This window comes from Pagrus major, chromosome 6, assembly GCF_040436345.1.
Source record: "Pagrus major chromosome 6, Pma_NU_1.0".
Lineage (NCBI taxonomy): Eukaryota > Metazoa > Chordata > Actinopteri > Spariformes > Sparidae > Pagrus > Pagrus major.
In genome coordinates this window covers 15,024,506-15,168,684 of record NC_133220.1, presented here as the reverse complement: position 1 = coordinate 15,168,684, position 144,179 = coordinate 15,024,506, and the positions used below count along the sequence as shown (strand labels likewise).

General features: G+C 39.8%; 2 protein-coding genes across 10 annotated transcripts; both read right to left on the bottom strand.

The window, feature by feature from the left end:
* Positions 1 to 26,469: 26,469 nt before the first annotated feature.
* On the bottom strand, positions 26,470 to 53,107 carry slc6a11b (solute carrier family 6 member 11b). The gene is made up of 14 exons (XM_073468339.1): positions 52,897 to 53,107; positions 52,349 to 52,483; positions 52,085 to 52,225; positions 51,871 to 51,952; positions 48,433 to 48,565; positions 44,569 to 44,703; positions 35,005 to 35,108; positions 34,632 to 34,756; positions 33,596 to 33,708; positions 33,073 to 33,210; positions 29,342 to 29,444; positions 28,644 to 28,744; positions 28,018 to 28,188; positions 26,470 to 26,613 (listed from the first exon to the last, which is right to left on the bottom strand). Exons 1-14 carry the CDS (start codon positions 53,105 to 53,107, stop codon positions 26,470 to 26,472), a joined length of 1,836 nt encoding a protein of 611 aa, XP_073324440.1.
* A 21,032-nt stretch (positions 53,108 to 74,139) lies between these two features.
* On the bottom strand, positions 74,140 to 142,756 carry atp2b2 (ATPase plasma membrane Ca2+ transporting 2). Of its 9 annotated transcripts, XM_073468292.1 has the most exons (22): positions 142,558 to 142,756; positions 117,356 to 117,559; positions 113,879 to 114,136; positions 113,123 to 113,248; positions 111,601 to 111,726; positions 111,128 to 111,160; positions 109,078 to 109,170; positions 106,404 to 106,445; positions 103,636 to 103,800; positions 101,622 to 101,836; positions 101,009 to 101,251; positions 90,174 to 90,415; positions 88,551 to 88,785; positions 83,203 to 83,382; positions 83,008 to 83,095; positions 82,695 to 82,801; positions 80,925 to 81,116; positions 80,284 to 80,497; positions 79,969 to 80,180; positions 79,751 to 79,858; positions 79,399 to 79,581; positions 74,140 to 74,451 (listed from the first exon to the last, which is right to left on the bottom strand). In XM_073468292.1, the coding sequence occupies exons 1-22, from the start codon at positions 142,754 to 142,756 to the stop codon at positions 74,140 to 74,142; spliced, it is 3,777 nt and encodes a 1,258-aa protein (XP_073324393.1). The 9 variants fall into 9 exon arrangements, with proteins under 9 accessions (XP_073324393.1, XP_073324394.1, XP_073324395.1 ...); XM_073468293.1 differs by lacking the exon at positions 111,128 to 111,160; XM_073468294.1 differs by lacking the exons at positions 109,078 to 109,170; positions 111,128 to 111,160 and adding an exon at positions 77,914 to 78,006.
* Positions 142,757 to 144,179: the final 1,423 nt, after the last annotated feature.

Genomic DNA, 144,179 nt, shown 5'->3' with positions numbered 1-144,179 from the left:
TGCCCCATATTCAGTATTTAGGACGTGGATATTTTAAAATACATTTATGCCTTCAGAGGACAGGCCAGTCACGAGACATATTCTCACAGAACAACTCTGGGCTTAATTCATTTTACAGAGGAAATTGAAATTGAATGATGAAAGAAAAAAAAAATCAACTGCACTTAAGGAAAAATTAGGAAATTAAGTTGTATCATCTGTTCATCAGATGTCTAGTTAATTAAGTTATGGTGAGATTGTTTCCATTATATATCACACTGTTGCTTCCCAAACGGTCCCACGTGAATTTTTATTTAGAAGAAAAAATTTAACCAACACACACACACACACACACACACACACACACACACACACACACTTGCATGGAAACAACAGCTAATCTTTTTAACGTACAACTAAGACAGAGGAAACCCATCTGGCATCCTAATCTTTTTAACAAATGCTAAGGCTAACAATTACCAGTCGTGACAACTTCACCATCATCATCATCGTCATCGTCATCACCAAATGAAGTAGCAATAATCATCCCTGAGAGATGACAGGTTGCATTAAGGCGCATCATGCCCCTTTGTAAACAGATGATGCATTCTGCCACTCTCTTACCATCAGTTCCAAAAGACAATCACAGGACCTTTGTCAACACCGGTGAAATCTGCTCCATCTGTATCTTTTAGCTGTCTTGGCAAAAAGACAGGCATTTCTCCATATCGGGGCTCCTAAATAGACATTTAGTATGAGGAGCAGATGTGTTGTGACATGGCTCTCAGGATGGTTGTCTGTTTGGCTAACTCATGATGTAGACTGACAATGACAAGTGAAAAGGTTCCAGCGGGTGTTTTGTTGCTGAGCCACCTGCTGAAGCAGAATACGCAACCTTGCCCAAGAACCTACAGGCTCATGAAGGGGCACAGCCAAATTAAGTTTAATATATTCTGACATATTACAACACTGAGCCCCTTAAATACATCTGAAACTATGCAAGTTAACTTTTCAAAGCCCTCTGAAATAAATGGGGACATAGTTCTGTCCACAGCTGAGTCCTATTTAGTATTTCCTGCATTATGCATTATATTCAATATCTGCCATTTTAAAAGTGTCTGAATTAAAATCAACCCAATCACCAGAATTAATGTTGGCAATGTATTTTGCCACAGGCTGCTGTCTAGCTAGTCAGTGGCGCTTCGAGGCAGAGTCGAGGACATAGAGAGCGTGCAGTTTGTACATGTATACGTGCGAAAGGGCAAGGGTCAAGCGTACGGTGTGGGATGAGGTCAAAATAAAGCCAAACACTTTATTTCACATTATGACAGGTGCATAGTGTCAATGGGTGTGCGCGGGCCAGACATTTGACTCTTGCAGGCTGGATCTGGCAAACAAGCAGCTAGTTGGGGTTTGCTGGAGTATACCATAAACTAATCTGTAATATAATAATACATTTATATTCAACATGAATGTCTTGGTGTAATGTTATTATTCTGAAATGGATTTAGTATTAAATGTGTAATGAGGTAGAAACTGTATCATTGGAGTTTCTTTATCACTAAACTATAAATAATTAAGTCTTTGTGTAAAGGCTCATTGGTTGTGGTCATACCAGTTGCTTAGAAAGTAGTCTGTATTACACATCTCCTGTTCAAACCCAGCTACAAGACATGTCTTCTTCCGGTCCAACTGCAAGAGGTGTGATTTAGGAGAACAATTATTATGGGTCATGTTCCCATTAACTGGTTCATTACCATCCCCAGCACGGTTTCTGCTCTGACCCTCTACAGTAAAGGGGATTTGACGACTTTAGTGCTCAGCAGCTCATTTTCAAAAGGATGCCTGATTTCTTCCCATTCATTCTGCTGTATTTATGAAAGTGTAGATTTTCAGCTACTGAAAGAGATGTCTTTCCCATGCTGGAGCTGTCTATGCTCATTCACCCCCCGTGGTGCTCAGTACAGAGATGCAAATGATGGTTGAGAAAAGAGGGAAAAGCAAGATAATATGAAGAGATGAAAAGAGGTAGTATTACAAAATAAAATTTGAGGTGGAAAAACCATGGGACATGAAAGACAAAGTAAAACATAAATGGTTTATGACAGGATATAGGAACAAAGATAAACATAGGGAAACAGAATAGGAGAAAGGGTTGGAGGGGGAACAGCCAGTTGAGAATTAACATCCAGGCACTGCTGCTGGCTTAACTATTGCATGTCTTCATCACTGAAAGGTTACCATGAACAGTACTGACAGTTCTGCCTACTAGGCTCTGACTGGCATGCTTTACTCATAGCATAGGGTGGAGGAGGAGAGAGGAAGAGGAAATAAAGAAGAAGGAGGAGAGATGACAACAAGGGAAAAAGATAGAAGATGCAGGAAAGAGAAAGGTAGCATAAGGGAGGAGGTGGAAATATGGGGTGGAGTGAAAGGGATAAGGATTGGGGAGGAAAAATGGAGACGACAGAGAAAGAAAGTCAGAGGGGTTGGGGGGAGGCTAACATGGAGACCTTAAATGAACACAGATGATGGCGTGATGCTGAGTCATTAGTCCTGGAGTAACAGCTCTCGTCACAGGGCCAGGGTAGGAAGAGGACGGTGGACCCAGCTGATAACTGCACAAGATTATAACTGTACATTGGAGCCAGAAAAAAAAGTTTTGTTTTCATAAAGGGAGTTTGACTTTTAAAGTACGTTGAATGTACCCTTCAGCGTTTATAACTGAGGATACATTCAAACTATTAGCATTACCTAAACAGCTTGGAAGCTCTTCTCTGTCACAGTGGCCAAAAGCATTAATAATGAATGTGCTGTATTTGCTACTTGTGACAGGCAGACAAAACTTCTTCTGTCAGTAGCCCCAGAACTTTTATACAATAAATCATGCAATGAATTTGCCTCATTCTCCATGGACAAAACTCAAAAAATTAGACAAGCAGTCAGTTCCTCCATATCAAGTACGGGGTCTGAACTGTCCTTGTATAAACTTAAAAGCAATTAAGTTAACGTGACACAATATGATCCTATCAGCTCTGAAACCTCGGAGGAAATTGTGCAACATCTGAAGTCCTCCTGCTGCTGCCTTTAATATTCTAAATGCAGACTTTTTGCATATTGTTCTCTACTCTCCAACAGGCCATGAGAACGGTAGTTATTAAGCCACTTGACAATTGGTTTTTATGTTTTCAAGGTCAAGATTTAGACCACATTACAGCACCGAGACTGCTCTTGCTCTTGGTCTTGAATGTCATTCGATAATATAATTAGATCTTATCACTGCTATCAACAGACAACATATTACTATATAGACAGACTTAAAAACTAGGTACAGTGGTAAAGTGATTTGAATCATTTTAGAAGGACAGGAACTATGTTGTGTTGATTGGTATCTACACGTCTGAGCGTACAACAATTATATTGTGTTCCCCAAGGCTCCATTCTCAGACCACTTCTGTTCAATGTATCATATCATACCATAATAATGTGGGTGACACAGATTGATATCACCAAATCACAAGGTGTCATGTGATCCCATACAAGCATGTGTAGGTGCACCGAACAAATAAATGATTGGTTGAGTAAATTATCTCCAGTTGAATTAAGATAAAACAGAAATTATTATCTTTGGACTCAAGTTGCTAATGTTAAATAGCACAAACCAAGCTAAAAATCTTGGTGTTGTCGTTGACTTAGATTTTAACATCCACATTAAGACGATTACAAAATTAGCAAAGTATCACCTCAAGAATATATCAAGAGGGACTCAGGCCTTCATCTTTTGTAGATCTGTAGAGTGTACTGCCATCAGGCAAACAGCTGCAGCTGATTCAGAATGCTGCTGCATTCTGTCCTCACGAAGACCTGGAGAGACCATCAATCGAGTCTAATTCTCAGATATCTATATGCTGGTTTTCTATTGATCAAATAATTAATTTTCAAATAATTCTATTGGTTTATCAAGCACAAGTAGGTTTAAGGCCAAAATACATTTCTGAGCTGCTTCTTTATGAACTGTTCGGACCTTTCAGATCCACCCCTGCTCTATCTTTTCTTACATCTTTATGCTCAGTGATCTGGCGCTGCCTGAGATCTGCGTTCAAGTACTTTCTGGCTTTTTAAAAAACATTTAAAAGAAAAATTGTGCATCCAAATAAGCAAAAGCTGTGCTAATTCATTCTATAGTGGATTTCTTTTCTGAAAATACTGTTGTACAGGTAATTAATGTTAAAAAAATTCCTTCTATATGAATATAAAGCTAAACTGAAGCCTGGTCACCATATTGCTACTTGGAACTACAGCATGAAAACCCATAATCAATCCATATGTTCCTCCATTTGACAGTAGATCAATTTCTTAATGCTAATTCTTACTAAGTGATTGACAGTGAATTGCTGCAGCTGGAACTTAAGATTGGGAATCGTTTCTCCACCCTTGTACCACAAATTAATTTGAAAGTAATTATAGAATGATCAAAGATCAATTTTTGTGCCTCAGTCATGTGATGTATATTGAAAATTAATATTGAAGGTTTGACATCTACACACTCAGATGGATTTTTTCTAATAAACAAAGAGTACTGTTTGTTGAACACAGTGGGTTTCAATTGAAGAACCTTGACAATCTGAAACTAATGAAAAAAAGATTTGTTGTGTTAAGGTTTTTAGATGATGTTATCACTTTGCAAATGTGGCTTTATGAGTCACGGCTGGGATTTGCATTACATTTCAGTTCATTGTGGTCACTGAGTGTAGAATGAAATAACGACAAAGACATTTGTGGCTTTGTTAAACATAGATTTGTAACAATAAGTGTTTGCATGCTACTATTTGGAGGTATTTGGTCATAAACCAAAGTACAGTTTTGACTTGGATTTATTACAATTCATCTTTACAGGATTTGGATGTCTGCACCTAATTTAACGGCAATCCATCCGATAGTTGTCACGACATTTCACTCAAAATCACAGATATCAACCTAGAGGTGGTGCTTGGGAAAAAGCAAGGAGATCATTAAAGTCATTAGGTTTCATTGTCTGGAAACCCTGAATGATTGAGCCAATCCAGGGCTATTTCCCTGGACAGATGGAGACCTTAACCTGCGGATGGTGCTAAATGAAAAGTCAGTAGGCATCATCCTCAGGGGACCATGAACGGTTTCAATCGATGAAATAGTTGTGGTGAGATTTCAGTCTGGGCCAGTGGGGGGGGGGGGGGGGGGGGGGACTGATCAACCAAAATTTCAATCCATAGAATCACATCACTTGCATGGTTAAATAAGCTACAGAGGATATACCAATGCATATCTAATATCATGTTGATGCCAACCAGGTTTCTTACTATGTGATCTACATTGCATTCTATTCCAAACACTTTATTTTGTTGTGGAAAGTGTGAAGAAGAATTTGTTCCTGCTGTTTTACATTTGTCACAACACCCCATAGTAGTATGTTACTGTAAATGTAGATCTCTGTTATCAATTATCAATGAAACACCACCTTAATAAAGCCACACCACATCAAACCAGTATATTAATCGGGCAAGTCTTAAAGCAACATTATGAAGAAATTGGTATTTTGTGCAATTTGGTGCCACCCAGAGTTTGTGAGTGCAACAGTTTGTCAGACGTAATGTAGGTGCTAACGACAAACAAAACTCAGTACATCATAACAATGTTATGTTTTTAAAACTTGTATGTTGAAAAAAGTTACATAATGTTGCTTTAGCAAAAAGGAACGACCAAACTAGCGGCACACAGTCGATGGCTCATTTGTTCATATGGAAATGAAATTTCGAGTTGCCTGGACAAACTGTAGCAGAAGGATGTGGTCAGCAGGATTTGCATCTTTTCATTCTTGTGCACCATTGCACCTCTGATGCGACAAACTCAGAATAGCCTCAAGGAGAGCGATTACTACAGTAGCTTTCTCCACCTCTGATGCAGTGTATTAAGTCATTGTACCATATTACTGTAAATATGAATGAAATCTTTTCAGAGATTGAAGATATACCTAATGCCATCTTCTGCCAGGATAGGTTAGAAGGTTTGCAATACTGTGGGCAACAAACTCTGGCTTTATTTCACTGTCTCACACATAATGTCCATTTATACAAAATCACCATGAGGGCTAAGATTGGAGGAGAAATCGATTCACATCCACAAATCTGAATTAATTCATAAATTCTTGAAATAATTTTTTTTTTTCTAAATGCTGCAGGACAAAAGAGGATTATTGTGTGAATACATCATCCACTATCACCTAGAGACTTACATGTTTCCAAATCATTGGAGTTGACTAAAAATATACACACAGTCAGACAGTAATCTTCATAAAGGCTATTGATCTTAATTATAAATTATTCTTTTTTATTGTAAATCATAAGTGAATGATTTGGCACACTGTACAATGTAAAATAGCATGAAAGTTTCTAACCTGGCACCAACAAATGGAATAAAAGTTTAAGGAACGCCTCTTAAAGTCACAATTTAATAGTCAGAAACATTTCTATGACTTACATGTTGAATTAAATTCCTTCAGTATTATATTGAATAACTATAACCTTCAACATAGTATCCTTATTTTTGCTTTTTATTACTGACATTAAACATATCTGGAACCCTGAAAGACTAATATATAAAACGAGGCTGTGACTCTCAAGATAATATACATTCCACTTCAATTAACCTGACAGGATGAAGAATCACGTTAAAAGTTTGTATACTGAAGAAAGAAGTTTTAACAAAGTTACAGTCTAAACTGAAGGAATCTATACCAGAGTTTTTGGTTTTTTTCGATTTCATGGGATACACATGAATGAACATGCAGCATATTACATCACATAACAGCACAAGAGGACAGAAGAAGTCACCCACTGATAGTGCGCAGCAAAATTAAGCAGAAATAATATCCAGTCCACTATCTGATATGTGTTGAGGAAATTTGAAAGGATGTGAAGCTTGCACTGCATCCACGGGGTCTAAAATAGCCTTTCACCATATTGCACTCACAGGAGAGGAGAGGCACTTCATACGTATAAGAACAAAACGGATAAGATCGCTTCGGGCAGCGAATTAGGACCGAATTAGCCTCCTCTTCTCTCCCCCCGTGTTATTTCCGTGCAGCCGCTCATGGCATAGTAAACCAAATAATCCACTCGTTATCACAAAGCACATCATTATATGTTAATAGTCTATTCATGTTGACACACCATTAGGCATAGGGAATTTGGGTAATGTGCTATACCAACGTTTGCAGTTTCCTGTTTTTCTCAGGGGACGTATGCGAAAGGCAGTGAGAAAATGAGGAATGAGGAACAGAGCCGTACACGTAATGCCATTTTTTTAATGGAAGCTTGTTGTTGAGGCTTTGTTAGAAATGACTAATAACCTTCGTTATTCTGATTTGATGACGAAAGGTGAGTTGTGATATGACAGGACTACTACTAATGGAGCCATGTGATTCACCCTGTGAAAAGAGGACAAGTGCCAGAGAAGCAAAGAGACGGAAAGAGAGGGGAAAAAGGAAGGATCCAATGAGGGTAGGAAAAAGAGAGACCGAGTGGGGGAAAGGCAGAGCAAGAAAGAGAAATGGATTAAGTGTAAAATGAACCTCTAGAGGAGGAGATGTTCTTCTAGCTTTGATGCTGCCATTGAGGTCTGCTTCCTCTGACCTGGCAGACAGACATTTCCACACACTCCAGTTCAGTGCGCTGAGACCGGAGGCACCTTTGGCCCGCTTCTTCTCGAATTGCATAACTGAAGTGAAAATAATTCTGTATTAAAATCTAAATCCAGTTAAAGTTTAGTCCCTTTGATGAGGAGAGTAAGGTGGTTTTAAATGATATTTCACTTTGGCATGACTTTCTTTTGACTCATACCCTGTCTGTTTGAAGCAGTCAGTCGCCAGAATTAGCTTTTCTCTTCTAACGTGGAATTACTAAATCCCCCTGCTCGACAATCTCTGCTGCAATAAAATCAGGAATGTTAGATAGACTTGTCCCTGAAAAAACTCTTAACTATACTACACAGTATGAGTGATCCTCAGAGTGTTTTACATTTAAATACGATCATGCTGATGCTCTACTGTAGTTGTACTGTATGCATAATGATCGTATGGCAGCTGAGCACAACTGTGGGAGGCACTCCATCTTCAGGCTATCAATTCTCTCTTCCGCTCTCATGCAAACAGAACTGCACCATCTTCTTTTTTTCAGATAATAGTTGGATTATGCACAGACACTGTGGGTGGACAGAAAGCTTCTATCTCCAGCTGGCTGCATTCCTTTTTAGTGTTTCATCTCTCAAAAGACAGGATTATTACCCCTTAAAATCGTCTTAAAAGTTTCTCACACAACCAGGAGTTTTTTAATTTGTTTGACATAATTAGCATGTAAGTTAATTTGCCAGACATGTGTTGGCATGCAAATCCACAAATGGCAGGCGCTGAGGCTCATCCTTTTAACAAGTGCTTAAAGTATTTTTGATCATGTGGAAGAACATTTTTGCGCATCTTTGTTTTGTTTCCATATTACAACATATCTGACGTGAAATATTTTCCTAAGATCCTAAAATTAGAGCAGTTTCTTATCAGATAACCAAATGCTTCAGGGACCTATTCTCCTTGATATTAATTTGATTTCACACTTCATTCAGAGAGAGGGAGAGAGAGATATAAATAGAGGGAAACAGAGAGGGAGAAAATAGATAAAAATAGGATGACAGAGAGCAAGACAGAGGGACAGAGAGATAAACACAGGGGAAGAAAGGGGAGAGGAAAACTGAGACAGTGACAGTAGAAGAGAGACTCTGGGTGTGAAAGGTTGAAGTGCAGGCCAGCGTGAAAAAGTTCACTCACACTGAGATCTCTTAAGTCTGAGTCCTCACTAAAGCAACATCTTGTCAGCTTGGGCAATGTTTCATAAAAATGCATGTGACATTTTGTCATATCAAACAGAAAAGGACTCTAAAATGTATTCCAATGTTTTCTTCCATATGCTTCTTCGTTATCAACATCTTAACTTTTTTTGTTTTGCTCCCCACTAAAAAACATGTTGATGGTTAGCAGGAAATGAAAAGCAAAGTATAGTTTAGCTGGTAGGACAGTATTTTGTAGTAAAAAAAAAAAAAAAAAGAATGGTGAAAGATGAAAATTGAGGGGATCACCAAAATCGATGCAATTCCTATTGTGGGAAATATGAATGTAAAATTTCACTTAAAATCCAAACAGATCAATCTCATGGTGGCATTAGATGAAAAGTCAGAGGATCAGGAAAGACAATATGACAATATATCATAAGCTACACCACAAATGTGTCGTAAAGGATACATAGAAGATGTAGGGTTGTGAGGAAAATGTATATACTTTTTAGCCAAATGAGATTTCTGAGCTACATCTGCTCTCACACATAAAAATAAGTAGACACAGAGTTCAAATGAGACCATCAGCATCACCATAATGTTCATCATAATCATGTCTCTGACTCTCTTCAATATCACACTTCATTATCTACATATAAAAATCAAACTTCGCCTTCACACTTATGTGTATTGTAATCACAATGACATGTATTCGGTGAGTAGAATTGGAAATTGTGTGATGCCACCATCTGTTATCAAAACCTGTGCTGTTGATTGATAGGCTCAGATTCCTGTATACATGACAACAAGTGTGCTTCCATCAGCCTGTCTTTGGCGCATCTTTAATTTGTGCGTAAAAAGACCTGTTGGAAAATAAAGTTGGTGTGTTGGTAACAGCAAAATGCAACAACGTGCAAGGGAAACAGGCGTAAACAAACCACAAATAAATCATGATGTACATTAAGCTTGTGACCTGTGATGGATGAAAACATCAGATCTGTGTGGAGTGACGCTGCAACCTTCTTCAAATTAATACATGAAACAAACAAAAAATGTCATATTTGCATCTTGTTTTCTTCATGGTTTTCCACCTTTAGAGGTTTGACTGGTGCTCTTTTAATTATGTCATCTCACTCCTAATACATAGATTTGAAAGGCCCTCATTAGCCCACCTCTCCATGCATATCTAAATAAACTGTACAGTATGTTACATGACTGCATCAGTAATTCTGTAATTCCCTTGAGACAAGTGTTTTCCTCCAGCAATGTAGATACTATAAAGAATTTTCTCTATTACAACATAATTAATCAACTTAACTGTTGGCTATCAGGAACCAATTACCAGTAATAGTGACACACACACACAATGCCCAATCCACAGCACATACCAAAACCTCAAGACAGATGTCACCCCAAGGAACAACTTCATTTATTTTTTCCGCTGCTGGCTTTCCATGGTGACCTTTCTAAGCGGTAGGTGTGGAGCAGAGGGACCGAGTGGCAGGAACAGTGACTCACAGGGAGGTGTTTCTGCCTGCAGCTAAACTCATCGACATGCATGTTTTCAAGTCCCTGGACTCCAAAAGGTGCCTGTGTGTGTGCACATGTGTGCTTTGTGCCATGCATTCGTGGCTGGGTGTTTCTGTGTTTTTTGTTTTTTTTTTGGGCTATTTAGGTGTCAACAGTGTGTGTCCTGATGTCTCTGGGTAGTGTTGCGGCACTTGTGGTGCGTTAGCTTTATAGCGCTCCAGGCTACTGCACCAATTCTCCAGAGATTTCTGAAAGGTGGACGTGCACAGAGTAGTTTATTGTGTCCTCTTGGGAGGAAGAAAAAGAGAGGGAGGAGGGCGGATGTGAATGTTAGCAGGCTCAGAAAATGTGACGCATTGGATGATATGGATATTTACAGTGAGAAACTAATTTTAACACTAAACACTGAGCGTCGTTTTATGTGAGGGCGAGAGAGAGAGGGCATAATCATAACACTTTCCGTTAATAACTCTCAGTATTGAGTCCATTTTATTTTTCTAAAACATTTTATCTGCCCTTCCGTGTGATGTTTGCTCTCTGTGGCACGGATTTAATATGCTGCTTCACATTACAATCCTTCTGGAGCTGTAGATAAGAATATTCAAAAGGTGGCTGTTTCTTACATTTCCACAGTTTAGCAGAAAGCGTTCCAACAGAAGCCACACAGAAGCGTCAAAGGTCAAATTACACTGTTAACCTCAATTACCCCGTGCTTTACAACAGGGGCTAGAGGTCACAGGCAAAATGAGGCGTTTCATTTTAGAATAGCCAGAGGTGTTTTGGACAGATAGCATCTCTCCCTCTCTCTCTCCCCCTTTCTCTCTCTCTCTCTCTCTCTCTCTCTCTCTCTGTCTAATTCTGTCTTTCTCACATCATCACCTGACTGATTGAACAACAATACAATCAATCCTTCAGTTGATGTGTGTGTTGTGTTTACAAAGGGCTTGGAGCTAAGATGCTTCTCAGAAACAACAAATGACAAACCGCAAAGTGCCTTCTTGTTTCCAGTCATACCAATATAGGCTTTGTTTTGTTGCCATTTGTCTTGCTTGGTCATCTGAGAAAGATGAATAAAAAGAAAAAAACACAAAAAAAACCCACAAATGTATGCAAAGCTTGACATGAACTTATGAATAGGAGGTTCGCAGGGGTCACAGATCATCTTAAAATATAGCTGTAGCTAGGCATTTTATATACTTTTCCCAATGTAACAATATTTACTTGTATTATCCCTGTAAAATTACCAAATGATCAGTTGGTGCACAGATTCCAATTCACAATTCACTACCTGATTTGCACTTCTAGCTGTCAACAAGTGTTGCAAGCAAATTTAAGAGATTGCATATAAAGTCAATGCAAAGATATGAAAGGATGCACACAGAAGCTAACTTGCTCTAGGTGGTTCAAATTGAAGAAAGCATACATCCTCCAAAGGTTGAATGAATAATGTACACTATCCTAAAGCTTAGTGACACAACTACTAGCTCATGAATATAGAATGAATGTATGGAGTTCTTGGCAAGTTTAGAGGTCAGGTTGAGCCATTACGCCGACAGAGCACAGACACACTCCACAATCACAGGGTTGGTGAAAAGGTTGCTAGCCACCTACAATTAACATCTGTACAGGTGCTACACTGGCTGTTTGGGGCGAAAAGTACACACAGATTTGAGTTTGCTATGTGGAGTTCCCAAGGGATATTGTCTTCATCCAATTTTATTTAATGTATATGCTACTCTTGTTAAAACTACTGTTATGCAGATGATAGACAATTGTATTTAACATCTGGTCCGAGCCCTTTCATTGAAACTGATAAGCACCACACTGTCTCCAAGGCTCTGAAAACTTGATGTCACAAATGTATAAAGCTGGGTAACGAATACCTGTGATAAATAAATATCATTGATCTCGACAATATTAGTGTCCAAAATAACTGAGTGCTTGGTTCTTGTTTTATTCCAATCTGTGATTTCTGTTGTGGTTAGGCATCATCTCACTGCATCTTAAGAAAAGACAAGCTAATGCAAGCTAAGACAAGCTAAGCTAAAAACAGAAGAGGATGAAGAGAACATGGTCATCCCTCTGACAACACATGGACAAAACAGAAAACTGAAGAAGTTACAGAAATGCTAAAAGTTGTAATGTACACAACTGGTGGTAAGTGTCCCAGTTTGTATATCTTAAAAGGCCCTCCTGATTGACTGACCTACAGACTGATATGTGAATTATTTCTCAGTTTTGAAACACTATGGATACTATGTTCAACCATTCTATCAAAGAAGTGTTATGGTTTGTTGAATTGCAACATCGAGCCGGATCAGATTTGCCACCTCAGGCACACTGGTGTATCCTGTCGGTATATTGGTGCATACTGTCAGGATAATAAAAATTGAATTGAAAATCTGAATTTAACGGCTGCACTAAGATATGTTCAATGTTGCTGGGAAGCATTATCGACACTCAGGGCTAAAGACTTCTATCGAATGGGCAGTTACAGCTCCTTTATGCTCTTGTGGGGTTGGCTGATAGAACATGGAACAGCATCATAAAAAGAGCAGTAAAGGATGGCAAGCGGGGATTCTGTCACATTTACGAAGTTATTGATAAATGTCAGGGTTGTAAAAAGAATGTGATGAAATGCACACGTGCACATGCAACACATAAAATGATGCCTACACGTTTATACAACAACTCAAATGAGTTTGGGACAGCAAGGCGATGACCAAAAACTGGTTAAAGCCTGAAGCATTTTCTTGAAATGTGTACCAATTTAATCACAGTGAGCGATGTGCTAGGTAACTGTTCCTGTGTACACTGCATGTACCCAGTGTAAACTTTGGCACTCACTATGACTCATAATGACCTGAGCAGTGTTTTGAACAGAAGGGCATGTTGGTTGTACTTCTAATTCACACAGTCTTTACTTCAACAGTCTAGATTTAGAAATAGTGCAGAACATAGTTAAGTGGTTTTTAAGAACACCACCTTCATGGTGACAAAAGAACATGAACATTTTTTGTTTCTTAGTTAGATTCAGAACAATCACTTATTGTAAAACATCATTAATATGTTCAAAGATTCAGACAAGATTTAATCCCAAAGGTCTGTGTTAATACATCTGTTTCTTGAACTACTTACCTTAATGGGTTTATGAGCTATATCAGCTCTCACACAGAAGATTTTTTTTATTTCGTGCAGATTCCTCCTTCACTGAGTTGTTAGTTTTTACTTTATTTCGGTGTGTGCCTCACTGAAAATAGGTAGGTGCGAAAGGTGGTATTTTTCTGTGGTACAGAAAAAACAAAAACAAACATTACATTACACCTTTACATCCATAATTTGCCTAGTATTATTTTAATTGCGTCTTTAGTAAACTACAATTTGTGGAATTTTAACAAGCTAAAAAGTAATTTATGTATTTAGCTGTCAGTTTAGCATTGTCATTAGTAGGTACTTCTTTTTTATTGTGTATCTTAAAATCAAATAAATGAAGTTTGAGATTGAATTGGGTGCCTTGTGATATCTGAAAAAAAGAGAGGGTTTACATTGTGTTATTTTTGAGGCCCCACAACTTCTTTCTCCATCTACTATAACAAGTACGCCTGTGTATGAAGATGTGATGTGGCTTCAACTGTTGCCATTGATCAGTTCTCCCTGAGACACACAAAGATGCCATTTGAGCAGTGAAAGGTGGAATGATTGTGGTAGCATGAGTAAGAGGGTATTGACTGCTTTGGTGATCAATGACAGAAAAGTGTGATGAGAGGAAAGAAGGATTTAGCAGTTGCAGAGTGAGAGAACAGCCAGGGAAGCAGCACAATCAGCTCAGTAGAACATTTAACACCATTAGATTATTACAACATTGATAGCTATTTTCCAACGTTTGTGACATTATTTTTTCCGGTGGTAAAATGTCAACGCTATACAGCCATAAACATCTGATGGATATTGTACTTATCCTCATTAAAAACTTACTTACTTATTTACTTTCTACTGATAATACATACTGTGTATACATACAGCTTCAGATGAGACAATCCTTAACCACAGATAGAGAGACTCAGGCTCAGAGTAATAAACACTGTCCCTCCGGAGCCTAACAGAGCTGGTGTCCCATCTAACCAGTGACCCATTCAACCAGTCAACATTACTTGAGCAAAATTGGAAAAAATGTCATTGGCTGGTCCCTGAGTGGAGACCTATTAACACCAAATGTGTGCATGAATATGTGTTGATGCAGGTTGGTGGGGGTGAATGTATGAATGTGAGCTGGTGCGTGCATATATGTGTGGTGGGTGCATAATTAAATTGTCGTTTCTGTTTGCTTGTTTGGCTCTTGTGTGTAAATTTATATACAGTATATGCTTGTATTTGTATTTGTGTGTGTGTGTGGGTGTGTTTGTGTGCGTGCGTGTGTGTGTGCCTTACAAACGACACCTGCACTGCAGAAGAAGAGTTTTCCAAGGTCAGGGATAAATCAACAGAAATTACACAGCTGCCAAAACCTATTACCGCAGAACCGTGCAACACAGGGCCTACCCAATGGGCATAGACCACTCATTGAGTGTACTAAGCAAACACACATCATGAATCAGTGTGTGAGTGTGTGTGTCTAAACTCAGTACACAAATAAACAAATCAACACACAGTCTAAAGCGAATATATTCATAATCACACACTAGAACACAGAGGCACATTAATGCATTTCATGTCTGTCCTCATCATTTGTGAAATCATATTTTCTTCATGCTGCACAGTATTTATTGTGTAACCTTGCCTGGGGATCAGCAGGCAAACTCAGCGTCCTCTTTTGAATCTCTTCATAAACTCACTTTATCTTTGGCTTTTCCAACCTGTTCTCATTCCTAAGTCACGTTAACCTGGGACGAGTTTTACCCATCTATCCACTCCAGTCTCCTCCACCTGACTGTGTTACTCGGCTTCGCCTGACTTCCTCTGACCACCAAATATTTTACATTGGAGTTAAAAGCCAGGTGCGTCTAACACAGATGACGCCAAGGGGCTTTTTTCTTAACTAATTGTAATTATTGTAATTATTTTATCTATTTTAATGTCTTCTGTTTTGATTTTATTTTCTTTCATTTCATTTTGTTGTAAATTAGCTTTATTTTGAAAGAACAGAAACATAAAATACAAAAGAGATTTCACCCGCTGACTGTAACGACCAACCAAGACTCGTGTTGATGGATTATGAAAACCTTAAAGTAGTTAATAATATTACATTTACTGAAGCGAATCACTTCCAGGCATTTAAAAAGATGCTCAGTCCCCCAAGCCATGCATCCTCACACAGAGCTGACTTTAACCTTTCACAGCAGTCACTTAGCCATTTCACGGTCATTTATCTATGCTGGCTGCACACAGGTAGGAAATCAAGGCCTGTCTGGCTTTTGTAACAGGTATCCATATCAAGCTATGAAATTGTGTGGACAGGGACAAAGCAGCCAACGCTTAAAAAGTAAAGAGATAAGGATAATGAAAACATGATATTTCAACCAATTTTATTTTTGGTACTCAAGACTTATGTAGATAAAGCAATATTTCAAAACAAGAAGTAACCAGATCCTGCGATCTGGTGAAATGAATTCATCTGATGAAGTGCCGTAGCTCTGCCGAAACTTGAGGCTTGAAATGTAAGTAAGACAAAATTACAGAATGAGGTACAGCTGAATCAGGTCACTGGATCCCCCGTTTGTTAGCTAATAAACACTTCTCGACTGCATTAAAGATGCTGGTAATGATGATGATAGATGGTGGTAACGCTGAGTCTTTCAGGCTACACTTCATTTGCTGCCAACTGAAGAGGACAGGGAGGGCGATGGAGAGAAAGAAAGATGCCTGGATTGTCCTCAGGCGTCTTCTCCTTTGACCCATGAACTGAGAACTCAAAGAAGGTGCCGAGTCGGGTCCCATTTGATATCCTTACCCCTGCCACAGTCTCTCTTTTTCTCTCTCTTTCTCCCTCTTACTGTGTCGTTCACTCTCTCCCCCCCACATACACTCACATACATAACTCTAATGTGTGCAGCACTGTCATTATACAGAGAAAGTGTTGACATGTGGGTCAAGGTTCACCATGCAGTGTAATAGCTTTTTCATTGACTGTTTATAATGTCAGTGGAAATGAATGTGTCATTTAGGGAACAAATTTAGGCAGCACAGGAGAAGTAGAGAGAGAGAGAGAGAGAGAGAGAGAGAGGTGTAATTATTTAAATGAATCTAGTACATTATATGTATTTTAAATGGTTGGAAGCTCGATGTACGTCAACAATGTGCATTTATTATTACTCTTTGAAAATACAGCAGACCATGCGGTGCCTTTTCACGACAATAAAGCTAAATGACATAAATGTAGAGTGTAGACATGGAGCAACGTTCGACTTTTCTCTTTTTGTTTCTTTCCACAATGTTACGCAAATATGACTTTCATCTTGTGTCATTATGGGACACCAGGAAAGATTATGGGGGAGATTCAAGTCTTTCACGAGGGCCTCATATATGCGAATGAAGAGATATGGCAGAAACTTTTGAAGTGAAGATAAGGTTCACCAAGGATGCCGACATTCTCCCAAAGCCAGTCGGCAGAAGATCAGAAAAGCCCTCAGTGCCGGTCTTTACCATTATTTCAATGGGGAATACTCTCCAGTTCTGATACAACAGATGCAAAGCAGCATCTCCGCTGACCTCTTGACGAGCCGCCATTGATGTTTTCAAACAAACCGTTGCTCCTCGTGTTGGATGTCACATCTAAATCACAACAGTAGCGGTAGTTATAGGATTCTGATTGGCTGAGCAACCCCTGTGGTTCAGCCACAAGTGCATAAATTGAAGCCTCGCATGATGGATTCGCAAGATCACGTGATCCTGTGAGTACAGCTACCTGGTAAGGTAAGTTCTGGTCACGTTCCTAGAAAAACTTTAGACCTTCACTTAGCTCATGATTTTGACGTAGTATTGCTGCAGTACGAGACCAAGCACATGGGTCACAGGATCTGATATGGCCGTGTTGGTGTTGTTCCTGGAACATCATAATTAATGTTGCTTCAGGGCCATCATTGCAACTGACCAGTGACATTTTTGTAAGATCACGAAGACGAAGACATGCAAAACACAGATATGAGGGAGTAATCCTTTGTAACCCACATGGGTCACTGTCTCCATAGTCGGGCTGCCAGGTCTTCTATTAAGACTCCAAGACTAAGGAGATGAGAATTGCTCTGCAGCAGAAGAAGACATTACCAGTGGAGGAGATGGAACAGGTCACTACCCTCATCTACTTTAGTAAACCTTATAAATTGCCTGGACAGACAAGGTGCAGAAAAGCAAATATCTCTACATGGACTAAGCAGAAATTCTTGTAGTTGTCAGAGACCCCGCGATTAACATAGAAGGTCATTGACGATCCTCAGCCACATCAGCTCAAGTACGGTAAATATTTTACCTGAGACTGAATGATCTAGAAAGAACACCTACAAAAACGTTAGAGTTTTCGGTTTCCTCACGTTTCACGAGGAATGTTTGATTTTAACATGTTTCATGGTGGCACTTTAAATATTTTTAGTGTGATATCTATTTTGACATTTCCTGTAATCTGCTGGTTTTGGACCGCTCTTCTATTTGACCCAGTTGTTTAATGTATTGTATTAATTTCATGTTGCGGACATACAGAAAGGCTCTGATAACATCATATAATCACTCCCTTTTAAAGTCCACTTTTTAAAATGCTTTAAATTTCTCTTATTGAGAGAAAATGGCCACGTTCCACTGTGTACCTCTTCATTTTCTGAGGATTTCAAAATGAAAAAAACACAATTGACCGAATGTGTTTTTAGGCATGTTAATTAGAAAAAAATACATTATTTACAGACTGAATCCTGTATTACGGAAGCCCTAAAGGGCCATGCATTCATACATTTTATTTCCTCTGTTTTCCCGTGACAATGAGTTAATTTCATTTGTTTTCTCGAGATCTCGAGTTATTATCTCGAAATAACAACTGCGAGATCTCATCATAACAACTTCGAGATCTCATCATTAACTACATAGCTGACCAGCTATGTAGTTAATAATGAGATCTCGAATTAATTATATCGTTATCTCAGGAAAACAAAGTTTCGTTATCTCGAGATCTTGAGAAAATTATCTCGTTATCTCGGGAAAACGGCAGTTGTTATTTCGAGATAATAACTCGAGATCTCGAGAAAACAAATGAAATTAACTCGTTATCACGGGAAAACGGAGGAAATAAAATGTATGAATGCATGGCCCTTTAGGGCTTCCGTACTGTATCCTTCATTGACAAGTATGACAAATTAAATAATTTTCCCCAAGTGGATATTATATATACATTCATTTGATATTTTGCGTGAAAACAACAGCAGTTGAAACCAGGTGTTCTCATCAGCTGGTATTTTGAGCAGTGTCTGACGATGTCATACAAAAGGACAATGAACACTGTTACCCCTTTTGACCTCTGAGCTTCCTGTCCAGCCTCTCGCACCAGGTACAGAAACCATTTTCTCTGTGTAGCCTCCTTTCATTACACACCAGATTACTCTCACTCATGCCCCTCCCTTCTCCATTTCCTTTTCCCATCCTTCGCTTTCCTCTCATTTTTGTCGTTTTGGTTCACCAGTATATTTCCCACTATTGGGCGTCCATTTTTCATCCATTCCACTCGATCTCTCTCTTTTCTTTTGTTCCCCGTGATAAGCATGATTCCAACTGATATGCATGTGCAAAGACATGCTCATGATGACACCAAGCTATTTTATTTTCTCTTCAGGGGAGAGAAGGTTGTCAGCATCAAGCGTGCAAGGATGAAATTTACCTGGTATCACACGATGCTACGTCAGGCACCGTGAGCATGCAAACCATTAATTTAGCGATAATCACACAGAGGCACAAATGCTGCTTGAATACACAAATATATTGCTGTGAGGAGAAAATGCATTGCACACACACAGAAATACATGCACGCTTGTTCACACACCCAAAACACATGCAGTGTGTGCTGCACATGCACGAGTAACAGAAACATACCGGTGCACTGTAGTATTTTCACCTGGCGTTGAGGCTTGTTCAGTCATGGTAGTTTGGAATTTGCTGCCCCCTGCTGAAATTAAAAGAATCACTTCAGCCTCGTGTCACACCAGCAGGAGATCAAAAGGGAACAAAAAGTGATTACATTTAGTGTGGAAGTCGAGTCTTTTTGAAGCAGCGAAGCAAAAACACGACCTCTGGCTGATTTAAGGCTCCGAGCCAAAGTTTAATAAAAGCTGTATGCAGTATATATGGGATGTTCTGATGTGTTGCTGCACGTTTGAGGCTATTCTTAATCACATGGGGACACTTTTTTGATTCAGTTTTCACACAAAAATGTCTCACAATGGTCTTTTAATGGTCTCAGTCGTTCGTTGACCCTTTATTAGAATTTTCTGCTGCATTGGCAAGCCTCGAAATGAGTTTTCAATCACTCCCTTTTGGTTGGGATAAAGCAAAGCCGAAGAATCTTACTCATCTATAATAATTTGGCTACATCCTCATCTTCATGTGCACGATGTGTCAACGAAAACTTCCGAACACAAACTTATTTCCACTCTTGTTCAAGGCTCTCTGTCCCTTCCAATCTGTTTCTGCTCTCCCTTCCGTCTTTTTGTTTGGCCCCATGACCCATCTGTCTTCTCAGTTTGCTCTCTGCCTTTCAGTTAAGTATTTCCTTCCTTCTCAAAATCATTTGGCTGCTCCTCTGTCCTGCCTCTGGGCGCTTATCAGCAGCGCAAGATAACATTTGCATTCGATTAAAGCCAAGCACAACACACACATACTCTTAAAGCCATCAGCATAGACTTGTAGTAGTACCTGTATCAAGGCAGAAGGTTTGTTTTATTGGTCAGACTTGGCACAAATGTCAGGAACTAATACATTAACATTTGCCAAGAAAACTAAACTGAATTGACTTTAATGGCATCTTTAATTGCCGCAGGAGCATGAATAAACTGCCTGAGCTTGAGTCTTTCATCATTCAATTTTCCCAGAAGATGAACATCAAACAACAGAGAAGAAATCTACAGCGCTGTAAAGCACCAAACAAGATTTGGTGTAATATTGACTGTATCATCTATGCATCTACAGTGAAAATGATTTTCCTGCATATTTATTTCCTTTTCTTGCTCCCTATCAAAAGATCAGGATAAAAATCTAGGTTGCTATGATCTTTAGGCGAGGCTGACTTTTGGCCATGGTGCGTTGTGTTTCTATCTTGGCTCTGTCCTGAAGCGCTGCCCCAGAACACTGTGCGTGAGTCAACTAATCTGTTATGCCTTCTCCATAACTGCAGGGAGGAACGCTGCTTCTCTCTTTCCTCTCTCACTGACTGTTCTTCTATCTGCTGTCTCGTATTTTCTCATCTGTCATACGGCATCTGCATCAGTCTGTCTCTCCGTCACTTTTGCAAATTTTTTGGTCTATGTTAGGCTGCCTGTTTGTGCTCTGTGCACTGAATAATTGTTGCCGTGTTGATACATTGGAATGTGTTTGTTTGCTCGTCTTTCGTTTTGTTTGCCTCCCTGTCACCTGTGTTGGTCTAACTGCCAAGTTGCTGCACGGGATTGTTCCTCTTCATGCTTTTGTCACTGGCTGAATGGTTGCGGTCTGTTTGTCTTTTTGTACACTTTAACGAGTTGAACTTGAACGTGTTTATCAATGTTTTTGATATTAACGTGAAAACAAATGAATCTGTGGAATGTGACATACCAAAATCATTGAGAATTATCATTCTTTTTAGCCTCTTTTATCTAATTATTTTTGGATTTATCATCAAATGTATCATTCCACTCAATCGCCAGAATAAATGTTACGTTATGTTACCTTTCTGCAAAACCACAGATAAGAAAGATTTACGTTTATGTTTTACCTCTACGTTTCTTTAGGTACAATTTTTTAGACACGAAGCCCACTTGGTTAGGGTTAGGAAAAGATTATGTTTTGGCTTAAAATAACTGTTTCACCACAAACACAGCTGGAGATGGCCCAACTATCCGTGAAAAAATGCGATTATGGTCACTGCAAACACAGCTGGAGAAGGCACGAAATCGTGGAAAAACATCAGGTTTTTCTCCCAAGTTCTCACCAAAAATATCCAGTGCTGTCACGCTGACAAATGCTGAAACACAGACTCAAACTGCGGTCACCTGTTTGGCAGCCTCGTCGTCTGTAACTACACCATCGTCCCTTCTACCTCCCGATGTAAAAGGCGGGTCATAAACTTGTATCGTGAACATGATATGGCTCGTTTTGTGGAAATGTCAATATGGTACGTGGGCTATGACGCGTACAAACTTGGACTTATGTGGTTTGCAGAAATGTTAACTGCTAACATTATATCCTGGCAGCCAGGCTGTTACGTTGCACTGCAAAATGGCAGACAAAGTTAGCAACTAGCTGAAAATCAAAGTCGAACACCAACCAAACATAAGACACCCACAACATATTAAAAGTAGAGTAAACATTGGACTTCCCCTCTTAAGACACTGTTGACACATTATTGACAACTTGACTTGAGAAAGGATGTATATAATTAAAAAAAAACAACATATTTTATGTAATAAACAAAACACATTTAACTGCTAGTTTTTATTTCTGCCTTATTTCTGCCCAGAAATACTATTCGAAGTATGTTGTATGTTCGGCCTTTCTTTCACTCTCTTGCAAAACAAATGCTGCCTTGGCCAGATGAAGACCTTTACTGCAGGAGGCAGTGGTGCCACCAGAATCAAAGCAAAATGGATGTTCCTTGTTGCAGCTTTAAAGATTAGATGAAATGGTTTGGCATTTCTCTAATATGTCTATTTTCTGCCTGGTCTACTGTAACGGTGGATCTGTAGCTTCCAGGAAAACTTCCATTTAATGCTGACTATCTGCCACCTGCCTTCTTTCCTATCAATCATCAGAAGAACTGTAATAAAACAACCCTGTCTAGGGAAATTTTATTCATAATGTACACAGTATGTGCCTGTCAGCCAACAGCAGTGCTTTAGATAAAGGTTTTAGATTAAGGCTTATCTCCGGGAAGAAAAAAAGACAAGTCATTTTACAGCATTTGAGAGAGAATGATTTCCCCGCTGGCAGCCATTTAACCTTCACATTACTCTCTGGAAGGGTTTTTGCTTGGCTGAGGAGTCCAGAAACTTTTGCAGCTCATGAAGTGCTCCCAGAACTTTTTTCGTGCAGCAGCAACGTGACACAACAACAAAAGAAGATTTACTTCACACCATCTACCGGATCAAGTCAAGATGTCACCTCCAAATCAGAGAAAGTAAAGCTGATTTCTGAAGTGTGACAGTTGGCTGTATGCACATGACTGCACACACACACACAAACACACACACACACACACACACACACACCCAGAGGCCTACAGACACACTGGAATGGGATTTCATCAAATCTGGACAACAGTGATGCAGAGGTTCCTCAAACAAACCATCTAATAGGATGATCGAAAGACAACACAGATGTTGTTTGAAGACATTTCGCTTTTATTTGATAGTGTGAGAGTAGAGATACAAAAATGAATGAGAGAGAAAGATAGAGAAAGGGAACCAAACCAAGACACTGTCAAAAATATTTTCATTTTGTCAGCACTACACAGTACTGCAAATCCATTTTAAGGCCATTATTTAAGGTAGCAGAAATAATATATATTTCTATCAGACAATTCTCTGCATGTCGCAACATCTACATTTAGTTTCTAAACTAACATTAGCTACTGTTAATGGACAACTTTTCCTTTGAAACCTCTTCAAGACGTTAGTGTAAATGCTGCTATGGCACCAGCTGCTGTATATCAGAACAAGGGATGTGCAAGTACACCATTATCTGTGAATGAATCTGTTCAACCAACAAAATGATCTGTTTCCGTATCCGTACTCAGAATGGGTGGGGCTTAAACCGGAAGTTGATTATTTACGCCTGACATCGATTGATCATAAACTGCTATATATAAGAAAAACATTTCAAAATGTAGCTTCAGATTAATGTTATTAAGAAACAGTAATTATTTACAGAACAAGTTTTTATAAACTTTTAAGAATAAACCTTGTTTCAACATCTGTAAGCGTGACACCATTTATGTTTTAAAGGAGACCTCAGGACAAAAACTGGATATCTTAGATGGGAAGTCACAACATTTCCTGATACTTCTACACAAACTAAACACAATGTTATTCATGTGGTGTGCGTGCATGCACTTAGACCCCTAGACTATGTAAAAGTTTAATATTGTGTAAAAATACAATATGTAAGATAGCAGTCTGGCCTACCAGCTCAGTAGCGTCAGTATTTGACTACTTTAATGTGTAGGCTAATATCAAACTACTATCCTTATGAGCTATAGTGAGAGAAAAGTAACAGGCTAGCCATATAATCTTGTTTTGCAATATTCATGTACATAAAACTTTATTTGAATTGTTAGTGTTATTTTCTGATATTTTTCTGCTTCATATCATCTTACTGTTTGTGTCTGTGAATGATCCAGTCACTGTATCAGACTTGCTTACAGTAAATGGCATCTTATCTTATCTGATGCTATCATTTTGTCTGTAAAGCCTTATCACAAATAGAGGCACTGAAACCATTTCAAAGGACTTTAGAAGGAAATGTCAGTATCAAAGAGAGTTATTTCCTTTTTCGGGATAACTGCGGCTCTAAATTGTGAGATTGAGTTCAATAAAAAGACCAGAGTCTACTCTCCACTTTCCTTTATAATATTTATTCTTAAAAATGAGTAAGCAGACAGTTCATGTGTCCTGTGGATACCAAAATGTGTGTAGAACAGTACAGAACAGTAAAACACCTTTCATTATATTTCTATAACAAGATCTTTTGAGCGGCATATCAAAAGTCAAAACAAAGGACGTTTTCTTTTTTAATACAGCAATTCTTTTTAAAACATCTTTCATCTCAAGAAATAGACCACAGGTTTCTAGAAAGAGATGTAAAAATATACATCGACATGTTCAGTGTTAAACAGCAGGCTATAATTTCTGATACACACGACTATTAGCTTTGCACAAACATCAGTGAGGAAGGTGATAATGTCATAATGCAACCACACCAGAGGGACCAATCACATGTTTAAGAGGATGTCACAGCTTAGACAGGAGGGGCTTCAGTCACTAATCACTTCCTCGATTTCCCTCATTACTTACTCGATCACACACTTCCTCAGCTCATCAACTCCCTATTTCTTCCCCTGCTTTCTTTGCCTCCTCCTGAAAAACTGTAAAGAGAGAAACTTGAGTTTTCATCCCCTCAGATGCATTCCTCTGATTGCATTTTCATCAGGAAACAAGGACAGAGGGAAGAAAGGAAGGGGAAGTGAGAAAGGCGGACAAAGCAAGGAAGGGAGGTAGGAAAACCGATTGGATTCGAGGCTGTAATGGACTGAGATTGATCTGAACAATGAGACCAGCTCATTGACTCTCGCCACAATTAAATGGATGACAGGCACAGGCTGTGCTTTCACCTCTGCACTGGCTCAGACAGCAAAATAAAAAGAAAGGTTTAACGCTTTACAATGTCAGAAGAACAGGTCATAGAAACACTAATCAATTGCAAGACTATAATAGCAGGATGCATAGGTCCGCGGCGAAACACGAAGCATTCAGCAGCATCACAGTTTCATACAAGGCCCCGTGTCATTGCTCAAGCCCTCCGCATGATGAGGAGAAAGACAGAAGTGGAAAAAAGAAATTGACAGAAGCGGACAAGCAGAGGTTGAAGATGAGGAGGGAGGACAGCGGAAGAAAAGAGAGAAGGGGACGAGAGGAAAAGAGTGAAAAGAATGGGGGATAAGAAGACAGATGAGTTTTGAAATGCTCATCTGATGGGCGTCCATCTTCTCCTCTACAGCCAGAGCAGGAAATAAAAATGCAGGGGTGGAAGCACGTCTGTGTGTCACTCTGTGTTAGGCTCAGCATAATTACTGTGAAATGACAGATACCCACGACTTATAGGAGGGCAGCTGGAGGAGAGAGAGGGAGAGAGAGAGGTGTGCTTTTAGACTCAGCCAGCGAGTCACTTACTGCTTTTTGTAGCCATTTGTAGCCGAAACCTAGTGATGGAAAATAAAAATATCCAAAATGGAGGGCCTTAACATAGTGTTTAAACTCCGGATTTACATGCCCTTCAGTGCAACCTGCCGAGCAGAGACGTCTATCTAGTAAAAGCGGTGCCATGGAAATCAGCAAAGCCCTCGATATAACCAAACAAGATGATCAATAACCTTATAATATCATTCAGTTCCATCCAGTAGGCTGAGTTTTTGCATCTGTTGCTAAGGGACAACACTGAATTCAAGTAAACAAGAATCACTGAAGGCCTAAAAACAGCTTCACAGCCCTCACAGTCACAGCTGCGTCAGATAACATCCAAGATTTCAAAGGCAAATCTCTTTATATACATAGTTTTACTTGCAGGAGTATTCAGGGTCTGCCCTCCTATAGTCTCAGTGCTAACACACACTGGCACTGTCCTCTCTCAACGCACAAAAACTATGTAGAATGGTCCCCAAAGCTGCTACATCTTAGATAGTCACATTTGGGTACCTAGTACCTAATAGAGAGGCACAGCACTTTGCCAATAAATGTACAGTGTAAGCCTTTTACAACACAACACATTGGTATTGCTCTAAAGGCCCAGACACTAGTGTGACCAGTACTGACAAGGTACCAGGACAAGTTTTAACCACATATCGTACGTCATCAAATAGATTTTTAAACGTTAATGGTTAGAAAAGAAAGAAACAGCTGCTTTAGTCACAACGTTAACTGAAAACAACAAGTGTGTTATCAAAGTTTGTGCAAAACAGAAACAGACTACATAATCATGTGATAACTTTTCCTTTTTTTTTCTTTTTTTTTTTACAAAACAAAAATAACACTCCGAGTCATTCTTTCATCTCCTGTTTTGTGTAGCGGTGGATGATGTTGTCGTTGTTGTTTGCTGTATTTGTTGGACTTCCTGTGAAGGTGGCAGGCAGCTTGGTCTGTCAGCCGGTCAGTCGGTCAGGCGGTTGGTCGGTTAGAAATGCGTCTCCTTCTCTGAGATGGTGGATATTTTCCCATCAACCTTAAGTTTGGCATCGTTGGCGGCGTAAGGACTGAGGGCGGCGTGTTTCCCTCTCATCTTCAGGTCCTTGCTGGGAGTCGTCAGCTTCTTCATTCTCTGCAGGCAGAAATAAGAGGTTATCTCTCATTCTTCCACCACAACACTACTTCTAATAGCATCAAGAAATTGAAATTAACTGAAAGAAGCATCAAAAAAAAATCTATCCAACATTGAAATGTCTATGACAGCAATTAATCTGTTGACATAATCAGTAAATCTGCCTTTTGTGGCAGCGTAAAATCAACTAACCATCATCTGATTTGCACAGACAGATATTAGACAATTTTAGCTGAATTCTTTGTTATTCAGTCGTGAGTTACCACGTGAATGAAACAGAATTCAGACACTCTGCTTGATCCATAACATATTTGATTTGATACTATAAATACCATTTATCTAAGTATTTCTTTCATTTGACAAACCTTATATTAACTAGCCAGATAGCTTGCTAACCAACTGAACAGCCACTGTGATATTAATATACTGCATAAAAGACATAAAGCTCTAACAATATATTAGTATTACTGTTAAAACACACATATAACCAAATCAGAGCAATCTATTGGAAAACATCACTGATATCATTCCTCTACTTCTTATTGTCTCAGGTCTGCAAAGGCCAGAGGCTCCTACTGATCATCTCATATCAGAAACCTGTAATTTGTTTATTTGATCCTCCCTCGAGCCACGATGGGAGGTCATCCAACTGTGTCACAATCCCTCAGAGAAAGTCAGATGGGAGCGATAAAACCGCTCAGGAGATACAGGTTTAATGTTTGAAGTGTAAAAACAGCTAATGTTGTTCTGCTTTTTCAGTCTTTACTACTGAAAATGAAAGTCTGTTCTATTCTACTACAACAAAAGGTCACACAGCCCATTGTTGTATTCGAACAAGAGTGAAGACCTGCTTTGTATTAGAGATTGCCTTTGTATTATCTTTATAACAACTTGCTTGGGATGAAAGCTGAACAGTGCCCAATTACCTGGCTGCCTGGTCTGTTATCTATTTCCTGACTAGGCTGTGAACACCTATCATCCACAATGCATTTTAACAATATCTGAGACAGCGTTACATTTCGGGAACGTGGTGGAGGTTGCTGCTCATCCTGTGCAAACATACAGTAACTGTAGTTTCTACAAAAATGGGCAATGCCTTTTGAAGAAGAAAACGCTTATATATATCTTTCAAAAGTCAAAGAAACCAATTTTACATATTAAAGTGTGTTTACAGGTCTTGGGGAGTACTACCGCATATGTGAAAAAAGTAGCAGTAGTAGTGACTAAGCTGCATTGTGGGTAATGTAGGCGCAAGTTTTTGTAAGGTTGCTCCTATAAGACTGTTCAACTCATTATCAATAATTAAAAATAGAATGATCAAAATTGTAAAATTGGTGGAAATAGCCTTTAAGTGACCAGTGTAAGCAGTGTAAGTGTAAGATTTGTGCTTGTGTGTGTTTTCACCTCAGAGAAGGTGCCGGGAGTCTTCCAGATCATATAGATCATCCCCAGAGGGATGCAGACCATCGAGGACATGGCCATGAACCAGCCGATACCGTAGCCCCAGTCGGGGTAGGTGTACACGTTGTTGTACTTCAGCGGCTTGTATTTAATCAGGAAGAACAGGAAAATTCCCTGAAGCAGATGACAATTGACATGAATTAATAAAAATCACATACTTTGTATTCAGTGATGTTAAAGGCTGGTCTAATAAATGTAGGGCCACACACAAAGGAGCCTTCACGTCTCATTCATGTGAAAATAGACCAAAGACCAAGTGTCAATCAAGGCTGCATAAATGTTTTTTTCTCTTTGCAGTGTTTTTGCTTTCATTAAGAAAAATGTAAAAAATACATCCAAAACAATAAAGTCTGGCTATATGGAAACAGGTACAAGATACAACTTATCTGGAAAATTATCTTGCAAGATGAATTAAAAAGACAAATTCAACAGTTAACTAAATACTGCTCTTAATTTGAAATGCAGAATCCATGTGATGGCTATGAAAAAGTCGTCTGAATGTTGTCTGTCCTCCATCGTGCTCATCTACATGATTTGTTGTCTGACTTTGTGTGTGCAGTGAGACTCACAGCACAGATGCCCGGGGTCAGGATCATCCAGCACCACTTGATGAAGAAGACAGGTTTGTAGCCAATCATGTCCTCGATGTTTAGGTAGAATCTGTCGCTACCTGAAACGCAAATAAGTGTCACTCAGAGTTTTTGGCATGTGACGTCAAAAATAATGATGCGACTGATGTATTTTGACAGCGTGTGTCTGAGCAGAGCTGCTGACTAGATGTGGATAAAATGTTGTCTGGAACTTTCTGTGACGCAATCATTCTGCTTTGCTGCATGTAAAGAATTCTTGATTTAATCGTTAAAATTGAGTTTGTCGTCTAAATTAGGCAGCAAATTAGCAACAGCAACACATGGAAAGGGAATAAAATGTCTGTTGCAGGACAGCACAGAAAAAAAGGCACTATGTTTGATTGACAACATTTCACACTGCTTTAATGCCGTAATAATGTTTTTTATATCTCAGTAAAATGACTTTTGTGCCTTGTGTAACAGAATGATGCATGTGTTTGAGGCCGTTCTCCAGCAGAGGGCAGAGAAGAAATATGATTGCAGTGAGGAGGGTAAAAGCATGAGAAGACGGCCTGCTTTTCTGTAAATGTGTGGCAGCTGTACAGTTGACAAAAGACCAACTTCTCTTATGTGACGTAACAAGCTTAAGGAACAAAAGACACACATTTCTCTGAGAGCTCTTGTGCCAGTTATCTTACCGTACACCCAGCCGATACATATGGACTCAAATATGGCCACAAACAGCAGACACATCCCGCTGGCAGCGTACGAGTCGAACAGCTGGAAGACGTACATCCCTCCCTGATAGGACGAGACAGGTGTCAGTTTTCTGTCACAGCCTCTATGTGAGCATCAGACTCGCTTAGATCACATCAAATATAAAATGATTCAGGTGTGTTTGATTTGGTTGTCAGAGACTGATTTCGTAACAAACTGATGTAGACAGCAACTCTGCACTGATATTTCTAAATCCGGACTGGAAATTAGGTTTTGTCTGAGAATTACCAGTTTGTTTCCTCAAGAGGCTCCCAGTACTAAGTTTTGTTGTAATAAAACCAACATAGTTTTGTTGTTGTGCATGTTAACTCTATAGTGGGATATTTAAACCCCAACTACACACTGTGCCAAAGTGGTCCATTTTAAAGAGAAGTGTGGTAGAAACAAAATTTACAATAAACAATTACTTAAAAATAGTTTATAAAACATTTCATTGTTGTTAACAGTAAAATAACTGTTAACTGAAGTTTAATTAACTATAAATGTACCATATATTAATGATAGTTATTATAAAGTGACGTAATCCTGGACGTAAAAGGAGTCGTTGTACACTTCATCAGTCTAAGTAGCTGGATAGCCTAGCTGGCTGTGCCTGAAGTTAAAGAAAAAAGACCTATCTAGCTCTTAAGTTGAAAATGAACATGCTGTTTCTGACAGCAGTTGTACAGTTCAACGTCACAAAGACTTGGCTAAGCTAAGCGGCTGCTAGCTGCAGCTTTGAATAGACGGATTTTGGAGTGGTATCAACACATTTACTCAAGTGCTATACTTGAGTATTTTTGAGTTATTTGTACTTTACACGACATTTAAATACTTTTACTGAAATATTGTACTTTTTACTCCACAACAATTACTTGATATCTTAACTTTCTAGTTGAGCCCAACCAATACTGTATTTTTGGTGTCGATGTCAATACTGATATCCGGGGAGTCACAACATTCCAATATTGATATATGGGCCGATATTCTTATACAAAATACAGAATATATACAGAAACAAAAAGACAGATTTGTAGGTATTGGAGAAAGGATATTTTACAGCTTTGCAATAAACTTATTGTCAGGCATATACGACAACATATACGCTAATACCAACATATCTGTGATAGGCTAATATTGGCCGATCGATAAATCGGTCAGGCTCCACTTTCTAATTACTTGCAGATTCAGATTAATATATATTCGGCAAATAGTGGTGTATTATGATGATTAGTGATGATTAAGTTACTCAGCCGTAAATAAAATAGTTAAAATTAAACTCCACCTTTACCAGCTGCAATATAATTACACATGGATGCATCAATAACAGTAATCCTACTTTACAGCGTATAGTATTCTGAAATATGTCATCCTGAATAATGAGTACTTTTGGTACCTAAAGTACATGTTGATGCGAACACTTTGCTTGGAACAGAGCATTTCTTCACTGTGATATTAATCAGACTGCTTCTTCCCCAAATATCAAACTACCCCTTTACAAGTTCCTTTGTGCTCATGTTTTATAATCCACTCTACCTATCGTACCTCCACTCAAGATAACTCATCTGGTCCCACTAAAAGGCTCATCATAAATACAATCTCACATGAATCTCAGAGTGGGGTTACATCACAGCTCTAAACGACCCGTAAACAGCTAAGAATATCATCCAAATGTCTCAGTGCCATTTATGCCACTACTTCAGCGAGGTATTCAACTACACTCCCAGAGGACCTTTTGAACTGTGCTTCACTCCTACTCTGAGCTGCCTGTGACACATTATTCATGATGTCTCTTTGGCGGTAGAAAAGACCAAAGTGTCTAGATTGTAGGTGATGCTGAAAGACAAGCAAAAGCAAAGGGAGAAATAGGCAGTTTTTGTGTTATGGTGGCAGGGAATGACAAACAGAGGTCACATCATTGGACAATGCAGCTGTCTATATAAAGTGAGAAAGTAGTGTACTTTAATATTGCATTATAGTTCCTTTCCCCTGTTTCATGGCCATTATGGGCCACTAGAGAACAGTGCAGTACACTTTACAGTGGGGGTGGATGAAGAGCAGTGCATATGGACACATGAAAAGCTTTTAGTGGATGAAAGACTTCTTGATATTATGAGGAAACAGATTCTCTTCCATTATTACTACATAAGGATGAAAGTCCCTAAAAGCACAGCAGAGCTGGTGACATGAATGAAGCTCCAGATGGATAACTCAAACACAGACCTTTAGGATTGAAAACAGAGTCCAGTTCAACAGATCTCTGGGTTATTTTATAAACTGCAGAAGGTGCTGAGCACATTATAACTCTGGATACACTAGCATATGGACTGTTGGCCAGCAATCTAGGACAGTGTTTCTCAAACTTTTTTTAAGCATAGGCTTACACTATTCAACTTGCTATCTTGCGATGTTTGCTGCTAACATTACCAGGTGCTGTTGACGCTTAAGTAGCGCAACTTAAGCAGCCACAAACACTCGTGCTGCGACAACTTCAGCTCAGAAATATCCTCCTCTTGTTCATGCTATCACAGTGTGTTGTTTAGTCCGTAGCTAATCATGGATGATATATAGTGTATACGTGCGGCGTGCATGAACGTGACTACAAAATACAGTACTATTATCGGAAAAACAAAACTTATTTTAAATTAGACTTCATGTTAAGTTGTTTAATTGTAAAACTCTGCAGTATTTTGATAATGTAACTTTTTTCATTTTTAAAAACATATGTTGGATTCCTCTGGGTACCACTAAAGGGAGCTCGTGTACCACCAGTGGTACTTGTACCACAGTTTGAGAATAGTGGATCTAGGATATACCTGGCTGGGTCTCATCTCAGACTTGTAAAACGGTGGTGGTGATGGTGATGGTAATTGTGTTGATGATACTGATGATGATGATGATGACATGTCTACAAATAAAAACATAAAGATGATGTGAAGATAAAAACTGTCCAACTCCAACTCCGAAGCTTTTATGTGTAATAGACAACCAGCAAACCCCAGAAATAAGGTTGAAGAAACTTTGACAGTATATCGATCCCTCCAGGAAGTTACAATGTTGTGATCGCAAACTTTTACACAAATTCAACCAATCCCTGTGACTTCGGCACAACCTTGCAACTTTGTTCTATCAACACAACGTTTCCACAAATTTGACAAATTATTGTAGCTGTTGTTTCAAAGCTATCCTGGTGCAAAACGTTGAGCCGTACATTAATGTCACCACCTGGTTTTAGTCACTAATAACCTACATTAATGCATTTTATGAGCATATCTTATTCGATGTAAAAGTCAGTGAGGTAAAGCCATCACATCCTTGACAGGACATGTCAGTAAAACATGTAATTTTCTCTCTGTACTATTACGTTGTCTGCCTCCTGTCTACATCTATTGACTTGTTTGTTTCATTCCTCAAAATTAAAGTACAATTGTAGCAGTATGATGCATTCACTATAGCACCACTTTCATTTTGTCATTTGGTGTAGTTTGGCGAGCTTTCTACTTTTGCTTGTTCTTTCTCGTTTCTCATGAATATTACTTCCTGTCTGCTCAGTAAATAACAACGGCTATAAAAATAATTATCAACAAGTCACTCTTGCCGCACTGTTTTTATGCCTAATTCGAAAACTTCCCGTGTCACCTTTAACTCAGATGTAACTACAGCTGAGTCTTACCTCTGTACACATGATGAGTCCTATGAAAAACGAGACAATAGACATGCCCAGAATCAGCAGCTCTCTGCGGTAGCCTCTCCTGAAGGTCTCTGGGTACATGTCCACCACGGCTGTCACTAAACTCTCCACACACACAAACTGGAACATAAAAAAAAAAAGTGATTACTTCTATAAATGTGAAGATTATTCTGTCATTGGACTCGTATAACAGCCTACATGACTCAAAGTTGCATTTAGGGTTCACAAAATTAAAACAACTGAACTAAACTCACAATTAAATAACATGTCAATATAAACATACTTGGTTTTACCTGAAGAATAAAACCAAGATGTTTTTGGATTTGAAATACGGATTTAAAATCATATCATTTAAAATCATCAGTTTTCCTTTGATTTATTTAAGTCTAACCCCTAAGTCCCCGTGCTGCTTTACCAATATTTTCACATCTACCTAGGTCAATTAAGGGTTTATAAAGTGAAAGATTCTCTAAAACCTCAGTAATCTCACGCCAGTTATCCTCACCTGACTGTCCAGACCGAGGAAGATGAGCATCATGAAGAAGAGGCAGGCCCACAGTGGAGACAGAGGCATCATAGTTACAGCCTTGGGGTATGCAATAAATGCAAGACCAGGACCTGCATCACAAAAACACACTTATTAGAGTCTTATTAGAGAAGGGGAGACTAAAGCGCTCACTTTTAGATCTTTCTAAGCTTCTCTTCCATTTTTTTATGTTTTGTGTCATCAGCTGATCGTAGGACTACTAGCCATGTAATTGACAGTGCCTATAGATTTACAATCCTGTTTCAGGAGTCCACAGCAGCATGGGCCTTAGTCCACTGGTATAATTTAGACTGATCTGTACCACAGTCTACTCTCTTGTTGTGACTTTGAGCTCTGCCTTGTTGTCATTATTACTGTTACTTATGATTCAGTGTTTCATTTACATCCCTGACCTCATTTCGTGTCATTCTTCCTAAGGTTTCTTCTTTTTTCTCTCCTATTAAAACATTTTTCGTTAACTTTTTCATGCCTGCTTAATTATTAGGGTGTTTATTGTTTTGTGAAAATACCATAGTATAGCCAGGACCATTTCCTTTATCAAAGTGGCACTATATCTGATCTGAAGAGACATGAATGAGACTAGATACTGTTGTGAAATAAGACTGATTGGTTCAAAATAAAAGTTGGCATGGTCATTGCCTTTTTTTAACACCGAGAATTGGTGGCAGACCCTCAGAAACACATTGTTAAAACATTAACCTCTGTCCTCACCAGGCTCTGAGAAAAACATTTCAAATCTCTTGCTCTGTCACATTCACTAAATCATTCATACCGACTTGAATAAATCATAAAGCGGTGGTCTAAGAGCCGAGGTGAAGAGTGTGGAGTTACATAACCAGTTATGTTTATCCATTTTAGCACAATATGGTGGATGGGCAGACAAAGATTCAGGCCCCCTATAGTCTACAGTATCTGATTTAGATACAGTATGTTCTGTAGTGTGGGCCCATGGTTTCTATTAAAAAGTATGTTGTTGCTGATGTTGTTCTCTCACCAGATTCTGCCACGGCCTCGATGGGAACATTTTGCTCGTAGGCCATGAAACCCAGCACAGAGAAGATAGCAAAACCTGCTACAAAGCTGGTGCCGCTGTTCAGACAACACAGCATGATGCAGTCCCTGAGGAGCAAGACACAGAGAGAGATCACACTTACTGTAAGAGCTGTTGTCAGCCCTGACAAAGACTTTCTGCCACAGACAGTCACATGCACAGACATGTTATGAAATAATGAAGAATTGGCTAATCCATCCAGTCTTACAAACAAATTTACGTGTATTCTTATATTTTTCATGTTGTTAAGTATCTAGTTCATACAGTGATACAGAATTTAACGACAGCCGTCATTATCACTACATTACATTCTTACCTGTAGCAGTTATTGTCATAGGCATTGTAACTTCCAAGAGCAGTGAGACAGCCCAAGCAGATGGCGTAAGAGAAGAAGATCTGGGTTCCCGCATCCACCCATACCTGAAACGTACAGTACACATAGATATGGGTGAGAAATATAAGTAAAAACAACTAACACATGTTTTTTTCCCCCCAGCAGCCAGAAGAGGTCTCTAACTGTACAAGAGGGATGAACATAATACTTCAGAATGATGTTGGCTCATCTGGTGTTTTGTTGATAGTCTCGGACAGTCTCTGTCTGGCAAATCAGTTTGGCCACGATGAAAGTTGGCTTCAATGCCTGGCACTCTCACTGGGTGCTTGTTCGCAAAGTGTGAGTCGCAACCCCCTGGTGGGCCGTGAAGGTACTGCAGGTGCGCCTCGAGAGGTCATTTGCAATAAATAAAGGTTTTAAATTTTCAGTTTCATATTTAAGTTTGAAATTTGCTTAAAATATGTGTGATTAAATATTTACATTCAAAAAAGTAATCAGAACTGAAAAAACAAGGAACTTCAATTATCTGTTATTCTTCATTTATCTGACCTGTTTTTATCTGACGTGTTGAAGTCTGTTTCCCATTGATAGCGCCATCTAATGACTTTAACCTGCACCATTCAGAGGCATTTCAGGGAGCATAATTTTAACAGTAGGGCAACATTATTTAACTGGGGAACAGACCTCAACACAACATCGGAGCATATCTTGTATGGCGGCAGTGATGGGGAACTGTAACTTGCATGTGTCGAAAGAAATACATGATTACAGATTGTTTTGTGTAGGCGGGTGGATTATTGATTTGCACTGCCTTGCCTCAGGCTCACGTTCACAAGGAATTGTTGTTTCTGAAATAAGACATTTTTTAGGGAAATACTTTAGATTAAAAGTTTGGCTGTGCCAAAACAGATTTTTCCAATTTCAAATCAGGCTGCGTCACTCTTAACTCTGGGAATGACTGTTCTCAAGTATCTGATAATTTGTCACGCTCTTGATCCAGCTTACAGTTTAATTTCCACTTCATCAATGCTTCTCAGCCTATTGTCACTGACAGTATGAATACTTTGTGAGATTTTTTTTTTAATTAATGAAATCACAGAATTACAATGACTTGAATAGGCTTTCCCTATTACGAGAGATTACCATGATATGTCAAGAGGTGACTTCTTATCTTCTCTAATGAAACCCCACTTCTCTTTTGTTACCCCTCATCTACCTGATTTTCATCATCTGAGTGACTTCATAATGAAATTATGGCTCAGCTCAACCATTTTCTTCCCCTCTGAGAGGCACACAGTGGAGCAGCATGAATCATGGATTAACATCCTAAAAGTAGATACAAAGTCTTCCACTGCCTAAATATTCATATTTCGCTTCACTTCCTGTCTACTGTTTGGTGGAGATAACAGAGGGCATCTACGGTATAATACAAGGTTTACTTAAACGTTGCAAACTTTTTACATTTCCAATGTTAAACATTATTGGTGGTTGAAAGTAGTCAATGGAAGTGAATAGAATTTAGTTGTCGGGTCAAAAAATAAAAAAATTGAAAAGTTACTAATTTGTGGGTTTTAGTGAGATGACTTGAACTATTGGATACATTGCCAAATAATTTGGGACAGACATTTATGTTCCCCTCAGTATGAATTGCAATAAATTTGGGGATCCAGATTTTTTCATTTAGCAAAACTATCGGGTAAGAATTTCATCAAGTAGTTTGGTTTATGACCCATCAGCCTCAACTGTACTCTGAGTTTAGTGGACACAAAGAGCCCTAAAAAAGACACAAAGAAAGAATGGAAAAAAAGTGACGAAAAGCGATGCCCTATGCCCACTGTCATATAACACTGTAGCATCCAAACTTTGTGATTCTGCCATTGTCGGCTCAAAAGCCTCCAGGAAGTGTTCCAGACTTTATAGCCATTTTGGCTCAGTGGCCAAGCTGGGAAATTATACAACGTCACGTGACACACAGGTTCCCAGAAAGACCTTTTCCTATTAGCTTACATTGCAGCTGTAAAACAGTTGATATGTTTTTCTAACTGTCAAAAATGTCACTATCAGAATTTGGTCCATTCATTCCAATAACATTTGGAAAGTCCAGAAAAGCCATACGATTAAGTTATTTTATCCCTGTTCAAGTTATCAAAGGGTAATACACGAAGTGAGTCAGCTTGGCCGGTGGACATCTATGGTCCCACAATGTGGAAGCTATGTGGAAGATCACGTTAACATTACTCCCGGGATGTCAAACTTTTTTTGGCTTCATGCTCCGGATGTTTCTTTTAAAGTTGTATAAATGATAAATAATAAATGCTAGGACCAACATGATGACCTGTTAAAAAAAAAATCCCCACATCTGCATCTGAAGAATGTGCAACCTGTCCTGCTGTATCAGGTAAGGTAAGGTTTTTTTTTCAAAGTTAGAGAAATAGCCCCTCAAAATGTCCGTGCACTTCCCTGGGTAAAGTAAAATGCAAACCTGTCTCACCTTTTTTAACCCAGTGTATTTAATTGTATAGGCATAATGTGGCAACGAGTCACAGTATTCCTATTTATGGGCTTCATGGGGATTTACACATGTAAGATTCTTCACTGAGGCAGCGGTAAAATCATGAAACTAGTTTGCAGGGCAGAAGTGGACCCCAGAACCTGCAGGATAGCATGGAGTGCTAGCGAATTCAAACTTAATGCAGCATGGCTCTTTGAAAACTCTCTCACATCACCATTCAGCCACTAATCTCATTTCCCCACCGAGAAACAATTAACAAACGCACGGTCTTCGCTCCCTCCTGGGAGTAACCACGGTAACTTCTGTGACCTCACAAACACAGGACTGTTCCTGTGGAAGAACAGGCCTTTCTCTCCTAATGTTCATTAATGTTCCCTTTAGTTCACCCTCGGCTGATGGCCGCACAGCGCAGGGAAACCTTAAAGGCCCAGGCTCAGAGAGAATCACTTGTTGATGTTGTGCCTAATTTGGCCGGCTTGTGTTTGGTTATGTTGAGACTGTGGCTCCAGGAAATGTTTCTACTGCGTGAAAGCTGGATGCCATTGGCTGTAAGGTAGTGTTCTTGTAATGTAAATGTTCCACTCTCGGTTCTCCTCACGTCCCATGCTTTTAATAAAGGGGATCCATAGGTGTTGGATATTAATAGGTGAAGTGCAGCATTAATATGTCTGGCTGAAATTAATCAGTTAGTTTTTACTTGCTCACCTTGGAGCCAAACAATTAGTTTAATTTAACCTTTATTTATCGTCAGTTTCTACTTGGACTCCACTACATTTCAGAGGAAAATCTTTTACTTTTAACTCCATTTATCTGACAGATGTTCATACTAGTTACTTTACAGCAGACTAGGACTTTCAAAGTCCATCATGACGAAGACGATGATAAAATAGAATAAATTGTTAAACAGTGAATTGAGCGACCGTCTGACAGTATATAAAAAGAGTAAAATTACATTATTAATTCTAATTATTATTAATAATTTGTTATAGAAAACAACAAAAGGATGAGCACAAAAGTTGGATTAAAGATCGAAAAGTATCCTGGGAGGGATGTGGTTGTCGAGTAAAAGTTGTCAGTCAGAGTTGCTCTACAGAGACAGTTGGATGGATGACTACAGAAGAAGAGTGCAAAGGCCTTGAACTTGAAAAGAAAAGACTGAATGACAGCAGGCACAACATAGCAGGATATCGTGTAGAGGAGCCAGTCCAAAACTTAAGAATAACACAACCCAATTTGTAATTGGAAAATCTTCTGGGGCCCACCCAAACTGTTAATCACAACTCGGATCCCATCATTGAAGTGATGTTTGTTCCCCGGTCGAATAATGGCGCCCTCCTGTTGGAACTGTGTTCCCCTACTGACCTTAATTTGCAGCGCTGGGTGCAGGTTAATATATTTAGGTGGCGCCTAACTGGTGGCAACTTAAACACAATATGGGATTTTTAAAATAAAAAATCTAACTCCCTTTTTTTGTTATCAGTTCTCATTAAATATGTTAATATTTATGGTAATTTCAAACGTAAACCATAACATTGAGCATTAAGAATTTATTTTATTTACCTCTCGCGGCCCATCTGCAGGACCATTACAGCCCACTGGAGAGCCGCAGCCCACATTTGGGGAATCACTGGTGTAGAGAATTGCTTTTCTACAATTTTCTTCATTTCACTGGAAATATGGTATTGGTCAGTGTGCACAATATTGATTTTACTGTACAGAATGTATTTATATGATGAGTGATCATTGCACCTTTACATTAACTGGCTCTAATGCAACTTTCTCTTTCAATTCCATAAAGGCAGATGAAGCTTTTATCAAAGCAGCTATAACCAATATTTTTATTTCAACAATGCATCACATAACTACCTCTAGGTGAAAAGAGTTGCTTATAGTGACAAATCGAAAGAGTTAACACTCTGTATTACACTGAACCCTACAAAGCTTTAAAATGTGGAACTACAGGCCACAACTTTACTTTTTGAATTCACTCTCAATACTCTAAAAGCGTTGATTTCGGTGAAAATGACTAGTAGGTGAACAGCTAAAGGGTCAGATATTGGTAAAAACTGAAAACATTGCTAAAAGGAGAGCTAATATCGGACTTCTCCCAAGTGGAAAAACATCAATTATTGCAATTTTTTAACTCAACATCAAATACTGGAGGGACTACCTGCACCTGAACATATAAGCTTTTAACAAATCTGTTGTGTGGGCACCAGACGGTACCAGACAACAATATCCTAGGCCTTGCTGTTTTGGATATTAACGGAAGAACATATTCTGATGCTGGAAATAAGAAAGGAAGGGAAAGTTAGACAATAGGTTTCACTGGTGAGACCATAGCTTTGGCACTGAAGTGGCCGGGGAAAAGACACAAATAGCAACGCATTTTCAGTTATACTGTGGTGCACGGAAAGATAACAAGACAGGACAGGGAGTGTGAGAGTGTGGAGAGGAGGGGTAATGCACAGTGCAGGGTGGAGGGTGAGAATGGGGGAGACAGCCAGAAGGAGAAAGGTATAGGAAAGAGGAGAATAGGGGAGGCATGATGAAGTTCAGGGGTGTAAAAAGAGCGTCTGACAGCCACACACACACTCCACACCGCCTGGTGAACAGCACAGAGGCCTGATTGTCCCTGAGGAAGCTAATTTAACATCGGTGTCAGAAGTAATGTCTTCCTCTGCCAAACAGCAGCGCTTCTTTATCACCCTCCTTCACACGCTCTGTGCCTCTGTTTGTGTCTTTGTTTATCCTTTTTTTTGTCTCGCTCGTTCACCGTCTGTCCGTATTACTATTTCTCTTTCATTTAACTTTAAAGTCACAGATGCAACGATCATCTCACTGAGCCACAGCTGGACGGCCTATTACATTAAAAAAAAACATTAAATCAAAGACAAGGTTATGGGATTACTTTTTTGCATTGAAATCGATGTGAAAAATAATTGGTGACAGCCAGTTATATCAAGAGTTAATATGTTTTAGGCTTCATAAAGTCTTTATAGCTGCAGTTTTTGATCCAAGCTCGGATTATAGCAAGATATTATATGTTCTCACCTTTTCTCACCACGAGGAGCTGCTTCTGCCAACAAGTTGTGTGAAACAGACTGGCATGTCTGTCTGTGCTGCTACAGACTGACTAAATTTCTACTGAGGAACTAATGTTATTACCCCATGGACCAAGTATAAAAGGTGTGATATGTCGGCATCGCTGCTCCTAATATTAGCTTTATGCTCTTGGACAGCACATCCCGACTGGAAAATCCAGCATGAGCTTGTAGCTGGTAACCAGCTTGACCAGTCTGAGCTAGGTCTTTTACGCTGGTGACATCGACCACCAGCTCCAGTTCTTTCCAGTTACCAGCTTTGATTCTTACACCGTGTCCAAACCAGCGGTGTAATGCTATTTGTTTAAGTACCAGAGCGCTCCTACGACCTAGCTTTAAATGTTGCATGTTACTCAAAGCATGAGTTGACGTCGTGAATCAATCAGCACACCTTAAATGTCAACGTGTTGATTGCATCTGCAGTGATTTTCAAATGGATTATACAAACTGTAATCATTTTATTTCCTCACTTCCTTGCAGAAAAAAAAGTGTTGGAGCAGTGTTCTTGATTTTAGACAAATTTCTGCTTTGCAATCGTCACTTTTGCCTGTCACCAGCTGGTTTTTAAAAACTGTAGCTAGCTAACAAATTATGGTAGTTCCATGAGTTGGTTGAGAACATCGTGTCCAGCCAACATTTTAATGTTTGCCGCTTACTCTTTTTAAAACAAGGATCTAATAAAAGGTTGCAGTTTTGCTCTTTTGTTTTTGTTTTTGGTTTTGGTAAGGCTAAAACAACATCAATCCTACTGCAATCCCAATAAAAGCTCATTTTACATATTATATTATAAGCTTATACTACAGTTGGTGATTGCAGTTGTTGTTTACAACAATGCCAAATTTACTGTGGTTATTTTTGAAACAACGTGGTTCTTGATTTTAGACAAAAGCAGTCCCTCATTTTTACCTGACAACTGTCACTGCCTGTCAAACAACAGCTGTCAGTAGGTTTTATCAGCGGTAGCTAACTAACTAACAAATTATGTTAGCTTCGTGAGTTGGTTGAGAACACGGTCTCTGATTCACTTTTTTGTTTGCAGCTTACTCTTTTCAAAACAAGAATCTTTTACATGCTATCTCAAAGGACCAGTGTGTAGGATGTGTTGGCATCCTTTGGTGAGGTTGCAGATAGCAACCAACTGAATACCCCTCACCTCACCCTCCTTCATTATGGCCGCTTAAAAATGTGGAAGGCCTCTCTTAAAGTCAGTATTTGGTTTGTCAGTTCTGGATTACTGTAGAAACATGGAAGAGGGCCTGCTCTATTTTCAGGTGGTTATACACTAATGAAAACATAATTATGAGTAATATGTTACATTTTCTGCCAATAGATCCCCCTAAATCCTACACACTGGACATTTAGTGTACTCCTTGGCCCTTGGTTAGCTTGGTATGCTAGCAGTTTAAATTAGAGCAGACAAACACGCTGTGTAATCTCTTTCTTACAGTTTCGTTCTTGTGTTTTTGCTTTCGTTAAGGCTAAAACAAGAAAGACAGTTTAATTGCAGAGCTCTTACTACAGTCCCGTCAACACCACCAAGTGTGCCAGTTATGTCGTGCCACGTTACATTTGCTAAAATTTGATTGGACAATCACTGTTCGGGGAGAGGGTTGAATGAACGGTCAATTCTGAGAGTTGTATGCACGTGTGCCTTTTTAACATTTGTTATCTTAATTAACTGTGAAAACAAACTTCACTGAAACGTAATAAACTGTTTAAATGCCCAACATACACACACAATCAAGTCATACTAAAAAAAGTGTGTACAGCATCTATCTATCTATCTATCTATCTATCTATCTATCTATCTATCTATCTATCTGTCTGTCTGTCTGTCTGTCTGTCTGTCTGTCTGTCTGTCTGTCTGTCTGTCTGTCTGTCTGTCTGTCTTTCTGCCTGCCTGCCTGCCTGTCTGTCAGTCTGTCTTTCCATCCCAATCTGTTCTCTCTTTCTCACTCCAACACTTCATCTATCTCTCTTCACGTTTTCATGACACCCCATCGACTGACATTTTCTACTGCACTGTTGCTTAGCGACCCGAGCTGTCTGCCTTTTCCAGACGAGGTCAAGGAGTCTGCTCTGTGTGTGTATGTGTGTGTGTGCGAGTGTGTGTCTGTCCATCTGTATGAGTTATATATTAATGCGCCACCTCTATTAGCCTCAAATCCTGATCTTTCAACCCCTCTGGGTATTGAAAGCTAACTATACCTGACCCCTGATCTTCCCATCACTGGCATTGAAGTGCCAGCTCTGCTATGATGATCGTGACTCCACATTAAGCTGTAGTAGTATTCCTACCGCTAGCAGTGGGACGTATAAATGCAGCCAAATGTTCATAACTAATGAAAGAATTATCTATTTTAAGAAATTTGCCGCAATAACCTTTTGGTAAACAGCTTCTGTTTGCATTAAAAGGCCAAACAAGCAGTTGTTTTGCCTCTACTTTGTATGTGAAAGGGTTTGTGGTGCAATAAAGTGCAAAAACAAGGTGTAAAAAAAATCCCCCATCGCATTACAGTAATAAAAAACACCACCTGTCCCCCTGGCAGCTACTCAGCTCCAGACAGGTGGGCGTGAAGCAGGGGTATAAATTTATCCCCATGAGTCTCGTGTCTTTAACCCCTCCTGCTTTACTTTAGTATCTTCTTCCTCTCTCAGATAAACTGACAAAAACAGTCTTTTCAGTTTTACAGTTTTATCACAGTGCGACCAGACTGATTCGAATGATCAAATAAGCATCATGCTGCCTTAAGCTGCCATTTGGAAATACCTGAATCATTAGTAACGATATAAACAAGGGAGTCAGTACAGGGAGAGACAGTATTTTCTAGTTCAGGTAAAATAAGCTATGTATTATGTTTGAGTATTTAAGATATTTAATATAAGGTTAGGATGTCCTTGATGTGGCACCAGCCACAGTATAGAGCTGTATTTGTAGACGTGATGCAGCAAGGACAGCAAGAGCTTCTGCAACCTTGATACGTGACAATTGCAGCCAATGTGTGATACAACTTTTTTCTTTTTTATTCTCCACTTCCACAATTACAAACCACACATCCTTTTGCTTCAGCTGCCAACTCTACAGTATACTTCTAAAGCCATCTTAGCACTTTTTCTTACTAACTCAATTAAAATACTTCCCTTTTCACAGTTCGCTTTGTATATATTGTTAATAGTTTGCCATTTGTTTTTGTATATAGTGTTTTTAGCATTTTTGATCATTAAGATAATCACCTAGGTGTTTTTAACTAACGAGGCTAGCCTGTCAGCTAGCCTTCAATAGCTGGCTTCCAAAAAAAGCTGCTCTGCATACACACAATAGAAGAAATCCCACCCTTCTCTCTGATTTGTGATTTAAATCCCTTATCCAGCAATGAGGTCAGAGCTTTACTGCTCGCTTTCACTTTCATTTTTGGTGTTGGTGAGTGTAAAATAAGAGCCATAGCAGCCTAAACTTAGTGTATGGCTAGCCAACGCTGCTAATGGTTTTCTATCTACATATGTAAGAATCAAAAATATTAAAAACACTATATAGAAAAATTAACAATACACTATTAACAATATATGCAAAGTGAACTGTGAAAGTAAAGTAATTTAACTAAGTTAGGGATGAAGAGTGTTTTGTAAACATCAGCATATTTTCTGCTGAACACTGAGCTGAGGGAGTGACACCATGTGTGGAGTAAAGTCACAGGTGTTAACCCCCTGGTTACTTTCAAAAGGGGAGGAGGTCTGATCATAGTCCTCGAATAAAGGCGGCTCCACTATCAAAATTCCTTGCAGGTGCCATGATTGTTAAAATAGCAACACCTGTGACTTTTCTTACCTGCAGGTCTCGGTGTCACTCTTACTTTTCAGGTATTTTTGAAGGAGGCACATCCTTTATACCTCTGAACCAGGTGAAGAGGGATACAGTGAGTCCAAGCCTACCTGAGGGTCAGAGAGACGCGAAATGTCCGGGTAGAGGTAGAACTTGATGCCATCGTATGCTCCTGGCAGTGTCACTCCTCTGACCAGCAGGACCAACAGCATGACGTAAGGAAACGTAGCTGTGACGTACACAACCTGCAGGTAAGAACATACACAGATTTGAAGTATTAATTTCTGCACAGATCACAGAAAAACACTGAGTCACTGTCAGAACTTCCATGAGTTGTTACTTACATAAGCTGATATAGTACATTCAAAAAAGTTAAGAGTGAAGCTGTCCAAAGCAAAAACCTGCCAATAACAGTCGCAGTGTTGGGCTCTAACCAACATGGCCACCTCCTCATCTGCCCCTTTTTTTTAAAAAAAAGGCGTCACGACTACGGGACAGACATCAGATAAACTGGACTGAAAGAATACTGAGGAGGAAAAGGCTTGTTGTTTTGTGCCATCCTTACTGCTCTACATTAACAAACCACTCATCAGATGTACAGGTGAGAGGACATGACAGGAAATCGAACAACACATGTCCAGAAAGGAGGAGAAAGAATAGTGGGAGGATAAGTGAGGAAGATGAAGACTGAGGACAGAACTACAGCTGATAGTCTTGCTTTTGCACACACAAAGACACACAAACAAAAAGCAAACACCTTGCAGGGCTGACATCAAGATCAGGGCCACCTCTGCAAACTGCATGAACCAGCGGGGGTTCACAGATTTCGGTGAGGCTTAACTTACAACAGTTTGGCTATTACACAAAATCATTAATTATACTGGATAGTTTCCTCTGTTCATCTCTCCTTAAACTCCTTAAAGTGGAAAATTACTCTCTGGTACAACTGCTCACAAGTTCTGCACAAAGTACTACCACATCTTGGAACAAGCAGTCAAAAGAATAATAGAGGGTCACAAGACAAAAAGGTTGCAAATGGCAGGTCAGATGAAAGCTTTTTAACTAATCCTTGGTGTGTTGTATTGGGTTTATCAAACACTAATCAACAAACCTACTGCAGGTTAGACATTTCTTGACATTCAGCTCAGCAGAATACAGAGTTTCTTCACAGAATTTGTCATTACATATTTATATAATCCCTTCTAACCAACTTAGTTGATTACATTTAAATTGAACCGTAACCTAATTGTGCTGTGTTGTAATGGACACAGTTTATTATCTAATGATATACTGTTTCAAAATGAAACGATACAAAGATCCACCAGCAGTCCAGTTAACATATAAAAATGAGGACTTTCATGATTAATATAGCTATATCTGTATATGACTAAATTCATAATGTCAGAAAACACATTCTGAAGGAATAATAGGACATCATAGGCCGTGGAAACCAAAGATTTCTGAGCATTCTTCAAAACTGCATTTTTATGTTTTCATCAGTTAGGTGTTGTGATATACCAATATTGATGAAAACCACAATATTAAAGAATTACATTTTTATATGGTTTTAATAATACACTGAATTTTCCAGCACGTTTATGGACTCTCTCTCTCTCCGCCTCCCTCCACTTGTAATTTAAGTGTAATTTATTTGCCAAAAACTAAACTAAACACAAAGCAAATAGAATTAAAGACGATGATGATTTCTTTTTTCAATTTGTCTATAGATGTTGCAATAATATTGTTACCGCAAACTCGTTTTTGGTCGTGCTAATCCTGTAATGAAGGCCCAAACATCAACTATATTACATTTAACATCAGTCATATGGCATATTGCATCGTAGCTTACAGCACTACATTTACAGCATTTGGCATCGTATAACTTAAAATCAGTCTGAAGCTGGAACCTGCTGTGCAGGACTCATGTTATGTAAGGACATACACAGTATATATACATCTAGTAGGGCATCATGCGCAGCACTTGAGTCAGCTCCACAATAGTGAACATCACACATGCCTTCAGTACAGTAGCTAGCGCTTGCTAACTATCAAACCAACACTCCATCTTTCATTGAACCATTCAGGTTCTGCAGAACTGTGCTCGACATCTCAAGACTCTTAGAAACCCCTTGAACAAAGACCCTGGCCTCTTGGAAGGCAGAGGCGGGCAACATACATCCCCAGGCTCGCTGGCATCCAGTCAAAGTCCAATTGAGGACAGAACAGGACAGAACAGAGCCGGGCCAGGAGCCTGAAAAGAAAAGAAGGCTCCTCTGGCCCCGTCTCTTCAACAGGAGAAGCCCAGAGGAGTGATGCTGGCAGTGTGGGAAAATGTGCTGTTCTTTGAAGCACGAACAGGAGTATACACACACACAGACACACACACACACACACACACACACAGTTCATTCACAACATTAAAATGGGTGTGCACATACTACAAATGCAGATAAAGTGGATCATTCACACATACCGGCCGAAGCACACACTCATAAAGGCATTCACACTCCAATCACACCCTGGTCACATTACTGTACAACTGCTTCATGAATGTAAACTTGTTTTTAAGGGGAAGAAGTAAAGAGAAGTTCGTTGTTACAATATGGGGACAAGTGGGACAGGTTTCATATGCTAGTTAAAGCTTGATTGACTGAACATCCCTCACCTGCAAAACCTGAATCAAAAGTTAAAAAATAAATTAAATCTGAACTAAAAGTTTGAACAGTAAGGATCCATGAGATGTAATGAGACCGTCTGCTCTAAGCTCTACTAATCCTAACGTGGCCTACAGGGAAAGTGTGGGAAAAGTGGTCTCCTGCCCCGCAGATCCCTCCTTCAATTTGTCAAATAAAACGGCCGCACATCCTAAACCTTCCCTCGCTCTTTCTCTCCATCTCTCTGGAGATGAAAAGGACAATATCCAATCTCTCCATGAACTTTTGATGCTCCACATGCTCCTTCCAGCTCACCACGGGTAAACATCTAAGCCACCACAAATTTACTGGTCAAACTTGCCCCTGCCTCGTCGTAAATCTAACAGGAGGGCTTAAATGTGAGAATGGCTGGCAAACAGGGCCAACAAAAGCAAACAGCTTAGCAGAGTTGGAACTGAATGGGCTGTAGGGTCTGTTGAGAAGAAAGCACCTCTCTCTCTCGCTCTGTCTCTCTCGCAACAAGTGAGCTGTGGTTAATTTCTCATAGCGGTGAGAGAGAGAGAGGCAGCAGAGGCGGAGGCTGAGGATATACTCTGCATGCTCCTCATGAACGCTCTCCTTTCCTCCAGTGAATACAGGAATCAATCTTGGACCGGCTGCTAAAGCTCAGCCACGAAGAAGCCTTCTCCCCTCTTACTTCACAGCCAGACAAAAGACACTTCAGGGAGATATAGGCATTGCCTCCCAGTTGTTTTTTTTCCCCCTCCATCATGTAGAATGTGAGCCCATTAATTTTTCCACACACACACACACCTCTCCTTCTTTTCTCCTAACCCTCTTTCTTCCCTCTTTTTTCACTCTATCTCTATCCCTCTACTCTACTTCTGGCTCATTGAATCCGAGGGGAGTTTCTTAAAGGGCTGCTGAGCACCGAAAGATGCAGAGTCCTCACTGTCCTCCTCAAGCTGCTAGAGGAGCCTTGAGGAGGAAGGAATGGAAAGGCTGATGGGAGGAAAGTTAAGAGTTTGGTTGTACAGGCACCCCCTTTGTCGTCTATTTGCAGGGGGAATGTGTGAGGCTTCCTGTGAGGGAGTTGTTTTGAGGACAAGAGGGGAAAAGTGCTTTATCTTGTGGATGTTTCGGCGTGTGAGACGGAAATTAAAAATGCTTCAGTGAATGAAAACCGGCGGTTGCAGCTAAGTTTCACATATTCAGACACAGTTTGCTCCATCGTGAGTTGGATGGCGTGGTAACAGCTTTATGCATAACACACACACACATAAACACACACAACAGTGAACGTGCATTAGTCTGTCTCACCTTGCCAGTCGACTTGGGTCCCTTCCAGATGCAGAAGTAGCAGATGAACCAGGCCAGGGCGAGACACATGGCCAGCTCCCAGCGCATTCCCCCCATGTGCTCAATACCATCTGATATCTTCAGCACTCTGCGTCTGATTGGGCACAGACAGAGAACAGAGACGATTACTGATTTACAACACGGTTTAGTTCGGTACTCTTGTGTGACATGTAGGAACCTTTGTAAGCAGTGTTGAACATGAAAAGTAGAGTCTCTACAGTCTCCCCGAGATCAGTCTTCAGGCATTTAGCTGTTGCTCTTGCTCAGAGTGATTAAGTACAATCTGTGCTAAATAAGTTAAAACATAGAGGGAGGATGATGAAAAATAAATATTTGCTTGGTTGCTCGTTATGAATATTGATGTCATTTTTGCTGGCTAACCAAAGTCCCTGAGGAATATCAAGTAATGCAGTCTCCAACTCAACACAGCACTTCAAGTCCTCAATTTTAAAAAAGACTGCCATGCTAGCTGGCATACCCTGTATACTACCACCTGGTTTTCATCATTAAAGGCCTATTAAAAGTATTCGCTCAGGATGAGTGTATCCTATCACACAGTACCATCCTGACCAAACCATACATCCACTTTCTGTCAGCGACTGAAAGAGCATCACGACATTGACGACATGACATGACCCATCTTCTGTGTGCATAATGTCTGATCCCCATCCTGCTGCTAACTAGCATACTAGCCAATCTTCCCAATTTTCCCAGAGAGACTCACATTTTTAATTTTATCTCTCCCTGTGACAGAGCTCAAACACAGACTTGAACAGACTTGACTTCCTCCCGGGGTCACACTTCTCCTGTATTTCAACTGTTTTATGACGAATATATGAAGAAATATGGAAGATGAGGATGCAACTGCAACGTAAGACTGTGAATTTGTAGACAGTAACTGTGGAAGTACTTCTGTGTAGAAGGATGCAGTCTTGAACAACGTGACGGTAGCATGGCAACAATCTTCCCACTTGTGGCTCCACTTCCCCCCCAACTGTCACCTGATAACTGCGAGTGAGGAGAGAAGTGCTCCTCCAACCACAAGACTTCCTCCACTTAGTTTTAAAGCTGGGAAGAAGATGGACCTCCATAATAGAAGCATGGTCGCCATCTTGGACATTTAACAATGGTGTGCTGGTGGGACCATTGCACTGTGGTGGCTGACATCAAAAGGCAGGAAGAAGTCTGATTTGCTTTCAACCACTTAAAATAGGTCAGGCAAAAATATTTAGCCCTTTTTCAACATGTTTGTGCCAAAATAAAGTCCAGACTTGGACCGCTACCAGACAAATCCACCACAACACCATGAGCCCAATCTGGGCTCACAGCTTAGCAGAACGCTCAGTGACCACTCGTTCCCCTGGAGTTATAATGCAGATTATTCTTCAGGCACTTTTCACTCCATCTCACCTCCTTGTTTGGTTAAAATCTGTGTCGACCAGCTGTGGTCCACAGATGTGAGCTAGCACTATTCCCACGTTAGCGAAGCCACCCTTCCTGTCCTTTAGATGCTCAGTTTGTGGATCTCAGTAGGGGGATGGAGACCATATATACAGCTGCCGTAAAAGAGAGGTTTGTGTGTGATGTTCTGGGACTAATAGAGAATATCTTGATCTTGATTTTGAAATTTCAGCAGTAGAGCATTATCAAGCCAAGAAAATCTAATAAAGGGATTGTTATAGTTGAGACCTCTAACAGATCTACAACTTAAAACGCCTACAGGTATAGCAGTGTAGGTGCAACATGTAGGGCGTACTAACACCGATTATGACATCAGAGCTTGTCGGCGGCGGAGGTGAATCAACAGTGTGTTTCCTGTTTGTTGAAGCGTGGCCAGGCAAAAGCATTGATAGAGGATGAGAAGCGAGGGCTACATGGTGCTGCCAAATCTTTGCCACCGGGTTCACCCCCGGAGCTCCTGACCAGCAGCCATTGATCATGGTGACATGTTCTTGGTGGCCGGCCACACGCTAGGTCCAACACAGCCCCCCTGTGCCTCCTTCCCGGTCAGCCGAGAGGGCAAGATGTGAACGCTAATGTGTGTAAATACACGTAGGTGTGTTCTCAACAGTATGTAAATTGGTTTTAAAATGGGTACTGCGTATTCTTTTTCGTTATAACTCGCGTGCATACTGTTTATAGCGCAGGTGTTCAGGTTTCTAAGCTGAAAAAAGTCATATTTAGCAGTATTTAAGTGTTCAGTGTTGTTCAAACTAGAATTAAGCAAGCAGTAGTTAGATATTGTCTACCTGGTCACATTAACACAGTGCTGCCAACTGAAAGAGTATTTGTCAGTTTTAGCAAAAAAAAGCAAGTCTACTTCTCCTTTACTCATGGGGGATTTTTGTAAGTCTAAAATTTAAGATAAGATAAGAGACTCCTGGAATAAAGACTCCATTTCCCTCCTAAAATATGTCATCGTGCCTCGTCCAGACACATCAGTCCTTTAGCGATATACTGGTAATATTAATTGCAGATATGGACAAACTTAATCACAAATATACAAAGGATGTGTTTGTTTGTGCGTCTTCTATCAAACTCTTGTTTAAGTATATAAGCTTTGTGTTTTGAAGTGTAAAAATAGGACGATTAAATCATGCAACATTATTTTGGAACACCGACATTAAGATCCACAGATGGCCAAAATGCCGCTCGTTAAACTAACTGCTCTGATGTCTGTTTTTGCTGTATGTACAGTACAAAACATGACAGTGTTTCTTGGCATGAGTCAAACAAACCCTGGTTGGTTGCTATTTTTTGCCAGCAGCATGGTGTTTTGGCTCTTTGGCCATTTCCTTCGGGCATGTCTTTCTCTGGGGTTATGCTGCCGGCTCAAATCTGATGTTTCACACAAAAATCGTGTCACTTAATTTTGATTTAGAGGCAAAAGCAAACACTGGAATTTAAATTGAACCATTCGGCTGGAATATTTAGTTGAAACAAAATGAGGTTAGACCCAGTAGTGTTAAGACAGCCACTGGCAGCGAGACAGGAAGTGTGGTCAGCATTACACACTGACGAGGTCTGATCTGCTGCCACACACATGGCTCTAGCTGGGAGACAGCTGGCCTACCAGGGCCTGTTGATACACAAATATGAAAAGAGCTGACTAATTATTGGGGGAAAGGTTAGAGGGGGGTCAGTTAAACCGGCTGAACCTGTCAGAAGCTCCGATTTCCAACATTATGATAGACAATGATACACTGCCTGAATTGACAAACCATCTCATGGTATAAGAGCGTTAATACTTTATACGCACAGAGATGAAAGCCGTCGTCATAGTATGCTGCTCTCCAATGGGACTTTGTACACACAGAGTGCTAAGTCTCACATTAAGTCTAACGAACATGACAGAACATGACATTAAAAAGGGGGAGAAGCAAGAAAAAATGTACTCACTCCCAGAACTCGATCACTGGAGAGGTTGCGTTGGGGTTTGTGATGTTGGTGGCATTTTCTCCGTAGTAGTCGACACAGTTCTCTGTGAAAACACAATGAACATATTGTTATTTTTTGATTGCTTAATGCAGTCTTAGGTGTCGATATTTTCTATTTTCTTTTCTCTGGAAACAAAAATGATGCACAGGATTATTCCACTGTTCCCTCCTCCTACCTGTATTCCAGTAGTGCCCACAGCCAGCCCACGGCAGCTCCGTGGTGAAGCAGTTGAAGAGGTAGAAGATGGCCCAGGCAAGGATCACTACATAGTACACGTTTAGATGAGCTTCAATCACCTGCGTCGCATAGCCGATACCTGAAAACAGTCACCGATAAAGAAAATGAATTGCTGTTGCAAGAAGCGAGTTTCCTCAGCCCGGCCGCTTCGTCTCATTTCTCATTTTCTACTTAATTATTAAAATCCTAAGTGTTTTCTCACCCTCAAACAGCGGGCACACTTTCCTCCAGCAGGTGATGCCTCCCTCGCTGGTGAACTGACCCAGGGCAGTCTCCAGGAAAAACACGGGGATGCCGCAGCAAATGAAGAAGATGACGTACGGGACGAAGAAGGCACCTTTACGCCCACAAAGGAAAACACATACAGAGCATGATTACCACTTGATGCATACTAGAATAAAACGTTAGGCAGCGTAAAAGTTCAAAATGTATCCAGATGAAAGTCACTATGATGCTTCACTCATGATGCAAGATGACCTTTTCATACTGTGCTGTCTAATGAGGGGAACCCACCTCTCTTATTGATATGATTGTGCATAATGGATGAAATGATGCAGGATATCAAATTATGATACCTCCTCCTTTAGTGTGGCAGAAGAAAAGAGAACTTGTCTCATGTCTTTGCTCGGGAAATTAAAGATGACATTTGCTAATTTTTATGTCTCTTTTCCACTAACTTTCTAACACAAACCCGTCTCCTGCCACCTTGATTCTTTGGTCTATGTCCATGCTCTCCATAAACATCCTCACCTCCTCCATTCTTGTAGCAGAGGTAAGGAAACCTCCAGACGTTGCCCAGCCCGATGATCTCTCCGGCCACAGACAGGACGAACTCGATCTTGTTGTTCCAGTGGCCCCTCTCATTGTACTGCCCGTTGTCTAGGCTGGAGCTGGACCCTTCCGGGTCCCTGCCTTCCTCTGGTTTACCGTTTATAACGGGCCCGCTCTTCTCAGCTGTCATGACGCTCCAGCAGCCCGCTGAGAAACAAAGACAAAAAGAAAAGATTTTTTAGAAAGGTGACCTCATAATCAAAACTTTAAATGGACCCAACTTGTATTTTCCTGGCACATCTGAATGTGAATGGGACTGTCCCATGAATGCAAAACCACGCCCATTGAATATGTATGTGAGGGTTCAGATCAAGTGAGGCAGTCCAATTAATTTTCACTTATTGTGTAACTGCAAATCTGAATAAAGAAAGGAGCAGTGTGGATTGAGATGCTTCCTAATTAACTATTAATTCAGATGAAGGACAACAACATTGTGCATTTCTGTTGTGCAACCAGAAGTGTGCAGATTACAAAACCAACATGCAGCTGAGCTACTAACTTCAGTACTTACTCCTTGCTTGATTTCACAGTAATACAGCATTTAGCATCCAAAAATAACTTCAGATGTGTTCAAACCATCATCATCTACTCACCTAAAGTAAGTTTGCAGCTTGTTAGGAAGTTAGAATCACTCAATCAAAGTCAAACAGCAGAAAAGCAGTCAATCGACGAGCAAAAAACGCACGTCATGCACAGAAACGATCATGCAAATAGAAACCAAAGACATGTAAGTCAGACTCTTACTCACCAGTCTCCTAATGAACAAGTGGCAAACCTCCTTTTGGCTCCCGCGATGATGCGCACTAACAATCGCCTTTACAAAAACGCAGGATGGTTTAGCCTGATCAGGGGGGTGGCATAAAGAAAAAACAACCAGGAGAGAGGGGGCAAAAGAAGGAAAAAAGGGGAGAACAATCTGGATCCGCGTTGAGTGAAGTGGTTTTGTGAAGTCTCTCGTCTATATAAAGGAAGATCCCAGACGATGCGGAGTGACGGTGGCTCTTTGCACCAGGCGATGGAGAACCTGCGACTGCGCTCCCACTCTCCAAGCGGTCCACTCTCAGGCGCCTCGACTTGGATAAAAGCCATGTGGTAACCAATCTAGCTCTCACACCAGCGTTACCACGGCGCAGGGAGAGCAGGGTGACACGGGGAGACGGGTAAAACACGAGAGGGAAGTTAGGCAGGTGTAGGTTAAAGCATTAGCTCTGGAGCTGATCTATATAAAAAAAACTACATTGAATACTTTATTTCAGGCTTAATGCAGGTGGCACACTAAGTTTATATATCTCCAAATGAATGTGTGGGAAGTGGCATATGCAATCCACTTTCTAGGACACCTGTAGATTATAGAGAATGAAAAATAAACCTATATAAATTAGGTCTTAACGCACCAATGATATGTGTCAAATAAGGCCCATTTTTATCGTTCCCCGTCCATTTTAAAACCTACAATTTCCTTTCTAATCGTTTCATTTCAAATCACAATTAAAAGGTTTTGCAAATTTTTGTTTAAAGGGGCTCTGTGGAACTTTAGACGGTCCCGGAAAATTTAAACAATTTTTCCACGGGCTTGTATAGACGACCGAGAGAGACGGGCAAGATCTCATTTTTCGTGTCACGTTACAATCTGCTCACATGTGGCCAATACTAAAGTGATTAATACATTTAAACTGTAACAAGCTGTTACATAGAGCCCCTTTAAATCTGGCACATAGACAATATGTTAAATGTTAAATCTTTAGTGTGTCTCAGCGGGTAATAACCTGCTGTTTACACTCAAGAGAAAGGACTGAATGACATGACATTTCTGGAAATATTTTCATACCTGTTCTCCAGTATCAACCCCCCTTGAATCTTTAATGACTCGTTTGACCAAATTATGTCATGCCTACATTATTTATCTGATGGATCACTGACAAATCAGTGACATTTAGCACTTTCGGTATTTCTCAGTCCGGCTGTTATTCTTATTGTGTCCATTCTGACTGTGGGTCATATAACACACTGAATAAACAAAGACGTACAGCCTCAAATGTAAACAAACTCATGTCTGCAGATAAATAGGCAGGTTTGGTTAGCTAGTGGGCAAGTAGAGTACTCACGATACAATGCGATACGATATGATACGATACGTTATGATACAATACAATACACTTTAATGTGCCCGTAGGGAAATTTGTCTTGGACTCAAATGCTGCGCACATAAAAGCCTCCATGTTACAGTTAAGTAAACTACATAAACAAAAACAGCACCAGATGTGTCCGGCCACAACAATAAATTGCACATAACATATATTGCACACGCCCCATGGAACCATTGCACAATCCCTTCAGCTGCAAGTAGCTATGTTAAAAAGTTTGATAGAGGTAGGCATAAATGATTTTTTAAAACGATTGAGTTTACAGTGGGGGACTCTGTATCGTCTCAGAACTCATATTCTGCGTGGAGGATATGTGATAGGTTGGCCAATATCCTCTGAGCTTGCCTGAGAACAGACTGTTCATATATGGACTGGAGGGGTTGGTGTTCATTCCTCCCCATCAGCTTCATGGCAGTGTGTACCCGATGAGCAAGCTTAGTTTTTGAGTACAGTACAGTAAGGTTGCCATGAAAGTCTTCTCATCTACACATGTAATCTGAACATGACATGAAATATATTGTAGAAGTGTTGATTTGAGGCAGAGGAAACATAACAATTTTATGTGTCTGTATGTGGTTTGCAGAAGCGTACAATGCCAACATTTTATTCTGGCGACTGGGCTGCAAGAAACTGCAGTACAGAAATGCCAAAATTCTAATAATTTTAAGGTTTGTTTGTCCAGCAGCGAGCACTGACAAGTTCGTTTTTCAACTGTAGGATGTCTCAGTTTGTACATATTTGGTCCAAATTATTTAAAAGCTGCAGTTAAGGGAACCTTTTTTTAAATAAAGTTTAGTTTATATGCCTGTTCGTGTTGAATAAATACATATGATTATCAGTTTTTCTTAATATTGCTATCTCTATGTGGTCAATCTGGATGAACAGAGAAATAAAATTAAAAATGCTCCACATACATTTAGAGGCTAAATACTTTTGTTGTTCACCTGAGGTGTTCGTCGGGTGACGACATGTGGGAAGTCAAGTCTCGATCTTCAAAGAGGCAGTGACCCCGTTTAGTTTATGAATTGATGTCAACAGTCTGGTCCCCTTTGTCAAAGCAGTTGCTCCTGGGGCTTTGCTCGCAGCATACCAACTCACACCTCTTTGTCCTCTCTTAAAGTCACTCCGCACCCGAGCATACAACATGAATGGATTTCCTCTTTTTAAAACATTGGATTGTTGTTGTCACGCGCTAATGATGAATGATCAGCCTGTCATAAAGTCTTAATAACCCATGCTGCTTGAAGAACAATTATTCCTTATGGGCTTTAAAAAAAGGAGTTTATCGAGTTGGTTCATACACAAGTTGATTGCCTGGTTTCCAGGCGTGATAGACTCGGTGCACTAGGAACTCCCCTGACTCTAAAAGCCTGACCTAGTCTCTAAGGATCCCTTCACGCAAGGGTCACTCGTCATTAGAAGCTTAAAGGAAGTGCCCTGCATAAAAAGTATGGCCACCCAAAGCGGCTGGCAAACGCTCTCTGTGCTTTTCAGGCAGAGTCAAGTCCTTTATTTATGTTGCCCTGAACGACATTATCAGAGGGGGAATGCTTGATGAGGATAAAACTTTGATTTTTACTGCAGGTATCTAGCTGCATCATAGCTCCTGATTGCATGCTGCTTTGCGGTTTGTATGCTTGGTAAGAACTACCAGATTTATTCCCCTGTAGCTGCAGTGCACAAAAATAACTTTTGACCTCGTCTGATGCAGTGACAGATTGCATTCTCAAACTTTAAGGAGGTCAATGTGAGAGAGATTACCTCCAAAAGACTTGAGTTAGAAACAGAAAACCTTTCACTTTAGCACTGGATGGTCTGTTGACAAGATGGCTGCAGGTCATTCTCTTCAGCTTATTATCCTTCTGGCCTTCTGACTCCAGAACAAGCAAGATGCTTCAAAGTGATTGGGCACCTCGCTCCTAAGGGACTACAAACTTCTTGTTCCATTGGTTGTTCAAGTCAGGAGGAACACAGTCTCATTGCTGTCCAGTTAGGACACTGGAAAAAAAAGACTTGTTGCTAGGATACCAATCATCAGTCTTTTACAAGGTGCTGTGAATGAGAGAAAATAAGCTAAGAGATTAGACAGGTGGACTGTAGTATGGTAGAGACAGAGGTGGAAGAAACACAAAGCGATGAGTGGTGAAAATATGCAGAAATATAGAAAGGAGAGAAGCAGAATTTAAAATGAAGGCCAGTGAGAGGAGAGTGAATAAAGCTGTTTGTCGGTATCTCTCTCGCCCTCTTCTCACATGCTGTTATGTAACAGTGGCAGTTTTTTTTTTTTCCATAGTTTTGTGAATGCTGCTCAATTTGTCTCTAAATCTCTCTTCAGCAAATATCTTTTCACTCAGGGCTGAAAAGTGCCTCAAATAGGTTTATGCACTTGCTCCTTTCACAGGAAAGTTCTGTTTCTCATTCATTTTACAACAAACTGTAACAACAACCTTGGCAGTGAAGTGTTGATTTAATTATCAGTTCATCAGTTTCCGTTTAAATGAAAGCACTGAAAGGAGTCGAAACGTCAGTTCAAATGTAAGTGTTAAATTAAGCTGAAAGTGTCAGTTGAGGTGGCACTCATGAAAGAAATTAGTGCCACTTCAAGTGTATAAACTGAAAGACAGTTTCGGTGTTGGCTGAAGTGTAAGAACTGAGAGCGGTTGTAATTAAATTGTGTATGAACAGTGTAAGTTGTGTAAGTCAGAGAAGCTGAAGAGGTTTTTTGTGGTTGTTGCTGTTGCTCAAAGGTGACAACATCAGACCTTTAAGTGTTTGACATTGGAAGTGTAAGCATTAAAAGGAGGATAAATGTAATTTGAAGCCAAAAAGATTAAAAAAAAAAAAATCTCAGTAGGTGTGGTGAAAGTCATTAAACTTTTTTTTTTTGAAGGGTAAGAGCTGAAAGCAGTTAATTATCAATCCATCCTCTTTCGCTTATCTGGGGTTGGGCATCATTTAGCAGGGTATTCCAGACGTTTGTCTCCCCAGCAACACTTCCCATCTCCTCCTGAGGGATCCCAATGCACTCCCAGGCCAGATGAAATAATCCCTCCCACAACGCATGGGTCTGCCCGGGAGTCTCCTCCAGGTTGGTCTTGCCTGGGAAACCTCCAAAGGAAGGTGCTCAGGAGGCATCCTGATCAGATGCCTGAACTACCTTAGCTGGCTCCCAAGGAGTACCCTATCTCTAAGGCTAAGCCCAGGCACCCTACAGAGCAAACTGGTTTCAGCTGCTTGTATCAATGATCTCATTCTTTGGTCACTTCCCACAGCTCATGGCCATAGGTGAGGGTTGGGACATAGATCGACTGGTAAATCAAAAGCTTCGCCTTCCAGCTCAGCTCCCTCTTCACCACGACGGTCCGGCGCAATGCCGGAGTACCACAGTACTCCATGGTGGACGCAGCTGTAGGCCTTCTCCACGTCCACAAAACACATGAAGACTGGATGGGCAAACTCCTATGACACCCTCAGCAAGCCCACTAGGATAAAAAGTTGGTCCGCTGTTCCAAGACCAAGACGGAATTTCGCACTGCTGCTCCTGAAACTGAGGTTCAACAATCGATAGTAGCTTCCTTTCTCGCACTCTAGAACAAACCTTCCCAAACTTTTATCCACCCCTACATTACATATCCTATGTAACGTAACTAAGGTCACATACATAACATAAAGTAGCCTACTTTTTTTTAACCCAAACCATGATCTTTTCCTACACCTAGGAAAGTAGTTCTGGTGCCTAAACCAGACCAAACATGACCATTTCACAGAATTACCATATATATATATATATATATATATATAGTATGGTGTATCATCAGCATACAATAGAAGCAAATTCGAAGTGAGAAATAATGCAACCAAAGTAAAGCTGTAATCAAAGTAAACTTATAATTTTATTTATATGAGCATGGATTTAGCTGGTTGCTGGTCTATATATACTATATATTTTTTTATATAGTATGCTGGAATTCATCTTTTTTATGGGAGTAATCACACCACTAGCAATACAGGAATATCACTGATATTTGTTGATTTAATGGAACAGGAAGGGTGAAGGTGGGTTGTTTCAATCGCACGCTAAAATGGAAGCTGACCGCAGCAAAAAAGGGAACAGATTTAACATTTTTGACAGCTGCAAGATGGTTGGCAGAGGAACATCCTCAATCAGCTGTTTGCATTGAGCATTAAGTAATGGAATAAATCTGCATTTGATATGTTTGACATGTTGGAACCATGCCCACTCAAAGGAAGAACTCAAACTGACTGACAAAAGACAAAGTCATAACTTCGGCCAAATCTGCCATTCAATGCCTTGCAATGCTAATGCTTTGCCAAGTATAAACCTGCGGATCAATGGAGACACCACCCCACATCTTCATATCAACAGCAATTTGTTTGAGCAATTCAACAAGACGCCCCTAGAACATTTAAACACGGGTCACTTCACTGAGAAAGCTTTAGACTGCATTGATGCACAATTTTCACCAACAACAAAAAGAGACTGCAAGGGAAAGTGAAGAGAAAAGAAGCTAGGGGAAATGCAAGACAAAGAGCCCAGCGCAACAGATCCCAAACTCAGGTTCAACAAACTCGCTGCAGCCAATCCACTGCATCTATTCAGTCCTTTTAAATTCAGCGTTTCTTTTATCCTTATGCGACAATTAGTCTGGTGTCCAACAAAAGGTAGTATTTACATTCACAACAATAGTGTGACAGTATCAGATAATAGTATGAGGGTGTGATAATTGAGCTTGAGTCACAAACATACACGTGGGCATGCATATACACACACACACACAGAGACACACACTCTCTGACCCCGCCTTATTGCTTTGCTCAGAGAGTCCAATAGCTTTCTCTGCTTGGCAAGAGGGGAGCGTTGAGTAGCTACCAACCAGGCCACCCAGTAGTGAATGAGACCTGCCAGCAGCACCCACGGGCACATGCCAATAGAGCTGAGAAAGCTGATATTAGTATGCTGAATATTAATACTATTTGAGACTTGCTTGTGTAACAGCATGTTCTTTAATAAAGCAACAACACAGACAAACATAACACTTTACAAGTTAAATCTCTCCTCTGTCTACAGCAACTGTGTTGTAACTGCAGGTAATTCATTATGTGATATAAAACGTGCAGATTATTGGGTTTAATTTGATAAATACCAATAATAATTGGATCAAAACTTGGATAGAATGTCTTTCCGATGTGAAACGGATCCCTGCAAAGTATTTTGACTTAGGCTAGCGCAGTGAGTGAAATAAGTGCTGCAGTGGGAGCTCTTCATTTGCTCATTTGTTTTGGCTGAGTTAAGCAGTCAAATTGACCAGTTTGATCTGTTGTTCTGTTGAGTTGTTGAGAAAGTGTCTGACTCACTGATAACTGAACACGCACACGATGAGTCCTCATTCTGGATTTGGCAGAAAGAGTAAACGAGGCAAAGTGAAAGGCAACATAACTGTGCAGCATGGAAGCTGCACGTTTAAAAAGCACTTCATAACTACATAGATGTTTTCACTTTTTGCTGATTAGACCTCAGAGTTGAAGGTGGGCAGAGTGAGTCATGCTGGAATTTAATAAGGCCAAACTAAACTGTAAGTATCAACATATCTCATACAGACAGCATACCTACTAACCTGTGCACATACATTTGTGCTAAATCATACAGTGATATTCAGACCAGTGAATCCCAAACTTTTCTTTAGATCAAAGTACGGCTTTATAGTGATTTTTTTCCACTGACACATAGACAACACATATATGCCTACCCTCTTTAACCAGTGATTCGTGCAGTGCCTTTGTATGGGATACGCAAATTCTGTGTTATACTCAAATCTATTGACATTGTCCCCCAGATATGATGTCAAGGCTCAAAACATTCGATAGGTCTTTTGTCTCAACATATTTGTACAGATGTTCATAGTTGTTGATCCCCTGACAGTTCTCAAGAGGCAGAATGCAGTCGTCTGACATTGATTTAGCTTTTTATTGGCTTGTTTTTTCTACTCTACCACTCAAAAGTTGGTGGTCACTTAGAAATGTCTTTATTTCTGAAACAAAATACAATTTTATTCAATTAAACTAACACTAAATTGATCAGAAATACATGCGAGACATTATAAATGTTGTTTAGCTGGAAATGGCTGATTTTTAATGTTTTAACATCTACATTTTCAGCAATCCGCAGCTGGCAGCTTCATAAAAAAGGAATCTGCAAAACACCAATATCAACATCAGAAGAGGTGACTCAAGGATGCTGGCCTTCTAGGCAGAGTAGCAAACATCTTAGTTCTGAAAGAGGACCCGTATATCCCCTGGATACACTGGATGTGTCATATTTTTTCGTTTTGTTATTTCCTGTTTTATTTTGATTTTCTGTCCTCATGTGTCATGTTTCACTTTCCACTTCCTCCCTTTGTCTGTTTTCCCGCCCTTTGTCTGTGTTCACATGTGTCCCAGGTTGTCTTCCCTCTGTCTTTGTCAGTCCATCTGTTCTGTTCGTCACACGTCTCTTTTTCCTGTCTGCATCCCTGCATCAGTCCTGTTCCTTGTGCTCCCAGCTCTTCAGTAATTTGTAACCATTTGGTTTTTGCCCGGTCTGCGTCCTCGTGTTTTTTTTGTATCCCTTTTGTATCTTACATGTTGCAATTTTGGATTTTGCATCGTTTTACTTTGGAATTTGGATTTTGTGACAGCTTATTATTAAAGCTTGCTTTGTGTTTCTGCCTTCCTGCCTTTTTGTGTCTTGCGTTTGGGTCCCTTTTTGGAAGCCCTGAAACTTCGGCTGTTAGCACCGCAGGCTCAAATCATCATCGTCAGATGATAGCTGTTGGGTTCCAAGACTGCACCTTAACCATAGTGGGAGATGAAAATCGATCATATAAACAATTTTTAAGGTCGTATACATTTCGAATGGAACAGACAAACTATATCATTCACCTAAAAGCAGCGCCAGATCAGAAATGCTATATAGGACATTTTGTAACAAAAAGGTAATATTTTACTGCTTTTTCAGATGTTGAAGAGTTTTGAGCTTCAACAAAGTCATTTTCTCACAGAAATACCAAATTAAGACTGAATAAGTGTCAGTATTGATAACTGTCATTTTCACTCACAGTCACTGGCTTGACGTGCACCAAGGTAATAATTGCATTCAAGCCCTTTACCCTGCAGATTCCTCATGGGAGACTGATAATATTAAATCTGATGTGCAATTATACATCCAGCTATTCTTAGTTCTATCTGTCTCCATGCTCACCTGGCAGACAGCCTTTTGATGCATGAGCTATCAGTACATCCTGGAGAGCAATGGACCATGGGTAATGAAGACAAACTGGAGATATCCTACAAATAATGGCTGCTGGTGGTCTCTTTCTCTCTCGCTGTCATCCATCCACCTCCCCCCCTTCAGCTCATCTGTACCGCAAGATGAAATGTTGATCAGTCTGGGAAATATGACACCCCCACATCTTCCTCTGAATTTGTCATTTCACTTATTGCAGGCTGACATCTCAGTATCGACACAATGAGCCGGTGAACGGGGATATAATACCTGTGAGGTTTAGAGGTGGGACGGTAATCATACACCTGTCCATCTGCCGCCACCAGAGAATAGAGTGTGATTGTGTCTCAGCCAACATGTTTGTGTGTGCATATGTGGTGTATAACTTTGAGTATGTGTGTGTTCCAAGGCCATGCATCTTACTTCAGGGACAATGTGACTGCTGGAGCTTTATCACCCAGAGTTGAGTTTAAATGTAGAAATCATCTATCATCCAACCCCTAGAAGTTTCAATCAATGGTTTCACTACTATTTCTTAAGTCCCTCCAGTCTGGTCAGAAGAGTGATGCAACTGGTGAAATAAGATACTGGCTAAAATGGTGAGCAGACACAAATGTTCTTGTAACAACAGAAGAGTACTTGCAGAAACAAGTCCTTCAAATTAAATTACAGATTAGATTGTTTTTCATTGGCCTCCTGAACAACAAAAATAAGTGTTTTCAGATCTGATGTTATTCTGATGCTATTGGCGGACATGATGACTGATCTTTTTAGATACAAAAATGACTAGGCTATGGTTAGGGACTTGTGGTTTGGTTTAAAATAAGTACTTCGTTAAAGGCTAAGTGGACCCAAAAATAAACAATTCTGTCATCATATATTCAATCTCAAGCCAATGGAAAGTCAGGTAAAGTTTTGTACAAATAACAACTGGAAAAAATACTAAAAATCGCTCCAAAAAGTTCATTTTGTGTTATCTAAGTCGCCAGAAACCAGGAGATCCTAAGCTGATTTGATTTGTTATTTACACCCTTTTTAAAGCCAAAATCGTCACTGTAGCTGTATCTGAAGTGGATGCACAAGCTTGACTGTCTTGCGATTATCAACCGAATGTTGTCTTTTCAACTCAATTTGGGATCTCAGGACTTCCGGAGACTTGGATTACATCGGACGAGCTCTTTGACTCCTTGATGATTATGTTTTTTAGTCGTTTTTTTATGTTTAAAAACAAGTCTTCTTCAGTTGTTTAGGAGAACACTGCAACAGTGTTTTGCCGTGAAGCTCCAGAAATGTCTTGTGGACTACAAACCTTCACACGACTTCCCATTGGCCTGGGGGTGAGAAGATGATGACAAAATTTTCATTTTCGGGTGAACTTATCCTTTGACTGCCGGCATAGTGGTGCTTTGAGCTAAATATGTTAATGCTGCATGCTGATGTGCTCAGAATTATAACTCAAACATGTTGTTGTTAAGCAGATCAAATGTTTCCCATGGCCACCATGTTAGTACAGCTGAGGCTGATGGCAATGCCATTAGTTTTGTGGTTTCTGGTTATGAAACAAAGTATTGGACAAGTCAGGGGATCACCAAAGTCAGTAGGAATTATCTTCTGGGGAACATGAATGTCTTTATACAATTTCATGACAATCCTATCATTTTCATCAGCATGAGGGTGAGTAGATAGTGACTGAGTTTTCACTTCTGGGTGAATTTATCCTTTAAGGTTAGAGGACCTCCATTGTCATGTTTAGAGTAATAACCAATAAGGAATGTCTGTGGTCATAGTAAAGAGTATGTTTACTGTCAGCTGGAAACCAGAAACAATGATCTCTTGTGCTGAGATCTCTTGACATTTTGTCAGCTAATAACTTGAACATTATTTTGGGTTTTTATTTTTTTATTTGCTTAATTGCCACTTTTCTTCAGAGGACAGTTTTGCTCAGACCATTTATGGATTTTTGAAATAAAGATAATATACGATGAGTTACAGATAATACATTGCATGACAATTTGGATTTATTTAAGTCATTATTCATTTATCAGGCAAAAATTACAAATATTGGCTGGTTGTAGCTTCAAAAATGTGATAATTTGCTGCTTCTTTTTTTTTATATCATTCTAAATGACAAAGAAAGAAATATCTTTAGGTCTTTGTTTCTCAGACAAAAATAAGGTAACCTGGACTCTGGGATATTGTGATAGACAGTTTATTTTCTCATCTTTTAAAGACCAAATAGATTATAATGAAAATACTTGTTAGTCATGATCTATGTGTAACCAGTAGTCATAAATGGAGGGACACTGTAACCCTCATCTCTAATCAGGGATGGACCTTGATCTCTCTCTGGCCGTCCACACTGACTCCTGGTTGGTGACCTTTGACCTCTTCTCAGTAGCTGCCGCTGTTTTCTCAGACAGCTGATGTCTTTTTTTTCTCCTTCAGATTCCCTGAGCTCCATTTCAGTTTTCCTCAGCAGACATTACAAACCGACATTTTCAACCACCTGACCTACAGCAGGTCGTTTCTTATTCCATCTCAACCATCTCCTTGAGAAAGGCTGGGAGAACATGAGATACTGGAGCAGGCTTGTTGGCATGAATGCCTTTATGAATGTTATGCCACAGATGACCCCTACTGTTCAGAACTAGTCATTGCAACACCCCCACCAGCCCCTCCTTCAGTAATCTATGTCACTTCTTTTGTTCTCCTTAAATGACCTTTACTTTTTTTTGACTGTGTGACATAAAACAAAACATCAACAAAAATATCTAAAAGTGCGTAGTTATGAGTGCACTCTAACACTGAGCACATGAGTCATTATCTTTTGTTTTTATGGTCGTACATTGTTTTGCAAAAAAGTTTCAGTCCTGCATAAAAGGTGTGTCATCTCTCTTTTGGCTAGTGTGCAGAGTATTTGCAGCCCTGAGGTGTATTTGGGAAATAATGAGTCACCACGTATCACCTTTTCCTTTGAATCATCCGACAACGTTCGTGCCATGAATGTAACGTGTGTGTGTTTTCCCATGTCATTCCCACAGTCCCATCCCCCCAACAGGAACCATAGTCTCCCCTTATCCCATTAAGACAATTGCCAAGACTGGCATTCAAACGTGTGCACGTGTGCGTGTGTGTCCGCGTGTGAATGTGTGTGAGTGCAAACACACACACAAACCCACGTATACGGACGAATGCACACAAATATACCGACCCATGCACACACTGGGCAGAGAAAGAGTAATTTCAAAATCAATCCTTTTGGAGAAAAAGAGTGAAAAAAAAAAGAATGAGAGCCCCAAAACCTCCACCAGTGTTGGCTGATTGTAAAGGACTGTCAGTTACTGCAGCCTTCTATTGGGCCAAAGGGAAGCAGCAGGATTCAACTTGGGGCCCAATAAAGGGCTATTCTTCCTGGAAATCGGCCCTCGCACATGGACTTGAATGCACTCGAACGCTAATCTCCCGAGCTGTGGGAGCCCACTCTATATTCACAGCCTGTGCCACCCCAGCAGGCACAGCCACGCATGCTGATGCTATTACACACGCTGTCAGGCTAATGCTAAAGCTAAGTGAGGGTTAATGCTAATGGACTGAAATCTCTGGATGTCTCATGTTTTCACAGATTCTCCTTTTCAGACCTCGTGTTTGAGACAGGTACATGTAAAAACCCGCAACAGCAGCATTTAGTGTATTGATCCTTGTTTATATGTTGTAGGGTTAGGGTTAGCGTCTGCTTCTGTACATCTTACATAACTGGTTTAAAGGGTCAGGTCATGCGAACGCTTGCCAGAAAATTCTTGGAATGAGCTATTAAATTTGGAACTAATTGTAGGCAAATTCAAACACACTTCCTCTTTGAATCCAATTAACCAGGAGCATAATCTAGAAAGTCTGTTTGTCGCTGACGTCAAAAACCTGAAATGAGCATAGTAGGCTATTTTTTATATATATATAGGCAAAAGTAAAGTTTCCAATAATAGGTGATGCAATATGTAAAAATGGGTCACTTGTCAAATTCATACTCGAACAACTAGAGCGCAGCATATCACCATTATCGTTAAGCTCATATTAGCCGACTCCAGGACCACCCAATTAGCTAATTAGCATGACATTAACATCAACAGCTGATTAGCATGCTAACGTAAAGAGCAACACAATACAGAGACGTCTTTGACATAATGTCAAAAACGTTAACTCTTCATAGTATGTTGATAAGTTTAGTTCATTTTTGAACATTTTAAAACTAAACTCTTACATAATTCACCTTTATTAAGCTTCATGTCCACGTCCTCCTGTCAGCAAATAAAGAAGCAGCTTGTTTGAGCCAAACCTGTTATGAAGTCAAACCCTGTTTACTGTATACTGTGACAAGCCAGAAACAGATTAGATGCTTTATTTTTCATATTTTCACACATAAGCCCACATTTCACTATTAATGTAGGATGAAAACGACCGTTTGGCAAACGTGACGCCATCTTTGACTGGAGCTGTCGGAGTTTAAACTTCCAGACATCCATTAGAACAGAGCTGCTGCCGTTATCTTAAAATCTAAAACAGACCCAGCTATAACAGTTACAACTGTTGTCGGCTGGTTAGGCAGACATGCTAACATTTGTGGGATGTCATTTCCTGTCTCTGTGTCACTGGACCACAACCACACCCACTTAGGAGACAGGAAGTTTAGACGATTTCATGCCACTGGCGCAGCTCGTAAAGGGTAATATTTGTTGTAGAGAAAGCAAACAGTTAATTACAGAGTCATAAAAACCCACCGACTGGCCTTTCCCCTTATCTTCGGTATTCATTAAAGCCTATAGGATTTGAACATTTCTGACTCTGGTGACTCCTAGTGGTATCAGCGTTAATGACACGGGCTAACAGCGCTGCACACAACACTTTTGTGTCAATAGTCTGCAGAAACACACACACTGGCATCTAAAATGACTGAACACAAACGGTTAACACACACGAACAAACATGTCCAGTTTATTCTTGTTTAAACTAGTTTTGCGGATGAGAGACAGTCATTGCCATCTATTGAACAACAGACAGACACCATTCATCATGACTGAACACTGACCCAGTTATTTCTGCCTCATTAACAATGTTCTGAGCTTGGGTCTGTTTCTGGTGATGGCGCTGATGGACCTCGTAATAAACGGCCTGCATCTTCATTATGTCGACTGTGACCTTGATCGTGCTTCATCAGACACACGGCACCCTTCTTTTGAAAACTAATATTTATGTTATTGAATAGAGACTTTTCATTTTGTGATAACCTGCTTTTCACCACTGTCTGATGCTGCTCTGCTCCATGTTTTGAATTAAGAATGGACCAAATTCATCATGTGTAATTTGAAAGGGGCCACTCGTGGAAACAAACTTACGATAATCACTCCACTCGGCATTTCCCTTCGGCTCTACGGAGAGTTTTTGCATCTTTCAGCTTTTTGTTTTGGTTTTCTGGTTTGTAACTGTTTTCTGGTCCAGTCGGGCGGGACTTCTTTGCAGTAGCGAGCCTTATATGTCCCTCAGGAGTAGATGAAGAGCTAAACATGACTTCATAGAATTGCGAATGTTGCTCTGTCTATTGGACGTGTCAGTAAGAAGCTGCTTGCTTACACGTTTACCGTAATAACTTCATAATGTGATAAAGTGTTCATGTTTAGAGTGTGTTGTGCTGCCGCAAAGTGACCACAGAATACATTTAATACAGGTTTAATACTATAAAATTGTATGTAAGGCTTGGAATCTGAACTTGACTCAGACAAACATGAAGCATAAAGTAGACACTACTCTTTTCTCTTGTCGTCACATCTCATCTTGAACACTGAAGTTCAACTTAATCAAAAGTTCTGAAGACTGAAATGATAAAACCTTCAGAATAAAAGACAAAGGAGTTGACGGTGCTCAGGATTTCTTATTTTCAAGGATTTCACTCACAAGACTCTTAAGATGTCTGAGTGCCTTTCACTTCATGAAACGGCCGAATCACAGCAACCTTGTCTTATGATTAGAGATCATTGATGCTGAAGAGACACTTTACAGGGATCTTTACATGAGGAGGAATGTGCTGGTGTCTTCAGTTATCTAGTGAAATACTGCCCTCCAGTGGACATTTACATTTAGACAAAATGTCTTCTATGACCTCTCTCTCCTTCAGATAGCCAGTAATCGTGCCTTCACTGACTAAACTGTTCACTAATGCAAGAGGAGTGTTGGGTGGTTGGCCTCCATCCATCCATCTATCCATCCATCCATCCATCCCTCTCTCTCTCACGGGTAAACAGTTTGTGCTCGTCACGTCACTCGTCACTCAACACGCTCAGCAGATTTGTGCAATGCTTTTCCATTTTCAAATGAGTCTAAAGTCATACTGGTGCCGGCAGACGCCATCCCATTTTAAATTAAATGGAAAGAAGATTAAGTCAGTGCTATGATGTTCTTCAGACGCCACCACCGCTGTCCTTCCCATCAAAACTGGGTGGGATCAATCCTGCACAAGCCTACTTTAGCGAGCTGCAGGCATCAGTAGTTTTAAGTCATGGGAAGAATTTTGTTTTTAATCTGACTACAGCACTTGAAAATCTCAGAGAAGTTTTCAAACATAGTGTATGACAGGCATTGTGTATGTAGCAACTTCAATGGGAGTGTGATAATCACAAAACTTGAAATATAACCACTATAGTAAGGTTTTCAGTAGGCTAAGAGTGATGTACTACAAGAACAGTGGATAAGAGAAAGACAAATGCTACCCCCTCCCTGCTTTCTACTGGTGAAGTGCCCTTGAGCAAAACCCATAATCCTTGACTGCTCCAGCAGAGCTGACCAGTGGCTACACATCAGACTGTGGTTGAACTGGACAGCTTCAGATGTAAATGTCTGTAACTGAGTGAATATGAACAGGACATTCTTAAAAAAGGAACCACTGCTCAAAGGAAAAACTTCCCGAAATACATAAAAGTTTAAACAAATATAGAAGATAAATCTGAGGTGCTTTTCTGCACTGCTCTATCTCAACAACTAGAGGATTGTCATGAAATTGTATTAAGACATTCATGTTCCCCCAGAGGATAATTCCTACTGACTTTGGTGATCCCCTGACTTGTCCAATACTTTGTTTCATAACCAGAAACCGCAAAACTAATGATATTCCCATCAGCCTCAGCTGTACTGGATGGTGGCCATGGGAAACATGTTTGAGTTATAATTCTGAGCACATCAGCATGCAGCATTAGCATATTTAGCTTAAAGGACCACTATGCCGGCACTCAAAGGATAAGTTTACGCAAAAATGACAATTTTGTCATTATCTTCTCACCCCCAGGCTGATGGGAAGTTTTGTAGTCCACAAACATTTCTGGAGCTTCACAGTGTTGCAGTGTTCTTCTTAACAACTGAAGTAGATGGGGACTTGTTTTAAAGCATAAAAAAACAAACAAACATAGATTTCTGAGCTCCCACAGACTTGGATAACACTGGATGAGCTCCATGGTGCCATTACATTTTAAAACAAGTCCCCATCTACTTCAGTATTTTATGAGAACACTGCAACGCTGTTTTGCTGTGAAGCTCCAGAAATGTTTTGGACTATGAGACTTTCCATCAAAATGAGGGTGAGGGGATAAAGGAACTTTTCAGGTCAGACTTAAAGAAGTCTTCTATCTATTTATCTTTTTCTCATGAAACACTAGATAGTGTTATTTCACCTGAGCTCTCAAAATCTCATATTCACTCTTGGCTGGAACTCAAGGGTATTTGACATTTTCTTTTTCACTTTTTACGTCCTAACTTGAGAGAAGACAGCACAGACAGAGAGAAAAAAGGGGAGAGAAATGGGGAATGACATGCAACAAGAGTCCTCAGCGGGATACGTGATCATCACCATCAGGAGTAATGCCTCATTTTAAGAGGTCATGAGGTTAAAAGGTTGGGACCCGCTGGTTGTAGGTATATTACATCATCTTTTTTATCAAACTGAAAATCCCCAAAATGTGCTATGAGCAGAACTGTTTGCAACCAATCAATGAGAATGGAAAAACAATCAAAGTCAAGTGGACACTAGTAGGTGAAGCACAACGAATCAGAACAGGACATGTCACACGGGGCCAGGACACACCATGCTGGGTCATGCTGCTCTGGGAGATTTATTTAGTGATTTTTCGTTTTTTTGTTTTTATTATGTTTTTCACTTGCGCTCCTGTCAGGAGTGTGGTAAATGGGACAGTCAAGCGGCAAGAGTCACAGTTCATCATCATCATCATTATCATCATCAATATCATCATCATCATCATCACTGTCACCACCATTAGTATCATCCTCCTCGTCACGGTATCATAATAATAATTTTCATCATCATTTAACTTTTTCCTCAAGCTATAAAATAATTTACATCACATGTTTTCACTGACTTTTGAGACCACAAACATTCCAGCAACACACTCTAGGATTAAGGGTGGGTAACAATCAGAAAAGCATGACTTTTTGCATAGTATTAAATGAACAAAGACATTGAGTTCTTTATTTACAATTATTGTATAGATAAAAAAAATATCATAAAAACAAGATGAACACTTAAATCACTTACCCATAAATGGCTAAGTATGCCAAAAAGTTATCTGTTGGCATTTCTCTTTTTCTTTGTTCCACAAACTGCATGCTGCTAAATACAGTACATCGAGGCAGGTGAGAGTATATTGCAAGAAGTATCATTGATATCATCATTATCATCAGCATTATCATCATCATCATCATCATTGCCGGTGTCATCGTCAACATAATTATTGGTTGTTACAACACGTGTTATCATTTGGATGTAATCACGATGTTTTGTGTGTTTCTGACAGGAGCAGTGATTGATTACATACAGCCAAACAGCTGCGTCGGCAGTATGACTCGTTGTGGTGCATGATGGTAGATGTAGTCAGGAAGAGTTCCTGTTTTCAACACCAGTCCGCATGGAGTTATTCTGTCCTCAGTGGACTCATTGCTGTATTTACAAAGATTATTTTTGAACTTGTCGTCTTTGCATCCTCTTAAAGCTGAATGTCCTCCTGGATGTAAAAGTGGATTGAGAATGTTGGCTTAAGTCTTTTTTTTAAAATTATTATTATTGAAAATGCTGTTTGTTTATTGTTTTAAAATTTTTTACAGACAAATAAACAAATAAACTGTCAAGTTAAAACTTTGGAAAGGAAACAAAATAAATCGACAGCTTATAAGCAGAAGATCAGAATCCAGACTGTTTTTTTTTTTTTTTTTCAACTTAAATAAGACAGATTTTTATTCAAATGGTCCATGTGACTGTTTCAACACGCCTGAGCTGACTGGTAAAGCTTGTGCACCCTCTCCAGATGGACGGATCGACTGGGAAATGACAGAGGAGGAGGATATAAAAAAGAAAAAAGATGCTCGGATAAATGATTGTATATACTGTAGTAGTGTATAGGAGTTTTTTAAAAGTAGAAAAACCGTCAATTTTTTTTCAAGTTGCATAATGAGCCTATCACGTCATGCTTGCCAATGACTTCGGTTAGTAATAGAAATAACAATAGTACAGGCTAGTTAAGTGGCCTTGTCCTTCTGAGTGCAATAAGACAGGGTAAATGTGCATTCTGTATGTAACTTCTCTCTGGTAATGTCTGATTGGTAAAAGCACAATAAATAGTTTACAACTAGTGAGTACAGTTGAGATGCTAGAGTACTGTATATTCTGTGACGGCAGGAAGACAAGCTTGGTTAAAACACACAAAAGCACATCTAGAATTACACCACAGAAGTTTTCATTCATAACCAGATAGTGCAGAAAAGGATCGTCTTTTTTATATATAGAAAAAGAGTCAAAGCAACATTCCATTTTTGTTGTAATCTGTTTTTTTTTTTGTCAGTTTTTCCTTTTTTTTTTTTCTTAGATGTTAAAAATGCCAACAGCTTTGTGGGGCTGCGTGTGTCCCTCTGCGAGAGGAAAAAAGGAAACAAAAAAAAAAAAAAATCTAAATTAAATAAAATATAAACAACACAATATATTCCAAATTGTTAAAGAAAAACAAAAAAAAGAAACAAATGTCTGATTTCCGTGCGGCACAGATAAGCCAAATATAGCTCTGCAGATTTTCTAATATGACTTGATTGCAGCCTTTTCGATGGTCACACATATTTTTAAAACATCAAGTCCTTTGAACAAGCAGGTTTATCTAGAAGACAGTTCACTGTAAAGGTCCTGATATCAGCCTTTAACTCGAGCCCTGACCCCAGGCCAGTGCTGAAGCACAGAAAAAAAACACAATAAAAAAAAGAGAAGAAGAAGAAGTGAAAAAAGAATTAAATATTCCCCCTCTGTCACAAAAAGGAGGCCTCCGTTTAGAAAAGGCAAGCCACTCCAACTTGATCCCAACAATCATATAGCGTAATACTAAGATTCCACATTTACTATGTATCCCATTATATTTTGGTTTCTTTTTGTTTGTCAATCCTCTAAAAATATCTACAATATTTGAAAAGATAGCAGGCAAATTCCAGCACATGGTTTTTCAGTATTAACACACCAACACAGCTCTGGTCCTTCTGAGCTCCAGCTTCGCCTCTCTCCTTCTACAAACCAGGAAGTTTATCTCTACGAGGTTGTAAACAAATTACATTCTCTTTAAGACATAAATAAGTCAAAGTATTTTGAGCCATTGAAGCAGGAACAAGGCAACATGCCGACAAACAAAGATAAACTCTCTCTAAATATATTTATATGTATTTATATTTATAGAATATATCCCATAAATGCTATCATCATCAATATTATTTTGCGTTCCTCTTTTCCGACAGGTGCAAAACTACTGTGCAAGTTGAGCCCTACCACCTCGTTACACATTTCTGTTTATGGATGAAATAAATTTTTACAGTCGGGTACATGTTCATGCCACACAGAAGAGGGAACTTTGCAGGCCAGGAACTCAGAGAAGCTGTCTTTAAAATAGTAGTCCACCGCGAGGCCTAGCCCGTCACAACGAAAGAACTCCGATAAAATCAAAACCCTTTTAAATAAAACTTGGGTAATGTACATTCATGCAGGAGCAACAATAATAATAACAATAATAATCAGAATGAGAATCAGAATAATAACAATGTTGTTTGATTTAATTTAAACTATTATCAGTATTGACAATGTTATTGTTGAGGAGAGGGAGTGTAAGGGGAGTTTAGAGTCTGTCCTGTTTTATGATTTTTACTCCTCCGCAGTGTCTCCCTCCTCATCGTCCTCCTCCCGGTGCCACCAAAGACACAGTTTATACATATGTGCAGTCAGCGGCACGCTTAATACAGTACATGCTAACACGCATATAGTCATACACACCACCGCCGCCACTGCCTCCACCGTACACATACAACCACAAAAGCAGGATGGCTGTGTAGGTTTTGTGGCTTTGTTGAGCTTTTTTGATTGTATGTTAAGTTTGTTTTTCTTTTCACCTTGCCGTATTACTTTAGATTTTCTCCATTTCGAGAGGAGCGGGGAGCTTTAAGAGCTCAAGGTTAAGGGGAGCAAAGATGGAGATCTTGCCACAGGACCTGTCCTGTGGTGGTGGTAAATGTGGGGTTAAGGGGAGGAGCTGGAAATGAGAATTGAGCTGGGTGAAATTTGGGGGGTGACAAGGTGTAAGGTTGCAGTTAAAGGTCTGGAGGAATTGAAGGAGGTGCCCCCAGACTGCAAGGAAATGACATTAAGAGCTGAGGTTAAGATCATGGTTAGAGGCTGGTCTCCAAGCTGTGAAGAGGGCTGGCGGGGCTGGAGGAAGCGGCTGATTTACTGGTGTCGATGGTGAGATTGATGCCACTGTCGATGGCATTGTTATTCTTGTTGGGGGACGAGGGCTGGCTGGAGAACTTCCCCCTCCTCCGAGCGGAATCATCATCTGTGTCGTCGATGAGGGGGATGTTGGGCGTGGAGTCTTCTATCCTAAACTCCGGGTGTGTCATGAAGTTGTGGATGGATGATCTGGAGTCTGGTTTTTCCAGGCCTTCATAGAGGGAGCTACGGAATGCATTCACAACACGGATCTGTCGTAAAAAAAAAGGGAAGAAAGAGAAGAAACGATGAGAGGTGATGCCACAGATAAAATGGAAGGGTTGGAGGGACCCTTGGGATGAGAGGAAAGAAGGATTTGGGAGAGAGAAGGGACAGAGGGGAAGGAGAGAACCTCTCAATTGAGGTGAGGAGGAGGAGGAGGAGGGACAAGAGAGAAAGTAACTGCAGTCTGTGTTCTGCTTTTCACACAAGATGACTACAGTTCACAAGTCACTCAATTTTTGGCGTGCACTAAGAAAAGCCGTGAGGAACACAATCATAAAAAAACACAACAAAATCATACATTTCAAGAAAAACCAAAGCAACACAAACGCTCGTTGTAAGTATACGCTTTAGTCCAATGTGCTGTATACCTAGAAACAAGCCACGTTAATAAATGGAATGCTCACAGAAAAATTAAAGGAGAATATCACATGCAAGTTTGAAGAAATCTGGTGGACAAGGTCAGTAAGAAGGAAGGAGGTTAGATCTGAGAGATCCAATCAGGTGGTTTAAAAACTTCTTGAGGTACCAGAGAACTGTCTGGGAAAATATCCACACAGACTCTGAATGGGACACATGAACACACGGATATAGCACAGGGTGGGTGAAGCATAGCCCCAAACAGGGCAATGGAGACAGTCAAACTCAAGGCTGCATGAAGACGGTGGTTCAACACCAGCATTGCAGTGAAAATTTACAACAAAACGACACATCCAAAAAGAAACAAAAACAAAACAGTGGCATTTAGACAACGAGCAAACACAGCAGGTTTAGATATTATGAACACAGGAAGTAAACACAAACCACATGCAACAAGACAACAGGACGGTGAAGAAGTGGACATTGGCACACAGACTGCTGACACGAAACATGTGGAGGTGAAGAATGAAAATAATAAGTTTACTGTCAGAGGTCTGACGGTCAAAGCATGTTTTTCAACTCCATGCACATCTAAGTAAACACTCAAGTATAGGCCCCAAACAGCTTAGTTAGAAAGAATAGTATTTGTATATCAGTTCTTTCCAGTGTTGGAAAGTGTTGCTTTAATCAAAACATTGTCTGCATGTACAAATCTGCTGAAATTTAGTTCTACAAACATACTTTGATGCTTCAAAGAGTATTGATATTGAATGATTATATTAGTACACTGGGGTATATCTGAAACATACAAAAGGGACATCATGTCATCGTGGTTGCATCAATAAGGCTCCTGTTGACATCATAAAACTACTTCTGCAGGATTATATTGTGTGATATCATCTTATTTTTAAGGTTTTTTGTGAGCTGTTGAACCAGAGATATAATGTTTATTGTTGCAAATTTAATTCCAGTGCTAACAAATCTATAAAATATACAGAGATGCTGTAGAAGCAATGTTTATTTATTAACTATTTAGTTAGTTAGTGAAAATATAATTTTATCTTATTTGTTGACTTTTTAAGTGGCTAATTATTTCATTTTCCTCTCTGAAGTCCTGATTAGTGGAGCTATTAGTACTTTTATCATGTTTTATTATGTTTGTCTCTTGTCAGTGTTGTTGTAAAATATGCGTCCAGATGGATGCCTCGTCTTCTACTGCAAACCAAATCAACCTACGGGTACAAATAAATTAACCCGAACTTGAACCGAAATGAAGGTGAATCTCAAAATTGTGAATAAAAAATAGTTATTATGGATCACTAATGCAAGAACATATGTACTGTATGTATCAGCATATTTTTAGTCCTGCAGCTAATGATTATTCTTATAGATGAATAGCTGTCAGATTCATGTTTGGATGTTCAGATGCCTGAAAATATTGAAAAATGCTCATCACAGAATCCAAAATCTGTAGGTGGTCTTCAAATGAATTGCTTTATCTGAAACCCAAAAGCAATAAAGCATATTGATGTTAAGCTGAGTAAAACACTACATCATTAAATGTTTTGTGTTTTTGGTTTATTAATGACGGTGGTTAAATTAAAATTGCTCTCTGATAAATCATTCAACCACCGAAAATTTGAATCCCAATTGCCTTCAGGTCCGTCCAAAAGTATTTTTCTATTATAATAATTATATTATATCTAAAAAATATTAGTATATTATAGTTAAAGTTTTCTATGGGTAGCTGTACTAAATGAAATGCTATTTTGCACTTTTATTATATTCAATTAGTAAATTATAATGACATTTGCACCCCAGTGTACTGTTTTGCGTTAAAACTTACAAACATATGATTCATTATATGAATACTGTATATACTGTAAATTTGTAGTACTGCTACTGTCTAACTGTGGCAGAATAAGGTATAAGGAGACAAAACAGACAAAGAAAAATAATAAGAGGAGCCTGTCTGGATGAGTGCATGTGACAGGATGTCTGACAAGTAACACTGATGGGGTGTCAGAAACGGGTGGGGGGTTGAATTATTGTCGCTGGTGCTGCAGAGCATCTATGTCCGTAACTATGGCAACATGACAGTCAACTACACCGACAGTATGAAGCGACAAGACGGGATGAATTATTGGTGCAGTACTGCTTAATGGGGATTCTCCTGTCCACACACCCTGAGCAGAGTTTAACATCTGATTTTCATCAAGTGAATAAAGAGACAGAGTGTGTGTCTGTGTGTCAAAGAGAGAGAGAGAGAAGATGGAGGTGGACAAGAGCAGAGATAATCCCTGATACTGACAGTCCTCCCTTGTTGGTAGATTTTAGTTGCACCATTTGGGTTCCCCATTTAAAAAGAACGTTTGATTCTCGTGTGTCAGCTGGAGAATACATGACATAGCAGGCAAAATTTGCTTCAGCTCAATTCAGTGTGATTTGCCTCGTCAGTATACAAACTCACAGACAAAATAAGACAACATTGCAACTTATACTTGAATGTTTACTCAGTCCCCTGGTGAGTTGATTGGAATTAGTTCACATCAAGGTCTGTCAAGACATAAAAATGGAAGGATTGGAGGGTGGGATGATGGATGTGGGGGAGGTGAGCAGAGGGAGACAAACTCACAACCTGAAATGTCACGCCGTGGGTATCACCCTTAGTCCTGCGCTCCTAGCACTCTGAGGAAACAAACACACATTCACCAATGAGAGGACAGTACACCCAAGCATGGGAGGAGATATCAAGATGAATTTGAAATCTAGTATGAACAGCAAAAAAAGACAGAAGAAAGAGAGGAAATGAAAAAAGCAGATAGCAAGAAAGACAAAAAAAAGACAAATCTTCAGGGATGCCATCTGTGAAGTAATTTGCTTCAAGAATAATAAGCCATACAAAGTGCGGAGAAAAATAACTTCTTGTTCATGACATGATGGCACCCCTGAAGCAAAGAGAGTAGAGAAGCAGACTGACAGAGATCTGACTCACGGCCAGTAGTGGGAGGAGCAGTAGCAGCAGTAGTGCTTGTAGGAGAGGAAAGGGCATTGGACAAGGACACGTGACTAGGACTAGAAACATTGGTTACATCCTGGGTCTGGCTGGTGGTGGATGATTGGCGTCTCAGAGCCCCCGCCCCCTGAAAGGAGGTGCCACTCTTGAAGGTGTTGACTACTTCAATCTGTGGGAGAAGAGCGGGACAGGAGAGGACAAATGGCTGCTCAGAGTGACAGGGACTAAATGGCAACACAGGTCGACTGGCTGAGTGACTTTGGTGGTAGAATGAGCACAAAGTGTCTCAATGAGGGGGGACAGCGAAAGGTCAGGGTGGAGTATCCCCTCTACCAAATGCTGAATTTGACTCAAAAGGTTAGTTCACCCAAATTAGAAAATACATCTTTTCTTACCTTAAAGGATTTCAGCCACCACCCAAATACAAAGGACATGAATGAATTTTTAATTGTGGTGCTCACAGCATTGACAAAACTTTTTCTGGAAAGAGGTGCTGCTGTTGAACATTTTAACTGTAATTTCTCCAATGTTGTAATCACCACTGCACTAAAATTCCATTCACCTTCTTTGTATTTGGTGCTTGGCGTCAGAAATCTTGAAACCTACACAAATAAAACCAAAACTATATGCATGGCTAGATACCGTAAAGGGTAAGACAGAAAAGGAGTTTGCTAATTTGGGTGAACTGACACTTTAAAAGAGTTGCTAGTCGATGTATAGCGTACAGAGGCAGCCATTGACATCCTTCAAGGTATCCACTCATTTTACTTTACAGGTATTAGAGAAAAACTGTAGTACAATTTGGGTTTTATTTTTGTTGATCTGGCTATTGATTCCATATTGAAACCATGGTTTTCCATAAATACTGAAAACCTGTATTTCTATTGTCCCTTAACAACATTTGGCTGCCTCTGTTGGATGCTGGTTCACGGTATCTTGACGTGGGATAGCTTCACCCTGGACCATTACAGACACGTCAGTGAGATGAAATCAAATCCAACATACAAGCCAAACTGTCTCGTGTATCACAGTGATAACGGTGTGCAGAGTTACAGTCACAGTGAGAGCAGTTCAGTAACTTTGTCCGTTTGTGTTTAACCCCGAACTTTGTCCGTCCATCTTCCAAAGGTCCACACTGGTGATCGCCTCAGTCATGAGTGAGAACGCTGCATCTTCATGAACCTAAATAAATCATCTTCAAATAAAATGACTTTAAAGCTGTTACTGACTAACATGAAAAACATATAACATTGTCTAGTACTTCCTTTATGTCAGGTAATGAGGTGGTTCCTACTGAAAACTGATTATATGACAAACACAGACAAACAGAAAGCATCAAATTTAATCTTGGTGATATTATTTGCTGCTTAACCGACTAAACATAACCATCAATTTTTATTATTAAGTGTTGATAAAAGGATCTTGTTTATAGTAACTCTGTTTAAATCAATATTTAAAATATCCATATATTCTTTCTTTCAGCCAGAATCCATCCAGTAAAATCTTTCTGTGAAATGAAAAAGCAAATCACAACATGGGAACTGAGTACTCGTGTCCTCACCTGAGTCTGAATGCGGTTGAGTCCTCTGAACCAGAGGATCTGTCCTCTCCTCAGCTCCCTCTCTGCATGGTCGATCTCCTCATTATCTTCATTCACATCCTCCTCTGGCGACTCATCTTTCTGAGTTAACTGGCCTGCCCTCCGCAGGAAGCGCAACCTGCTATTGGGTACGCTGGCTATCACCTGACCCACACAGAAGACAGAGCACTGTGTCAAAAGGCAAGGTGACAAGCTTCCAGCACAGAGGAGAAATACAGAGGAAGTTTAAAAGATGGTGATCTAAAATTAAAGCAAGAAAACAAGCACAGTGGGAAAATGGAAAGAAAGAGAAACAGATGAGTTTGCATGTTACCTGTCCCCAGACAAGCTCTCCCAGCCCGAGGAAAACACACCACATCCACTTTTCCAGGTCCAGAGGTTGACAGCTGAATGGCTTCCCTCCAAACTGCACAATCACAATCTGCACAAAGCAAAGTACAAGCCATGAAAATACATAAAAAGACTTTAACTTGTGAATTACCAACAAAAAATAAATCATTAATCAAATCAATTAATTTTGCATCTGCCTACCTGCATAGCAAAGGTGCCAAAAACAATAGAGCAGAAGATGGGGTTCCTGAAGATGCCATCGAAGACGTTCCTCTCTCCGTGGATTTTTCGGGCATTTATCTCATTGAAGAGCTGCATCATGACGAAGGTGTTGAAGATGATGGTGTAGTGCTCAGATGGAGGAGAGTGGAGAGGAGCATTACGGCCGCTGTCAATGTCAAAGATCTGCTCACCTGCAGCGGGAACAAAATAAACTATTAGTATGAAGTAGTAGTAAGTAATGAACTTTGGTGCGGAACTCCCTGGTGTACCACAGAGTCAGGTAACAATCCATACCGACAAAAAGCAGTGTGAAGATTATGACGAGCTGATAGACTCCATGTCCGAGAATATTCTTTGTCATGGTGCTGGAGATGAGAGGCTTGTTGCGACCGTATGGCTTCCTCCTCAGGAGAGACTCTGTGGGAGGTTCTGTCGCCAGGGCCAGAGATGCAAAAGTATCCATGATCAGGTTCACCCACAACATCTGCACCGCCTTCAGGGGAGAGTCCTGTGGAAATGTGTCGGAAAGTGCAAGTAAGAACCAATAACTTCAAAACAACCAAAGGAGGAGAAAGTAACTAATAACCAGTACTAGTAGCTAATTGATGCTTTATCACCCACCTGTTCTGCAGTAAATTGTAAAGTTATTGTGACCAAACTGTAAGTAAGTAAATGTGACCCCAAGCAGGCTTCATATAAGCCACTTCCTCACTTCTAATAGTGCAGTGCTTTTTTCACCCCAGCAAACATTTTTACCAGGGAAGCAAAGTGCAAACATCTATATTTTTCTATTTATCATAATTTAATGCTTTTAATGCTGTAGATATTTATATCTATTGACAATTTTTGTGACATTTCAATCATTACCTTAATGCATCTCCCTGTGATGTAATATTAGATGTATTGTATATAGTATATAAACTTCATGGTCTGACCTGTGTGATACAGGCGCCGGTGAAAGCCACTATGACGGCCACAACGTTGACAGTAAGCTGGAACTGAAGAAACTTGGAGATGCTGTCATAGACGTTCCTGCCCCACATTACTGCCTTGACGATGCTGCTGAAGTTATCATCTGTCAGAATGATATCCGACGCCTCCTTGGCCACATCTGTGCCAGCAATACCCTGGAGGAGTGCAGAAAAGGTGCAGTCAGAAAGAAACTAGGTTGTGCTGGTACACATCTATCGTGATACTAAATGTGATGATCATCTATTGCATCATACTGCACTTTTCCCCGACCCAGCGCACAAAAAAATGATAGAAATCTGTCTAAATTAACTCTGCAGACACTGGACAAAACTGGACTGTGGACCCAAGTCAGCTCTGATGATGGATGATGATGCAGACTAAATAAGGTGTGTGTGTGTGTGTGTGTGTGTGTGTGTGTGTGTGTGTGTGTGTGTGGTTTGATGTGCTCGATAGTTGTAAAAAAAACATCCTACATGTAAGTGCATGTTTGTGAGTGTGTTCCATTCAATTAATCCATGTGAGGTTAAAATCACAGCCTGAAGCGATGTCAGCACAATCAATGCAGACAAACAAATGTTATTATAAATTCAGAGCTACTCACCGAAAGGCATTGCATGCATCCTTGAGCTCTGACAAGTAGCATAAATACATTTCTTTCCTCATAAAACATTTATAAGGCCATTTTTTCTCGAAGGTTTAAAACCTGCTCTGTTTAAATGCAAGTTTACCAACCAATATTTGCTGATGCATTGCTGCATTTCTCAACACATTTCCACCTCCTGTAGATAAGTGGAACAGTGTGAAACCATCAGCAGAAATGTTTATCTTATCACCTGCGGGCACTTTGTGCTGAGACAAACAACACGGGGACTCACAAATAAAAAAATCTGCTCAATAGCTCTACTAGTGATCAGAAACACCACAGGATACTTTTAACTAACAGCTACAGCTACACTGGACACACCTCCATCAAACCTTAGTCAGTTGCAATGTAACATGCTGTGACTGGGAGTGTATGAGAAGTAGTTAACATGTTTGAGCAGAAGTCAAAATAAAGAGCTACAAGTAAAGGCCACACCAGGCAGGAATAAAACAAATACAAATAGTGCCAAACCTGGGCCTAAACATCCACAGTTCCATCACCGCCTTCAATGAAAACTTATCTTAACTATGAACGTTTACCTAATTAATAGTGTATCTCCTACATAGCTAACTAACAACCAGTTTAAAATCACTTAGAACGAGACAGACGTTGACAATGAAGGGATACTTAAGCTCATCTGATAGGGCTTTGGAGTCATGTCAAAACAAGCTGGGAACCACTGCATTACGTTATTGGACCAAGGAGGAACTGGTGCTCTGGGCGAGCAAAACAATTTAATTTGTGAAGGGAGAAGAAAATGAGAAAATAGCACCACAGCAATAAAATAAATAAATATAAAGCTGTAAGTTACAAGAAGAACAGAATCAGTATTGTAATTTTTTTTCTTTCTGTCGTCTGAAAAGTACAATGCACTGCAGAGAAATTGTGTGGTCACAGAAATCCACTAGGGGGAGCTCCTCATCTACGCAGCCAGAGGCAGTGTGTCTGAGAAGAAACCCTAAATACTGCAGAGGTGAAGAAGACATCTGCAGATGTTGACCGAGATCAATCTCAAAAGGAACCAAGCAAGGCAGTAAAAGTATGAGATAAAAACAAAACAAAAAAAAAAAAGATAATGGGGTTTGCTCACCATGGCGAAGCCGACATCAGCTTTCTTTAGTGCAGGCCCATCATTGGTCCCATCTCCTGTCACAGCCACCACCTGCCTCTGGTCAACCATAGTACTGTCAATAATGCCTGTCAAACACACACACACACACACACACACACGTTAACAAAGCAGCACATACAGCAGGGTGCATACATTGACTAAAGCACCCTGAAATGCAAGCAATCTTTATCAGAATAAGAGCAGTTATTTACTGCCTTTGCAAATCCCAAACATCTGCAAATGTTTAAACAAGATCAGCAGTAATGAATATAAAATAGTGCGACTAGTTCACCTTTGACGAGTGTGTGTTTGTCGGTTGGGGATGATCTTGCCAGAACTCGCAGTTTAGGCCAAACCTTATCAATCCGCTCCTGCTCCACCTGAACACAAGCAGAAAGAAAAAGACAGGTGGTTGTGATTTAGCTTTAGAAAAGTTCTTCTACCTGAGCTCAGCCTCTCTGGCTCACTCTGACAGCAGTTACCGTACCTCTCCTTTCTCGTTGCGGATCCTCCGGTTGAACTCTTTGCCATCGATGCAGAGGAAGTCTTCTCCTGGGTGGATGATACCGCACTTGATGGCTATGGCCCTGGCTGTGTTAATGTTGTCTCCTGTCACCATTCGCACTGTGATGCCGGCACGCTGGCACTTCTGGATAGCATCGGGCACCTAAAGAGTGATGCATAAACAAGTGTACAAAACAATTAGATTATGTGTGTAGACAGTCAACACACAAATTACTTAAACCTGTGAAAACCATTTTTTGTGTTTTTGGCCACTTGGGGGCAGCGTTGTAAATACAACATTGAAATTCTAAGTGCCGTATCGTATCGTATCGTATCGTACAAAATTGAAATGTCATCACCTTCTTCAACAACGATATCAAAACGCTACGTATGTGAACATCCAGTGCATCTGGAGCAACATTAGCATTAATATGTAGTTGTGTTTCTCGCCACCTGATGAATATTAGTCTAATATCACTGTCCTTTGAACCCTATTTTGGTCTGCACCAACTCTGGAGACAAATATTTGTCTCTTTGTGGCTAAATACTCCAAAAAGTTCACCAGCTAGTTGCTAGAATTGTTATTCTGCCACTTGAGTAGGTAACATACAGTCTGTTTTTAGGGCTTTATTGCTGAAAACAGCTGCCTGCTACATATGAGCGCAATGAGATTGAACCAAAATAGAACAGTCGTGGGCTGGAAAACCAAAACAATGAGCTGTAAAACGCTATAAAATTCTGTTGAGCTGACCAAAACAGAGAAGAGAGTTGGGTGATAGTTCTCTTTGAGCAAATACTTCATCTACAAGTAGTCATGCGAGTCTTGTTACTATAAAAATATTGATTATAGTGGCACTGATTGATTGATTTTAACATACTAGTACAAACAATACACACATACAAGTTTCTCATATACCAAAGAAATCCACCAGTAGCTTCATTATACTTTTTTATCTGAACAGTATTCTGTTATCTCTCTTTGCATAAATGAGATATACAGTATAATGAAGCATTTTATCTGAGCTCTTTTCCCTCCAGATAGTAGTCTAGAGTAGAATAACTGGGAGATATTACTGTATGGAGATTGATCTGTGCTGAATCTAGCGAGCAAAAAGCAGAGTATTTATTCAGAAACACATCTTCTTCCTGACAAAGGTCAGTGTAGGCGAGCACTGCTCTCCAAACCCACACATAAACAAACGTGTGCACACATACAGTAACAGCAACTCACATCCATTTGCACATGTACGCAGGCCTGAGACTTTTTTTTTCTCTCTGACACACACACACACACACACACACGGAGGCAGAAATATGCACACTTTCCACTTCACACTCACAGACACTTGGGTATATTGCACATACACATGGGAGCGCACTTGTACTCATAAACACACATGCAAAGTACAACATAAAATGAAAAAAACAAATGAATCCGCCCCAGCAATGTGGAAACATATTGAACGCTAAACTGTCGAATCAAGCTGCTGAAGGATTTTACTCATTTAAAGGGAGCTAATTAAGCAGTGAAGATGGGTGGGTCTTTAATGACGTACATGTAGAGGTTAAACACACAAAAACACATTATGTAATTCTACTAAATGAATTTCACATCTCATAATTCTGTTGTATGGATCGTCATTGATAGCTTTAAAGCAGGATTGTGTGCAGAAAGTGAAAATTCTGATTTGCTGCTAAATACTAAAACCTGCTACATCAGTAGCAAAATCAAGAGTCTTTATTCAGTAAGCTGACTCTCTCCACTGTACACACAAGTTTTTTTTTTAAACGCATTTTGGCCTTTCGTACACCCAAAAATGGCATTTTAGGTCACTGAAAATTGGCTTTTTGGAAAAATTCTTCGAGGGTGAAGATATTCGGAAACTCTTGTCAGTGTTTTTTGTTCAGACTGGCAGAAATACAGATCTTAGGAAACAATGACACAGATGTTCACCTCCTAATTGGGACTGTCTCATCATTTTTGTTAAAAATATCTGTTGCCCTGGGTACTTGTAATGGAGACCAAAAGTACAAGTAAATAAGTAAGTAATTAAGTATAGACTCAGTGAAAGTAAAATCGTTCATTGTATTTTCTCTAACTAAGCTATCAGGTGTGTTAGAATGGACGGAGATTATTTCTGAAATTGTGCTAAAATACTCATTTGGACCCCGTTTTCAAAAATACTATGTATGTGTACATGTAGATTAGGCCTCAGGAAAGTTCTTAATACAGCAATGTATTATTAAGGTTTGTGGACATTAGCCATAATAAGCTTCTGGTCATAACAGACCGAATAAGGTTGAAGCAGCAAAACCACTGAGTCTACTGAAGTGAGCAAGGGTGTGTTTCATTGCTTTTGAATTCAACATTTCATTTGTAAAATGAAGAACGATTTATTCCTCCTTCCAAAAGTTACAAAGTATCTCTAAAGATAAGAAATGCAATGGTTTTAAAAAAAATCTGTTTTGAAGTATTTGAGTCTGAATTGCAAAATAGAAACAAAATTCATCATTTACATAAAATAAAACACTAAGTAAAAGATGAATCCCAGTTACAATTTTGGACTGACGAGGAAAAGGTTACAGAGGTCGGATATATCCTGAAAGTGACGACAATATTATTCACATAAATGCACTTAGCGGCCATTAACATCAGTATTCTCAAGGAGCTGAGTTGGTTTTGTGGTAAATAATAAACAATTACAGACAAATTAATTCATGAGTTAGTAATAGAAGAAGTAGAAGTAATGTGATCTGATATAACAAAGAAGCTCTTGGAGTAAATATTGTGGCAAGTGGAGCAAGATATTACATCCTGCTATCACCAAGTCATTGTTATCAAGATATCAAGTTCCCGTCTGCCTATCTGTCATCCCTGCTGTCTGTTTTACTCTCCTTTCCTTCGGATTCCTACTGCTCTAGTTGACTGGTCACCCGAAAGAGGAGGTGGAGAGAGGAGGAGAGGAGAAAAGTGGAGGCTTATTAAAAATACAATCTGGCCCGACAAAGGAAGAGGGTAGGAGGCTAGTGGGTGAGACTGAAAAACAAGCCTCTTGTGTCTCTAATACGGATCTGGTTACACTCTCGTTTTCCTCCCGTTTCTCTCCTTACTCGTCTTCCTTCTCCTGCAGTCCGTCATCCCTCTGACATGAGTCTGATTTTGAATCTGTTTATCTTCCTCTATCTTTCCCTCTTCTTTCCGTTCTCTCCTCTCTGGTCTCTTTGGGGGCAACCCTACAGAGCAGCTAGTTATTAAAAGAAAATCTCATTCTGGAGGAAGAAGTTGGGAGACTCATAAACAAACCCAAAACATGTTTACAACTCTGTGTGACCTTTTTAGCACAGCGGAAAGTCATCTCATTTCCAATATTAACTGGTCCTTACTTACAGACCCGGAAGGATGTTACTGGAGTGCAGGGGTGCTCAGAGCACTGTTTTTCCACACCAGTTATTGAAAATGTCAGATGTTAAGTGACTTCTGTGATGAAAGAAAAGAGAAGTGCTGCAAACTGCCAGGCTGTGAGCAATGCAAGGGAATATATTCACAGATGTTGCAGGATATGTGGAAAACTGCCTTATTGCATGTCCAATGTCCAATATTTTGTTTTGTCCTGCACTTTTCTTGCCACTTTTACTCTTTATTTTCAATTCTCAGAATGAATCTATACTGTAGTTTGTTTAAATATTCAGCTTTGATAACACTGTGTCTTTTCCTTTATTTTATTTTATTTTGGTCTGTTCAGCTGTTTACATAACTTGGCTCCAGACAGAAAGAGACAATAAATGCATGAAGGAAAAAACAGAGAAACCAGAGAGAGGGGAAAGTCAAACCCTACAGTGTGGAGAGAGGTGGAAATGAGAAAACGTGATGGGTTACAGAGTGAGGAGGGGGATGGAAAAAAAAGATGAAAAGAGGAAGTTGAATAATGCAGTAGTCAGTTAGCTTCATGCTTCCTTGTACCTGCACATGAGCTGTCAAGTCAGGTCAGTTTTCCTACTGTATACAGATACTTTCTCTCTCACAAATGTATTACTGCTTTTTCTCAAATTAAACTTGTCATGAAAGACACTACTGAAGAAATCATTTGAACTGTTAGTTATTATTCTTATAAACATATAAACAGTATTCTACTGTTGGTAATGGCCCGGGCCGTGCTACTTTAGCCTTACTACTTTATGCAGTTTGGGTGTTGAACAAAATACCAGTGCAACACATTCTCACTGTATACTACACAACACATTCTCAAGTATACTAAATGTGCTTGGTCAGAAGACCTTTTTTCAAGATTTGCTTGAGTCCACACCTCAATATTTGTACAATGTCTTTCTATAATGTTCTGGAGCTATGTCTCACCCAGAAATTGCATATTTGAAGACCCAATAAATAAATCTGTGTATTAAAATATTATCTGTATGAAACAGTAAACACAAGCTGCAACCGCACATTAAAAAAATTAGTAGTGTACAAAACCTGAGCAGCGCACATCAGTCAGTCTCGAGTGTGCATTTCATGAATCAATAATCATCAGTGAAGCAATTGATCATACACGCACCCTAATGTCAAGTCTTTCAAATAACACTTGATCCCTCTCTGCCAGCTGCAGGCTGCTACTGTCGCCAGAGTCTTGTTTCTTTGTTCGCTCTTTGTCCCTGCTGCTCCAGCTTTCTATAAACAAGGGGGTGATTTCATGAAGTGATGAGAGGAGCTGGTCTGATGTAACTGAACTCCATACAACTATTTATGTGTCTAATTATGGGCTTTCTAGGAAAAAACTGGATTAACTTTGCTGAACTGAATAGAGGCTTATTAACAATCACATGATTTGAAATCCAGGAAAAAACTTAAATGAGGTTTAGGAGATATAGAAAACTGACTTTCAACAGAGTAGCACACAGTAAATATTTACAGATTTTGTTCCTGAAGTGACTACACTATATATAGTTTGGCAATAAAGTCTTCAAATACAGATTTAATTCTCCAACATCATCCACAAATAGTGCTTTAAGAGGCTTACTAATAATAGCAACTTCTCACCCATGTCATGCCTCACAGTTTATGTATATAAGATTGGACGGTTGCACTGTATCATTTCTTGGGCAGCATACACAAGTAAAACGGTAGACATAATGGAGATCTTAATAAATCTTGAAAATATTAAAACCATTGAAAGGACAGAGGAGATCTCATAAATACGTTAAACCTTTAGGTAATAGTTATGATGAGGGCACACCAGCCAGCAAGCTAGTGATGCTGTACAGCAGCATGCATACTGTATAGCCCATTTGACATCAACATTCAGTATGCTACCAAAACATCTCACTCTCTCCTACCTCTGGTCTGACGGGGTCCTCGATCCCAACAACACAGATGGCTGTGAGGTCATTGAGGATGCCGTTCTCATCGTCCCAGGTGGGCTCAGGATCACCGGGGAAGTCACGGTACCCCACACAGATAGTTCTCAGGCCATCACATGCCATTGGCTCAATCACCTTCTTCACCATCTCGTCCTTGTCCCGAGGACGGAAAGGCCTCGGCTCTCCCACCTCGTTCAGGATATGGCTGCATCTGTGATCAAGGGTGGTTGGATCGTCAGAGTTAGTATGTCAGCGTGACCCAGCATAGAAAACCCCACATACTTTCAAAGAATCTCAGCCGATGCACCCACTTAATACAGTATTGAATGTTAAATGCATTTGTGACTTTGAATAAACAGAAAACATTTTTTGGTCTAAATGATCATAATCAGTGCTTTATCAGTGCTGGACAAATATGCACACTTCAAGGAATTGTTTGACATTTTGGGGATTATGCTTATTTCCTTTTTCTTGTCAAGAATTAGATGAGAAGAATTTTCATATCTGTGCATTCAATATTAAGCTACAACCAGCAGCCGGTTAGCTTAGCTTAGTGAAAGACTTACATAAGGGGGGCACAGCTAGCCTAACTCTATCCAAAGGCAGTACACCTACCAGCACCCCTAAAGCTCACAAATTAAACCATTTAATCCAGCTTGTTTAATCTGTTAAGAAACCCAAGTCTGAAAACAACAATTTGCCACTTTGTGTTAAGTTAAGCTCATAGGTTGCTGGCTGAAGCTTAATATTCCACTGACAGATATGAGGGTGGTGTTAGTCTTCTCATGTAACTCTTGGCAAGAAAATGAATAAGGGCAGTTTCCCAAAGAAAAGAACCATCGCTTTAAAAACTACATCAAGCTTCTTCACAGATATAAAAAAGTATTTGTGATTTTTTAACTCCATCTGCTGATGAAGGTTGTGATATAACTGAAAGCTGAATAACAGCTACTAAATGGGCCCTGAGGTGAGCTTGTAGCTCAACAGTAAGCTGATTTCTCATAAACTCAATAGCTAAAATAATGGAAAATCAACGTGTGTAAGGGCATAAAGTGCAACACAAAGACCTGGGTCGAATTCACTTACTGTAAGCCATTTAAAAAAGGAATTTTGACACAAACATGTTTAAAACCTTACATATTAGCTCAAATTAAGCTATTTGAAGCTATATCTGTATTTATGTTAAACGTGTTAAATGCGCAACGGCTGAGAAACCAACAGGACATTGCTGTTCATTTTAATTTCATGTTTCATTTTAATGTCCGTCATTGTAAAAAGAGAATTTCAGCTCATTCCTTGAATTTGTGGAGGAAGCTTGATAACTGCCTCTGGTCTTTGTTTCTCAGAGTAACTCATTTGTTGCTGTGCTGTTATTGTAATGTACTGTAAAGTGTCACGATTGTGTGACCTTCTAGTGGAATCTCAGCCCACACTCACTGCTCACTGCAATAGGTTATACCCTCAAGCACATTATGTACTTGATTTGCTATACATTTGGTAAAAAATCCGCACTTGATTATATCATAGTACTGTAGAACAAGGTTGCGTGCTGCAATCATTATCTCAATAATCTCATTTTCATCACGAAACCAGACTCACTTTTTGAGGACGATCTCAGAGGCTCCCTTGCTGTACATGCGGAAGCTCCCATCAGGCAATTTGACGACAGTGCTCATTGACTTCCTGACAGAGTTGAAGGTGTAGACTTTGTAAAGCTTCTCTTCTGGGATCTGGTTTCTTATTGGCTGGTAATCCCGCTTCAGGTCCAAGACCAATCCCAGCAGGCCGCACTCTGTCTTGTTGCCCACCTGCTTTGGCAGACCGCCTTCCTTATCTGGGGGCTGGAGAGAGGCGGAGGAAGAGATTTTTGGATGTTTAGGTCTATTTTCAGCCCAATATTTGGTGCAATAGATACACAGTGGTAAATGTGTTTATTTTCTTCCTGTGGTTGTTTTTCCCTCATTAGAGGTTTCGATGATTTAAAGCCAATTTAGGACTATTTTTTACATATACATTTATGATTTAATCCATTTATAGTTGTGTTTTCTCTTACGGTAAATAAAGAAAATCCATGGCATAAAGACTCTCAAGTCTTCAGCTGAACACATCTTAAGAACAAATAGTGTATGCTGTTTGTTCTGTGCTCTATTCAATCAATGAGATTCTCTTTTCTTCAGTGCAGTGCGACCGATGTAAGGCTTGAAATAGCTGCCAGTGATAATTGACCGGCTAGCAGGTGAAGGGGTTGCTTTGTGTGGGAGGGTAGGAGATGAGATAGATGGAATCAGATTTGAATGTTCTTATTTCAGGCATACGGCTCAGCCCATTGCAATCTGGACATTTGTTAAATTTGGACATTTAATTGTACATTTGGAGCTGTGTTTTTCTCTGGTTCAGTGAAAATCTCAGTATCCACATTTCTACATGACTGCATGGATTACAGTATCTGTGAACGATAGACACATAATTTGTATGACCTGTGTTGTGTGTAAAGTATGGTTCTGGTTGGATCTTTAGATTTTTGAATTACCAAGTACTGTAACATGCTGGCTATTTCTTGATTAAGCTATTCATTGTTTGATCAATAAAACATCAGAAACGGCCTTCACGATATCACAGAGCCTAAAGTGACATCCCCAAATTGCTTGTTTTGTCTGATTTACAATCCAAACCACAAAGATATTTAATTTACTGTCACAGAAAACAAATAAAAGCAGCAAACCTTAATTTTTTATAAAGCTGGAACCAGAGAATTGTCATTATTTGCATGGAAAAACAATCAACTGTCAAGTTTGTTGCTGATTAATTTGCTGTGATGTATTTCTGCCTTTCAAAGCTGGAGTGTATTTGTAATCAGTCAAGCCTTTTTACTGTAACTCGTGTGCATGTCTGTACGAAGCTGTGCACGAGGCTGTGCAGGTGCTACAGTAAACGTGTGAAACTGCAAACACACACACACTTACTGTATGTGCAAGTGTGTGAGTGTGTGCATGTGGTCAGCTTGTGGAAGACTCAGCGTTACCATGGTAACACCAGGCAAAGCATACTTGGAAGGAGAGACTTGGGGGAGAAAAGAGAGGGTGCTCTCTCCCTCTGCCACTTGGGGATTCTTACTCTTTGGCTCTGATTCTCTGACAGGATTTTCACTCATCTCACTTCACACATGTCCTCAAGTCTTTCTGTGTCTCCCCTTTTCATCTATTCCCCAGTCCTTATTTATTGGCATTTCCCGAGCTTCACTCCATTTACTCTCTCAATTGTCAAATCACACGGTAATACAAGCAATAAAGCATATAGTGTGACCATTCATATTTCTGTGAAAAAGCACTGTTTTCTGTTTAAGCCACTGTGATAGAACAAATCTCATTATCGTCAATATCCCACACAGACACAAACACACACAGATCATCACAATGACACTGATGCTCATAGGTCTCGACACATCTGAGAGTGTGTAATTCTTACTGTCCTTATTTATAATATCCTTTTTCACATAATCACACAGTCTGACACAGTCTGTAGCTGATATTCATTCTAGTTCGGTAAAAGGAAATGAGCACAATTTGGGCAACATCAATCAAAAAACTGTGTTGCAAAACTATGCACAAGTAAGTGTTAATCAGTACTGTAGAAGATAATCCTTTTCAGTCACGTTTGGTTCATTCGGATCCCCATTAGCTGGCACTGAGCTGTAAGCTAGTCTCCCTGGGGTCTTGCTATATAGTACCAAGAGTACACTTGACACCTACACACACAGCTAAAGAACAGCTTGTCAGGTACACTCTCCTTCTGTAACACACACACATACACACACAACACGGCATGTCAAAAGCACACGGAACATAATGCCCCTGACTTGCTGCTAAGCAGACACCTTCAGTCTGTGCTATTTGCCCCAAAATAGATTGACTGCAGGCTTGCTGTTCCGCGTCTAAACAAACCTCCAACCAGGATTAGATTTAAAAGGATAGCTTGACATTTCGACATTTTTGAATTGTACTTTCTTCTTGTTGTTTTCTTTAGTCGGCACTTGCAGAAATGTGTTGAGAGAGATTCTGTATCGGCAGTGCAGTTAATCACATTAATGGCTTGTTGAAATTGTAGCGCTCACGCTCTCCATCTAATGAACTGCTCTTGTCCACCTGCTAACGAGGTTCTGATAGATAATGCTAATAAACAGTTTTAATGTGCCTTTTTAAGGTGACTGACAAAGGCTCAAATATTTCAATGCAGTGACAAAATACAGCAATCTATTTACTTTGAATTTCCATTTATTTCTCAAAAGTGTGATTTTCCTGTTTTTTTCCTTGTCTACTCTGTACATGCGACATCTTTTGCATGTCTGTCTGTCCTGTAGGGATGTTTCTTATCTGAACTGAGGGTCTAAGAATAGAGGGTGTCGAATTGTATGCTGTACAGACTGTAAAGCTCTTTGAGGCAAAATTTTGGGCTATTTAATTTTATATTGAGTGTACTTGTCCTAACGTTCACATTTCTGTTTGTTTTTTCCAGTAAATCCTACTTTAAATGAAGCAAAGGATTCTAAGCAGTCTGTTGAAATGTGGCTGAACATTGCAGACGCCAGTGAGTGATATATCTGCTTCCAACGTTTGCTAAAGCAGCTCAATATTTTCAAACCACAATTTCTTGAGAAACAATGACTATTGATTTTATTCAGGCTCAGACATATTTTATATGTCTGTTTAGCTGCAGCTGCTATGAGCCAGAGGTTCACAGCTGAGAGGGTTAGAGAGAAAGTCAGCTAAAATCTCATTAATCATTAAAACCCAATCAGACTGCTGGCCCATGTTCACCTAGTAATTGGACATATCTGGTTAATGTTCAGCTGTGTGTCTCACAGACACAGTCAAGAGTATAAATACTTTATACCGAGTTTGCGGTAAATAACAGAATTAATGCCTTTCCCTAATGACCAATGATTACATCAGGAAGACACTGCCTGTCATTGGCTAATGAGGGGATGGAACAAATAGCCTCATCTGCACTGTCTGCTGAGTGTTTGGGGGAAAAGGCTCCCAGCAACGGACAAACACTACACTAAACAACTAAAAGTAAAAGACCAGCTGGAAACAGTGCAAGTTGTATTATGCAGTTTTAAAGATGATGTTCATACAAATGATGAATTAAAATTGAGTGTTCTAAATCTGTAATTCATATCTAAATTTTAAAAGACTGACTTTTTATTTGCCCATTGAAATTGAGGCTTTATGTAATTCAGATACAATCTAAATGTACTGACATATGGAATTCAAACACATTATTAAGGACATAAATGACTTTCTGTATCTACCATTCCCAACCTATTTGTCTGTCTTTGACTGTCCACGACTCTCTCTTTGGTTGTTGTACAGGATAACAGCAGCAGAAATGAGGGAAAATAGTCCTGAATGTCACAGCTGCTTTCAAGAGGGTTGATGATTATATATTTAATGGTTCATGGTAAGTGTTTTAAAGTTGAAACACTAAACATGGCAAAAACACAGCATCGCCGAGCTAGAGCTGACTGTGTTTATTGCTCAAATGAAGCACATATTAGAATTGTGGTTATTTACCATATTATATTTAAAAATGCTTCTTCTTATAATCTTATTTGGTCTATTAGGGAGCCACAACTCCTCAGCCTGACTGAAAGATGCCTGTGAGTTTTTTTTACTGGAAATAAACTACTTAATTTTGAAAACAACAAACAAAATCTAACCATGATATTTAATTATCATACAAATTCATCACATATTTTGAATAAGGCACACATCTCTGACACCACTCTGTCAAGAAACACAGAGACTAACGGCAGCTGCATAAACAGTCCAGGAGGTAGGAGAAAGAGCAATGATGAACAGAAATAAACCAAAGGCAGACAGTAACACTGCTGCCTTAGATTCTCAGAGATTCCATAGAGGTTTAGCTTGACGTGGGTTTTTACGCACAAGGACAGTTGCTGGCAAGGGACGCCCAACGTTGGCATGACTGGGCTACGGCTGGCATGTCCTGGCCTTGACGTGGCGAAGGACCAGCTGCCCTCTCCATGGTCCTTGGGTGTTCCCGCAGGCAAGGACATATGCCAGAGGGAGAGCTGGCAACTTTACTTCCTATTCCACCTGCGGCTCTCCTTAATCCATCCCTCCTGTTCCTTCAGTTTCTCCTCATTTTCTTCCTCTTCTCTTTACAACTTAACCCCACCCTTTTACCCTTCTGTCTTTCTCCTTCTGTCCCTGATTTTATATTTTCGATTCTGCCTTTCCTTCTCTCAACCCTTTCTATCCCTAACCTCCTTCCTAGCTTTGAACGTCTTTCTCCTTTTCTTCACTATCAGTGTCCCCAGTTTCTTGCAAAGGCATCCCCCCTCCTCCTCCACCTGCCTTCTTGTTCCCTCTTCGCATGTAGGAGTGGATGATATTCTAGCTCTCCACATGACTGTACCAGCCAACTGGGCTAAGGCCTGGAGGCATGCTGGAGGGCAGTAATATAGCCTTCCAGTCCATGATGAGGACACTTGTCACATGAGTGTGGTTCCTCTCTCCTCCTTTTGTATAATTTTCCCATTTTCTTTCATGTTTTTCTGTTGCACTTATCCTTGCTTTGCTTCCCTTTCCATCTTTGCTACCTATTTTACCTCATTTGCTTTCAGGTTTCATTCCTGTATTTCCTCCTAATGTCTCAGACATTTTGATTTCTCAAAAATAGTCTCAAATCTAAATTTTCAGAACATGTCATATAAAATCTGGGTAAATGTGCTCTCAATAATACCCTCTGTCAGTGCCAGTACTAATAAAGCCTTCATTCTATAGCATTACTTTTACTTATAAATGGATACCAATATCCAATTTATATACTATAATAAAATCTATGCTTGTCAGATGTGCTATTTTACTCTGAATAGTGAGAGTTTTCATGGAGAACATCAATCTAATCCCTTCATTGTGCTAACAACAAATTCACAGGAATTTGTATCTACATTGATTTTAATTGTGCTGCTGCTCTTGCCACCATTTAAGCTCCCCTTCGTCTTAGTTTAGCAACTTTATTTTCAGCTTTTCAGCAGTTGCAAATGCTGTCATCACAGATTTTCATAGCTAAATACACAACACCTCTCTACCCTGGGCCTTGGCTCTGATGTGTGATTGGGAGGTATTTAATAAGCTCGTTAAGAGTTGAGAGAATAGAGAATTTTACAGTAGATTCAAAACCAGGTCTCATCAGCGTTCAGCATTACTCAGTAAAATGGCCCAGGGATTTCTGTTACTTCTGAAGCTGTACACCATGTTTTGTGTATTTCCCAACCAAACCTCAGCGACATGCATTTATTATTGTGGAAGTTTTTGGGTTGTTTGAATTATTTACAGTTTGTGGCCTTGTTCATTTTTATTTACATCTTTATAGAAATGTGTCTACTATCCTGACACAAAATGAGAAAAATACTGTGATTTTCAACAATTACAAGAGATTTTGCTTAGCTGTAAAAACTCTGCACAATATGTGTACCTCTATATTATAATCATTTTAGATTAAGGTGCCTGACTTGATGAAACATTTCACAAATATCACTATGATACATTTTTTTAAAGTGTAACTCCACCTGTTTAACACATTAAAGTGTGTTTACAGTCTTGGTCACTTTACTTACAACTATATAAAACTCTAAATGTTTGGTAAAATAATCCTACAAATGTACAGTTTTATCACCACTGACTCCAAATTCTCTAAATAAATCTTTTATGTATATAATTGACACTTGTTTGCAAAAAGTAAGAGACACAATGAAAGTATGCAATCATTCATGTCATGTGTGTGGAAAGCGCAGGGGACCCATTAAGCTTTGTGCCTCTGAGACATCACAGCATTGTCATTCTAATGTGATGACGACTTCTCTTTCACTGCCATCTCAGCAACACTGTCAAGTCAGTAAGCAAGTGCTGAACACAGAGCGAGAGAACAAGAGAAGATAGGACATCATTCTGCTGAAGATGTCTCTGTATCTGCTTCTTTCACTGATTCTACATCTCTTTTTCACTTTCAGGGCCCAGAATTATTCCATGGGGACACTGGGTGCTTCAAGCTAAAGGCACAAAGACACTTTCATTGCTCCTCCATGTTGTGCAAACAAGCACACAACGTCCAGATGACAAAAGCACTGTAAGCCAAAGTCAATTATATCAGGACCTCACTACTCAGTACTGAGCGGAAATGAGGCTGTTCATTTTAATTACAAACAATAACTTGCTCATTGTATAAAACATGAACCGAATCTTGTTTTTTTCCAGCATCTTCTCTGCAACATCAGACATATTCTGTTGATTCAATCCCTTTAACCAAACACTGAGCTTCTGTAAATGTCTTTGCCTTTCCCAAAGCACCTATCCCTCACAATTAAAGCCATCTGTGTTTGCATAGGTGTGCCTGTGTGTGTGAATTATCTACCTCTCTCGTCCCTGACCGGAATAATGACCTGAGCAGGTGGTTGAAGCAACATGAGACTGAGCTTCCAGGACTCTCACACAGCTATGCTAAACACGCGCCACTGTGCTGCGAGAACACACACCTGTGATCTGAATACCTGCAATGGTGTGAGTACTCCTGATATGACAGATGTGTGTGTTTGTGTGTAACTGGCTATGCATCTACGTTTCACTACTGTAGTTTCTCACTAGACACACAGCCTTCTTGTAGACAACGTTAGTGTGTCACATACATAATGAAAAAACGTAGAATGTGAAAGTTGAGAGAGAAAGATGGTAAAAGTAGGGCTTATTCAATGAGGCTACTCATTGCTATGAGGTTCTTGCCACAGGGGATGATGCGCGTTCCTTTGAAATGACGTTGGTATACTGACGTCACTGAATGCCGTTCACAAATTGCTATATACTGCAGCATGCTTGACTTATCTGCCAAAGACATCCTCGGCTTGTGTGCATATTTGTATGCATGCTTTTCACGTGTGCACATGGATACAGTATCTATGAGCATGTGCATGTACAGTGTGAATATGCATAGACTGTGTGCATGGATTTGTTGTGTAAATGTGTGCGAATTTCTCCCTCGAGGATGAGGCTTCTCCACTTTAGACTCTGTATGTGCTGACAGAAGAAGTCGAGCTATACCACTGGCTGTATTATGAAGCCGGAGAGGCAGTAGGGGGACTGATATGGGTATCAAAGCCTGCCTCTTTGCCTTTGTGCCTTTGTGTGGTGGCCATCAAAGACTTCCATAGCCATCCTGGCATCCCACAGGATTGGCCTCTTATATAAGAACACACCAGCCAGCATACTGCAGGGCTGGAGTGGTGCTGAGGGAGTGGGGGCGGCTGGGGGAGGGAGAGGGGGATGCACTAAATATTCCTCAGAAATTTCCCTTTTGGATCCTGATTTCTGAGTTCACTTCATTCCTTAATTATGTCTGTCCTTCTCCGTCTTGCTTTCCCTTTGTTTCTTTTCTTTATTCTAATAAGAGCTCTCAGTAAATCAGTACATCCATGCTGACGTGTATTGTACTATCCACTATTTATGCACTAGATCTTGTGTTCTGCACTATTTTTATATATATACATCTACTCATGTATGCATGGTTGGATGAACTAATGTATGTACTGTATATAAGGATTAATGTATATGTATTCAATGTGGTCAGTTGGAGAACTAAGTGGTTTGCAAGCTGCAGTGCACAAATGCTGTAGGAGATCACTCTCGATGGAAGGTAACCAGTACAGGCGTCTGAGTTGATATCATTTGAAGTTTAACCTAAGTTTGACTTCTACTTTGGTGCATGAGGTAACCTCTTTTATGAATGAAGAGATTATAAAACAGACTAAATGTGCCATTTAATCCACCAAGTCTAAGCTCTGCTGTTGCTTAATTCCGTTGAGCTAAGCAGCTATGGAGGTACAATAGTCTGATGTAATGCTGCAATGCATTCCTCCAGGTTTTTCTAAAGGGATAACATCTTGTTAATGTGGCACATCTTGGTAAAGAAATGCTGTGGAAAAAGGGAAACTGAGGTAACCGCGCAGCTCCATCAGCAAAACTAAATCACAGTTTGAACCATGTAGACAGCATTCACAGACCTTAATAACCTAAAATATTTACAGTAAAGTGTTGCTAATGTGTTTTTCTTGGCCACCAATCTCACCTATTACAGTCAGTTTCCACTAGAGAACCACAATACTTTAATTGCCCTGTTCTCTCTTGTTTTCCAGAGTTTGTCTTTGCCCCCTAACAACCAAGTATTTTCATTTAAGACACGTTGTTTTTGTGCACAAATGTGTGGAAAAATTTCTGACTTTCATAGTTATCTTGTTAAATTGTGCATGAATATTTAGTTCTTAAAAATCGTTCTTTTTTCTCAAAGTTGTAATTATGGATTTAGCAAATTCAGGCAAATTTACATATAAAACGCCTCACTTTGTATTTCTGAATGAACCTTTGCTCATCTGAGTTCAAATCAGTGGGTTTCTGCTCAGCATACAATATACAGTATGTGATGCAAAAATTAATGCACCAGTTGTTTTATAATTCCTATCACATTACAACCTTTTCTGAGTCCAAAAGGACTGTATTGATTTATGGAGTTATATCACAGATATAGAATTGGACTCCGCCAACTCTGCTTTGGCCTGTCTCAGACTAGACTCAAAGATCTCCACCACTCCAAACTGTGTTATTCTTATGTCTATGCCCCCTAAAATGTCTGAACTTGACAATACTAACTTGTATCTGTGTAAAGTTTGTAACAAGAGAGATGTTTTCACATTCTTCTACTGAACAGGGAGATGTTGTGCACTTTCCTAAAATGTGGATTTAAATGTACAAAAACCCAGAGTAAAAAAGGGGGTAAGCTAAATTTGGTACGTAAAAACTTTAAGTGCGCCTGAGTACAACCCAGGTTTTAGGTCCGGTTCAAACTGGCAAGAGGAAGAAAGAAAGCAAGGTGCAACTGTACGATAAACTGATTAAATCAAGGAACTCTATTTGAATATTGACTGCAGATACTAAGCAGTATCTATGGTGTGAGGTCAGATTTGAACTGACTGTGACAAGAAAACCTTTATTTACATAGGAACATTGTCTGTGGAGACATGCGCATTCTGCATAGTTTTCTTTACAAACAGGTAGGGTTAAATAATTTAATAAATAAACCATGTACATTGCTGCTGTTTTATATATTTAGATAGGTGCTCTGTGGAAATTAAAAAGATTTTTAAAAAATCCATGTCCTAACTGACATAAAGCCTGGGAGACACAATTATGCTTCTTGAACGCCAGAAGTAACTGCATTGCGTAAGTGTATGTACTGTGTTTCAAAGAAGACTTAGCTAACTAGAACTGAGTAGCATTAGAGCAGACACAAATATGTAACTCTACATCTTAGAAGCCCAGTGACCAACACTCTGTTTTCACCAAGACTGCGACCGTGCCTTGAGGGGTAGGAAGTGAAATCTGTGGGATCCTTCTAACGCAGATGTCCCGCCTGCTCAGCTCATTCCCCATGCAAGTTCCATAAGGGCATTTGTCAGTTGGTCGGCCATCAATGAATAGACTCTACAGGGGTTTACAAGGATAGTGACACACAGACAGGCACAAATGGTGTGTGTGTATATGCAGGTACATGGTCATGCCAGGAAAATTATTACTCAGGCATGTTGCTCTAACAGTCTGAAGACATCCTGATCTTGGCAATCTTTGCTTTCAGTGATATTTTTTGCCAAGTGCTTTATTATGTGTCACACCTGTGGCCTGAAGGAATATCATCACAAACAGGTTTCAGATTCAGTGATTAGAGCATGTAACAGTCCATCTGTCCATATATTTTTACATATAACTATCTATATATCCAGTTCTTCTCGCATACAGGACTAATTGGCTTATAGAAAATCTCTCTTCACTGCATTCACTGTAAACAAGGGATCATCTAAAGCACTTAGACAGATTGGATTCAATTACAGTCTGCTATGCTCTGAATATCAGATAAGACAAAATTACACAACCGTTCTAAAGGTGACAAGTTGAGTGAATGCCTGATGAATCTAAAGCAGCAGCCAAGGACAAAAACTGCCTGCTTTGCCAAGAAGAAAGCACTGCAGAATGGTCTCACTGTTTCAGGGCTGCTGTCGTCATAATTTGGTTTCACTATCACACAGGGGGGCTGAAATCTATGCAGTAAACCCCACGTATTTAAAATATTAATTTAATTACATGGGCTTAGTAATAGACTATCTTAAATATTGCCATAAAGGGTTCATAGAGAGCTACAGATGATGTGCATTATAAAATGGAGGGAGTGTATGTGGTGCTGGTTGAAATAAATGAACATGTTTATATGTATGTGTTCAGATGCACTGCCATCTTTACAATCATCTTCAACCCTGAGAGGACTGGCCTTTACAGTAACTTCAACAATGGCTACAATTATGGGTGGCTTACCAGTATCTTGGTGGTATAAGCGCTGTTGATGGAGATGGAATTGACCAGTAAATCCAGTGATTTGGGTGGCAGAGCTCCAGGATCTGGGATTTCTTTGTAGTGCACATCTCCAACGTAACACTGCACAGCTGTCATGCGGTTGGTGGTTAGCGTGCCGGTCTTGTCAGAGCAGATGGCTGTAGCATTGCCCATCGTTTCACATGCATCCAGGTGACGCACCAGGTTATTGTCTTTCATCATTTTCTGTTGGAAAGAAAACAATGTGACGATCAGGATCTGTTGCAATGCATGCGTGAAAATACCTTAAAATATTCAAATTTTTAAAGGTCAAAATGGTAAAATAGTCGATTGTTGAGTTACATACCCAACCCAATGCTTTGGTTGTCCCAGGTCATCAAATAGTGACGTTTTGGTTTTCCTAGGTGTCAGTATTTGACAAGTTGGGAATGAGACTCAACAATCAACTATCCTACAAATTGGACCTTTAAATGAAGGCCTGAATGAGCTGATCAGGCAACACGCTTTGCATACTTGGCTTTCATCAGGATCTTATTTCTGTTTGCTGCTTTGAATTAAATAAGCTTTTAACACAGTACTGCATGTGTTTGTTCACCTTGACAGAGTAAGCCAGGGAGATGGTGACAGCCAGCGGCAGCCCCTCTGGCACAGCCACCACCAACACGGTCACACCGATGATGAAGAACTTGACGAAGTACTGGATGTAAATGGGAGTGCATTCGGTCATCCAAGGGAGCTTCTGCAGCACGAAGTTGTCAATGGCAAAGTACAGGACTAAGATGATGACTGTGATGGCCGACATGACCAAACCTGAAAAAATCATACAAAAGGTTTTCAGCTAAGCAACGGAATTATATATAATGAAAGTTGATTTAAGAGATTTAATGTTGTCATTGTACACTGTAGAGGGTACACCGGGGAGTGTTTCGATAGTTTAAAAGGTAGAGTCTAAGTGGAGTATCACGATATGTATGACAAGTTGGACTAATAACAGTTACAGTTTGTATGCTTTACATGTACTGTATGTGTGCCAGTGTCAGGGTTTTGGCTGCCTTGTTTCCAGAAGTTTGTCAACTTAAAATATATCAGTCTTGTCAACCTCATCACAAAAGGAGTTATTTAAACCAACATCAAACCAACTATAAAACGTAATGTTTATATATTTAGTTATGTATTTTTGGAAAGCAGATATTTGTTTATGCTTAGGATGTGTTTTTAAAGAATCAATCACATCTGTGTATAAAACAATATAATTAAACACCTCCACAAACAGAATATTATCACCTTCATGAATGGAGGATTTATTGCAGGCCTGTTATTAGTTTTAGCTTGGTGGATATATAATCTTGCAGCTGACTGTTTTGCTTCCCTTTGGGTGTTGTTCATTTCCACAAGGGAGAAGATTGGACCGATCCCTCCTTCCCATAACCTATCAATCCTCCTGCATGACAGTATGATGGCTTGTGTGGGTTTGTGTATTCATACACAGTTGACCATGTGATACTTGCTGCTTTACAGTATTAGGGGCTGATGCATTAAGATGCAAAGTGAAAATGCAATGAAGTCAAATAAACTATACAAGATTCATATTTTAAGTATATGTGCAGTCTATATTCCTTCTCTGAAAGCTAATTGGCTAATGGCTTATTAAGAGTGTACAGAGAGCAGATAAGCCACAGTGACATAAAAATTGGCACACTTGGCCCTGAAGTGTATTAAGTCCAAACGTTTTCTGCCAGACCCGCAGGAAGGCCATATGATCTTAAAATGCTGCCTGTATGCTAATCCATCCATGGGATTTTATTGTTCTGACACCACGTCCTCATTCCATCACTCAGACCAACAGTCTGATGTAACAGCACACTGTATAAACTTCTTCAAGGGATTCTCAAAAAAAAAGAGAAAGAAAATGAAACCCTTAACTTTTACTAAGATTAAAAAAGCTCCTCAAAGAAAGTCTTGGCAGGATTTTTGTAGATTTTTTTAGGAAACACAGTTCCTCCAGAATGGTCCAAAAACCTTTGCATATTTGCATGAAGTATTTTAGGTATGTAATATTCATGGCTATCATCTTCAACAATAATCCTACTATCTTGCTGCTGGGAGGACACCCACAGTGTGGGCATGCTGGCATGTGGGCATTTGTTACTAAAAATGCTTGCTGCTACAGACCCAGTGCAAGTGTTTTAGACATCAACTCCATGCTGCTATAAATTGCTTTAGATTACATTACAAACAATTGATCATGGCAAGGATGATGCACACTTACTGTAAGCTGCTTTGGATAAAAGCGGTAAATAAATGTAATGTAATGATTGTAAAATTGCACAAGTGTAAGAGCTGCATAATGCAGTCTCAGTTGTTCCCACTACAATGATTCAGCAAGTCCCTAGAGGGGAGGTCATTTAGAAAACTAAAATGAACAGGCTTTTCTTTATAATTCAAACACTTCAGCATTCTTCTTAACTGCTCTAATTACTTTAAGCAACCAATAAGTCTATCACTGCCACATCTTGCTTTGATGGACAGGATGACAGTTCAGTACCTTGTTGTCCTTGACTTAACTGCCTGACTGAGTGATGGATTTGTCTGTGTGCAATTTGCTGTACCTGCTTTGCCAATCTGGACAGCCAGTTTGGTCAGCTTCCCTTGCAGCACAGACTTCTCCTTCTTCGGAACGGACACCTTCTTCCTCTCTTTCTCATCGGACTCTCCGCCTTCAGCACTCTTCAGAGGCTGCATCTCCATGGCAGCTGCTCCATCCTGCTTCTTCACTGTAAACACCACAAAAAACAGACAGCAGCGGCGTTAGAAGTGTAGATTAGACTGAGGGAGCGAAAAGGAGCAAGGAGCCAGGCTTCAACACTCAGGTGTTACACTAGCTCGAACACATTCAGTGCAGACATACAGTTTAGATTTACAACCAGGAAGAGATCACATGACAACCCATGACAAGATGTCCCTGAATGTATTCATGGTAAAATCAAAGAGGCGGTGAACTTTGTTTCTGTATAGAAAATGTAGTAAAATTTGAAGATACTGTAGGCCTTATTTTGCTGTAGTAAGGGAAACACTGTGTTTATCATTCACACTATCTTATCAGAGACACATTTCTACAGTAAATCAGGAATAAATCAGTAGTCCTACACCCAAGGTCCAGCCCATGTTCACGAATAATCTAGAAACCTGCTTAGTATTTGCAAAAAGTGAGGAAAACCAAACCTTATATACAGTGCAGCACATTTCACGCATAAAAGCAAAATTCTCTGCGCTTCAGATTAAAGAATAAACACAATAAAAATACCAGAGAAACTAAAAGAAATTAGGGGAAAATTGATAAAATTATAGTTTAAAACAATAAAAACAAAAATCTGTAGGTTTGTTCTAATGTGTATCATATTAACTAAACATCAGTTCTGAGTTGTTTAGCTGTTTTCATTTTACTCTGACAACACTTTGCAGACCAGTCTTAAATGACCTTGGAGAAGTAGAGAGTGCAGACATCTAAGGTGAAGGAGTATTCTGTTCTGGCAATATTATGATCACAGAACTGCATGAGAAACTATCAACAGAATGAAAAATTAACTCAAAATTTTTGAAAGCTCATCTCTCATAAATATAATAGCAGGAAATCATTATTGAAAATCCCCAATTACTGAAGTAGAACCTTAAACATGAATGTGATCATACATAGGTCAGGAAGGAGGCTGAAACATGGCAAAAACAATGTCTTTATGCTGACGACTGTTACATGCATTTAAAATGAGTTTTTGTCTTGCATTAAAAAATGAACACTGCTTCCACTCATCCAGATCAAAACAGTTGTTAATAGTCATTTTCTAAAATACACATTAATCTCTGTATGTATAATATGTACAGTATGTCATCTCACATTTTGAGATTGATATTTTATCTACTTAATACAGCTAGTAACTGTTTTATGGTGAGGAAAAAAAAGATTTCATGTTTTTTTAATAAAAATACTGTTCAGGGTGTAAAACCAATCTTCAATTACCTCACACTGTCTCCATCTCTCTACCCCCCCATCTCTCTCTCACACACACATGCACACACACAAACACACACAGTACAGTGCTTCTCTGTTAATGTTACCCATTGCCAAGAATCATTTCAGCCCAGTTTCCCAATAACAATGAGGCACGCTCACAAAAAACCTTTTAATGTCGAACATTTGTCATGCTGTCTGGTTGTGCATTTTGTTTTCTCCACCCCCATGACTCAAGACAGAAAGTGTCTGTATCCAACTGTACGCAGCACAAGAACAAGAGCAAACACTAATGTAATACAAGCTCAGGACAAAGGTTCATCTTCTGAAAGCTGCATTTTGGTCTAGATTCTAGCTGCTGAATGGGACTGTGGTCATCATACTATGGTCTACAAAGCCCCTTTGCTGGGGAAACAGTTTGTGTCTGTTCTTCCATCTTGCCATGCTTTTCTTTACGTAAGAAAGGAAACATACTTTGACATGACATGAATGCTTAGACTTGGTAGATGGACTAGTAGACTTGCTTGTTAAACAAACCAAATAAAGAGTGGTGAGGGTGTCACTAATTTTCAATTTTGAATCTTTAAATGTCTAGGAAAATATTTGTCTGTTTATCAACAGTCGTTGATAACAGCTTCTGAATGTACGAATGTGTTTTGTGCTTCTGTTTTATATTGAAAATGTTATTGTTTTTGACTGTCAGACACAATAAGCAGACCAAGACTAAACTGATAGATTAACAATAATAAAAATAAGCATTTATGTAGTTACACCATAAAAAATGCGATAGCATTCCTTTAATCCCAGATAATCTAAGTAAAATTGTCTGGGGTACATTTCATGATACAGTGGTACAAGGGAACCAGGGTGTGGTATATAACTTGAGGAGAGAACCACGAGGACAGTTTTGGGTGTTTTTGGTGGAAAAAAGGCAAGTCCGTGAGAGGCAGACACAGCAGTTGCGGGACAGGTTTGTGTTCTCTTGTAGAGAACAAGACAAGTCAACAACACAACAAGAACAACAACAGAACGACAGACCAGGGACAACACATCAGTGACAGACAGAGTGAAAAGGAGGGATTTTCTACCCTAATATGACTGGAGGTAAAACCTGGGTCAAATATTTCTCTAGGATTTGCTTTAGACTCTGTCAAAATCCCTACACTGAATTAGCCGTGCACGATAATCTAAGAGACAGGAAGGTATTAAGAGTATAGAATTTAATGTAGGCTGAAATAAATAAAGCAGTGGAGGATTTTCCACCTGCATTTGACCCAGAGCTTACACCACACACCATAGAAGGGAAAAGATGAGGAGGAGGAGGACGAGAGAAGGCAGGGGAGGAGAGAGTGAAAGATATGGTTTGGTTACCTTTAATCTGGTTGCTCTCCATATTGCCATCTTGCATTTTACCTACGATGGAGACATACAAGACAGTAACAACAAAAAAAACCAAGGCAGACAAGTCAACAAATTATCAGCACAGAGACGACACACACAGTGAGAACCAAAAGTCACAAATAGGGAGACAGGAAAATGACTTTTAATACAACGTCTCCGTGACAGTCACATAGAAAGGCTTGTGATGTGTAAGTGATTTTATGTAACTAAAAGCTACAGCTGCCGGCAAGGGGTTAATAAAACAAAATATAACCAAGAGTCAACGACAAATACTGAGTGTGCAGATTTTCTTCTATTAAGTGGGAGGAAATTAGTTTTTAATAGACTTTATTTTATTGGACAAGCAAATAATCAGGTAATTAAAAATGCTTAATGGGCCTTTATGAAACAAAAATATTTTGACACCAAAATATATCGTGTGTAACATTAATATTATGCTGAATAGTTACAAAAAAACAAAAAACAAAAAAAACTGCACACGCTCTGCTGAATTTCCTTTTTTTTTTTTTTTTTTAAATATTATCCTGAATGATATGAGCACAGGTAATTCCACACACATTATCAACAATACCAGTCAAATCGTCAGGGTATAAAATGTGATATCAAGACATACAGTAGATAGAGCATTACATTGAACACTGACAGTGAAGGAGAGCACACCACAGACACACACCACACACACATTACAAACAAACAAGAGACAGCATGCGCAAGATCAAAATTCAGAAAGCACATGCAAGATCACACACTTAGAGGAAGGCAGACTAGAGATGTGTACAAGAAAGAGAGAGAGAAAGAGAGACAGAGAGAGAGAGAGAGAGAGAGAGAGAGAGAGAGAGAGAGAGAGAGAGAGAGAGAGCCTGAAGGAAAAGCCTCCCACATTGTGAAGTTACATAAGAACAACTGGAGGAAAATCGAAATCTAAGTTCGGGGACAGTGAATTTATGATGCTGTTGGATTCTGCTTACACAAGGATTGAATTTAATTCAAATGTGCGTTTCATTCGAACAAAGTTTTAAATTAAATAATCAAAACTTGTTGGTTGGTCTAATATAACTACTAAGAGCTGAAGCACACATACAGTATATATCATATATCATACAGTATATATCATCCTGTCAGCTGATAATAACATCAAACTAAAAGTTACAAGATTCATGTGCTTTCAAACCAAATGTATACACAATAATTCCAAAACAAGACATCATGATTAAGAAAGCATTTATCATACACTGCAGTGTTGATCCCATTATCTGCCCAGGCTATAATTATAGAGATATGCTCTGTTTGTCTCAGTGGTAGGCAGGCTAGAAATTGCACAGAACATGTCTTTTGAAGTGCTTTGTACTCAAATGTCACAGAGAAAAAGACTCAGGTAGAACTAAAAGAGCAGATTTTTCCAGAATCTTCGGCATGTATGTGGCGAATAAATGAATCGTTTCACCTCCACTTCCACATTAGTCAGTTCCCTGGAGTCACAATAAAGCTGAAGATGACAAATTGCTCTGTTCCAGCCTAGGACAGCACAAGGTCATCATTACAGTGCAAATCATGCCCCTCCTGCCTTGAGTACAAACATTTTGCGGCTGCTCTCCAAGGAATAAGATAAGAGAGAGCCCAGTGCTACGATGAATGAGGCTAATCTTTTTGCATCTTGTCCAGCGAACACAGAAATGGAAGATTTGCACTAAGTGATCTCAGAGGACACCCAACGAAAAGAGATGGCCCTGCAGTGCGATTGGCCACCATTCTTTAGCTAAGGTCTTATCTACTGTCAGAAATATGAATTAATATGACAATTATTATACACAATAGCAACACAATAGCTACTATAGGCATTATTTAATGGAGTATTAATACATTTTGAGAGGCATCTCTATCTGCTTTCTTGCCAAGACATAAATGAGAAGATTGATAACACTCTCATGCCTGTACGGTAAAAATATGAAGCTTCCACCAGCAGTTGGTTTGCTTAGCTTAGCATTAAGACTGGAAATAGGGCCTGCCTCTGTGCACTAGCAACAAAATCCACCTACCAGGGCCTCTAAAGTTCACTACCTAACTGGTTATATCTTGTTTGTTCCAGTTTGATTAGTAAATGAGAAAATGAGCCAAGCTTTTCTCATCTTAACTCTCAGCAAGAAACAGAATGAGTGTATTTCCCAAAATGTTGAAATATTCCTTTAAAGACAACCCACTTCAAATGTTGCAAGACTTCATAAACGTTAACCTTACGCACCTCCACAATATATCATTCTATGAATAATTTGTTTAAAAGGCTCAAAAGGTTTTGACTACTTTTTTAGAATAATGAGTTCAGGTTTCAATTAAAGATGAACCGAAAAACACATATATCTAAAGTAATTACAAATTTTCCCAAGACAGCTATGTAGCATGTACGTTAAAAGGATTACAAGACAAAAGATAGCATGAAGAGAAGAAAAAGAAACACCAGACTAATTTCTAAGACTACAGAGGACATGCAGTAACAGCATGGGTACAAAAGGGTCCGACAAAACTGAACAAAAAAGGTAGAGCAGAAGGTGAGCTCCCATGATAGGAGGCAGTTGGAGGATGGAGAAGGTAAGAGGAGTAAAAAGTCATGACAGAAAGAGGTCAGAGATCAGAGGTTTTGTCAACCTACCATTAATTAGGCTGGCACTGCCAGGGGCATTAATGCCTGCAGCCCCATCCGTGGCTATAGTTGCGATGGGGTGGATAGGGGGATGGGAGCAGTCTAGCCAGTAACAATGAAGGCCGAACATGAATGAACAAAAACGCACACGCACGCACACAGGCGTCCACGCACAAACATACACGCGCACATGCACACACAAGACAATGAACAGAAATAACATGGTTATAGCACATTTAAGAGATTCAGCATATGTATGTGAATACTAAAGTCTAGTTTGTGAAATGTATTTTTATTTTTATGTGATTGAAGTGATTTACTGAGTGTTGTGTCAATCAAATAAACAAGTGTGACATTGAACAGACATGAAACATGAAATCTGAACATAACATATATGGAAATATAACAGAAAATGTGCAACCAGAGCTACAAAATAGATAAACCAACTGTAAGTCGGTTGCAAATGGCACCTTTTGTTTTATACGTATCTGTTACAATATACTGAATGTAATGTACTGTATGTAATCTTGCATGTATAGTTAACAATAGTGATTAAATCATATTGTGTTTTGTTCTGTGTGATATACTGCATTGATTGTCGTTTTTGTTTTTGTTAATTTGCTGCAATGTGGAGTTCGTTCAAACCATGTTATTCATGTATTATCATATAGCATCACAAAATCATAATTTGAGCAGAAAATCTGAAACAAATAAGCTTAAAGGTGTTGCATAGCCAGTCTGAAAGTAAACTCTCCTGCAAAGTAAACAAAAACGTATTAGCCAGGGAAATACACATGTGCCAACCACTTAAGTGATGGGGCTAATGTACTTTACTAGTGTAAATATGGGAAAGTGTCCGCTATAGTTTTCAAAAGCGAATCACGCAATCTTTTGTTCATGTTTTAGACAGCAGTCAGATAAACTGTTATTAACTGTGGGAAAAAAAATGTAACCAAAGGTCAGAAACTGCTTTTCATGTTCCCTTTTGAGTTGTGTCTGGAGTTCATTATTAACAAAAACACTATGATTCATAATGGTTTCAAAGTTTTATCACAATTTGATCACCTCATTGAAAAGCAACACAGCATCCTGGCGATTTCAGTCCAAGAGACTAATTTGACGGCATTTAGCCGAAACTCTCAGCTGCTTAAAGGTAATTCTAGCTTGAAGTATTGAGTGTGGGTTGTATGATATGATCCTTTTAGTAAGAAACTACCAGTGAAACATATACAATTCCAATTTGGATTAAAACTTTAAATCATGGATTAAGATTCAGATTTATTAAACTTATGAAAATAATTGCCATTGTGCTACAGCTAGATCAAACATATCCAGTTGAAGTACTCAACTTACAAGTCTAAACAAGAACACATGAAGCATTTGTTAGCATTTAGATCAGAGGAAGAAAGTGTTGTCCACAGGCTATGACCTGTCACTGTTACCTTGTATAATGTGACAATTCTGAGACGGCACTGAAGCAAAATGCCTCAAAACATATAGGATGCTATCCATGCAAGCTGCTGGGAAACTTACAGAGCTGTCACAAGAGGCACTGGTAACAGCGGCAACACATCACTACTGATGTTAAATATGTGTATGTACATATGTGAGATGTTCTTACATCTTACAAAAGCTTATAGTGTCAGCTCTCTACTGCTGGTACATGTGCTGTATACCTGCAAGGCTGTCGCTCTCATGTCATTGTTCTGTAACACAGAAATGAGATGAGTCTGACAGGCTTTGTTTATTCATAGCATTCAATACGTCTATGAAACACGACCGATGTTGAATGCTAGCTAGTTAGTTTGATGAGTGCAGTGCCTGTTATAAACGGGAGAGGATTATGCATTGTGAAATGTGTCATCTGTCAACACTTAAAAAGATGCAGTGTTGTGATGATGAGGCTTCTCTTTTTAAGTGAGGAATTAAACTGGTGCGAGGATGCTTGGCTACAGAAAAGGGTTGAGGAGTAACGGTGGTTTATTGGAGATCATTGGGGGTTAAAGGTAGAAAAGGATCGAGTACCAATCCCAGGGGTCAGAGAAAGGTGATACTCTACCTGTGTTCTGGTGTCCGTCTTCCACTGCCCCTCCTTCGAGGTGAATTTGTAAGGATAAGAGAGTAAGTTCAATGATGCACCTGAACTACACACAACCTGGATACTGCAGCTTACAAGTGTACCACCAATACACTTTTCATAGTTTTTAATACACATTCAGCAAAGTGCACTGTACTACAAATACCTACAAAAGGTTCATACAGTTCACGAGTAAAGCAGGTGGACTTTTGTGTGTTTATTGTTTAAAACCCTCCTGATAACAACGACAGTTAAAAACACTGATATTATGCAATGAGCATACGCAGTTTGACTTTCAGGACATAAGGTAATGAAACGACAAAAGATTTTTCAAGGGTACATTGCTGAGCAACGCTGACAAAAAACAAATTACCTCAGTACTCCTGAAGCAACTGCAGAAAAATCTTATGGGCATGTTTGTAAAAGGTGATGATTTAATAAAATAATGATCTGACCTTTCTTTTCTTTCTTCTCTTCCTCCTCTGGGCCGGCCCCCAGCAGGGTGAAGATGATTCCGGTCTGAGAGTTGACACCGACGCCAGTAACCACCATGCGGCCTGACCCCTCCATCACATGGGTGCCTGAAAAAAGGGCACAGTGTTATGTTACAGCCTCCATCTCAAAATGCTCTTATAGAACTGAATTAATACTGAGATTAATGAATTGAACCAAACCAAATTGTTTAGTTCCTCGAAATTACACAAAATCATTTTTGTAGATTGTGTAAGTATTTATCGCCTTATAATGTGTTTAAGTTTCATGGTAAAGTATAGTACAGTATTCCTTGAGAAAGCGTTTTCTTTGGTTCTATGTTGGCTCAACATTTATGATCCTTGTCCTGGGGCACTGACGTAAAATTGGGGAACTACTGCATATATCATAAAGGCAACAATTACAACAATTGACTCTATAGAGAGAGTTCCTCAAACATTATTAAAGCCAAAAGTCAGCACTTTATTCTCATGGACAGTTTTATTTTAAATCCAATGGAGTAGTGAGCCAAAAGCAGTAAAAATGTGTCACACAAAGATGTGCAGACTGTGCTCCAATTTTGTGCTTGTGTATATGTACAGCATACACACACACAGAGAGAGAACATTATTAACCTTTGAGAGAGTAAGTCGTTGTGGGTGAATGTGAGGCTAATTAAAGGAGGCAGCAAAAAGGCACACAGCTAATTATCCACAGGAAAAAAATACTAAGATGTGAGATCAGATTAACCCATGTTTCTGTTATCTGTGATATTCTTCATTTCTAAGAATCCTACAGCTGCAAATTCTAGTCTCTGCTGCAGCATACTACACACTAAAGCAGTAAAGTGGCAAAGCAGATTAAAAACAGTGTCTTCGAGGCTGTCCTCTGTATTGATATTCAGATTATAATTAACAACCTTTTGTCTTTTGTCTGAGGTTACACCATGACTTTCACAGCGGATTCTCCTCTTCTAGGCAGACCGAACCCAAGCTTATTTCTCTGACTTTTACATTGGCTTTCAAAACTAAAGAACCATTAAACCACTAAAAAGTCAAGATTATCATGCAAAGACTTTGTATTTCTATTTCTGTAGTTTATTTTGAAGGCAGTGGATGGAAATAAAGGGTTGTGGCATTAGGGCTAGAAGGTGTAACAAACCAACTCACTTTATTTTCTCGTATTGAGTTTTGGTGATGACCCATTTAAACTGGCCCACTGGGTGAAAATGCCAGAAATGTAATTGTGGGCTTATTAGAGAGATTTTTTTCATGTTTTTTGTATTTGGACGGGGAAAAAAATGGCATGTTTTGTTGAAGATGTAGAGAAATGCAGATGTGTTTGATGGGAGTTTTGAAGTTGCTAACTTCAATCTCAAGTAGGCCATTTTGACAGAGGAGGTGAACATGTGACATGTAAGAGAAGACGTGTAGAGTCTGCAGTCGAGTCATCTCCTTGTTTTTTTCCCCACCTTAACATAACATGATAGATATCACGGCAACATACCAGACAACAGCATGGGATCCTTGTCTGCAGCCTTCCTGACATGGTCGGACTCTCCAGTCAGTGATGACTCATCAATCTTCAGGTCATTGCCCTGGATCAACACTCCATCAGCAGGAAGAAGATCACCTGGAAAAACAGAAATACAGTTTCTTACTTCAGTGGATGTATTTACATTTGTGGGATTGACTGATCGCCTCACACAACAAAACAGTTCAGCAAACTTTAACGACTCATTAGAGTTTGAGCTAATGACCACTGTGGTATATTTTTGGTACAAGATGGGACAGGACGTGCACTTGTTCCTCTTTGTATGTGTCTGTCTGCAGCTAATTAATTTCTCAACATTAACATACGGTGGCTTGAACATCTTTAATTGCTTATGGTAGACTTTTTAACTTTAATCCCCCTATGGAAATGAGGTGGAAGTCTATTTTCAGCTACTGAACCATGAAAATGACTTTACTCAGAACAATGGACAAGCCAATCAAGGCGGGAGAAGAATCAAATAACTCTCAGATGTTTCAATCAAGGCCATGTTTGAAATTAAAAATTAGTTAGTGCATAAGGTTTTGTGTCAAATGACACTTTCTGGGGAGCTAGTAGCTCCATGGTATTTTGAACCCTAGATGTGACATTTTGCAAACTTTAGGGTTATTACTTTAGGGTTATTACTACGAATTTTCACCGAGAAGATATTTGATTAAACTGAGTAAACTCTCTCACACACACACAGTTTGACAATCTACTCACACCTACCATATTTGATTTGTGCGATGTCCCCCACCACTATGTCGGCCACAGGCAGCTGTATGACCTGGCTGCCGCGGACAACCTGGAATTTCTGTTCCTGCTCGATGCGGCTCTGCAGCCCACGGAACTGCTTCTCCTTCGACCAGTCATTGAAGGCCGTCACCAGCACCACACACACCACCGACAACAGGATAGCTGCACCTTCGATCCAGCCGGCATCCGCCTCGCCCTCATCCTCTACCCCACCTCCTGCCACGCCACACGCTACACAGAGGTGACAGTGACAGGAAGTAGAGGAGGAAAACAAACATTTGCATGTCATACATTTGCAAGCACACTAGGTTTTCATACATGCACATAGTGTTCTGTCGACACACACTAACGCACTAGATAACAAATCAAAATGTTATACACAAGTATATGTACTTATTACTGATGTAAAGTGTGAACTCTGCATAATAAAGAGACATAGGGAAAGTAATCAAAGCTCACATTCATACTAGGGTCTGAAAAGCTGTGGACAAACACAGCTGTGACTGTGTGTGCTAAAAGTGTGCATGTGTGTATAGTATAAATACAAGCATATGTGCTATTTCTCTGCCTATGTACAATGGGTGCATTATGAAAGACAACTCTGAAATCAAATGAACTCTGGCTGAAATGACCTTCAGAGAATTCACTTCCTCTCGCCTCTTCAATCATTTGCTCTACTTCAAATGAAAGCCCTGCAGTCTGCTGGCTGTTCACTCACAGACTGGGATATATTTGGGAATGAAACAAGGCCTATTCCCAGTCCTCCTCGTACTGCTTCATATATTACTCTAGGAGCCATTGTGCCCTACACTCCTGGCTAGCCGACTTCAAAAGCCCACAGTGGGGTGATTTGCTTTGGACTATAAAACACTTGCAGCTCACAAGGGAACTAGGGCAGACCTCATATAATAGACATTACATATGCAGGGTCTGGTTTAACCAAGAACTAGACTCCAAGAAGCAATCTGGACTTTCTGGTGAACTACAGAAGAGTTCGATTCAGTATGATGGTTATTTAGTGGATACACTGAAACAAGTAACCTTCAGTTACTGACCAGCTACTAATAACTACTAACTACTACTAATCAGTACCAACGCACATTTATTTCACATTTTATTTCAAATTATGTACTAAATGTTGTTCCTTAGTATGTATTTATATGCCAATTTATATGCCATTTGTTTTATTACATTGTCCAATATCCAAGTCTTTAATTTCACATTGCATTTTTTTCAGTTAATCATGTTTTGCCAGGGAGCTCCTGATTCATAACTAATCTACTTACATTAAGATCATTTTTGTTTTCTTTTAACTGAAAGAGCAAAATACTAGTAATTAAGGGAGTAAATGACTTGACAGGAGTTCAGCTTGTCCTGCTTGGTCACTGCAGCACATTGACAGTAGCACAGTAAATGCTGTCCATGGTTCTGATTATACAGTTCTTAGTATTCAGACAAGTAAATGCAAATGTGTGCACAAACTCTGCTCTCTCACAGACAAAACACACACACAACCATGCAGCGATTCTGTAGCTGTCCGTGGTGCTGAAGTGTCAGCATTGTGCTCTAAAACACCCCGGCCATATAAAGCATAAAATATTATAATTAATGCAGCTGACTGAGTAACTTCCACAACTGGATGCCATGTATATGCCTGAATACATGTCTATAAGCTTCAAAGGCAGTTCAACAAATTGGTTTGGACGCACTGCCAAACCATGTTGGTTTCTGTGTCTACTTTCAGTATTTTCTTTGTGTTTTTCAGGGTTTTGTTCATTTGCATGTCGTGTGTTTGATACAGACGCAATTAAGAGCCTCCTCATTCAACTGCAGCCAGGCTGTTTCATATGTAAATGAGAATTAAGTCATCCCACCACCTTCTATTTCTGGACCCAGCTTTTTTTTTTGACCTATTAATAAACAAAACAGCAAATGAGCAGTGAGAGATGTGTGCTTGTGTATGCATGTGTTTGTAGATGCTGTGATTTTTTGCTAAAAAGACATTTTAGTACATACATATTTTATAGGCTCCAATTTAATAATTTTTCTACCTGAAGTTTAAATAATGATTACTCTATCATTGTTGTATTATATTTGTAGTCATTTTTTATTGATTTCCAGTTAGATTCACTGTCATTTTGTCAAATGTATTATACCAAGAACCTGTAAAGTCACCTGTAAAGTCAGCCGTAAAACATCTTACTATAGTTTATATCATTGTTGCTCTTTAAAAGCAATATTTGAATGATCATTGCTACAAATGTTTCATTATATTAAATATTTATGACTATTGATCACTACATCATTATCATCCTTCTTTAACTCAATAATTTTCTTATCAGTCTTGAAAAATGTACTTAGGTTGGGCTCTTTTGTTTCTTGGAGCCACTCTAAAAGCATCCTTACATCCCTGTGGCCTCATGTCCATCTCTCCTCCTGGCTGTTTTTCCTGAATAAGGTGATTTAAGTGGCATGCATTCAAATCTCTCCGAATCACACTGCTACTCACATCTATTTGTATGTATTCATATTTAAATATGAGAAGAGACTTAATCTTAGCATCTTTTCTGCCTTAATTGTCTGTAGATGGAAGCAGTTATCAGCATAACGATCTTTTTGGCCTTTCTCTGCTTTACTCTGACTTGGTGATGCAGAGAGCAACATTTATAAAGCGACACAGCTCAAAAGACGCAAAGAAAATTAGGTATACAGGGAAAAGCACTGGCCAATTAAACAATAATTTTACCTAACTACTTGGCTGAGTACATCATCTATTTATTCATTAATGTTCACTGAATCTTAACCAACCAACTAAAATTATATTAACTCAGGAATTATTTGATTAACTACCCATGCAAAGAGAGCAGAAGTAACTACTTCTTCTTTCTCAGGTATTTCTAGCTTTTTAAGCCCCTTTAAATGATGACTGGTTCCTTTGGCTGTGTAGCTGAATTCCATTACTGTGATAATGCTGGGAGCAGTGACTGATGTTGCTGACTCAGCACCTCGTTATGGTCTCTGTCTTCATTTCCTGTTTCACGGCTCACAAGGCTGATGTATGGGCACTGAGAGCTCAAGGTTATTTCTCTACTCAACACTTCATTAACCTTTAATACACACTTTTAACACCATCACAATGTGCACACGCACGCAATCACACACAAAATATTCCTATGCCCCATGAGTCACTTGATCTCTTGCGGCAGGTCACAAACCAAGTGTGACCTGCCTCACCAATTAAAAAGTGTGTGTGCATACATGAAGGTGTAAGTGTGTCAGCAAGTGCCAGTTATGTCAGAGGAAGTGATGTCAGTGGGCCGGAGCCAATTATAGCCATTTGCTGTCCTCAGCAACAGTGCAGATACCAGAGACAACTGTGCTCCTGTGTCTGTCTCAAGACTTCGAATCAAGTGAAAAGAGAGCATGTGATGTCACAGTGATGTCACTCACACTCTCCTCCGCCTTTCTCTCCGGGAGGGTGGTAAAAGGAGAGGCCCAGGGAGATCAGGGCAGCGAGCTCTAGGATGATAAGGGTGACGTCCTGCAGGGCCTCCCATACCAGCTGCAGGAAGGTTTTTGGCTTTTTTGGAGGTATCAGGTTTGCACCATACAGTTCTTTTCTCTTGTCCAGGTCAGGTTGGGCACCTGCGAGTCCTGAGAGAGGAGGACACAGAAAGAAGAGGAGAAGGAGTTAGATCACTGTACAATGATCATCAGTGTGTGGAGGATATTCTTACAGACATACTGTGGTGAGGGTTAACATTACAGTAAAAAACAACACTTTATTTCTACACTTGACACTTTTACAGTTTTAAAACTCTGAAGTCAGCTTTGAAAGTCTTTCTTTCCATACTTTCTTCTTCTCTCTTCCTCACTCTCACACCACACACAAACCATCTCTAATTACCAGTTTGAGTCATGGTGGGCCGCGGCTCTGCGTTCCTTATATAATTCTGCTCCAGAGATGAGGGCCTGGTGCTTTGACCTCATCCACCTCCTCATACACCATGAACCACTGTACACAAATATCTTTGGCTCTTTTATCTGGAGAATTTAGTTCTGGCTTCAGGCACAATTTACTTTTAGACCACTGACCAGAAAATTATTCTCATACTGTAGCGCATATAATGTGGCAAAAGGGTCAATTACATTAGATGTAGTGCTTTCGCAACAGGTTGAACATCGTAATCTAAATGGCATAACCACAAATGAGTAGCTAATGTGTATAATTGTCCTTTTTCATTTCTTTTAGATATGCATTATGAAGGTAGTAGGGTTTAGTCCCAGGACACCGGATTCCCTGATTTCCCATTTCCTGAGAAATATTATCACAGAAAAACAGGAACAACATATTGGAGAACATATTGGAATATATTTAGACAATATGTAAGCCTACAGTTACCTACATAATACATTGTTAAAAAATATGCAACAGCTGTGTGTGCTGGCGCCTGTGGAAAAAGCAAAATACTGAAAACGAAGTGTTTTGCTTTGTAACACAAAGCAGCCTTAATTCAGAGCGTATCCTAAGGGCTGTGAAAGGACATGTTGAACAACTGCTTGCCAGCCATCGGCATGACAAGGCGAGAGATGAACAAGAGAAAACTGGTCTATCCTCAGTAGCGGGAGAGAGCACGTCAAGTGCTCAACACAAAGGGGGCACATTAAGTGTGCACAAGGGCACAGCTCCAAAAAGTGAAACTGAGTCTAACCTGGCAGTAAACCTGCAGCAGACCATCTCTCTGACCACCGAACCAGCCCAAGAGGGAAGAAGAAAAACTGACCTGAACTGTTTAAAATTATCATCAAAGAACTACAGAACTACAGCCTCGCACCAGCAGCTTCTGAGTGCGTATCTGCTTCAACTGAATTTAAAATGGCATTTATATTCCTTGCACAGGCAGCTATAGTAAAGTTTGAGCTACATGTTGATAACCGTAAGTGACATTCTTTCTAATACCACCAAACACTACACTAAAACGGTCAGGCTGGGAACCCATCGGTTAATTCATATTTATCCTTGTTGCATTTAGTGTCACTTGAAATATGAGCAATGCGTTTTGACAACTAAGGTTGAGTCTGGTTGATCCTGTATCTTTAACCTTGAAAACTGAGGCTTCTTTGCCTTAACAACTGTTCTTTATACTAAGTCACGTTCATGTATTAAATCTGATTTATCACAGCAGTAAAATTATATTGATTTCTCTTTCCGATTAACTAATTAAACATTTAGTCGATGATGTGTAATATCATAAAACTGCACTACACATTTTCCCAGCACTTGAGGTGACATCTTAAATTTGCTTCTTTTATGTGATCAAGAGTCCAAAATGTAAAAGATATCTAATTTCTTTTTCTATTAAACCAAGAAATTAAGTTAATTATCACATTTGAAAATGTTACTGGCAAATGTCTGACATTTTTGCTCGGTAAATGACCAGCTTATTGCTTGATGATGATGATGAACAGTTGCATTATGCAAGATTGTAATGGGGACAATTTAAAATCACAGAACATTATGTTCTGTGCAAAAAGGGTTGAGTCTGTATAATTTTTGATGCACCATTTTTTTCAGGAAATCAAATTACAACCTCAGTGAATATAATTGTACTCCAGTTGATTTTATATATCTTATCTGCACAATCTTGCATAATGGGCCTTATCTCAAATTCAAACTATTTTACTTGTTAAATGTTCATGTATTAAAACACATTTATTAAGCTGCACTAAGAATCAGCGACTCAGTATCATTACTGTATCTACATCAAACATTCATCCATTCAAGGTAGCATTAAGTGTAAGAACAGCAATGTATATATATGCTCTTTATCCTTAGTTAAAATTATTCATAGAAGATTTCTATCGAGCTACATTATTGGTTTCTATCTAGCTGATTTTCACTGTGGCACCATTATCTGGCTGCTGAGTGCACACACAAGCACAGTATGTATTCACCGTCTCTCTCTCTCGCTCTCTCTCCCTCACAACCACAGACATTACCACAGCATTATGTCATGCATGGTGCGTCACTGGGTCTCCCAGGAGTGGCCCTGGATTGCACCTGATAACATCACTGCTGAATGACACTGGTTCACATGCTTATGACTATGAGATGACTTCTGCGGGAAACAACCGATGATAGGTCTGTGTGTGACATCAGAGAAAGAGTAATAAAGAAAAGAGAATGACAGAGTTGTGTAATAAATGAATGTACAGCTAGTGCAAAAAATGAGGAAAAATAGAGAAAAGAGACTAGTTTCACTTGCTTGTAAAAGAGAGATAAAGCAAAAGGGAGGGAGAAGGAGAGGACAGAAGGAGGGCAGGCTCAAAAGAAAACAATTCCCAGCTCCGACGTAGGAGAATGCCCTGGTTACAAATAGATCAGTCTATAAATAGCCTCATTATCCATTCTCTTTTAATTGTCTCTGTGAGAGGACCTAGCATGCTCTCCCATTGATCTCCACAGCACCCTGCATCACATCACACACAAACATGTCTGTGTGTGTCAGTGTGTGTGTGTGTGTGTGTGTGTGTGTGTGTGTGTATGGGTCTGTGAGTCGTGACCATCTGCACGTGCTTTGTGTGTCTGTATGTGTATGTGTAATAAAGCTGGCCAAGCATGCCTGTGGTTGCTTGCACTATCACACAGTAAAACTAGAGCTCTTATGATCAGGCTTTAGCCAGTTCCAGTTGGTCAGCTATATATCCAACACATACATAAAGGCACACACATATAGTATATGCACACAGAAGTGCAGAGGCACATATTTATACATACATATTTATGTATATAGATTCAGCTTATGTATAACCCCCTGTATCTTTTTAGTTACATCAAATACAACATTCACTCATACAGTATTTCTACCCAATACTACATCCACAGATGTATCTAGAAAACAAATGCATATGCTAATTCACATTTCTTGCATCTGTCCAGAGGCAGGGAAGCTAGTTATAGCATGCAAATGCGTCATTCTGCATAATGGCAGCAATCATTTCACACTGAAATACAACCTACTGCATACTCCTAGCCATTCCTGCCATGTGATATGTAAGCCTGTATGTGAGATGGTGCATCAGTTCAGCATGACATTTAACCTTGTTAAATGTTTTAACTCTGTTCACTATAAATGCCCTTGAGATGTTAGCTACGCTGTAATCAATCTCCCAAATCATTAAATACTCTTTGCTTCCTGGAAAATCCTTTGCTACATTATCATTCCTTCCTGGATCGCTGTTTGCAATGCTGCTTAAGATTCATTTGCCAGATTATGAAATATTGTATGCTAAATATTGTCAGCCCACCTAACTGCTCTGGCAGAGCATTTTGAGGAGGCAGAGAGAGAGGGCAGAAACACTGTGGCGATATACAGATGAGTCACCAAAATCTCACAGAGGATTAAGGGCGATTGCAAAGAAGTCTGTGTTTTAAGGTCCATTAGCAAGTAGTGAAGCCTGAACAAGTACACTACACGTAGCAAATGTACAGGAGCAAAAGATGGGAACAGATAAGGAACTCCTGTTACTGTATAACACATAATTTATTTTATCAAAGCTCATTGTAAGTGTTTTAATGAAGGTTCAAATAGTAAAAGCCTTCTGGAGAGGTAATTTGAGTCCACCTATAAAAATGAGTGCACTAACATTAGCGTTAGATTGCAGTTCCCTTTTAAATTGTCAGCTGATGGGCTTAAAACGAACAGTGGGCATCCTGGTGACTCAGCAGATGAAGTAAAAGCCATTTACTGTATCAGAAATGCATCCCACATTTTAATCTAATTTATGAATCTGGTTGCATGCCATCAAATCACTCTTCTATAATTTCCACTTTCCACTGAATTCTAGCTAATTAGACATGCTTGATAATAAACCACATTTGGCCATACTTGATTGTGAGCATTAGATGGATAAAGATTGAATTTTCAATGCCCATTAAAAAACTTATGATTATGGCATTTATCATGAAGAAGACTCCCAAATGGCCGTCTGGGTTCAGGGCCAAGAAAAGCCACTCTGAAGTTTGGCATAGTGACAAAACTAATGTAAAGATGATAAGATACTATATCATATAAAAATACAAAGATTAGAATTGGGATGCAACTAATGATTGATTGTTTAATTTGTCTATTATTTGTCTGATTTATCAGTCTATACAATTGTCCAAAAAATGAAAAAGTAGTAGCATTTTTTAATTATTTGTTTTGTGGGAAAAACTGTTCAAAACTTAAACTATTCAACTAAAGTTTTTTAATGATAGACAGAAGAAAAAAATAAACAAGCATATACTCTGCTACACTGAGGCTACGATCAGCAAATATTTGCCATTTTTTTAATATACCCTTTGACTTAATTGATCATCAAAACTGCTATCAAAATCATTTTACAAGTATTTAACCTTGTAAAATGTTTTAATGAGAATTTTAGGATTTTTGACAATTTTCTCCTCTTCTTTACTTTTCTTACTCTATAATGTAAGACTGGTAAAGCTCTGATCTGTCAAACACAGCAGGATCTGTGATCCAAATCGGCTTTGATAAACGGTACCTGCCTAACATCCTGTTTCCAAATAGACAGGAACATTAAGAAAAAAGGAAAAAAATGGCATCCTTTCTGCATGAGAGGAAATGGAGTTTTTTTCTGTCAGAGGGAACATGATGGCATATTTTAACAGTTGGCCCTTTTTTGTCCATGGCTAAAAATAGATCTCCATGGCAACACTATGCATCCCACTCGTTGAGTGGAAATACCGGAGACACTGAACCTTGGAGAATGTGTGAATATGGAAGTAAGAGTGTGTGTGTGTGTGTGTGTGTGTGTGTGTGTGTGTTTTGTGTCCAAGAGCCTACATGCATGTGTATGTGTGTGCACACAGGTATGTACATATGTACCAACAAAGAAAAGACAGTAAAGAATGAAATGATGTGATGACCTTCAAATGTCCTTGTAAAATATATGCATCATTATGGAGCAGCAAGCACATTACATTTATATATTTAAAAGAAAATCTTCACATAATGGTGTGAACAACATTTTAACGTGTCCGGCTTGTTACAAACAGTATCTGTATTTCCCCCCGTTTGGTTTTACGTCTTCTTGCAGCCTGTCTGAACTTATTTTCCCCCCTCACAATCCCGTGTGCCACAGTGTCCAAAACAAGTCACCATGGCAACAGGGTTCTACGATGATGATGATGATCATCATCATAACGACGCAAACTATTGATGCTTTTCCAGCAGCGAATCAATAGCCTCAATATGTAGTCTCAGCTTTCACCATTTTAAAAGAGAAAGAGAATAAAGAGGGAAGACAGAGAGTGTTGAGGTGTGACTCCGAGAGCACAAGAGAGTGAGAAAAAGAGAAAGGAAGACATGGACCGAAGCAGAGAAAGAGGGGAGGCTGGATGTAGAGTAACTCTATGAATAATAACCCATCAGCAGCTAAAAGGTGGATAATTATCAGGCTCTTATTAGAAGATGGAGTGACAGAGAAATGTGTCACAGTGTCCTTGAGAATGACCTCCATCATAATGACACCATTTTATCCCATAAAAGACTCGGAGCTTTGTAACTGTGCGAACAAAGGCAGAATATAGTAAAGATAGCTTTAAAAGGGCAGATGTTCTTAAGGATGATGTTAAACAAATTGATGTTCTCTGTTATGTGTCAGTAAATGACATCGATAGGAGGAGGGAGTGGGATGGAGAGGAGTGTGAAAAGATTCAGACAATAACAGGAAGGTGCTAACAAAGACAAGAGAAGGAAATAAACAGCAAAAACAAAAACCTTTTCATGCTTTTTGGGTTGTGCTATGAAAGTGGAGGGTTTGTGTTTGTTACATAGAAAAGATATGACTGCAATGCATACATTATTATTGTGGTGCTAGTTCAGGGAAGGAAAGCACTGGATGCTTTCACAATAGCAATCCACTTTTTGTCCTTGTTTCAGCTGTACAACTTTGGTATCTGTCTGAACATTTGTTTTTGGCACTCTGTAAGTACATTGATAGATACTGTTGCTGTTGTTGTTGTTCCAGCAGCTTAATTACTTGTATGCTTGAAAGTACTACTTTTTAGAAACAGAGATAATATGAAGCTTTACAACAACTAGAGAGCATAGAATAAAAATATGTCAGGGCACCTCGGAGAGAGATAGAAGAAGGTAAAAACCTGATTTATGTGCAATTATGTGAATTGCAAAGTTTAGATTTGCTCACCCATGTCAGACATGGCACTCCCCCCTAGCCCCTTTTACACAACCTGTTCAATGCAGGATTGTTGTGCTGTTATTCTGCAGTTATCATCTAACTCACAGAAGAATAACGGTAAATGAACATGTCTGCAAATTAACCCGCCAAGGACCAGATCATCTGCCATGTAACAGGGACGGTAAGTGATTGTCATTGCATGTTATGCCATCATTATTGTTGGGCAAGTGCTGCCTGACACGTATGTAAAACTTCAACCTTGAGGTCGACAATGTTGTTTTACGCGTCACCCATGGGTTTCTGAAGAGCCAGTGAAGCTTAAAGTGAGTGGCTCCAGCCGTCGCCTTCTTGACAGTGCCTGATGAAGCCTGAAACACAACCACCTAGTTAGAATCTACCAGGCTAACTAAAGGTAGCAAGCTAGCTGTGTTCACACAGAAAGAGGAGCAAATTTCACCTTGCATTATTCTTGTTGGTGTGATCTTGGGATCATTTGTGTTTTTTTGAGTTACTATGGCGAGTTTGACTGCAGGTTTATTCATTCCAAAAAGCAAGATTTGCCTGAGATAGTGAGTACAAGCAGGCATCAAGGATGTTTGTGTCTGTGTTTGTATTCGGTTTTCCTTCCAACTAATGTCAGCCACACCGGAGACTTCGGCTCTTCCTGTTATCCTCCAGTGTCTTTTTGTTCCCCCATCACCTCTGCACGTTCATAAAGTACAGAGACGGGATGTAGTTACTCAAATGAGAATGAGTTACTGGATATTACAGAGGATTTCAGCAGCTCTGCAGCTCGCTACGCAGACCCGAAAAATTTGAAAATTAAACTCAGTGGTCCGGTCGACTCTGGTTGATAAATCTTCCAGACGTCTGCCCCCACCTATATCCTCCAGCAGCTGTCTGCTGGTTAATGCTAACAGGGTTGCTTGTGAATCCAAAACACCAGCATCTGTCCCTCAACCTAAGTCTAATTAACCGCAGAGCAAACCACATAATTTGTCCAGTATTTGCAAGACCAAATTCTCCAAAAGGTATCAATACCACAAATATGGCCCAGGGGTCAAGGTCAGTGACTTGAATTAGCTAAGGGGAAACTTCAATATAATTTAAATGAGTAAATTGTATACAAATTCACCCCTTGTATAGTTGTCATGAACAGGGAAAGCTATGGAGACCATAATTGTTTTTGTACCAGGCTGTAAACATGCTTTTTTATGCAGTTAAGTTAGGCATTTTAACACGGGGCCTAATGAGGATTGATTCACTTTTAGTGCCAGCTTGAAGTGGCCATTTGAGGAAATGCAGATGATCTCTATGTAAAAAAACTACGGCCTCTGCTTCCAGCAAAGAGGACTCTGTGACATCCACATCAAATGGTATTCTGAGCATACCTTGCGAGGCACCAAGATTTGCCAGATCATGTGACCATGTTTGTCGGATCATCAGCCTATTTTTTAAAAAGTACCTGCCCTTTTCCAAGCAATTTCCAAAGACAACTTCCCAGATGGTTGTGTGAAACAAACCATCTGGCACGTCAGGATAACTTAAAGCCAGGTCGCATACAAACGCATCATACAAATTTTACACACATTTGATTGCAATTAACCAGGTGGGGCAACGTCTGGAGAAAATTGAATACAAGTCACTGGATTGGAGTTTAGGTTGAAGTTGCTTCAACATGCTGTTTTATATAAACTGCTTTATTTCAAGAAGATGGTGGGGAATGTAACTGAATCTTTGGGTGATGGGGGTGGGTGGGCACACCCAGCAGCACAGCAGGTCCACTCACTGTTAGATGAAGGCCTAATTAAACAAAGGAAGCCCCTTTTCTCACTTAATCATGGTTGGGCTGGATGTTTTGGGGGACACAGCAGGGGATTGATGTTTTTGCAGCATTTAAAACAGCAGGAAAGGGGTGTTTCAACCTCTGTCCCGTGTTCAGGGAGAGTTTCTCTAGTTTTATTTTAGCACTGTCTTATTTGGTGTTGTCTTTACTTTAAAGATGAATTGATTTGCTCAGCTTAAAATATGGTCTTGCGTGCTGACTCTCCATGTGCTCATCAGGATTGAAATTACACGAGGACAAGCATGCTCTCTCTGTGAGGACGAATTAATGTTACATCAGTGTAGCAAAACAGGCAAGCAAACATACTGTACTGTATGTAAACAAACAACTGAGAAAATACATTCTCTCATCTCATGAGAAGTCATAGGGTCACGCTAACAAATGCATGCTCACACACACAAACACACAAACACACACACACGCGGATCTATCATTTATTCCCCTACGGACAGACCCATCTAAGAGGTAATGGACTGGAAAGTGACACTGAGCAATTTCTGACACCATGTCCTTCCCATCATGTACTGTATGTGTGTGAATGTTCATATGTGTATGACACCATATTGCAACCTATTACGCTTTCTGCTTGTGCCAACAAAATGACTACCGTCTAATATTGCAGATGTACTGTGCTTTATTTAAGAGAATCAAACACTGGAAACAGAATCAGTGGCAAGGTTGCTGCTTTTACAGGAAAATTACCCAAAGGAATGTTTCAACATATTGGAAAATATACTTATGTTGCCTTATGTGTCTGTAGTACATGAGTGGGGTCCAGGCTAAGAAATACTCTTGCAGATAACCCCACCATATAGTATCAAATCGCTTTACTATTTCAGCAGCTCAGTCACTTCACTTCTGCGTACAAAAACACCTGACTTCAGCTTTTCAAATTTCGTGCAGTACATACACCAAAGTCCAATTTTGAGTGCAGGTGATTCGCCAATCCTTCCCATTAAGTTGTAAGGAAAATAGATGCATACAAATACCACACATAAATGTCAGATGACCTAGTATAAAGAGAAAGAAAGTCAAAGTAGGATGGAGATTGGGTTTGGGGCTAGATCAAACAAATACAGACCCAGAAGACTGGTGTTCGCGTCGCATATGAAACCAAGGATCAACCCTGACTGGTTTTAAATGTAAAATAAGTCATTTATAGGTGTCTGTCAAGCAAAACAATGAAAACAAAAAAAGTAGTTTGATGGTGTTGTAAAGTAGCATGGCTTCATTGTTAACCACCATTGCCAGGCAGGCATGAGGATTTTGTCACCTTTGAACATGGCGGACATTCTCCAAAGCTAAATCATTTTTATTTTGAGAATGCTACCAGCTGACCACTTAAAACACCATTTGGTCTTGGTTTTTTAGATCTTTCTTTATTAAAACAAACAAGAACCTGCATCTGAACTCTTTTCTGATGCCGCATAATTGGTGTTTTCTATAAAAAGGCTGAAATGCTCTGCAGTTTTTAATCGTCTCCCAACAGCCTAAATTAAATGTATGTGGCAATGCTGAAAATAAAATATGCAATTGTGTGTGTGTGTGTGTGTGTGTGTGTGTGTGTGTGTGTGCATGTGTGTGTGTGTGTGTGTGTGAGTTTGTGGGGGCAGCTGTACAAGTGGGTGAGTTTTGCTGTCACGCACTGTGCTCTTTGAGTCTGACTCATGCGAGAGAGTGGAGTGAGAGAACACAGCTCACAGCTCTCTCTCTCTCACACGCACACACAAACACACATGCCACTCTCTCCACAGGATAACTGATTATTACTTATTATTCCTACTTTATATTATATACTGTATATAAATATACGTATGTACTGGCAAAAATATTGTGCAGAGACAGCTAGATGAAGACTGCTGTATAAACTAAGTCTTTAGGTCTAAAAGACTAAGAAATGCATCCCACTTAAATTTACAAGCTATTATGTTCTGACCTGAAGTACACATGCTCTTTTGTTTCTATGGCGATCCTTCTTGCATTTTATTTTTACATTTTATAATGTTGTGAAAAAAAAGCTGATTATGTAATGTTATGCAAGAAACACAGAGCGACACAAAAACTCATAGATGTGATTGGTGTGTGCTGCTCATATGACTTGAATTTGAATCCCCAAAGGGTTAATTTACACCTCTTAGAAATCTTTTTTGGAGGCCTGGCAAGTAGCACATGAAGAGCAGCACGGAGGGGAAAAACAGAAACAAGCTGACAGTGACTCATTTAGAGCAAAGGCTTTGGTGCATATGGTCCTTATCAGAATTCATGAAACAGTTATCATCGTGTTAAAACTGTGTGCATAGTTGAGGTCCAGGGTGCCTGTGTGGGTGCATGTGACCCACATTTAAATACACCATGCGTGTGTGCATTAGGGCTGCACAATTAATCATATTAAGATCACGCCTCTTTGCCATGTCATTCTTTTCTGACAACGATTCTGTTATGTTTGTAATGTAATGTGGGAGGGAGATCTATTGCATCAAACCAAGCACTCCCATTATCTCTTTCAGTTCAAATTCCTGTCACCCGACCAGTCAAACGTGGGTAGTGGGAGCCTTGACAAGAAATGGTGTCTGTAAGAGATGTTGTCCCTAGAAATTGTGTCAGAATCATTTGTGGAAACAACTGTGCTCATGCATCTGTGTGTGTGTATAAATGAGCTTATTCAACCTACAAGTAGTCTAAAGTAAAAAACAATGGAGAAAATATGATTCTCTTACTGAATTTATGAGTCACTTAGTGTTAACTGTTCCACCATCTGAGCCTCAAACACTGTAATGTTAGCTGGCCCGACTGCCCTAGATGTGGACACAACATTAATGAGACATCTGTTTACAGCCTCTGTGTGTGGGGAAGTGTGTGTGTGTGTGTGTGTGTGTGTGTGTGTGTGTGTGTGTGTGTGTGTGTGTGTGTGTGTGTGTGTGTGTGTGCGCGTGTGAGTGAGTGTGTGGCAAAGAAAGAGAAAGAGATAGTGAGAGTGCCGCGCGTGTTTAGACACAGCTGCTTAGTGATAAGGGCAAAGTGTAACGGGGTCAGTTACCTCATCCTGTAATTCCAGCCTGTTCAACCATTCACTCAATCAATCAACCAATCTACCCATACATCCCTACATTCTTCCATCATCACATCAAAGGTTTGCATTTACAAAAAAAGGTTGCAGTTATACATCTATTGGTTTGTGAGTGAAAAGGGTCACACAGAACTCAATAGTATGTTTGAATCCCAAGTTCAAGGCTACAAATCAAACCTACATGTACAAGTTCTTTTGTCTAGCGGTCCAGGAGCAGGAATAAAATAATAGTTTGACAGATTTAATACTAAAGATCTAGAGCTGATAAATGACTTTACATTCCAATTAACCAAATCATTGAGTCTGACTCACAAGTTATTTACTAGTCATTCTTAATAATTCCCCAGTGAAGTGTTCATTGATAAGTAAAAATTTAAAGAATTATTTTTCAAAAAACCCTGAAATTGCAATTTTGGCTCTGTGGCTTGTGCCAAACATGTCGATTAGGAGCTCGTATTTTTCCTCATGCCTGCACACAAACATTTCCAACTGCTCAGTAGATGCTCAGCCAACCCTCCCCCCTCGGGAGTGAAAAGGGAGAGCGTTCAGGGCCAAGAGGCTGAAAGGGAGAGTGACAGTGCTCTATCTGCTGTCTCCCATCTGGGTGTCAGTCTCTGGTTTCGCCCAGGGGCTCAGATAAGCTCCGGACACAATAGGGACAGCTATTAAAATTCAAACTACCAGAGAGAGTCATGAAATAGTCATGACAGGTAAGGGAAATCTACACACTAATGTGCCCCTTATTGTCTGACTGCTTGGAATTGCAGGGAAAATACACTGTTTGGGGTACAGCAAGAGAGATGCTGATCACTGTGTGGGGCACATAAATTTAATATATAACAGTAATTATAATAGCAATTCAGCATTATTGAATGTAAGTTTGTCAACATATTTGAACACCAACGGCCGATATTTTAATGGATTATATGATAGAAAAATAATCTTTCAATCATTCAACACATTCTTGTAATCAGAGTTTACAAACTCTAACACTGCAGGGAAATTACAGTGGAGAGCTGAAGGTTTATTGATCCGTGCATGTGCCAAGCATTTTGACTGAACTGTAATGTGACTGCGCCCATGAAACCCCGTCTGAACAAGTTCCATCTGCTGAACAAATGGATGCATCTCCTTTAATATTCCTGACATGAACCAGATGTACTTACATGGTGTTCAGCACAATTGATTTTTCCGTATGCCACTCATGTAAGGCTAAAGTAGTCAGGCAGTGTTTGCAGGGTCACATTAATGCCCTGTAAATACTTGTGCTCGTTGTAATAGTGGAATATTTGCGATAGACTGGAAGACGGCCTGAATATTACGGGATTAAAAGGCCTGCAATTGTGTGATTCATCAACATATCATTTGGTATATAAGATGTCTGAAAATAGTCAAAACAATTCCCATCACAAGTTCCCCGAATAAAGATATCTAATTTACAACACTAAAAAAACAGACAAAAGCAGAAAAAAACATTCACATTTGAGATGCTAGATCAGACAAATATTTGTAAATGTTCTTTGACCAATGACTTGATTACTCTATGATCAAAATTGAGTACAATTTTCTGTGGATCAACCTGTTGACTGATTGTTTCTGTAACTACCTCAAAAATACTACCTCAGAATGCAACACGTTGGTGAAGATTCTCAGTCCTGCAGGTCATGGTCATTGTAAGTGCAATATGATAGGCAACTGAACTTGTTTCAGTTTCTTGAAGAGGTTTCACCTCTCATCCAAGAGGCTTCAGTTCTAACTAACTAGTGGGGAGTTGCAGGATTTAAACCCTGCGTCCAGATCCAGAGCAGACAGAGAGGAAGAGATGGAAAAAAACGGAACAACATTGTTATTCCTTATGTCAGGGGAGAATCTGAGAAACTCAAGATTTTCAATAAACACCACATCCCTGTTCACTTCAAACCCAGTAACACACTGAGGAGGAAGCTTGTCCACCCTAAGGACAAAACACCCAGGCATAAGCAGAGTAATGTAGTTTATGCTGCTCAATAGAGCCAGGATTGCACAGATTTGTACATTGGGGAAACAAAACAACCCCTCCATAAGTGAATGGCACAACTCCTCAGGTCACAACTCTGCTGTCCACTTACATCTGAAGGAGAAGGGACATTCGTTCGAAAAAAATCCATATATGTCAAAATGGAATGACCATCATTGAGCAGAGGAGGTGGCCTACGACACTACTTATCACCCACTTACAATGCTGTCCTGAGTTCACTCCCCAGACAGGTTAACACCCATTCACACTTGGACCCACCTAGCCCTAACCACCTACATGAATGCCGGTCGGGTCAACGACTCACGTGTGACCCTAACGACTCTGAAATTCAGAGTTCACATGTGACCTAAACTACGCTGTAAGGACACACCCACACAGGGTTTGAAGCCTGCAACTACCCACCAGTTAGTTAGAACTGAAGAAGCCTCTTGGATGTGAGGTGAAAGTCCAGTTGCCTACAATATAGCACTTAGAACATATAGAATGCATATTTCGCCTATTGAAAACCCCATCAGTATTTGCATCCAGAATTATAGGGTGTAATTTTAATTATAGTACAATTATGAGATGTTTTAGAGGCAAAAACACTTACTTTCTTACCTTTTACTCCATTTATTTGACAGCTATAGTTACTATTTATTTAGCATATTTGGATTTTACAATAATAACTTTTGATAAATACAATCCATTGGTCTTGACTAAACTATAAAAAGTAGTCAAAACAGTAAAATACAATTTACAAAATCATGCAATTACATTAATAATCAAATAATGTCATAAAATAAATCATTCACATGTGATGTTTCTCTGAAGAATAGGAACTTTTACTTTGATAGTTTAAGTACATTTTTCTGAAAATACTCCTGTTCTTTTACTTTGGTGAGATTTTGATTTATTGTATTGGTACTTTTCGTGAAGCAAAGGATCTGAACATTTTTTTCCCAGTGAAGATTTCTTCATATGTGACCTGACTATACTGTGTGTATTTAGTGGATAAAATAAATAAATAACAGTAACATTTTCAGTTAGAACAAGGCAGTCTCATGTCTCTGTTCCTCTTTTCTTCTGCTGCTGTGATGTTATGGATTATTTTCCCCTACAGTATGCTGAAACTCAAAGTTGAGAGATAGCTGTTTTGCCCCCTTGAGCAACGCAGGGCTGGATCTGGTCCAAGACTGTTTGGAATATGTGCCCTTGAGAAGAAAATGCTGTTTGTCTGTGTTGGCAGCAGTGGTACCACCCTTGTTCTGCCCCACAGCGGGAGAAGAGAGAGGAGAGGGGTCAACTCAGGAAAAGAGCTGACATGGAGAGAAACAAGCCGGTTATAGCCTGGGACTCTGCATATTCAGCTAAAAGCATCACCACGCCTGTCAATTCGCTATCCATACTTCTGGCTTCCAGCAGCCAGTTCAGATACAGGACATTTCAGAGGACAAGAGCTGGATTTAGATGTATGACAGCAACCTGGGACTGAAAAGCTTTTGGAGATGTCAGTTTATGGCACTGTATTTTTGAGTTATTCACTAATCTAAGGAAATATTTTTCAGGCAGACAGGAGCTGAAGTAATGAGATGGTGTGGTGGCCACAGAAAACTTGGTGGAGAGGTTGGGCTTGTGGTTGTGGGGGAGACCTGTCCTGTCCCTCAAGAGTCCCTAAGCAAAACGCCATTCCCCAACTGCCTACACTACACTTTGGGGATGAAAAGATTTAATTTCTAGTCTTGATAACAATGCTCAAATCTTATCCTGTCTTGTTGGAGGTAGATGTTTCTTTACACCTTTAGTCTCCCAGGGAAAGTCCACTGAGTACATATGTATGTTTGTCAGCACTGGGTTGCTTTACAGTCAGTTTCATTTCTGGAATCTACCATAGCAACCACATGTAGTTTGTACTCTTTCAGTACATTATACTATACACTCACACAGGCAGACATACTGTATACTGTTGTGAGTCAGCACCAGGCTCCACGGTAGCAGGCCAAGAGAGTCTGGTTTTTGGCATCTGTCCTCTTAATTCAGTCAGGCATCTCTTGGGACAGCTGACTTCACTGCCGGCCATGTCCAGCATCTGCGTGTGTGTGTGATTTGTGTGTGTGTCTGTGCATGCGCATGTGTGACAGTCCCTCTGACAAGATGTGATTTAATAGAAGAAAGTTTTCACTGCCTCAATAAAACTGCTACAAAACAGTACATGAATAAGCACATTTAAATTATTGTTTGGACCGATGTCTTCTAAAAAAAGATAGAACAAAAATAAATGCACTTAATGTGCTGCACAAATACAACTGCAGACATTTTTTCACTGCAAGCTGCAATGTACCACTACTGATGAAAAGTGGTACAGGGTTCAGATAATTTGTACATTAAAGGCCAAATTCTCAAACAGAAATTAGGCTTGTTCTAGACTAGGGATGCATTTCCGTGGACATCTAATGGATATAAATTTTGTTTTAGTCCGAGACCTTGTTTAATTCCTGTCTGGGAAACCAGCCCACAGTGTACTTCTCCAGAGACAGTAATCAAACCCTGGTATAAAAGCCTAAGCGTCTGAGAAGTGATTGCACTTCAAAACACTTCCCAGTGGAAATGTTCGCAAGCCATTATTATTTTTTCCCCTACACCTGCTCATCTTTTTGTATTGTGCCGCATTAAGAAATTGGCACTGCTTTGCAACAAGGCATACTTTGTAGTAAGGCATACAAAGGGTTTGTCACTTGTCATTAACAACTTTATGAATGTTTTTTGTTTATTAATGCTTAACAGGAAGCAGCATGGCAAAAATAACCTTGTGGATTGTCAGCCGGTGACGCTTTCATGACTGCCTACTTATATCAAGACATCAATTCTGCAAGTCATTGATGAAGGGTGGAGGCCTTTATGCAATAGGCTATCAAGCTTGCAGATTCAAATGTTAGTACAGCAAATTATTCTTAAAAGGGCATTTGTCTTCATGTTTTCAGTAAACTTCAAGTAGATAAGAGGGATTGGATACAGCCTCCAAGACCGACGGAAGTCAGTTTGACAACAGGGGATGCAGAATAGAGATGATACAGCAGCTCTGACCAAGACCATGACTTCAGGGATGACAAGACACGGCAGGCGGTGTGAGAGGCGTGCAGCCGGAGTGAAGCGACAGAGAGTCAGACATCAGCAGCAGGTGAAAATACATATACATGACACTCAATGCTTTGTCACCATTGTTATAGTTTAAACTTTCAGAGTGCTGTGGATTGTATATTTAAAGGTCAGTGGTAAAAGATCCTTGGCAGAGGATGTGCACCAACCAGAGATCATTATTTTACATTTGTTTGTACATGTAACAACTCAAAATGTGAGTTCTTTTCATCTGATTAGTGGTTATTACTGACCTAGAGGCATTAAGAAAGCATTCATTAACCATTAATAAAATCAGGCTTTTTAAAAGACATACCAAAGACATGTACATTGTTAGCTGAACCGCTTCAGCACATTCCTTTCCCTGCTTAATCTTCTTAATATTTCAGAAAGAGCGCTATTGCAGAGTGATTGACCACTGTGCCACAACCCTACTTAAGCCTGCCTCAAGGTCATTGCTACTACACTACAGAGGAGTCACCTGTGTGAGTAGTGGTGTGTATTTGTGTGTGTGTGTCTCTGCCCACGATGTGGTTTTGCTCCTTCACAGAGCAAAATGGCTGTGTATCATTTATAATCTGTCCTCTGAGAGCCATCTCTCTCTCTCTTCTTCACTGCCTCCTATTTCACTCTCTCTCTCTTTTCTACCTCTTCCATCCCTTTTACAGAGTCACTAGGGGAAGGGAGGAGAGGGGAGGGCAGAGAGGAGAGAAGGAGAGGAGGAGGAGGAGGAGAGGAGTTGCAGAGCAGGAGAAATTGTCCTTATTAAAGAGACGGCTGCTCCATGTGAGAGATCCCTTGTGGGACAGAGATTAAATAGACTGCGTCAGAAGGGAACGCGCTCGTGGTGCTGCGACTGGAGGACGCGATAAGTATGATCATCAGGGAGGGAGGGAGGGATGGAGGGAAGCAGGAAAAGAAAGGGAGCAAGGAGGAGACGTGGGATGAGGGACAAACAGATGAACAGAACGGAGGAGAGGAGAAGGAAAGAAAGGTGCAGAAATGCAGCAGCACCCAGACTGAAATGTGGACTTTATTTCAAGGGAGGGATAAACAAAAGATTAGAGGGAACACAGGCAGAAGCTGGGTGCAAATGAAGAAAAATGAAAAGGAAAGGAAAAGAAATGGGGGAGCAAGAGAGGTGTTTCAACCAAACTCTGCAGTCACAGAGAGGGTAGAGGGAGAAGGAAAGGAGAAGATGGAGGGAGTGAAGAGGCGGATGACAGAAGCGTGGGGCAAACAGTTTCCTGAGTTATGTATAGATTTCATAAAGGCCTCGTCATGGGAGCAGTACAAAACGCAGCGAGTGAGATATGTAGGAGGAATGAGAAGAGTAATCGTAGCACAGTCTTTATATTACAGAAGGAACTACAATTATATGTAGATGGGACAACTATATCTGCAGGAGGGGGTAACAGTAGAATAGAAAAAAAGTAGAAAAATTGTTTACTAATTTTCTAACCTGGCAGGAAAATATTTCAACCATCCTTCAGCCGTCTCTCTCTTCAATGTTTCCCTTTTTGTTCTCTGTCTACATTTTCTGCCAACCACACACACATACACATCACTTCATCTGTGTCCTTGACATCAATGTCACAAAAGACAAAATTGATGCAAACATCCAAATTGCTGTTTACAGATCAATAGAGTCGCACAGTATGTGAGTCACGATGATGTGTCTGTGTTTGTGCGGACATTTAGGGTCTGTAGTTGGTGTGTGTGTGTGGTATCGAATCACATTTGTATAAACAAGTCAAGTGTTCACCTCAGTGAGGGCTGTTAGCACAGGAACCATCAACAACATCCTCCCATGAGAAATACAGGCAGCGTGTATGATGTATCATCTGGCCACCATCCACCCGCTGTTACTGCCACATAAAGCAATGCAGGTGCATTCCCCTCAGGGATCTGCTGTAAACACAACTGTCCTCAATCAACTGATTGTCACCTGCATTTCTGCAAGATATGTTTTACACTTCTCAGAGCCTACTGTGCTCGGTGACTAGAGGTGAGTCATCTTAATGTCAAAGTTACTGCTGTGTCACATTTGTTGTCTAATTGAAGTCGAAGTTAAGTATTGTCTTCATCTCAATAAAGAATATTTAATTAACATCAAACAAAAATTAAGTCTATTATTTTGATCATATGTTTTTCAATAGTTTAGGGACCGACAGAAGTTTAGAAACAGTGTGCTACTTTTCCAGCAGTGTTACATTGTTACTAAGTCGATAAAAGAGTGAGAGTAGAAAAGAGAGATGATGAAGGTTATAGATGTAGAGCAGGTCTATTTAGGCTACGCTGTACACTGGCCCACTGGGATACCAGCGACCGACCAACACACCAAAATAGAAATGGGAGCAGAGGAGAGATACAGAGGAGAGGTAAGGTGTGGTGAGAGAGTGGGATGGAAGGTAGAGAGAGGGTAGGGGCAGGCGGATGGGTTGATGAGGAGGAGGTCTAGAGGGGACAGGAATGAGAGGTATGGCAGGACAAAGGTAGGTCGGCAGTGAGATTATTTAAGTGAGACGATATCTATAATAGAGCTGCAAAGTGTGAGGAAACATTTTTCCTATTTTCCATTTTAACATTTATTTGTAAAAGATTCATTTGACAAATAAAGATCAAATACAGAGTTAGATGAGAGGAAAGATGCCACTTGTAAACTAAATATGTACTGTAACTGGAGCCAGAAGCCAGTTAGCTTAGCTTATCCTCAAGACATGAAATGGTGGACTGGCTCTGACAAAGGGTAACAAAATCTACCTACCAGCATCTGAGGCTCACTTACTTACATAATTCATGCAAAAATCAGTGTTTAAATAACAATTTTCCATCTACAAGGGTTAATGTCCCGTAATATTTCTTACGCTGAGATAGTGCATTTCCAAAAATCTTTAAGGGGAATCGTGTTATTTTCTGCTTTCAAAACACTGAAACACCCATTTGCCTCAGCTGCTGTTGTAGCGGGATGCTCAGTCATTCGTGAATCACACCTGGACCCACCTTTAGAACAAACATCACACTGTGAAACCCATTGAAGCTGCTTAATGTATATATTCCCATCCCATTTGCAGAATGCACCATGGGAGTCATAGGTGACTGCTGTCCATACATTTTACGTGTATTAAGCAGATATTTTCTAGTTGCTCATCTTATGTACTGATCATTTAACTATGTGAGTTTTATAGCCGTCCAAACTCAAACAACCTGCCACTGAATACACAGAGACAGAGACTTTCAGAGCTATGCAAGCCTGAAATAACCCTTCTCACTTCATCTTTAGTGTGAAGAAGAAAAGAAAATGGCGGATGTGAGACTAGTAGAGGTGGAGATGTCAACGTTTTTAATGTTAGTTTTGGTGAGGTCACAACATTGGTAAGCATCTGTTATGGACTTCAAAATCAATCAAAGTTGTTGGTGTTGGCGTGCAACTGCCTTTGGAGGTTGGGGGAAGGTGATGTTCTCGGTGGTGGTGGAGGTATGTCTACAGTATGTTGTGTGGGAGTCGAATCAGGGGAACTGGAGGCCAAGGGGAGGTGGAAAGAAGGCGGAGGTAGTAAGAAGACTGAAATGAGACTTGGTGATATTGTAAAGGGCAAAGAAAAAGTATTGAATAGAAAAAGGGGCCAGGGTGGGGATATGAAATTGAGGAAATCTTAGTTGGTCGGAAATAAAATAGCTCAGTCCTAGGCTGACTATAATATAAGTTATTACAAAAACTGCTGAATTTTACTATGGATTGAATTCATATTGCCTACTCAGTTCCTGCTGTAATAATAAGTATAGTGCTATCTCTTTCCAGCATGCATGAGATAGTACTTCATTCCATCAACTTTACATGTTAAGTCACGTTGATGTGCAGCTCTGCAGACAGTGAACTGGATGTTATAAAAAAGGTCTAAAAAAAGACTAAGACAGTTATGAGGCCAATCTTTTAGAGGTGCTGGTGGGATGATAACTATTAGGCATACAGTACAGAATATGGCTAACAAAATCTCAGAATTGATTGGTATAATATAAAATTTAATGTAAGCTTGTAGTGACACATTTAAAACATTCACTGCTTCACTTGATACTACTTTATTTTATACAAACTTGCAGTCATGACTAAACTGCATGAAAATATTGCCACTGCAGTTTTGTGAAGTGGATGGATTTGTTTATAATGTGGTTTCCACATGTATCTATATTTATTCCTCCTTTCCTGCACAAGCTCACTAAGTACCCTCCTGCCCTCCCTTTCTGACAACATCAAAGACTATCGATGCCCTAAGCACCTCTTCATCCTCCCAACCCTCAAGAAATGGCTTTGCCCTGAGCACTCCCTCTCAATTTCTTTCCCCCCCTACCCAGGATGACCTACCGATGTGCTGCAACTCTGTACAGTCTCATAAGAACACAGCTGCACTGGGAGCACCCACCAACCGTCTTTTCTCCCAAATCAAGAGAAGCAGGTCATACATCGAGCAGCTTCCTGCCGTCCGTTCTCTGAAACTTAGCTGTAGCTTGACATCCCATCTGGCCCCTGAATGACTCATGCCATTCACCCGCTGGATGCCTGAGGGAAATGCTAGCTTCTTCACCCCACAGTCACCTACAAGGCAACACATAGGTAACTACATCCTGGGGGCAGGTATACAGTGCAAGAGAGCAGGCTACTGAGAAACTAAAGGGTAAGAAACAGTGAATCCAAGCATGTTATAGAATTAGATGTGCCACTTAATCGGCATTCATTCCATCATCATCATCATCATCATCATCATCATCATCATATGTCTTTCAATTTTGATCTGAAAAAAGGAATTTTAATTCCATTTTATGTTTTAACATAAATGTATGTATAACATTTCTCCCCTTTGAGTGTAGAAAATTGTTCATCCATTGGGGTCATGAAACACTTGTATTGAACAACATAATTAGAATGGCACTCAGTACACGCATACCTCCACTGAGGCCCTACAGTCCCCTGTACTCACCAATATATACATTAAAAATATCAATCAATTTTCGTCAGAGATCTACGTTTTGTGGAAATCCGTTCAGTAGTTTTGTGTAATCCTGCTGACAGACCAATCAACTAACAAACGGACACTGGTAAAAACATAACCTCCTTGGTGGAGGTAGTAATGCCTGAAGAAATGTGTGAACGGAAGGAAGAAAGGAAGCTTCTTTAGGCTCTAGAAATGTTTACATCATTAATAACAAAGATTAATTTCCAAAACCAGGGCTACTGTTTTGTACGTGTTATTCTCTGACTTCATAGCAGTCATGTGTATAATGTGTATCATGTGTGGGAGCTAGTGTAGCAATCAATCTCAAAAATAGCGATCGTCATATACTAGGGCAGAGTGGTAAGGCCTTAAAATAATATTCTGATTTTTCTAGGCTATCTTGTGAAATATGATATATATCTTGGTGTTTTGAAATCTCCTCCAAATCACTTCATAGGTGCTAAGACTAAGGGACAAAAAGAAATATCATAGTGTTTTTGACCAAATACCTCAACATCGATTTTCAATTCTATTCTATTCTATACTGTAGGGATGACCACTGGTACTTTCACAAAATATTAACTTAATGAGATTTTTGATATCATTTGTCCCGTAAATATAATGACTAAGTGGGTAAAGGCAAGTATTAGAACAAGTAGAACAGTCTGGTAAGTTCAGATCAGTTCAAATTACTTCACTACTGTAATGCAGCCTTTAAAACCAGAAAAAATTGAAATTGAAAAGATGATATATCGTCTCATATCACAATAACAACATTGCCCAAGTTTTATGTACTGTAGAGTCAGCAGGAGCCTACTGCCTGCTGACTCTAAATGCATGCGGTCAGGGGCGCAACCCCTTCACTGGTTGCATTTCTATACTTACAGAGCCATTATGCATTGATGCTGCATAATGGGCTATAGCCATTCATGAACGGTTAGTATCATGTGCAAGGGCTGGTATGGGCGACAGTATACGGGGCTAATAGGTCAACCATACTCAGGGCCTCTTACCATCAAACGCAGGCCCCTGGGACACATACGCCTTACACACACCACACAGGATGACAGCAAGCAATACAGAATACCTTCAGGGATAATTACCATGATCATATTTCTGAGGCAACATATGTTCTGTGGAGCAACTACGCAACACACAAGGGGACTCACAAAGCATAAAAACAAACACCTGGGATCACTAATGCAAATAGCACCAGTTACCATTACTCAGTTTCCACTTTGTGAATGTTCCAGTGAGAGATAAAATAATTCATTATAACAATTAATAATTATAAGCAGGGATGAGAAGAGAGGAGCCTCACAAGATCTCATCCAAAACCAGGGGACTTGTTAAATGGATTGACAAACTATGATATGGAAACACCTGATTTATTCAAGGGAGTACTGCACAAAATACACAATGCATTCTCGAAAGCCAATAAATGCCAAAATAATTAATGGCACACACGCATTTGAGATTGTGGTGTTTTGAATAACACAGCCGGCAGAGCGATACATTTACATACATTTTGAATTGCTCCTTAGAGCAGTGTTTTTTCATTTCTTTTCTTCTTTTTGTGATTATTATCTTTATTTTACCCACTGGGCATATCATCGAAAAGGAACAAAAATTTTGCAATGTGATCCAGAATCATTTGAGCGTAGTAGTTTTAAATCAAAATGCGAAAACGCACTGGCAAACATCTAATATTAAAATTTTTAATGTTTAAAAAAAATTAACATGTAACTATTACTCATTGTATAAGAAAAGAAAGTAAATGTTCATGTACTATTTATTGAGTTTGATATTATGTAATGAACTACTGGCGAAATGCTAGGTTTACCAGTAACAGAAAGCATTTTAATAATTACAATATTCCTGTTTATATGTTGTACATTTAATTACTTTGATGGAAGTTTTATTGCAAGTCTGCAGGCTGTGATTTTGGATTAGCGTTTAGCGCACTGAGGAAACGTAATGTTGGTGCATCTAATCAGGATGCTCATGAGAATGGGAAAATGAAATTATAATTTTATGTCTGTTATGATAATTTTATTGCTAGTTCAAATTCAAGTTCATTTCAGTATTGCTGTAACACTGCAGGCATTGTTTCGCACTAATGTTGCAAATATGGGGAAGAGCAATAGGCACCACATCCCCTATCCTACTCAGTGTTCATAAGTGCTTTGCTTCTTTTTCATCCAATTTGTTTTGCTCTTTATTCAACTCTAAGATTCTCTTAAATTATGTAGTTTACTCTGCCGTTGTCTTGCTGCAGGTATTACCACCAGCCGACCTAGAAGTGGTGCTATTGGATGAGAAGACCAGGGAACACGATCTTCTGTGGCTATCAGCCTATAAGGTTACAGGTTACCTCTGATGTCACACAGGTGACACTACATGAATACTGATCAATGATCCCTACATCAGGGGAGGTGGATGATTTCACCACTGTTATAAATATTCAATACACGGATGAAGCTATTAGAGATGTCTGTTTTTTGTCTGCTCCTGTGTTGCAGCTTGGGATGAAGCAACAGAAAATCCTACTTTTATGTAGATAAAGTAAAGGTTGGGCTGTTTTAACAACAGATGTCTGCATAAATGTTTGTATAACCTAAAGAGGATATTATGACATAGCTTAGGTGGCTATGTGATAAAATGCAGGGATTCTGTGGTACCACATGCTGTGCTTTTGTGCAGTTTCCACATGTTTTTATTGAATATCTCTCTGTGAAGAAAAGCAGTGTTATAACTATACCAACGTTCACCTGTTAGGATAAAAAGCAGAAAATATCTGCCATTTTCACTGCAGAACTGAAATATGTACTGTATTCTCCAGTTGTTTAACTGAAAAAAAAATGGTAACAGGTGCTGTACCTGTTTCCTATTTATTATTTTGTGCTTTCTCATTCCACTCATGCTCAGTCCACATTTGCAGACGCCACAGCACAACCCACATGGCCAAAACCTCCACCATGTTGCCCCAGAGACCTGCTCCTTATTAAGGCTATGGCTGATTGGCTGACAGGATGTGAGAATGACAGGGGAGGGTGGGGGGCTTGCATGGGGGAGTGGGAGGGAGGGAGGGGGGCTAAACTGTCCGGAGAGATTTCTATGCATACTAAAGAGGTCTAAGACTAGCTGGCAAGGAAGAATTTTCATTAGTCCCTTCAAACAGGACTCCCTCCCCTGTCTGCTGTTCTGATGCTGTGCTTACGCATTTCTCCAGGTGCTTCACAAGGGCAACATTAAATGCGATGAAGATCTGCCATCAATCTTATGATCGGTGCAACATACAGTAGGAGATCACATTCCTCAACATGAGATCCTTCACACAATACACACCAGTGCACACATATTCACACACACACCACTCAAACACATACACAGATGAGCATGGGGACTCACCTTCTGTGGGTGAGGTTTTCAGTCGTTTGCACAGTCCCTCTACGCCCCCGTAGTCCTCCTGGAGCTTGACCGTCGCCTCTGTGCCACGCAGCTCCATGAGTGAGCGCAGCTCCATGACCGAGCAGCCGAAGCCTGCCGCATGGTTGTCCTCATTTCTTTGGTTCTTGGCATAAAAATCACTGTTGGACATGTCCCCCATGATGTCAGCTTGTCAAGTCAGTTAGATTAGTGTTTGTTATTGCTTAGAGATCAATCAAAAAATCTTGCACAACAGAGAGATGAGCTTAGTCTCATCCAAAAAAAAAATCCAAAATAGGTATCATGCAGGCACAACAACCAAAAAAGGGAAAAAACAATGCCACTTGTAGGTAAAGTAGGCAGATATAGAGATTAAAAAGGGGGGGGAAATCCGAGGGGATAAATCGATGAGCAGCTTCGCTGTGTCAGGAGAGACTGTCAGATATCAGTAGACTAAAAACCATCAAAGAGAAGAAACAGAAAAAGAGGAGAAAGAGCAGCAGAGAACAAGGAGAGGAGGGGATGACGAAACACAAGTGGGGAGCATCCAGGTGAGCGTTGGACAGCCCCAGTGGTCAGGTCCTGAGAAGGGCAATGATGGTGGTTACAAGTCCTGTAGGTCTCAGGCTCACCACGGCTGCAGTCCAGACCCGCTCCATGTGTGGCTTCCCATTGCTGCTATTCTGCTGTTGCCTCCGCTGCCTCTCTGTCTCTACATGGTGGTCTTCCCCATCACTGCTACAGAGAGAGGGAGAGAGAGAGAGAGAGAGAGAGAGAGAGAGAGAGAGAGAGAGAGAGACGAATCCGAGAGATGAATTCAAAGAGGACAGAAGGTGAGGGAGGAGGAGAGAGAAACACAGAGAGAGAGCACAGGGATGAGCGTTGCGTTCTCAGGGCAGGGGTGAATGCAGCGGTAGATGGTGCACGGCTGAAGGACAGCCTCTCCTGGCTGCTGCAGTAACTGTGGCTCTGCTGTCTCTATCTACTGCTGCTGCTGCTGCTAACCTCATTCTGAGGACACACCGACTGACAGAAAGAGAGAGGGAGAGAGGATACGAAAAAGAGGGAGGGTGGAGAGAAGAGGATGCTCCTTTCTGGTGCAGAGCGGAGAAGAGTTGTGCGCGGGCGGGAGGCTGGGGCTGCTCTGACGACAGAGCGGAGAGGCAGCACGTAACGCTGCGCTGTCACAGGGAGGATGGGCTGAGCTGTGGAGGTGCTGCTGCTATCTCACCACTAGTTCTCTCTCGTTCTACAGTAAGTGACCTATCCTATGCAGTCACTCTATCTCAGTAATCCATTGCTCTCTGCCTGTTGTGTTGTAATGCTTTGTATTAATGATTTCACTCAGTGTCTCCCACCCTCTCACCTGAGGACTACACTCAGCTCAGAGAACAGTGTTACAGCGTTAAAGTGTTGCACTGCAATCTGCAAAGTTTACATTAATTGCAAGTAAGTTACCAATATGGAGAAAATATCTTGGTGTAAGGAAAAAGGACGAGGCGTGTTTTTTAAAATTGTTGACAACTTCTATGAAAAGACCAATACCAACAGATAGTTACTTTCATTTTCTGGCTTCCCCACCCTGTCTGTGACAATAGTCCTTA

Bases quoted from the DNA above. Each gene is read 5' to 3' on its own strand.
- slc6a11b (XM_073468339.1), bottom strand. From the start codon at position 53,107: ATGACAGCTGAGAAGAGCGGGCCCGTTATAAACGGTAAACCAGAGGAA. The intron at 34,757-35,004 runs GTAAGAATGTAA...CTTGCTCCTCAG, and splicing joins TATGACAATAACTGCTACAG to GGACTGCATCATGCTGTGTT. The intron at 28,189-28,643 runs GTGAGTCTCACT...CATCTGCTTCAG, and splicing joins TGACCCCGGGCATCTGTGCT to GGAATTTTCCTGTTCTTCCT.
- atp2b2 (XM_073468292.1), bottom strand. From the start codon at position 142,756: ATGGGGGACATGTCCAACAGTGATTTTTATGCCAAGAACCAAAGAAAT. The intron at 111,727-113,122 runs GTATGTTGCCGT...CCCTTTTTTCAG, and splicing joins GGATCCCATGCTGTTGTCTG to GCACCCATGTGATGGAGGGG. The intron at 79,859-79,968 runs GTAGGCAGATGC...TGCTTTGTGCAG, and splicing joins TTGGCACCTTTGCTATGCAG to ATTGTGATTGTGCAGTTTGG.